Source organism: Mustela lutreola, chromosome 5 (assembly GCF_030435805.1).
Source record: "Mustela lutreola isolate mMusLut2 chromosome 5, mMusLut2.pri, whole genome shotgun sequence".
NCBI lineage: Eukaryota > Metazoa > Chordata > Mammalia > Carnivora > Mustelidae > Mustela > Mustela lutreola.
The window spans coordinates 105,783,540-105,927,718 of NC_081294.1; the positions used below are offsets into that span (position 1 = coordinate 105,783,540).

The following is a 144,179-nucleotide window of genomic DNA, read 5'->3' on the forward strand; positions in this document are numbered from 1 at the left end:
TTTCCCAAAGAGAGGTGTTCAGTATTCAAACTGTGTTCTCCTGGCACAATCTATGTTTCAGCTTCATTTCAGAAGGTCTACAAGCACTGCTTCCTTTGGAAGACTGTTCTTTTTTGCAATTACTCTTCTAAAACAACCTTTGAAAGGACAATAATGATGTCCCATAATACTGTTTGCAGGGAACTCATTAAGAAAATAAGTATTTCTGAGAGTTGAATAAAAATGTATGTATCAATATTAAATTTTACTATTTTCATTGTAGATGTACAATAAAAAATTAAAACTATCCCTTGTTCAACCACTGTTTCCCAATGAAACAAATCCATCCAGAGTACCGCTTTTGCTTTTACGTAAAACAATTTGTTTTCAGGTACAAGAACCATGAGCATATATTCCCAAAATTATACAACATCCTCTAATTCAATTGTAAGAGTGATTGTATATTAGCGGACACTTAAATGTTTTGTTGAGTTTTACAAACAGCATAGGTTAATGAAAAAACACTCATTTCAAATGTTTTCATTTGAAAGAACAACATAAATCACTAATCCATTATTCTCTCTTGCTGAGGAAAAAATTGAGAAAGATTTTATTGAGATCATAAATCTAGATTTTGAAGATTTTGAAATGAATTCTTGGTTTCTTGTATTCCCCCAACAATCAGTTATGATGTTTGGCATAGTCATAGAGCTAACATAATTCAGTTGCCTGCCAAAGGTCTTTTTCAAATTTTGTCCTTTCCACCTTTCTTCTGAAGCCGGTTTCTGGTTGGTTCTGTCAATACCAAGGGTTCCTGTATGACACTTGCTGGGTAATTTTTGCCCAACAGTTCAACTTCCACCTGTTGTCCTACTTTACTTAGCTCTACAGGGACATAGGCAAATGCCAGACTCTTCTGGATGCTGTAACTGTAGCTTCCAGATGTCGTGTTGCCAACCACCTGAAAAACAAGACCCAGCAATCCTTACTTAGCACCTTGACCACAGCTTTGTGCTCCCTCCTCCAGATTAAACATTCAAAAATAGGTTCAACTAACAACCTAAAAGTCTTGAGGATTATTCTCTTTGGGGCTAACACGAGGAAGCAAACTTGACTTCTGAGAAGAGTAGGCTTGCAAATTGTGAAAAATAATTCTCAAAATACTTATCAACAGCCTCGAACTTCTCAGGTTTAAATCACACCTAGTTTTTTTTTTTTTTTTTTAAGATTTTATTTATTTATTTGACAGAGAGAGATCACAAGCAGGCAGAGAGGCAGGCAGAGAGAGAGAGAGGAGGAAGCAAGCTCCCTGGTGAGCAGAGAGCCTGATGCGGGACTCCATCCCAGGACCCTGAGATCATGACCTGAGCCGAAGGCAGCGGCTTAACCCACTGAGCCACCCAGGTGCCCACACCTAGTTTTTTTTTTTAATAGTTGGCACTATTTTCCTCAGTTTCATGCCAAGAGATATGATAGGCGAAGACTTGAATGTTTCCATTTTAAACTTCAAAAAAATTCTCTTCCACCATCCAACTAGCATGGCAAAAGACACAAGGGAAGAACAATTCTAAAACTCCTAATGTAAATGTAGTCAACTGTTCCTCTTGGGACTGAGGAAATGGCTTGCCGAATGAAACTACTGATAAATCGATAGTTAATGTAAAGTGAACATTCTTTGAGTACATAGCATTTAGCAATTCTTGGTAATGCTGAGCACTTAATGTTAACTTTACCCTCTCTAGACCCACCACGTCCAAAACATTTTGGGGGACATTCTAGAGCATGAATGAGGTTTGGTTCCCACCCTCAGAATCTTCCAGCCTTGTTGAGGAATTAACACAGAGATAGAAGAAAACAGAACCGAGAAGCCAGGAAGTAAACATCATCAAGCCAGGATTTGTTCTCCATTTGGAAGCTGGGTGAAATGAGGCTGGTGGAAAAGGGGGATGGGACTTTCCAGGATGAGCAGAGACAGGGAGTCAGGCGTGAGCAATTAGCCTTGCAGAGGATGAAATGGAATCACAGAGGACCGCAAACCAGGGAAAAACACTGAGCAAAGAAAAAAAACCTAGGAGGTGAAAACAAAGGTGAAAACTCAGGCCTGTTTTAAAGATAAAAGGATAAGTCAAAACGAGATCTAAAGGAAAAGATGAAAGAGAAACAGTAAACTTAAAGAAAGGAAGGAAGAAAGAGGAAAGGGAAAAAAGGTGATAGAAAATGTCAGGTTAAAACACCACATTTAAAAATTGTAAAAGGAAGACAACAAAAGCAAAATATGATATATAGCCCCACTCAAAATGGCTTCTCCTGGCTACACAACATTGCACTAATCCGTACAGCCTGACTGTTTTGCATAGCAAGCCGCGTGTAGCTGGCGCTCAAAAATTCATGGGTGGGAATCAGCCTGGTGATCCTCCAGCTGCCTCAGCAAAGAGCCCACTACAATCAACAGTCTTATTACAGCATTTCTCATCTCTTAGATGCCGACACATTTAAGACGTTAAATACAGACTCCTGGCTCTATAGCCCTAGTCTGTAATTATCTCACTGAAACCCCAAATCAGAAGCTCTCCATATCATTTCTGAGCTTATTATGGGGAGAATTGGTGGATTTTAAAGAAAATAAATGTATTCATTAGTAAAAGCTTCTCTGGCAAATTATTAACTGCTGAGGTACTGCTGAGAGAATGCATATGCTTTAAAATGGTTTTTCCTTTTCTCTTTAAGATTTTATTTGAGAAAGAGAAAGAGCAAGTGCGTGTGCACATCAGCACTAGCAGGGGGAGGGGCAGAAGGAGAAGCAAGACTCCCTGCTGAGCAGGGAGCCCCACACCCAGCTCAATCCTGGGACTCCAAGTTCATGACCTGAACCGAAGGCAGACACTCAACGAACTGAGTGGTTCAGGTGCCCCTAAAATGATTTGTTTTTTCCTTTAAATCATTGTGAGTAATATAAGGCAGGGATTTGGGTCAGGAAGGTTGGAGTTTTAATCACAGCTTTTGGAAGACTTTCTTGGTAACCTTGGTTTCACTCCCCAGTCTGTAAACCTGAGGTCTGTGTTTAGAATCCTGGAGAGGTGACCGGATTTGTTTCGGCAAGTATCTTAAGAAAACAAGAAGAGGCCAAAGCAAGGCTCTTGGCTAAATCCCCTAATTCACTGGGTCAAAAAACCTTCCATACCTTTTCAGAGATTATGTGAACCACTTCCCCAGGCCTTCCCATCTCTTAAAATCCCAGCAGTGATTCATCTTACAGTTATCACTGCATGAGTAATGTAAAGAAATAGCATATTTATTGTACAAGTGCTATTTTTTAAAAAGATTTTATTTATTTGACCCAGAAAGAGATCACAGGTAGGCAGAGAGGCAGGCAGAAAGAGAGGAGGAAGCAGGCTCCCTGCTGAGCAGAGAGACTGATGCGGGGCTCAATCCCAGGACCTGGGGACCATGACCTGAGCAGAAGGCCGAGGCTTCAACCCACTGAGCTACCCAGGCGCCCACAAGTGCTATTTTTAATGTATTTATTGAATGTGTTGCTTTGTCCTAGATTACTTTCATGTTTCCTTTAATTTCTTTCTAATCCAATGCTGAGTAGCCTAGTATTTTAGAAGTCCAGCCTTTCCTTTTTATCTAAATTTCTAAGGGAAGGTTTTCCCTAGCAACAATTTTATTTCATTCTACCTTAGCCTAGTATTTTAGAAGTCCAGCCTTTCCTTTTTATCTAAATTTCTAAGGGAAGGTTTTCCCTAGCAACAATTTTATTTCATTCTACCTTAAAATCTTCCAGATTCAATTAAATTCATTCTTCCTTTTTGCTCTGTGAATCACAAAAACAACCTGTACCCACCCTCTGCCTAGCAGGTTTTCATATTCTTTGCTAAACACTGGCTTTCCTTTTACCAAAGAAGCAGTCCTCATTCAGGTTTAGCCTTTTCTCATTCCTTTCTGTGAAAACTCAAGACCCTTCTGACTTAGGGGAGCTAACAGGGTAGACGGCCTTTGAAGGAGAGACTGTAATTTAAGTCGGAGGATGCATTCTATTTCTCTGTGTGTCCCTATGTGCTTTTGTTTTTAAATAATAAAAAAGACCACTTTTTCAACTCTCCAAACTTCATATCTACAAAATACCTTTTTTTTAATAACTATAAAATATTTTTAATCAAGCTTGATGAACAAAGTACATACAGCTATAGTCAAGATTCTTGTCAAAGTGAACCTGTGACTGGGGTGCCTGGCTGGCTCAGTGGGTAGAACATGCAACTCTTTTTTTTTTTTTTTTTTTAAGATTTTATTTATTTATTTGACAGAGATCACAAGTAGGCAGAGAGGCAGGCAGAGAGAGGGGAAAGCAGGTTTCCTGCTGAGCAGAGAGCCTGACTTGGGGCTCCATCCCAGGACCCTGGGATCATGGCTTGAACCAAGGGCAGAGACTTTAACCCACTGAGTCACCCAGGCGCCCCAGAACATGCAACTCTTGATCTGGGGGTTGTAAGTTCAAGCTCCTTGCTGAGTGCAGAGATTACTTAAGAATAAAATCTTTAAAAAATTTTTAATAAAAAAATTGCATGAACAAAATGAAATGAAAAAAATTGTCACTCACAAAAATGAGTGACAAGACTAATTCTTTTGGATGCCTTACAAATGGACTCTTCTAACCATTTTCAGAAAAATATTTAGTAATGGCAACATAATTGGGAAGAGAAAAAAAACAGGATTACTTACTCGGAAGGACAACATTCATCCTAATGCATAAAGAATCTCATTTCTATACAAGTCTGTAGTTGCTGAAGAGGCAATTGCTTTAACCAGTTGCTAAGATTAGTGAAATTACCTACATTAGTTGCCTACATCGTTTATAGAAAACACCTTCTTTATAACTCCCCAATGGGGCATCTGAGTGGTACAGTCAGTTAAGCATCTGACTCTTGATTTCCACTCAGTCAAGGTCATGGGGTCAGGCTCAGCATGGAGTCTGCTTGAGATTCTCTCTCTCCCTCTCCCTCTGCCCCTCCTGCTCATGCTGTCTCTCTCTCTCTCAAATAAATAAAATCTTGTAAAGAAAAGAAAGAAAGAAAACTTCCTGACAAACCTGCTTTTATAACAGAAGCCTTTTCATACCCACACTAATGCCTCAATTTTTAAAAATTAAGCCTTATTTAAAATCATAATCCCTCCCGGCATCACCGCCCATCTCTCAGCCGGACTCTCCTTTTCCTCTGGGCACTCAGCACCCCGGATGTGCCATTTAGTGAGTATGTTCACCATCTAGCTCTCTCTGCCCTGGAATGTCAGATCTATGGAGGCCCAGAAGCTTGTCTGTTTTGTTCACTGCTGTATCTCTGGTGCCTAGCATTTGTTGAATAACAAATTTTTACCTTGTAAGTTTGCACCTTATCCCTGGCAGTAAAATATTTGCAAGAATAGAATACCAAATACCAAAGGTAGTACAAGTCCCCACAAAGTCAGGAAATAGAGCAAAGAGTATTTCCTATGTTTCCAGAGTATAAAGAGGATCCAGAAGATTCGTTGGCATGGTGAGAAGACGACCCTACTGAATATCAAAGAGCAGACAAGCAGGTATCAGGAAATTCAAGGGCTATTTGTAAAGGCAACTACAGGGGCACCTGGGTGGCTCAGTTGATTAAGCCGCTGCCTTTGGCTCAGGTCATGATCCCAGGGTCCTGGGATTGAGTTCCACATCAGGCTCCTTGCTCAGTGGGGAGCCTGCTTCTCTCTCTGCCTCTGCCTGCTGCTCTGCCTGCTTGTGCTCTCTCTCTGACAAAGAAATAAATAAAATCTTTAAAAAAAGGCAACTACAACTGGATTAACAGCTCCATAAGCAGATGGCATATAGGAGGAAAGATGAAAGATACATCAGGGAAACAGCACACTGATACAGAAAAGGAGATGAAATTCAATAATGGAACTCGGTTTTCAGCTCGACCCTTCCCAGCTTTGAGCTATAGTTGATGTGTAATATTGTGTATGTTTAAAATACAAGTTTCCAGCCTTTTTAACTTGAATGTGGGTGTCAGGTTTATACTGTGTTCATCAGGGTGGTGTTGTGTGGTCGCACACAGAACATGACAGCATAGGGGTGCCTGGGAGGCTCAGGCGGTTAAGTGTCAGACTCTTGATTTCAGCTCAGGTTGTGACTCGGGGTCTCAAGATTGAGCCCTGTGTCAGGCTCCACACTCAGTGGAAGTCTGCTTAGGAATTCTCTTTCCATCTGATCCTGCTGCCCCTCTGTCCCTTGGCTTGCACACACTCATTTACACTCACTCATTCTCTCTCTTAAAAAAAAAAGGAACAGGACAGCATCATCTGTCATTCCACGGCCAAAACAGAAAGTCTGTGCAGGGGTTGCTGTGGACTGTATTAGAAAGCTGGCAAAGACCAGAGTGAAAAAACAAGAAACAGAAGAAAGAAGAAGTGGGGGGAAATTTGATGACTAGGGAAAAAATTAATTAGAGGCACGAAGAATCTAAGACATGAGAAAATGGAGGCCCAGAGAGGCTAAGATCAGGTCAAACGAAGTAGCTAGTTAATGGCAGAGGTGATTATCAGTGGCAATCCTGGGCAAAAGTGAAGTATGAGGAAAAGCTTATTATGAAAAGAGGTCTGAACCGGAAATTTAGAACAGAAAGGTGGAGGAGACAGTGAGGTAAGAGGCTCAAAGAGAACGAACTCAGCACAATTAAGGGTAAGGTGTTTAAGAAACAGTTTGAGGGCACCTGGGTGGTTCAGTGGGTTAAGCCTCTGCCTTCAGCTCAGGTCATCATCTCAGGGTCCTGGGATCGAGCCCCACATCAGGCCCTCTCTCTGCCTACTTGTGATCCCTCTCTCTGTCAAATAAATAAATATATTTAAAAAAAAAAAAAGAAACAGTTTGAAATCTGAAAAGAGTCTCCTGGCTTCAAAGGGTCTAACAACATCCCCTGCTTCTGGGACGTAGGACAACTGTGGCGCTCTGATCAAGTGCTGAAGAGAATTCAGTGAGACATGAGCAGAGACAGAGAGGAAAGCAAATCAGAGTATTCAGCATGGCTTAGAAGGAAGGATAAGGAATGCAAAGTCTAACTATACCCGGGTCAGAAATCAGTTCTGTCAATAACTAGCGGTGTAACCTCAAGCAAGTTACTTCTCTGAGCCCCAAAGCCTCATCTCTAAGATGGGGTGACCATACCTATCTGGGAGGGGTGTTCTAAAGATAAGTGAGTACGTAAAAAATATCCAGCACATAGTAGAAACTGTGTAGATGTTTGTTGTACATCAAACAATCCATGCCTCAGCCCATGTGACAAATTCTTTAGTAATCCAAAGACTGAGATTGGATGCCACTGGCTTTCTCCCACTCTGGTGCTCTTTTTGTCACTGAAGAGAAAAGGGAAATGAAAACAAGGATCAAGGAGGCTGCCATGCATGAGAAAAAACTCATGGAGCCAGATCTCTGAGTCTTTGGGTATTGGTCAAGCAGACCTTGGTCAATATGGAACAGCTGTTCTGATGAGCCTCAATGACCAAGTGCTCATCCCCTGGTCTAAGGGGAGAGTACCCCACCTGCCTGATCACCCTAGCCAAAACACAGCAAAATCATAAAACAAACGTGGCCTTACAAAGAGTTGCAAAAAGTCAAAGATATCAAGTTCTACTGGAAAATTATCTGGTCTTACTGAATACCAACAGACAGAATAAAATAACATTCCCAAACAGGAAGGCACATTTACTCTTTCTGAAGAGCTAACTGGTTCCTACCTTTCACTTTACTTTCTAGGGCTCTACCCTCTGTTGTCATGGAGATTTTCATTTGGTACTTTTTTTTCCCCTGCAAATGTGCTAAGGTTAGAATTACTTCCTTCTCCAAGACCCCAGAGAAGCTAATCCAGAATGCCAACATTTTTTTTTAAATAAAATCCATCTCTTGCATTCACAGATATGGACTTGGGGAGCAAGTAGATCATCGGAGCCTCTCAATTATACCTTCCTCCTTGTCCGTTGTATTTTAAGTGCTTTGTTTTATTTTCTTTAATCAAAGCAGAGAGAAGTTGATGTTTTTGAAAATGAGCCTTTTGTTTTTCTTTCAGTTAACAGACTTCTATTTCTTGAATGTCAGCTCAGAAATCAAAGTGTGTTACCCAACCAATAGACAAATAAATAACAACCTCCCCCCCCCCAAAAAAATACACAAAAACCCCACAAAAAACAACAACAACAAAGCAACAAAACTCTAAAAGGAAACAGAGGCAAGGAGGGTTTCTGGTGTGAAAAACTGCAGTGGCCCCTGGCCACTCAGCACTCACCTTGCCATCATACCAGATGCTTTCATTTCCCTCCGGATCAACATCGTCCGTTGCCAAGGTGAGGCAGACCAGTCTCCGTTTCAGCCCCTTGGCTTTAATCTGTTTCAGTGCTTGCTTTCCTATGAAGTCTGCTGGCTGCAGGAATCCAAGATAATGATGATGAATGAGTGCTCAGACACTGTGACAAGGTTAGAGATGCAAGCATTTAAATTTGCCTTTGCGATTTTCTCGCCAATTACACATCAAATAAAAATACAGATTGGATCAAACGTCTAGACAAATATTTCTTAGTCGTCAAATGACAGTATCAGCCACATTCGCCTTCAGAATAGGTTAGACTTAAGGGTAATCACTTGTGATAACAATTTTACCAGAACCACCTAGGCAGAAAAACATAAGGCATGATATGGCGATGGTGGATTATGAAGGCGACCCTTGGATCTAATGGCTCTGGACAGCATTACTGGATGGGAGTGAGCAAAGAACCACTCAATTTCTACCCACAGTAAGCCTTTTTCAAGAAGGAAATTCGTCCATAAGAGACTCTTAATCTCACAAAACAAACTGAGGGTTGCTGGCAAGGAGAGGGGTAGGGAGAGTGTGGTTAGGTGATAGACATTGGGGAGGGTATGTGCTATGGTGAGTGCTGTGAAATGTGTAAGCCTGATGATTCACAGACCCCTGGGGCAGATAATACATTATATGTTAATAAAAATAATTTTAAAATAAATAAATAAATAAATAAATTTTTAAAAATTAAGGAAAAAAAAAAGGAGGAAATTTGTGTTTTTGAAATGTGATGTCAAAACACCCCTGAATGTTGCACATTTTTTTTTCCTTCTTCAGAATAGTGGTCCAAGAAATGTGTCTACTGTTGCACTTCACTCAGTTCATTCAAGAGTGTACTGATTGCCCTACTGTGTGTGAGACATCATGCTAGGCCCTGTGTGGGTTACAAAGTTACATGTGGACACTTTGATCAAAGAGCTTATTCTTTAACACTACACTCGTCAACCTTGCTTTTCCTCCTTCTAGCCAACACTTGATGGATGACGTTCCTATTCCTCACATGTTCCCCCTGGGCACACTCAGGGTTACTGTGAATGCAACACAAGTGAGAGTAACATTGCTCTAGGGATAACCTTGAGTCCATGCTTATGTGTTTAAAAAAAAAAAAAAGCAGGCCTCCTGCAAACTTCAGGACTTCTACATTTATTAGTCAGACACCTACAACAAACAGTTGAGTGAGGACTCCTCATGGAGACACTTTGCTAATGAAGGAGCAGTTCTACCTAACCAGCACGCCAAGGACATGGGGTAAGTGTGAGAAAGTAGTCAGAGGCCAAGAGCAGTCAGAGTGGAAGGAGGGAAGGCTGACCCCCCAGAGGGGCGTAGGCTAACGCTTCTCCATAAGGAAGCCAAACAAGCCTCTCTGATCTTACCCAGGGAATGGGGGATCTGTGATGTACAAATCACATCTCTATGAAGGAGATTTAATTAGAGGTTACAATGTGAGGGGGAAAATTCTCAAGAGTTCTCCTGAAAGAAGAAAGGAAATAACTTTAATTTCCCCATTGGCGGAAGAAGAAAGGAAACAGTATCTCATGCCAAAAATGTCCTCTGTCACCAACATTTAGGGTTTATACAGCTCTTTCTGCACACAAAACATTTTGGGTTGGGCGCAGTAAGTGCCCTTAACCTCTCAGTGAAAGGGTAGGAGGGGGCCTCACATACCCTCTGCCTGACACCTCCCTGTTCACTCTTTTATGGTTCAGACCTTCTAGGCAAAGCCCACAATGAAATATGATTTCTACAGATATTGCTACTTTAAATTGCTGACCTTCACAGGAAACTGAAAGTTTCCATTGACCGAGGTTAAAATTATTGCAAAATCAAAGTCCGATGACCTCCCCCAGGGTAATCCAGATGGCGAGAACCAACTATAAGGTTGAATGAAGCCAGATAAAAATTCAAAGAGAGCTGGATGTGATGTATTTAAGACAGGACTTCTGGGGAAAAAAACAAAACCACCAGCCCACAGAAAAAGCCTGATTCATTTGAATTCATATCTAAGAAAAATTCATGATAACAGAGGTAACGAACTGTAACAGCATTCCAACAGGTCTCAAAGGTCAACTGGCTTCAAGCTTATGGTCCGTGCTTGCCGACTTAAGTCCCTTAGTCTGTAGCCAAATTAACTACTTTCTTGAGATCTGAAGAGCACTGGCCTTGAGAAGGGAAGGACCAAACTTCTCCAGAAGATAAGGCCCGACCACATCCATCAACAGCTGCCACTGAGGCCAACAAGTCTGTTCGGGGTCATGTCAATGTACAACTAACCTCCTGGGTACCAGCTTCCCATGTGGGTAGCCACTCACCCCCATATACATTCCCCCTTTAAACCCTCAGCCTTCCCCTAGACATGGAAGATGGTATTTGGGATATTAGTCCGCCATCTTCTCAGGTTGCCAGCTTCCTGAATAAAGTAGGCACCTTCCTTTCCCACCACCTCTTCTCTCTCCAGTGTTGACTTTCCAGTGGCAAGCAGCCAACTGAGTTTGGAACCAGTTCTAATAACAAAACCAAAATGCATTATAGTAAAAACGCTTCTAAATACAGAAAGAACTTCAAGAATAACAAATTTTTGCTATCTTTTTAAAAGACAACTTGCTATTGTGGATAAATGGTGACAAGTGGAGCTCTTTAGAATTCTTTTCTACCCAGGAATCAATGAAAAATGAAAAAAAAAATTCTCACTCTTTGTGTGGAAAAGCATTTTACAACAATACTGAGTGGCCAGCGGGCTAGTTTCTGTGATTTGTGGAGTTCCAGGAGATCCTAAGTAGTTTCCTTATCTCCTGTAATGGAATCTGGATCTTTCCTGTTATAGAGTCATTCAGATCTTGAAGGTTTTAGGTCTTCCTGAGTCCCTATTAGAGAATTTTCTTTCAGTTATTTACTCAACTGTTGTTATATCCCTGCTGTATTCAGAAACTTGTTAGGCAGGAGGCATTGAGAGATAAATAGACTATGTTCTTATGCATAAGCTTCTAGGAGGCCCCTAAGGAGATGTGACTCCTTCCCTCCACATCACAACGTGCCCAGTCCTAAACCACTTAGGCCAATGTCTGCTACACCTGTGTCAAAAGTTGGCCACAACCAAAGCTTTCAGAAATGGGTCCCTTCATGGGGCACCGGATGGCACAGTTGGTTGAGTGTCCAACTCTTGACTTTGGCTCGGGTCATGATCTTGGGGTCATGAGATCAAACACCATGTTGGATTCCATGCTCTTCTCAGAGTCAGTCTGGGATTCTCTTTCTCTCTCTCTCTCTCTTTGCCCCTCCCCTCACCATACATGCACACTTGCTCGCTTGCTCTCTAATAAATAAACACATCTTAAAAAAAAAAAAAAAAAGAAATAGATTCCTCCACAGGAACAAGCTTGACCACAATGGCATCATCAAACTCCCCCTGCCCATGAGTTAGCCATGAAGAAAACAGAAGACAACACACTTGTGTTTACTGAAGATGTCTAGAACAACAATCGCCAGATTAAACAGGCTGTGAAGAAGTTCTAGGTCACTAATGTGACCAAGGTCAACATCTTGATCAGGTCTGATGGAGAAAAGAAGGCATATGTTCAACTGGCTCCTGACTATGATGCTTTGGATGTTGCCAACAAAATTGGGATCATCTAAACTGAGTCCAGCTAGCTAAATCCAAGTTTTTTCACCTTATTAAAAAAAAGGAAAGAAAGAAAGAAAGAAAAGAAATGGGTCCCTTTGGGATGCTAGACAAGAGCTACCTGGGCATGTGCGGTGGAGTGAGAGGAACCAGATATGCTAGAAGGGAGAGACAGCTAACTCCACCTTTGCCAAAAGCACAATTTAACCCAAGTCTAAGGTCAGTGAATCACAAGAAATAGGAAAAGTGGGGGAGGACCTCAGAGAACTTCCTTTAGAAGAGAGCAATTAATAAATTCAGGGAAAATAAATATTAAGTACTATTACAACCTTTATTAGGTACCTGCTGTGTGCCAGACATTCTGCTGAGGGAATGATGTTCACTGCACAGTACTTTTATACTACGAAAGAAGATTTGAAAACATTCTGAAGGTGACTATTGATGAAATCTGACATCTAGCTCTGCATATCCCTGAATTAGAAAGTCATCTGGTCAGCAATATTGCCCTCAGACATGAACAAAAACACACTTTAAATCTAATTAAAAGTAAGAAACACATACTTAAAACATCCCAGCTGCCCCTGGAGACCATTCTCCCTTCCCAAGCTAACCTTGCACTTGATCTGGAAAGACTTGAAGTGGGGCAATGCCATTTCATTCTCCTTTACTTGGTTTTTCTTCCAAGACTGTAGATTTTACTCTATTACATAGCTTTTAATTATGAACAAGAGAAAAAAATATGTCTGAAGTTAAATGCTGTGATTAAAATTGGTGCTATCAGGATGACCTGGGAATGGAAATATATTTAATGAGTCACTGTCAAATTAACTGTATAAATAGCTGTTAATATATTTGAGCAACATACATTTCTGGGGCACTGAGACTATAGCTCAAAAATAGTCTTGGCTCAAGTTTTTTAATTTATTGATTTTATAAAAGCAGTAAGAGCCACTAAAATAGCCATCTGTAATATATTCTAAATATAATATCCACAAAGATGATAAATTAAGATTTTACATGAAATATAATTACTCAGCTTATTGGCTCTATTAAAAGCACTCATGGGGCACCTGGGTGGCTCAGTTGGTTGAGTCTCCAACTCTTGGCTTCAGCTCAGGTCGTGATCTCGGCGTTGTGGGGTCGAGCCCCATGTTGGGCTCCCTGCTCATTGTGGGGGTCTGCTTGGGATTCTCCCTCTCTCTCTGCCCCTCCTCTTCCCCTCCCTCCCTCTCCCTCGCTCTTTAAATAAACAGAGAAATCTTGAGGGGAAAAAGGTACTCCTATTACCCCAAAGCACATGGAAATGAAACAAATTAAACCAGTATATTTGTGGTTGCGATTCTTAGGCCCATGGAGAGTTTCCCATGAATTTAACAGGAGTAGTGGTAAGAAGGTTCTGATATGGAGAGTCGTTTAGTGGGTTTTCACAGACCAGGAAAACTTAGTTCAGAACCTTTTCTATACCATATATTTGGAATCAAAACCTACCAGAAAATTCAAGGAAATTATCAGTTTCATTTAATTGTCCAAAATCCTTTTAACCTAAATACCAGAAGTTTCCAAAGAATAAATAAGACAATCAATGGAACATTCTGGATCCCAACAAGGCTCCCCTTAGAAACCAGGTATAGCACGAGTGGGAGAATCACGCTCCTGTGCTGACAGACAGGTATGGGGAGAGCTTGTTCCTGTAATACTTTACTGAAACATTTCTTATTTTTCATTTTTTCCTAAGATTTATTTTAGAGAGAGAGTGAGCCTGTGGGGTGGGGGGTAGTGGCAGAGGAAGAATGAAGATAGAATTTCAAGCAGACTCCCCACTGAGTGCAGAGCCTGACACGGGGCTCTGATCTAACAACCATGATCTAACAACCATGAGATCATGATCTGAGCCCAAATCAAGAGTCAGATGCTTAACTGACCGAGTCAACCAGGCACCCTAAAACATTTCTTATTTTAAATGGGTTTCAGGGCTCATCATTTAAAAACAGGCCTGATAGGAATGTTTCTGTAAAGCATGTGGCCATTACTAAGCTGCAGTCTATGTAAATCTTAACTTTCTTTAGTCAGTTGATGAACAACAGGTACATCCATGCTTATCCCACACTCACACTGATAAAGCCATACATGGGTTCATTCATTCAGGGGGTGAATCAAGTGACCCATCACCCCATCAAGATACAGCAAACTATCATTCATTTCATCTTTACGTCATTAGAATCACAGCTTTTAAGCAGGCAGGAAGCTCAATGGTCTTGCCTGGGGTGATGAAGTGAGTTCAGCACCAAACCTGGAACCCAGGCTTCTCAACTCTCCATTCGTTTTCCACTCTGCAGAGCTTAGTAACATTCCACATATGTTCATAATGACCACAATTTCAATATCTCTTTATTAGCAAAATGTTAGATTATTAGCATAGCAACTTAATTCTGTTATTGTTGGCTGGAAAACAATACTACCACCTACAGAGTGTTCATTCTCTGTTCTCGGCAATGTACAAGGAACAATTCATCTCCATTTTCTAACCAAAATTACTCAGCAGTTAAGCATTCTTTTTATTTCTTTTTAAAGATTTTATTTATTTGATAGACAGAGGTCACAAGTAGGCAGAGAGAGAGGAGGAAGCAGGCTCCCTGCTGAGCAGAGAGCCCAATGTGGGGCTCAATCCCAGGACCCTGGGATCATGACCTGAGCCAAAGGCAGAGGCTTAACCCACTGAGCCACTCAGAGGCCCTTAAGCATTCTTTAAAAAAAAAAAAAAAATGTCCTTAATGTAACTAGAAAAGCGACCCTCTTAACTAAAAGCATGTGACTCTTAATCTTGGGGTCATGGGTTCCAGACCCACACTAGGTATAGAGCTTGCTTACAAAAAAAATTTTTTAAATAAATAAATAAACATGGAATAGGGAAGGAAAGCAGTGAGAACAAAGTGAAATAAAAATTGAGCATTGGGCACCTGGGTGGCTCAGTGGGTTAAAGCCTCTGCCTTCAGCTCAGGTCATGATCCCAGGGTCTTGGGATCGAGCCCTACATCGGGCCCTCAGCTTGGCAGGGAGCCTGTTTCTCTTCCTCTCTCTCTGCCTGCCTCTCTGCCTACTTGTGATCTCTCTGTCAAATAAATAAATAAATAATCTTTAACAAACAAACAAAAAATAATGAAAGACCCAAGCCTTTCTACCAAAGACCAGGAACAATAACAATTCTATTTAACAGTTCAAAGTTCAACCAGAAGTACTAGTCAGTGAGATAACACAAGAAATAAAAAGTGCATCTAAATTAGCAAAGACAAAGAAAAACTATTTGTATACAACATGACTATCCATGTAGAAAATATAATGGGATCAGGTGCCTGGGTGGCTCAGTGGGTTAAGCCTCTGCCTTTGGCTCAGGTCATGATCTCAGGGTCCTGGGATCGAGCCCCACATCAGGCTCTCTGCTCAGCAGGGAGCCTTCTTTCCCCCTTTCTCTGCCTGCCTCTCTGCCGAATTGTGATCTCTCTGTCAAACAAATAAATAAAATCTTTAAAAATACATATATAATGGGATCTACAAAAAATACAAAGAAGTACTAGAACCACTATCGAGTTTAGTGAAGTTGCAAAGTACAAGATCAATATACAAAATCCAATTGTTTTCTTTATACTCGCAGTAAGTTGAAAATTAAAATTACCATATAAAGAGTTACCAATATGAAATACTTAAGGATCAACCTATAAAAAGACATGCAACATCTGTAAACTACAAAATATTTTTGAAATTAAAAATTACTGAAGTAAATGGAGAGAGAGATCTTGTTCATGAGTTGAAAGACTTGAATTGACCTACAGATGCAAAGCAATTCCAGGATTTTTTTTTATAAACTGACAAGCTGATTCTAAAATTCGTGGAAATTCAAAGGATCTCAGATAACAAAAACAACCTAAAAATAACACAATTACAAGGCTATCAAAACCTGATTCCAGCTACAGTAATCAATACAAACATGTTGCTGGAAACAAGAAAAACCTATAATCTAATGAAAGAGTCCAGAAATAGTCCTCAACACATAGGGACAACTTTATATTTAACAACTTTATATTTGTGCCAAGTGAAAGAAGAAATTGTGCTGTATGCACACACTGGAAACCTACTTAGTATTAAAAGGAATTATTCATACATAAAATACCACAGATGAGTCTCAAACCAATTGTGCCGAGTGAAAGAAAGAAAGAAGGAAGGAAGTATATATTGTAGAATTCCATTTATATAAGACTCTAGAAAATGCGGGATGCCTGGGTGGCGCAGTTGGTTAAGCCGCTGCCTTCGGCTCAGGTCATGATCCCAGAGTCCTGGGATTGAGTCCTGCATCAGGCTCCTTACTCGGCAAGGAGCCTGCTTCCCTCTCCTCCTTTGCCTGTCTGCCACTCTGCCTGTTTGTGTGCTTTCTCTCTCTCTGACAAATAAATAAATAAATAAAACTTAAAAAAAAAAAAAAAAAAAGAAGACTCTAGAAAATGCAAAGTGGTGTGTTGTGACAAAAAGTTCCTTGGGGAGTAGGTGGGGTGTAGGGAGGGTTAGGAGGGAGGGACTGCAAAAAGGCCTGAACCAACTTCTGGGGATGAAGGATGGGTTCACCGCCCTCATCATGGTCAGGGTTTCACACGTGTGTACTTGTATTAAAACTTAGCAAATGGTGCTCTTTCAATACATCCATTTATTGCACTTTTAGTTAAGCTGTTAAAGTAAAAAAATAATTGAAATATAATAAAAGCAACCTAAAGAATTACTTGAATTTATTCCTAGATGTGGGTTTCCATAGACATGCAGATTTTAAAGCAGGCAGCTGAACAGCGCATTTAAGCTTTTAGGATGGAAACAGAATATTATTTCCTACCAGAAGTTGGATGTATATGAGGATGCTGATTCAATGGCTGTTTGCTTAATATACTCTGACATGTTTCATGAATGATAAACTCCCTTCAGCCTAGGTTTTATTTTCTTTTTTCTTTCCTTTGGTTTTTCCTTTATCATTTAGCTATGGAAATGGGTAGGAGAATAAGGATGGCTTAATTGAAATGTCACAATTCATATGGATACTGTACGGGGGTCTTCAACTACTCTTCTAGGTGGTACTTCATAGGTTTTTAGACTTATAAGGGAGCCCTCATTTTACAGACTAGCAGTCTCAGGAGCAAAATGAAATTAAGTGGCTTTCCCAAGGCCACACAGCTAGAATTTGGTGACTTTTTAAAAAAACATTCATTTAGGGGCACCTGGGTGGCTCAGTGGGTTAAGCCTCTGCCTTCAGCTCAGGTCATGATCTCAGGGACCTGGGATCCAAGCCCTACATCAGGCTCTCTGCTTGGCAGGGAGCCTGCCTCCTCCCTCTCTCTCTCCTTGTCTTTCTGCCTACTGTAATTTCTGCCTGTCAAATAAATAAATAAAATCTTTAAAAAACAACAACAACAAAAAAAAATTCATTTACTGCCCAATTAAAAAAACAAAACAAAACAAAACCACACATGCACAAGAAAAGAGAGCTAAATAGATTTGGGGCAGAATATATATGTGTGTGTGTTTGTGTGTGTATTTTTTTTTTGACAGAAAGAGAGAGATCACAAGTATGCAGAGACAGGCAGTGGAGGGCGGCGGGGAAGCAGGCTCCCTGCTGAGCAGAGAGTCTGAGGTGGGGCTTGATCCCAAGACCCTGAGATTATGACCTGAGCTGAAGGCAGAGGCTTAACCCACTGAGCCACCCAGGTGCCCCAGGGGCAGAATATATCACCCGCAACCTAGCCAGAGCAGGTCACAGATTCACTAACTTCCAATTCGATCCAGATTCTACAGCCCCTTCCTCACCAATCCACTTGTCTTTCCGTTCTCCTTCTTACTGACAGGAGCACAGCAGGCATAAGGCTAAAGACCTAAGAGAGTGCTTGTCAATCTTTGTTGTGTAATAAAACCAAGAAACCCAGACCCTACCCCCAGAGTTAATCCAACTCGTTTGGGGTAGGTCAGTGTTCTCAACCTTGAGTGGGCATCAGAACCACTTGGAGGGCTTCTCAAAACAGGTTATTGGGCCCCAACCCCAGAGTTTCTGATTTGGGGATGGTACTCAAGAACCTGCATTTCTAACAAATCCCTAGGTAACACGGGTGCTGCCAGTCTGTGAACCACACTTGAGAACCACTGAAGGAAGAGCCATTTTTAAGAAGTTCTCCATGATGGTAATATACAGCCCTTTGAAAAGCATCAGTCTAACACAATCACTCTCAACCTTCTTTAAAATCACCTGGGGAATTAAAAACACAACCCAATAAAAAACACTGAAGCTTGAATCGTTACCTCAAGAGACTTTTAAATTGATCTGGGTTGCAGCATGAAGCTCAGATTTTTTAAGCATTATATGATTAAAAAGACATACACCAAATGATTCTAACGTACAGCCAAGATGGAGAGTCCCTGAAAATTTTCTTCCTTTACTATGATACCTAAAAATTCCCCAAGGGACACCTGGGTGGCTCAGTTGTTTAAGCCACTGCCTTTGGCTCAGGTCATGATCCCGAAGTCTGGGTATCAAGTCTCACATCGGGCTTCCCCTGCTCTGCAGGGAGCCTGCTTCTCCCTCTCCCTCTGCCTGCCACTCCCCCTGCTTGTGCTCTCTGTCAAATAAGTAAAATCTTTAAAAACAAACAAAAACAAAAACAAGCAAAAAATTTCCCTAGAGGTACGTACTTAATACCATGCATGAGACATCCCTTTCTAACTTGTTTGTGAACAATGATTTATTTTCACTTTGATGTTTTAATAATGTTAACACTTATTGAATAGATAGAATGTAGTAAGCCTGGTGATGCTTTGCCTCTTTTTGTTTTGTTTACTAGTTATGCTTTAAATAACTTTTTCCTCAAAGAGAAACCCTGTATTTTCTATGAACACTGTCTTCTATCTTGTGGTTATTGATGGAGGAAAAGATTCAAAGATTCATAAGTTCAAACCTATGAACCTATGAGAAGATTCATAGGTTCAAAGCCAATGAACAGGAAAGAATTCTTGAGACGTCTTTGGTGCAAAAAGGTGGTTTTGTGAAAGCACAGGGACTGGACCCATGGGCAGAAAGAGTGCACTGGGGTCATGAGGAGTGGCCCATTACTTACTTTCAAGTTGGGAGGGGGTTAGGGATAGACTAAGTCTCTGAGGGATTTTAGAAGCAAGGTTTCCAGGACCTTGAAGAGGCAAGCTATTGTTGGGAAAAGGTCATTTATCACTGTTTAGTAAAAAGTCAGTCATGAGGGGTCCCGGGTGGCTCTGTGTGTTAGGCGTCTGCCTTTCTCTCAGGTCATGATCCCGGGGTCCTGGGATTGAGCCCTGAATCAAGCTCCTTGTTCATCTGGGAGCCTGTTTCTCCCTCTGCCTCTACCTGCCACTCCCCCTCCTTGTGCTCTTCTCTCTCTGTCAAATGAATAAATCAAATCTAAAAAAACAAAAAACAAAAACCCTCAGTCATAAGACTCTTCAGATGTGTATCAGTGGGTCATATGCTTGGGGATGATTGCCAACATGTATCTTGGTGGGTAGAGATAAAGGAAGCTTCCAAAGGAATTTTTATGTTAAAGTAGACTTACAGGGTCCTGAAGGAGGCTAAGATTGCCCTTTTGCCCTTAGCAAAAAATTAACTTTGAGGCAGCTGTGTCCCTAGAGAGAGGCCACTCTGCCTGTTTCAAGCACTTGTCAATGGGTCATGGGTGGTAAGGAAATTTAATAGTATTTCTTTTGCCTTTGTTTCCCACATCAGTTATCATCACTTTATTCCATTTCTACTGGTTAGAAGCCTATGATATGGTAAATGAGAAAAAGAAAGAAATTGGGGGTGGAGGAGATCTTTAAAAAATTCTAATCTTAAACGTGATATTTGTACTTCAGTCTCTGAATCTTGCCTGGGGTTCTCTCTAAATGAACAAAGATTCGGCACTTCCAAGAGGAAAATTCCAATACTACATATGATTCCATCCTAAGGCAGATGATTTTTGCTCATGGTTAATGCACTTTATTTCTAATTAAAAAAAAAAAAAAACAAAAAAAAAACACCACAAGAAAACAGAACCACTAATTTTTCCCAAGAAGTAGCTTCATTTGGAATTATAATACCAATAATAACGATGAGATAAGTTGTTTCAGGTAAAGGGATTTTAGTTGAGGAGATTTCGAAGTATCTATTTAATTCTTGCCTGTATCACCACCCGGGTGAACGGCTCCTTTTCAGGCTCTATGCTCACTGTCCACAAGATGGCACTGTTGCGTACCGCTACACGCCCTCGCTGGAGCCCAAAGATGGTTTCAGAATATTAACAATGCGTCCTACAGCTTTAGTTCCTGAAATACCATTTATTTCAAGCCTTGTGAGATCGGAGAGCCATCAGGAGTTTACTCATTGTTGACCAGGAAGGAGAGCGCTGTGGGCTTGGCTGTGCAGGTCACACAACCCCACACCACTGGAAGGCTAGGGCCCAAACCACTCTCAAGAGTAAGGCTGGCAAGTACCATGCACTATCTTCCTTTGCCATCTAAGATTGCACAACACTCCATTTTTCTTTTCCTTACTCTCCTACCGGTTTTGACAAGAACACAGTTCTCTCTTAAGAGGCCTGGCAATGGCCCATTCCATCAGCCACCTGTTTTCCTTCTGAGTGTGGTTAAAGGGGCTACTCTGATCCTACCATACAAAATCAGTTACAACAAACACATGATTGTGGGAGGCATCAATCAATAAAATGTAGAGCATGCATATTTTAGGATGATGTTGCCAGAAAAACATGGTTGGACAATTATTCAAGGCTGATTGGCCCATGATGTGAAGGGACCTTGCTGGGGAAAGTGGTGGGTGAGAAAGCCTCACAGTGAGATCGGAGGTCACCTCACCTCTCTGTGCTTCTGTTTCCTCTCCCTCAAACCAGGTGGTATGCAGCCATCTCCCTGGGCCCTCCTAGCGCCCACAGCCTGCATCCTATGGTAATTTTCTTCCTATTATGGCTTATCAATTGTTGTGTAAATACCTAAGAGCCAAGCAAGGAACTCTACATGTTTGCTTCAAAGGGAAAGAAAAAGAGGTGCCTGGGTGACTCAGTCCATTAGGCGTCTTTGGCTCAGGTCTTGATCCTAGAGTCCTGGGACCAAATCCCAAGTCAGGCTCCCAACTCAGTGGGGAGTCTGTTTCTCCCTCTCTCTCTCTCTCTCTTCTGCTCTCTCTCTCTCATTCACTCTATCAAATAAATAAATATCTTTTTAAAAAAGGGTTTTAGGGGTGCCTGGGTGGCTTAATGGGTTAAGCCTCTGCCTTTGGCTCAGGTCATGATCTCGAGGTCCTGGGATTGAACCCCTCATCAGGCTCCCTGCTTAGCCGGGAGACTGCTTCCCCCTCTCTCTCTGCCTGCCTCTCTACCTACTTGTGATCTCTGTCTATCAAATAAATAAATAAAATCTTCTAAATAAAAATTTTAAAAAGGGTTTTAAACAATTATAAAATGCTGCTAAATTTTATTTTTATTGGTATATTATGGAAATATCAACATTCCTCTGTCTCAGCTACTGCTTCAGTTTTCATAGACCACCAAGTTTCCAAAGCAATTTGAATGGACATTATATATTCTTTATAATGTAGTATGAAGCCAGATTGGTAACATTTTTTAATTTACTTTCACATTTTTGTTTTTAGGCACAGAACATGAATTATGAAATTACAGTTTCGCTTACAATGTTAGTTTTCTAGAAACCTGCTTCATCTTAATGATTGCTGCAAAACAAAGATGAAGTTGTTGTGAAACCACCATATTGGATCTGGGCAACATGGATTCAAAGTAGTCATCAGTCCTGAAAATAGGCTAGCGTCGCTGAGACATCCACTCACTACCAGAGTCCACAAAACTGAAAGAGACTAGCTCAGTTAGGTCCAGGTCCTTGGGCTCCGTGGACCTGCACCCACTGAAAGCCTTAACAATGAACTCTGTGACACCAAAATGCAAAACCACAATTCAGAAATCATAAAAAGCATACCATAAACCAAAATCATTCTCTGTTAAACAGCTTAGTTGTGAGCTGGGCTTTGGTTATTGAAACAATTTAAAGGAACTAATAAATATACAATCCACACCTGCTTATAATCATAAAGGGGGTTTCAAAGACCCAATTTCAACACGAAGAGCTCATTTATCTGTGTCTTCTCCCCAAACAATAATACCCAAACACTGTGAAGCAAGAGGGTCAGTTATCTATTTACCTATCGGTGACCAACAACGGAACTTTAGTGCTTTCAAGAGTCGGGCCATTTTTATCCTTATTTTAAACCGCTAAACCAAGACTTCTGTTATCAGAAGGAGCAATCTGCTGCAAGGGTCCGCCCAAATTCCAAGCACCTGCTTTCTCTGGTCTGGAGGCAGATGGTACCTCATAAAAATAAAAGTCACAGGGAAAACGTACAGAAAGCTATTCCCTTTAAAACCCTTAAGGAGGTTCTCTTTCCTACACTCTAATACTATAAATATACATGTTTATGTTAATATCTTAGCTTAGAATTTGGGAACTTGAGGCAGGGGCATTAAAAAAAGTTTCCTTAGCCTGATTCATATGCATGTGTTCACATAGTTCCTTAGAATGGGAAAATGGCCTTTACGTTAGCTTATTAGCACCTCAACAGGACGGTTTATTTCTGGAATTTTAACAAGTATCCTACACAGCAGTAGCTGTTGTCCTCTCCTTCAATATTTGCACTAACTGCATCGCTGTTAAGTTCTTTTCCAGTAACTAAGCCACTACTCCGTGGGTGTCTGAGTCGGCTGGGGCTGCTATAACCAAGTATCACAAACGCGGCGTCTTTAACTACAGGGAGTTATTTCTCACTGCTCTGGAGGCTAGGAAGTCAAAGATGGAGGCAGTTCAGCTCCCCTGTGAGTGTTCTCTTTCTGGTTTGCAGACAGCTGCCTTCTCCCCATGTCCTCACAATGTAGACGGAAAGCGAGCTCTGGTATCTTCTCATGAGAACCCTCATTCCATTGTGGAGACCCCACTCTCATGATCTCACCAGCACCTGATTACTTCCCAAAGGTCCCACCTCCAGACACAGTCACATGGGGATTAGGACTTCTTCCCATGAATTTCGGAGGGACACAACCATTCAGTTTGTAACAAAGTGATCACTTCCTTTATTAGCTTTGGACTTGTGTAGATGATCTAGGCGGTAATAAATCTGCTTTTCCACAATAATTATGTAAGATGGTGCTTCTCAAACCAGAATCCCCTGCAGGGAATCAAAACACGGGTTTCTTGGCCTGATCCCCAAAGATTCTGACATAGCAGGTCTGGGGTGAGATCTGAGAATCTGTATTTCTCACAAGCTCCCAGGTGATGCTGATGTTCTGTCTGAGGCCCACACTTGGAAAACTACTAATGTAAGGGTGTCTGGGTGACCCAGTCCTTAAACGCCTGCCTTCTGCTCTGGTCATGAACCCAGGGTCCTGGGATCAAGCCTCACCTCCTCGGACTCCTGCTCAGCGGCGAGCCCGCTTCTCCCTCTGCCTTCCCCCTGCTTGTATTCTGTCTCTCTGTCAGATCAATAAATAAAATCTTTAAAAAAAAATACTAATGTAGGGATTCCCACCAGACCGTTAATATCAGTTATCATACTTGTATTGGCTTCTCGATAAATACCCATTTTCCACTGAACATATTTGAAATGTCGCACTTACATACAAAAGTGTCTAATAAGCAGATGGACAGATCTGCTAAGGGAGAATACTTTCTGCTGTGAGCACCCAGGGAGAGTGCACTCAGGAGAAAGCAGGCTCCCTGCTGAGCAGAAAGCCCGATGCCAATCCTAGGATCCTGGGATCATGACCTGCTTTCTCCTCTCTCTCTCTCTGCCTGCCTCTCTGCCCACTTGTGATTTCTGTCTGTCAAATAAATAAATTAAAATCTTAAAAAAAAAAAAAGCGTAATACAAAGCCCTTGAGCAATGCTTAGTATTTATGCTCAAGCCATTTGTCCTATAACCACCCTTGCTTAAATTTTAAAGCATGGCTCTGTCACAAAACAGCCTCATAACTTTAAGATTTACTTCAAGAACACTTTGGAATGTAAGCATACCTTGTTTAACTTTATAAAATATTCCAGTCCAGCTTCCAAGGGATTTGTATCACAGTTCATCTAAAAGAGAAGCACACATCTTTTTAAAAGATATTATTTTCAAGTAATCTCTACACCCAATGTGGGGCTTGAACTCACAACCCTGAGATCCAGAGTCACGTGTTTTACCAACCGAGCCAGCCAGGTGCCCCTGGAAACATGAATTTTCAATCTTAGATGAGTGAAAATCATTTCAGTAATATCACCTTCGTATGTCAGGTTTTTTTCAGTGAAGAGAAACGCTTTTGGATTTTGAACACAGATTCTGAAAGGAAAGTTATAGACTGGTCTTTAAAGTAATTTTTAATCTAAAGTTGAAATGTAGCTTGTCAGGAAATATTATCATTGGAATAGCATATTAGACCTTAAAATTCAGTTTGTTCCTGTGGCTCTTCTACTGATAAAAAATATCTGAGGGATATCACAACATGCTGGTCCTCCCCGAAATAAGACACTAATATGTTTTTATATAATAGTTATATATAGTTAGGTCTTGAAAAGCTATTAGGTAATTTACTTATCTTGCAATCAGCCAGGAATCAGGACACGCGGAGGAGAAAGCAGATGGTAGGAAAATGGCTTTGACAGAGTTCAAGAAAGAAAAAAGGAAACAAAGATTGAATATCTACCTTTTCATTTATGGTTGAATAACTGAATAATTACAATACAATACACTTTATTTTTTCAAAGGTTTTATGTATTTGAGAGAGAGTGAGTGAGAGAGAAAGAGAGAGCATGGGGGGGAGGGGCAGAAGGTGAAGCAGACGGAGCAGAGAGCCCCTATGTGTGGCTCCATCCTGGGACTCCAGGATCATGACCTGAGCCTAAGGCAGACACTTAACCAAGTGAGCCACTGAGACATCCCTATAATACACTTTAAGTTGAAACTAAAGCCACTCTTTGAGACTAGACCTGAAGTTGTTGGATTTTGTTCGTTTTCTTATTGTTCTCTTTTGTACTAAGAAAACTGGTCGAAACTCCATAAAAAGTAGCCAAACTTTTTAAACAAGACAACACTGCACTCATATAAACAAGATGAGTAATATAAACTTGTTTTATATGATATAAAATTTGGTCTCTCATACATGCTAATCAATTTGAGCCACTCTAAACTTATTTTTCTGTCTGTTCAAAGTTTCAGAATTTCTCCAGAAAAAAATGAAAACAAAGCACAGAAGATTGCTGTGGTACCACCAGAGGGCGTACTGGCACTGCTGGGAAATCCGAGGGCTGTGGGAGGAAGAAACACTTGTCTCTGAGGGCTGGGGAAGAGCAAGGAGAGTGGAGAAATGGCTAATTCCAAAGATGGCATCTGCTGCTTCATTCCTTGAGGAATGTGGGGACAGAGCTGTCTCTGTCCCCTATGTCTCTCCCTGCAGCAACCTCATCGAAAGCCCCTGCTGTAGGCTGAGAATCCCCTAGTACAGTGCCTCTGCTGAAAGAAAGAAAGAAAGAAAGAAAGAAAAAAAAGCAACTTGCCCCAAAGCCCTAGTTCTTTCAGTGGCTCCTGGAAGCTTCCTCTCCACCTCGAAGCCCACTTGCTTCTGCCCACAGTCTGGATGTCCCAAGGGCCCAGCTATGCCTTCCTTCAAACCTACCTTGTGCTCTAGTTAAATTCATCGTGTGCTAGGAACAGGAACTTTATCTAATAACTCTGATAACTTTATAGGATAAAGATAAGCTTCACTTTAGGGGTGTCTCAGTGGCTCAGTCGGCTAAGCGTCTGCCTTTGGCTCAGGTCATGATTCTGGGGGTCCTGGGATCAAGTCCCACACCAGGCTCCCTGCTCAGTGAGGAGTCTGCTTCTCACTCGTCCTCTGCCCCTCCTCATCCCCTGCTTGTGCTCTCTTTTTCTCTCTCAAGTAAATAAATAAAATCTTTTTTTAAAAAATAAGATAATCTTCATTTTACAGAGAAATAAACAGAGGCTCTGGAGGGTTAAGTCCACATAGCTAATACGTGACGGAGGATAAATTCAAACCCAAGAGACTGCACTCTGAAGTATATCCTTTACTACTATCCTTTATGTCACTTGTCAGGCCTCAAACTCAAGGAAACAACTTCTAAGGAGATATGAAAAAATTAAGAGGTCCCGAGATAGCCTACCATTGGAGATAAAACAGAACAGACTCCGAACCACAGTTGGGCTATTTCTGTGTAATCAGAACTAAGTCGTTTACTGTTTCTCAGTGTGATTGTGTATAGAATAGGATCATTTAGATACCCCCCAACTCCAAACCCCTTGCCCAAGAATCAACACTAAAAACTTCTTCGGGGAGAGTTGAGAAAGTAAAATAAATCATGCCCATGAAAACCCCACAGAAACCCTTAGTTCCCATTACCAACAGTGGAAGTAGATCACCAATTCTCTTCCTCAGAAACGCACCTTTTGGTGTCATTTCCCCAAAGGCACATAAGAAGAAAATGAGGGTGGGCAATGCAACAGAAGAAGAGGAAGAAAAGCACCCCTCAGGCACTGTGGGGGCAAGCAGGCCCCCTAGAGAAGCCGCAGCTCCACACGCAGTCAGAGATGGATGTTTAGGGCTCGCGGCCAAATGGGAGGAGGTAAAGCAGAATAAACAGTGTGTCATAATTCCACCAAACTTTCAGCTGGGAAATGAAGGAGAAAAACATCTTCCCTTAATTAAATAAAGTTATCTAGTAGCACATCGTTTCTGACATAACAGCCAGAGCCAGTGTTGATGCAATTAAAACTAGCCCTTACATCAAAGTCAGATACAATAAACAAAACTGTAACGAAGACCAGCATCTCAAACCTCTGACCCCCAGGCTCTGAAAGCCTTCTCCAGTCTTAAGACATTCATGGCGTATGTTCCGAAGTTATCGATTCCCTCCTCCTGGCCTGCGTTCATGATAACGTCATAAAGGGCTGCAGAGTCTTCTCGTCTGTGGTACAGCTCCCAACCCAGCTCACCTGAAACAAACCCACAAGTACCACACTCGAGTGAGGTCAATGATCACTCGGTCTGATGTGCATTAGCAAAAACACATAAATAAATGGAGTGTGTCCACTTATGTAATATAGATATGCTGGAGTTTTAAAAGATCAGCTCACCACAAAGTTGCAACAAACTCCCCCCTGCAAAAGCAGATGCCATATCACAGATGCATTTATGCCCCAGCCTGTCTCCCAGATAGACAGAGATATCAAGGACACCTCTTCTCATGACACAGAAAGCCGGTACTACAGGACTTAATCTGGACCCTTGACCTCAGCTTCATAATGTTAAGTGAGTAATTAGCACAGCAGAGTTTATCACGATAAAGGGTTTGAGGTTTAGAAACCTCAACCCCCAGGGCGTGTGGGTGGCTCAGTCGGTTAAAGCGGCCGACTGTTGATTTCAGCTCAGGTCATGATCTCCCCGTCCTGGGATTGAGCCCCAGGTCAGGGTCTGTGCTCAAGGGGGAGTGGGAGTCTGCTTGTGGATTCTCTCTCCTTCTCCCTCTGCCCCTCCCCCTGCTTCTGCTCTCTCGTGCTCTCTCTCAAATGAACCAATAAATTTTTATTGAAAGAAAGAGAGAGAGAAAAAGAGAAAGAAAAAGAAAGAAAGAAAGAAAGAAAGAAAAGGAAGGAACCTCACCCCCCAGCTCCTTGTCCCCAAATCACAAGGCTTTAAAATATAGGCAATCGACAATTATTCAAATGGTCTTCACTGTGGGAGAGCCATGAACCCTAATGCCCCCCACACTCCTCTTCTTCCCACGTGGTCCGTTCATTTACCATGAGAGCTGGGCAAAACCCAAAGGAAATGAAACCCAACCCAAACAGTCAGTCTATTTTTTTATTCTGCTTATGTTTTATGCTAGTCACTACTTTGCGAAGGTCAAGTGAAAGAAGGATGGGGAAAGTGGACCGTGGAAGCCCAGAGAAGAACTATATATAGCCTTTACACTTCCTGTATGTTCTCCTTGTTCCCCGGTGTTGAGGGCTGACGCTAATGTGCTTTTCCAGGATACCACCGGAACATGAGTAACGTGTAACTGAATGAAGGCCTGGGCACCAAGTACTGTGTGGTAGAACAGGGAGGGCCAGAGGAAGTTGAAAGTGAGCCCACAGCACCAATGGGGAACCGAAGAGCAATCATTCATTTCTATTTCAAAGACACACTATGCACAAGGTTAGGTGCTATAAGAAAACTTCCCTAAAAGAGCCTTAATGGTAATACTTGAGAGGTACTTGATACATTTAAGGTCTCTATAAGAGATTTTATCTATGGGAAACCATCTTTTTTTTTTTTTTTTTTTTTTAAGATTTTTAAGGTTTATTTATTTGACAGAGAGCGAGCACAAGCAGGAGGAGAGGGAGAAGCAAACTCACTGCTGAGCAGGGAGCCCAATGTGGGGCTCGATCCCAGGACCCTGGGATCATGACCTGACCCAAAGGCAGGTGCTGAACCTACAGAGCCCCCCTGATGCCCCACGGGAGACCATCTTGAATGTTCCTAGAAAGAGCCAGGTGACCTGAATATGCTGTCAACCCTTCCAATGATACTAACAGCTATCCTCTTCCAACTTTTTTATCTACCCTTCCAAATAATAAGATGTCATGGGATTGGAACAATGATTGGAAGTCGGGGAAATGGCTCTCCCAGACTAGGAGTGAAAAGACTTATTATTTTAAGAGCTGGACAGGAGGAATCTTCCTCCACAGTCATACTGACAAAAGTCCGTGTGTGCGTGTCTGCCAGGGCATGTGTGTATGTGTAACGCACAGGCACATGTTCATTTGTGCTCACTTCTTTTACATTTTAGAGGCCTCCTCTGAAATTTTAGAGAATTATTTTCCGATTCTTACCAGTATAAGATATCCTAATAGCAGTGACAGGAATGTTTGAAACCTTTAAAGACTTGGTTTGAAGAAACTTGAAAACATCGTCACTAAGATCCTCAGCGGTCAGTTTCTGAAGAACCTTTCTTGCATGGGGCCCTGCAACACCAAGGACCCCAAGCTCATCGGTTATGTTTTTAATTTCAACATCATATCCACCGTTGACAGCCTCTTCTTCAATCCATCTGCATTTGAGTCACAAACTTTGTGTTAAATCTTGCTTGAATAATGCATCTTGGGAACATATTAATTCTCTGAAGACATGTTCTGTGTCTAGAATTACCAGGAAGTCCCCAGAGTGTCATTTCGTATAACAACCTAATTTTTTAAGTTGAGGAAACTGAGTCCCAGAGATGTTAAGTGACTCTCTTTAAACTACCCACTTATAAACTTGGGGATAATTTTTCACAGTACAGAAGGAGCCTTCAATTTAAGTAAGTTCTGCCACATAATTCTTTTAAATAGTGACAGCTCTATTGCATTTAAACTAATGATTCAATCTTCAAAGATTAATTTGAACCCCAATTTTCTCTAATACCTATACACAGAAGGCCCATTTGTGCTGCTAAAGGTTAATACTGTGCCTGCCACCAGACACATAATTGCTTTGACGATCAGAAGGAAACAATAAAAACTCCAAAGACTGGTTTCAATTTCTAAGTCTTGATGAATTATTGGAACCCAGTTTTAGGGTTTGTTTATAATTTATTGAGAGTCCCTGGAGCTACATAAAATGATCATCTGGGTTTACACAAAGCTATGCTACTAAGATACATCTTGGGTTGGAGGATATACTTTGCATCATTTTACAACCATAGTGAGAATCTCAGAATAAGACATCTATTAAACAATAGCATTTGAAATATTTTTGGAATACTAAAGACTAAGGTTTGATAGTAGACTAAATCATAGACCAAAGACTCACGTGAAGGATTGACGTGGCAAGTCAATGATTTAAATCTAGCTGTGGGCCAGAGAGCAGCAAGCATGAAGAAGGAGGAAGATAACCCAGGGAAGCCGCTTACTGAAGTGGACTGAACACGGGCATCAGGATCCAAAGGAACTGGTTTACACAAGTTACTCTAAGTCAGAATTCAGTTTTCTCATATGAAAATGGGAATAATATAGACCTTGCAGATATATCTATTAAGAGGATTAACTGAGATAATGTCTAAAGAGAGTTTTGACACTTGATGATGTCTAATAATTAGGAGTTAATATTTTTAGAACCAGCAAACCCTATGAAAGGATTCCCTTTTGGGGGGAAGAGTAGGGACAGGGTCCCTCACTTTGAATAGTTTCCTATAAAAGACATGAAATTTATTTAAAACAAAAAGGTTTAAGAATTAAAGTTGTACTTTCAGCTACCGGTAAAAGAAAAGCTCACTGCAAGGTTGAGTCAGTACACAATCCACATAAAATTTTCTTTTTATTTATTTATTTATTTATTTATTTGACAGAGATCACAAGTAGGCAGAGAGGCAGGCAGAGAGAGAGGAGGAAGCAGGCTCCCCGCCGAGCAGAGAGCCCGATGCAGAGAGCCCGATGCAGAGAGCCCGATGCGGGGCTCAATCCCAGGACCCTGAGATCATGACCCGAGCCGAAGGCAGCGGCTTAACCCACTGAGCCACCCAGGCGCCCCGACATAAAATTTTCTTATCAGGTGCGTACTTACCGAAGATCATGAAGTTCAGATCCAGAACCAGTTATTAGTAAAAACTCCCCAGGAGTTTGGTGAGAAACAGTCAACTCAGCATATACTCGACCTTTTGGTGTCAACATGTGACTTATATTCGTAAAACCCACCTACACAGAAGAATTTAAAATTACCTCAGGATGCAAATGAAATCTTACATATCCTTTTAATACAACATGGAAATAAAAATGCAATTGTCAACAATGAAAAACATCTGAATCTTACCATTTATATCAATTGTGTGAACTATCTTTAAACCTAAACCCAAGATTAATTTTGAAGTTCTTAATTTCAATGATAATTATAACTATTTGTCATAAAAATTACAGTGGAGTCAATTTTGCAATTCCCTGCTGACACAATTTAGCAAAGTCATAAGGTCCTTGGATGATAATTCATTCAACAAAATTTAAATTAGAAAATTAGCTAGAATATTCATGGTCGGTTGAAGAGCTCTAGCATTCATACAGAAATCATTAGGTGTTCTAAAATAACATACTAACTGGAAAAAAGAGAGAGAGAGAGAGAGAACAGAGAATTAAGCAGGCTAGAATCCTGACCCTCGAACCCATATAATAAGGTTATTTACCTTTGGGATGACATTTGCAAAGAGATGGTCCAACAATCGAACAGAATCTTGGCCTTTGATGTTAAACTTGCCAAATGGTGACAGGTCAATAACCCCTACTTTTTGCATAACCTGTTTATACTCAAATCCCACAGGCTCAAACCAGTTTGTGCGACGAAAACTGGGCCTGAAACACAATGTTTGTCATAAAACAACTGTCATTCATTTAAAAAAATACAGAATATTTACTAAATGTATTAATCTAGAAAATCCCCTTCAGGGAAAAAAGTAAAACCTAACGTTCTGTTCCATGAATCATACATATATGGTAGAAACTGATATTTTTAAAGGTACTCTTCTATTCCTTTGACCCATTTTGGAGTGAATGACGTAGTATTAATTAAGTAGAGATTATGATAGGACATGCGGGCTCTCAGATCTGGAAGGAGGCACAGAAGTCTACCAGTCCTGTGGTTTTCGATCTTGGTTGCATATTAGAATCACGTGGGGAGCATGTAAAGAAAAATAACCTTTTTTTGGATATAATTAAATCAGAATAGGAGGGGGTAGAGCTATCGTCTCCAGTGCTTCTCAAACACTGACACAACTACGAATCACTTATACTTGTTAAAATGCAAATTCTAACGCAGCAGGTCTGGGGCAGGGTCCCACACTCTGCATTCTTAGAGGTGATGCTCATGCTGTTGGTCCACACCCAGAATAAGGACTTGGTTCAACATCTTCATTTTTTAGAGAAAAGGCATAAGGTGATTTCCAAGGCTTTTGCCTTAGTAAATGACAGAGCTTGTCTACTGACTGACGCAGGGTCCTTTCTACTTGACAGAGGTGACTTCTAATGTGGTATTTTAACCGCAGAACAAACAACTGTCTGCTAAATGAGTTTTCAGTCGTTTAATTATTAAAATAATAGAAAAAAACAGTCAGATCCAAAGAGCAAAGGTGAAGAATAGATCTGGCATTTACCTGAGTCATTTAGGAAAAACAGAACCAGTATTTTGCCCCCAGACATTCTAGACTGATTGTCAGCTGAGCCCAAACTCATTAATCAACACTGGGACTCTGCTATTCTTTATACCATTTAGATCTTGTCTTAAAGTAGACATTAAAATCTGCTTAAACACACAAAATGGAAAGTCCAAAAGAGAGAGAGAGAAATAACAATTTCTAGATTTGCTATTTGTTTTCTCTTGCTTTATGGATTCTTATGAGAAAAAATATATAATCACTACTAATCCCAAATGACAATGGCATGTAATCCAAGTGCAACTATGGCAACAACTTTAGAGGAATTCAGAGAATTGTTTTAGTAATGTGCTCTATGCTTTATCTTAATGTAAAATGCTAAGTAAATGATCTTTCCCCCTAATTTATCAATGGTACACATAATTTGCATGACTCACTGCGCACACACTAGAAAGTTGTTGCTATGAGCTCTTCCTTGATCAACAGAAAATCCATATTGACATACTATTTCCATTCAACGGGATTTGACCAGGCCTCCTAAACCAGGACACATCTTTAGGAGCCAACTAAAGCCAGGTGGGGATGTGGAGGGGATGGGGAAGTTTCCTCTGAGCTCCTGGAAATGCCAAGTAGACACTTCACTTCAGCTGGCTGCAGGACTCTGGAGGCCACAGGGGTCCTAGATGCAAGCCAGTGTCACATGGCATAGACTAATGCCTCCACTGCCAAAAATAACTTTTTTTTTTTTAAAGATTTTATTTATTTATTTATTTTGACAGATGGAGATCACAAGTAGGCAGAGAGGCAGGCAGAGAGAGAGAGGAGGAAGCAGGCCCCCCGCTGAGCAGAGAGCCCGATGTGGGGCTCGATCCCAAGACCCTGGGATCATGACCTGAGCCGAAGGCAGAGGCTTAACCCACTGAGTCACCCAGGTGCCCACAGAAAATAACTTTTGTAGGAAAAGGCTCCATGCTCTTGGGAATGGGGTGAAGTGACTTGGAGTGGGGGGCGGGGGTGTTTTTCTTATGTCCCTCCATTCCATATCCAAAATTCCATTCTACATTCAGAGCCTCAGTCAGGTTACATCATTCACTTACCTGTACTGAGTGTCCTGACCCGGTCTGTAGAACCAATGTGGCTGCTCCCAGCCTGCATGGAAACCCATGGAACACTTAGACTCCAGGGTTTTATAAAGCCCGTTGACTCGATGAGTTGGCCTCCCAGCAAATCGTTCTTCTTTAGGATAACCAACTGAAAAAGGAAAACTAGTACCTAAATAGCATATAACCAAAATTATAAACAACTTTGAAGGCATTCAAAAAATAGAAAACACAGTTCTTAACTCCCAGAAGTATATATATATATAGATATAGATATAGATATAGATATAGATATCTAGATATAGATAGAGGTATCTATATCTATAGATATAGATATAGATATAGATAGAGGTATCTATCTATATCTATATCATCTTATGTAAAAGATAGTAATTTCACTTCTTGTGGTGACCATTTCACAATGTATACAAATGTCAAAATGCTGTTGTACGCCTTAAACTAACATAATATTGTATGTCAACTATACTGTAATTTTAAGAAATTATGTTAAAGGGTACCTGGGTGGCTCAGTCAGCTAAGCGACTGACTCTTGGTTTCAGCTCAGGTCGTAATCTCAGGGTCCTGAGATGGAGCCCCAGTTCGGGCTCTGGGCTCAACACAGAGTCTGCTTGGGACTCTCTCTCTCCATCTCCCTCTCCCCTGTCCCCTGACTCACTTGTTCTCTCTCTCTCAAATAAATAAATAAATCTTTTTAAAAATCTTGTGTAAAAAAAGCCAAACTATCATTTATATAACTATCCAAGGATAGTGTAAAAGGAGACTTAGACCTTAAAATCACTGATACACTCTGATGTTAAAGATACACGTTCTCATAGATTCCTTGTTGTGTTTTAAAGGCACAGTGCTTATTAGAATCCTTACCTACTCCTACCACAGTGCACAAAATAGCAAGCAGCTCAAATCAGAGGCACTGCAAGTCGATTCGGAATACACTTTGTAGATAACTGTGAATTTGCACTTTACCAATATTGTTGAATCCATATGACTCTCTTGCTTTGGCCTCAGTGTACTGAGTTGTCGTCCATTTGCCATAGCGATTAGGATCCAATTCTATCAGATCAAACGGCGGTTCTCCATGCAGGATCCAGTCACTGAGATACTTCCCCACCCCGCCAGCATGGATTATGCCATATCTTTCAAAATACAGAGATAAATACACCGTTACTAAAATATGTCATCTTCAAATAATGAAACATGTCCAATTATTTTACAGATCCCACAAGTTGGAGTGTTTTGTGCTATTCAGAACACTCGACAACATAATGAAATCTTTTTTCTCAAAAAAAAAAAAAATGTTTAGGCATTTAAATTAAAGGGACCTGACTGTATAGCTCGTTTGTTTCCATAGTTTCAAGAGATGCATACATGCAAAATACCCTACAACTCTAGGGAAGAGGCTCACTTTAGGAAAATGGGGGAAAGGAAACAAAGAGGAAGACTCAGTTATGATCTCCTCAGCGCCCATCCCCACACCTGCCAGGAGCTAGGAGTATCTTGGAATGTTAGGAAGCTTGCTGGAGAAACTGTACACTGCAGAGGGGCACAAGCATCTCTTCTCAGACTCAATTTACCTCTGTGCAGATACCTGAACCTTGATCTCAGAAACATTCACAGGAAGACGCACTCACCCAGGAGCTTGTGGGGAGGGGAGGGAAAGGACCACTGTCCCTTGTGTTTTGCAACAAATGGGTCACTTGGTGGCAAAGGTTGGCTTGTTTGCTATTTCTATATGATGATGCTTTAAAACCAAGAACTTGACTGTGGTGGATAATTTGATCTCAGATGAAGGAATCACAGTTTCACACTGGCTGCATGTAGTTCTACCAACTCATGCTAGTCATGAAGGACTTTCCTGTAGGTCTGTCTGTGGTTTAGGTCAGGAGAAGCATCTGAGTAACTGGATGAGCAGAAAGTCATTGGGGATGGGGTGTGGACCAAGAAAAGGAGCTACAGGGGCAGACCTCAAAATACCAGAAATTCCAGCATCCCAAATGGATTCTGACAGCCAGAATCACTCTGAGAGTTTGGGAGGACCTTAGCAAAAGACTATAAATGTTAACTAACTTTTCCCACAAGATACCAGTTTGGTTATTTTATTAAAAAATGAATGACTGGAGTGCCTGGGTGGCTCAGTTGGTTTAAGCGTCTGCCTTCGTCTCAGGTCATGATCCCAGGGTCCTGGGATCAAGCCCCCCATCGGGCTCTCTGCTCAATGGGCGGCCTGCTTCTCCCTCTTCACGGCTTGTGTTCTTTTATGCTCTCTCTCTCTCTCTCTCTCAAATAAATAAAACCTTTAAAAAATAAAAAAGAAGAAAAAAAAAAGAAAAAAACCCAAAAAACAAAAAAGAATGACTAAAGTTGTTACGAGGATATTCCTCAGAGAGAATAAAGAGGCAACGATTTATACTTCTTTGAATCATTTTAAAAAGTGACATGGGTCATCACAATCATCCATAAAAATTTTCACTAAGTTTCAAGAAGGTAATAAAAATGTTTAAACATGCTTAAAATTCACCCATCCAGGTCCATGGACGATATACAAAAGCCGTCATTTTTGAGAGCTAGAGATATCGTTTATAGGGCCTGAAATTGTGTAGTTTTATTAACATTCATTGAGTGACCGCTCTTTGCCAGGCATTGCTTCCATCTAACATGTACAAGCTGATTTATTCTTTAACACTTTTATTTCACCAACAGGAAGACGAGCCCCCACACAGGGGTTCAGTAAGGTCACCCTTTCATAAAGAGCAGATTCAGGATCCACACTCACTCATCTGACCCCAGTGTACACTCTCTATTACTGGACTTTACTCCTTCGATTGTTCTCTTTTTTTTTTTTTTCCAGCCAAGACACACGTGACAGACAGAATTCACATTCTTGACAGACACTTTGGGCCAAGCCAGGGCTGTGTCATGGTTTCCTTTGGTCTCACTTCTACACCATTATGTTCCCTCTCTTTTAACAATGTCTATGAGCTAACAAGTAGTGCAGAGTGCTGTTCACTGGGGATAATCCCGAATCAAGTCTAATTTGTTTTCAGAAAGTAAACCCTTGACAAACTTCAGCTCTCCAACCATTAACAAGTTATATGTAAAATGCCACACAACTGAGTGTTCCAAAACGATTATTGGGAGCCCCTGGCTTAGTAGCTAAACATAAGCATGGAGTAAGAGAGACCTGGGTATGGTTTTTCTTCTGCTAGTATTAGCTGTGTGATCTCGGGCAAATTCCGTAACTATCCTGAGCTTTAGTCTTCTTTTGCACATGCTTTCTTTATGGTGCTGGTGGAGAATTCACAGACATGGCGTTGAAAAGCACATAACAGGCAAGCAATACATGATGGCTGTTAGGTCCTTGTATAACCAACAACTGATTATGCCTGTGCCCAGCTGGTAAGATTTTCAGGAGGAACTAATGTGTGAAGGGGATGTGGAAGGGAACTTGATGGGGAAAGGAGAGGTGGGTTCTTCCGTTGCTGGCATTAAGCTGTGGCGCCTGCTTCTTCTAGATGGCCCAGCTCCTGTGCTTTTTGAGTGTTTGTGTCTGCTCTGTGCAATAGCTCTGTTACACTGTCACATGTAACATCTTATAGCACTCCCCCCTCCTTTAATTTGCTGTTTGTAATCTGTGCTATGCCAAGAAAACTAGATTCAACTCAATATAATCCATTCAACATTTGGGGGGGCATGGCATCAGTCACCTTGAAACAGAAAACCTTGTTAGAATTGTGACAAAACAAAAGTAAAACAGCCTTGACTGAGGGTGATCTGTGAATAAGGTTAAAAAAAAAAAAACAACAACTGGCATATATGTAGACAGTTTGCAAATTCTCCAAATTCTCTGGAATCGTTGTATGAGAATAACAGACAACACTGAAATGTGGATCCATGAGCCCCTCTCCAGACCATGGAGTCAGAATTTATAGGAGTAATGTCTGGGAATCTGTTTGCTTTCATTGGTTTTCTGATTTCAACACAACTTCATGGGTTCTCCTGACAAACAGGAATTTCACAGATAGGATGTAAAGGAGGATGAATTATGTGCCAGAGACTAATCACAAAGTAGAGATTCTATTTTAACATGCCAGTCGGATGATTCTGTGGCTCAGCCAGGTATGAAAACCACTGGCCTCCAGAACCATGGAATGATCAAAAGATGTAAGCCAGAAGGGACAGCCAAGGTGAGCATTCTATGTTACATGAGAAATATCTTAGCAATCTCAACTTGTAGATAACAAGAAGTCCTTTTGGTTTAGACTAAATCTGTCAAAGAGAGTGAGGTACTTTGCCTGTCCCCCATCTGTCATCTTCCCTATCCACCTCCCAATGTCTACAATCTGGGAAAATTACCCAGAACAATCAGAGCAGGAATGCAACATCAGCCCCATGCACTTAGATACAACTTCTAGATAATCAGTAACTGGTGTTCTAAAGAAAGCAACTTCTTAATTTCCTTGGCAAGTAGTAATAGATGCTCCATTAAAGTACAAATATAATAAGGCCAGGGATACTGTCTGCTTGCTCAGAGCATGGCTTATGGCTAATGATCCACAAGTAGTTGTTGACTAAATCAATAATTTTATGAGTCAATTGCAGGATTAAAAAGAATAAAGACTTAGGAATAAATTTAGCAAGAGAAGTATAAAACTTATACTCTGAAAACCATAAAGCATTGCTGAAAGAAATTTTAAAAGACCTAAATAAATGGAAAGGCACCTCATGTCCATGAATTGGACTTAATATTGTTATGGCAATACTCCCCAAGTTGATCTACAGATTCAGTGCAATACCTAAGAAAATCCTAGGTGGCTTCTTTGCAAAAATTGACACACTGATCCTAAAAATTATATAAAAATTTAAGGGACCCAGAACAGCCAACACAATCTTGAAAAACAACAATGATTCACACTTCCCAACTTCAGAACTTACTACAAAGCTACAGTAACTAAAACAGTGTGGTACTGGCAGAACCTATAGATGGACTAGAATTGGGAGTCCAGAAATGAACCCATATATATATGTGAATTGACTTTTGACAAGGATGTCATGGTATCATAGAAAATAAATATTTGGGTCGCCTGGGTGGCTCAGTTGGTTAAGCAGCTGCCTTTGGCTCAGGTCATGATCCCAGCATCCTGGGATCGAGTCCCACATCGGGCTCCTTGCTCCGCAGGGAGCCTGCTTCTCCCTCTGACTCTGCCTTCCACTCTGTCTGCCTGTGCTCGCTCTCGCTCGCTCTCTCTATGACAAATAAATAAATAAAATCTTTGAAGAATGTGAGTTTCCTTATAAAAAAAAAAAGAAAATAAATATTTGATTTTTGTCCCTATTTCCTGGCACAGAACTTCTAATAACCTCTGGAATTCATAGTATGCTAAGGAGATGGCTCAATATGAGGTGAGAGGTACTTGAGGGACTAAATAGCTTTAGGATAGGGCCTAGTCACAAGAAGTCAATCATCAAAGAAAAAAAAAAGTCAATCATCAATGGTCAATGATTTAATCAATTACTCTTATGTAATGAAACCTCCATAAAAACCCCTAAATGACAGAGTTCAAAGAGTTTTCAGGTTGGTGAACCTACTAATGGTGCTCCAAAGGTGGTATGCCAGAGAGGGCATGAAAACTCTGTGCCATATCCCCCCACCCTGACCTCACCCCATGTATCTCTTCTACTGGCTGTTACTGAGTTGTATCCTTTATAACAAATGGGTGAAAGAAAGTATTTTCCTGATTTCTGTGAGTCATTCCAGTGAGTTATCAAACCTGAAAAGGGACTTGTAGGAAATCCCACATTATGGTCAGTCATTCAGAAGAATAGACGATCCCTGGACTTGCAACTGGTGTCTAAAGTGGAGACAGTTTTGTGGGACTGAGTCCTTAACCAGTGGGATCTGCACTAACCCTGGAAGTTAGTATCAGAATTGAATTGAATTGCTGGATACTCAGTTGGTGTAAGAGACTTAGAAAATTGGATGTCGGTGTCAGAGTGGTGTTAGGAAAAAAGATATCACAGAAGCCAATGCAATTGAACACGGAAAGAACAGTCTTTTCAATAAATGGTGCTGGGATAACTGGCTATGCACAAAAGAATGAGGTTGGACCCCTACCTCACACCACATACAAAAATTAACTCAAAATTGTTCAAAGATTTAAGAGTAGAAGTTAAAACTATAAAACTCTTAGAAGAAAACATAGGTATGAATCTTTATGAACTTGGATTAGAAAATGGTTTCTTATAAATGACACCAGAACTACATGCTAAAAAAGAAAAAAAATACACAATCTAGACTTCAACAAAATTTAAAACTTTCGTGCTTCAGTGGACACCATCAAGAAAGTGAAAAGACAACTCAAAGAATGAGAAAAAACTTGCAAATCATGTATCTGATAAAGGTCTTGTATCTAGAATATGTAAAGAACTCCCACAACTTAACAATAAAAAGACAAATAATATTTTAAAAGATTTGCTTATTCATTTGAGAGAGCATGTGCATGAGGGTAGGGAGAGGGAGGGGGAGAGAGAGCCCCATGAAGGCTCAGTCTCATGACCCTGAGATAATGACCCCCAAAACCAAGAGCCAGATGCTTAACAGACTGCACCATGCAGGCACTCCGACAAATAATGTTTTTTTAAAATGGGCAAAGGATATGAACAGGCATTCCTCCAAAGAAGATATGAAAGTAACATACTTGAGAAACAGTCCTACAAGCACATGCCTGCATATGGATGCTATAGGTGATCACCTAAACCCTCAGTTAGTTTATGCCCTCTAGCCCTATACCTTCAACTGGTTTTTGCCCTCTAGATGTCCCACAGATGTAAACTTAGCACTTCAAACCCAAACTCTCAAAAATGAAACTCATTATTTTTCTGGTTTCTCTCTCCCCATGGCTCTAGCATCCAACCAGGGGTAAAGGTCAAGTTAGATAGTTTGCCATCATTCGCTATTTTTTTTCTCTTCCTCAAGACCTACTGCAATCAATCATCAAGTCCAAGTAAGTTTGTCTCCCATTTCTCTCTTCAGACCACAGTTTCTCTACTGTACTGGCAGGACCACATGCTGACCAGCCCTATGCCTCTGGATGGACCTCACTGCCTTGCTTTCAGCTGTAGCCCATTGCCTACCATGAGGCCTGGGACAGAGCTACCAATCATTAATATTAGCTGAATAAATGGCCAAATAAAATAGGGAAGAAAAATAGAATATTAGAAGCTCCAATATCATGGTAAAGTGGGCTTGACATTAATATTCACCAGATTAATGGGACAAATATTAAAGATGAAACATCAAATGGGTAATGGAATTGTAAGTAGTAAGCAACCTGAGGAATCATAAAGAAGTAAATTATGTTGAACACATATGAATTATGGTGAAAAATGCATCAGATACATTATTCATTTGATATTGTGAATTATGTTTGTCACATTGTGTTATGAAAACATCCTTGTAAAATTGGGGTAAATTGACCAATCTGAACATATACAGCATGAAAAGAGACATGAATCATGGAAATGGCAGGAAATATGCAAAGAGAAGTTTACAGGAAATAATTGCCCTTCTGTATGATAAGCTTTAAAACCTATACCAGTGATTAAACCATTAATAATCCATAGTAATTATTTTAAAATTCAAATATTTTATTCTTCAGGGCGCCTGGGTGGCTCAATCAGTTAAGCATCTGCCTTTGGCTCAGGTCATGAGCTCAGGGTCCTAGGATCAAGCCCTGCATCAGGCTCGCTGCTCAGAGGGGAGTCTGTTTCTCCTTCTCTCTCTGCCCTTCCCCCATTTGTGTTCTCTCTCTCAAACAAATAAATAAAATCTTAAAAAAAAATTTGTTCCTCATACCTCAATGGTCATGAAAGGAAAACTCTCTGCCCCACCGCTACTTTCCATTTTAGCCTGAGATTTGGTGACAAGACTTATCTAAAATACTTGACTCCATTTAAAAAAGAAAAAAAATTGGGGCGCCTGGGTGGCTCAGTGGGTTAGGCCGCTGCCTTCGGCTCAGGTCATGATCTCGGGGTCCTGGGATCGAGTCCCGCATCGGGCTCTCTGCTCAGCGGGGAGCCTGCTTCTCTCTCTCTCTCTCTCTCTCTCTCTGCCTGCCTCTCTGTCTACTTGTGATTTCTCTCTGTCAAATAAATAAAATCTTTAAAAAAAAAAAAAAAAAAAAAAAAAAAAAAAAAAAAAAAGAAAAAAAATTGACTCTGTAATAAATGTTGAATCAAATGGAGATACTCACCCAAAGCCTATAGCCACCCAGTAGTTTCTGAGCCCCTGATGGGGCCCCACCATAGGCAGAATGTCAGGAGAATAGGTGATAGGGCCATTGACGATATTGATGATGTCAGCCTTTTTCAAGACTGGAACCATTTCCATGGCAGCTTCAACGTGTTCCATGATTCGGTCAAGATCAGACTCAAAGAGCTCCTTTCCAAACCCTGCAAGAGACATACCATTGTGGTCAGGATGCCACAGCTGCCCTGATACGTACTCTAAAGTGACCTAAATCTGAAACAGCTTACATGTAAAGATGGTCCTTAGGAAGGTACTTCCTTTTTTTTTTTTTAAGTCTAAACTTAATATTCACTATCAACAGACAGGTACCCAGCACAATACCAAGAATAATAATGTTATTTTTGTTGAAACAATAAAAATCATGAAAGTCAACCTTTTTCATTAATAATACATTTAAATCTAGGTATATTAACAATTTTCAACATTTAGTCCAACCATAATTAAAAAAAAACAATTACTGGTTTCTCAAGACAGAGCTTTTATTCTTCAATTGGCCTATGTCTATTCTATCCTCCCAGGAAAGGGCAAATGCAAGCTTACAAAGTCATGTCAGGACATGGGGGATAAACAGAAAACTACTCCAGGATCAAGGATAAGGGATTCCAGATGCCTTTCAGGTCTCAGCAGAGGAGGAAGGGCAGGGAGGCCTCCTTCCTCAAGCCTGCTCCCCCAAGTATCCCAGAGCTAGAATTCCGAGAAAAGAGTTAGGGTCTTGGAACACAATTTTTTTCTCAGTCCTCAAAGGTACTGTGATTGAAGGCAGGGCCGCACATGAGCTGGGGACTGGTGACTTTCCCATACAGCAGCCAGCCAGCTTGTTCCTCCCGCTACCTACGCACTGGTTCGGCTGCATGGAGGGCCGCAGACCACTAGGCTGGGACCGGGATGTGCATGCACCCAGGGCCAGCTGACACCCTGGCTCTCCCTCCAGGTGGATTTGTTCAACATTTATCTGGAAGTGAGGCTGCCAGCATGAGGGAAGAGCAGAAAGGAAGGCTCTCAAGTAGAGATCAGCCCTCCCTCTGCGATCAGGAGCTATTCCACACAGGCCCAAACATGCAGAGGTCACACAACAAGACAAAAGCCTTCAGCTAGCTGGAGCTGGCCGAACTTCTGTAGAAGGCAACTAAGTGACCATCTGTTGTAACATGGGCATAGGCGTACTGAGAAGTAGAAGAGAGGTTCATCCCCTATCCCAAGGCAATTATAATTCTAGAAGTACAATTTCCTCCATTTCTTTATACTCCTTATTTCAGTGTCCCAGTGACATTTTAGCACTTTCTATAGATTGTTTTAATTGCTTACATCCTTACGTAACCTCCATCTTTAATCTAGCTCTGTAGACATGTTTCATGAAAACACAAACAGGTCCACCTCCCTTACAGAACTTGAGAGAGAAACTACAGTTCCTCCTTCTGTGGCATAGGGCTCTTTTAAGCCATTTATGCAGTAGGGGAAGGCTTCAGTTTGCAGGCCAGTCTATCCCGCTCTGTGACGCACTCTGAGGCTTTCATTCTTAGCAGCGTGGAAATCCTGTCTCTGATACCCACCATGTTTCCAGCAGTCAAAACATGACCATTTGGAAACTCGACCAAATAGGTAGGGGATTGAGGAAAAAGGGGAAGACAGGAGGCCGACGTAGGCAGGCAAAAATGACCTGAAGACTTCCAAACCATGGGGAGATATGTTTCTTCAGTTTCTCCATCACCAACAGCCTCTTTTCTCTTTCCTTACTTCCTGCTGTGATAGTTCCAAGGGACGTGAGAACAGAGCTTACCACAAACCATGCACCTCCAAAGTCCCAGGTATCTGGTAGTCTCATATCATGATGTCATCTGATTCTCCAGCCAGCCCCCAGCCACAGAGAAGACAAAACCTATGTCCCTGACCTGCACCCGCTTGCGTTTATGGAACCCACCTGGAGGGACTCCATTGGTGACCCACGCATCCTGCACTTTCATTTTCTCCTGACTCTCGTATGGACCAAACAGAAGCCCATCCCTTTCCTGTCGGAGATAATAGGAGCCTTCCAGGTCACGGAGCACCGGCAGTTCTCGTTTCAAAGCTTTCACTTCTGGTATGGTCGATGTAACAACATATTGATGCTGGACCGGAATGAGAGGATGTTCTAGTCCCACCATCTTACCTACTTCACGAGCCCAAAATCCTTAAAGAAAAAATATCATTTAAAAATGTTAACCCATATGTAAGCATACCACATCTGACATTAATATGGCAATTTATTTTTAAATAAAATATTTAGAAGACTTTAGTACGCATGACAAAGTCAAAGGAATGTCATAACGATTTCAAATGTTTTGTCATTGCAAAACTAAGTGGGGGAAGAGAAGACAGTATTCTACCCTGCCCCAGTGTTTTAAAGTTATCTATCATCTAAGAGTTTACTCAAAAGAAAAAAAAAAAAAAAGATTTTGCCCATAAGCAGAGGCAGTCAGGCAAACAGCAACAAAAACGAATTTATTTGAAGGGGAACATAAACAACCCAATTATATAAAATGTACAAATGTTGATCAGAAAGACAGTAATGGACTGACCCTGTTCCTGAAAGAGCGCTGATTAAGTGATAAGGGGCCCAGTGTGATCAACATAATAATTATGCATAAGAAAGCCCTGAAAGTCAGTCCCCCCCTCATCCTCCAGGCCCTCCTCTCCCCAAGTTACTGATACCTAAGGTTCTACAAATACAGAATTGTGGTCTTAACTTAAAATTTGAAAACGTATATACTTTGGGAGAGAGCGCACAGTAAGTTTTATCTGTTATTGTACAAGTTTAGTTAGAATACATTTGTAAGATCCTTTCCTGCAAAGGGCATGAAGGAACCAGGAGTCCAGAGTAGGGAGGGATGAGGAGCCACAGAAAAACAGAAAGGGCTCCTAGGTGGGCAGGACTTCCCGTATGAGAGTGTACCTCACTTTCCAGTGTGTGTTGGATTGTCTTACCCATGGGGATGAATGGTATTTTTACTTTGTAAAAGAAGGAATGAAATTGTGGCTCAAAGTACCCTTGATTCTGTATACAGATATGGAACTAAAGTCCAGAGAAGGAAAGAGACATGCCCAAGGTCCCACCGGGAGACTCTGGAATTGTCGCACTTTACTGGTTTTCTTGCAATGAAAAGACTTTATTTTAAAAATCTAAGACAAAAAAAAAAAAAAAAAATCGAAGACAGCTTTATTTACGTAAAGGTATTTCAGAATCTAGAATGATTCTAGAGCAGGGAAGTGGTGTCACCTGACCCATTAGTGGATTATTTGGGCAGAAGAAGTTCTAGTTGCTTGTTCACTTCATAATAATTTTGAGTAATTGTTCAAATGATCATAAGAGAATCTTATTCAGGTTATTTCTTTAGAGGATGCACTCTTAATTTTTAACCATTTCTGCTTCTGTTTTTGTTTTTTTTTTAGGCATCTAATAATGAGTTCTGGAGGCTCTATCATTATGAGATTCAGGGCTAGATACAGAATTATCAATTATGAATCAGTCTGGGAACCCAGACTATGTACTCTCTGTGTCCAAACTTGTTTCTTTTTTTTTTAATTTTTTAAAAATGATTTTATTTATTTATTTGAGAGAGAGAGAGAGAGAGCAAGCACGAGAGGAGAGAGATCAGCCGGAGAAGCAGACTCCCTGCTGAGCAGGGAGTCTGATGTGGGACTTGATCCCAGGACTCCAGGATCATGACCTGAGCCGAAGGCAGTCGCTTTAACCAACTGAGCCATCCAGGTGCCCCTGCAAACTTATTTCTATTTAACTATCTAAACATCATCCTTGTGTCCTGTTGTTTTGTTCTGGCCTAATGGCTAAATTGGCCTTACTTGTTTAATAGCCCCATAAATGGATGCCTATTTGCAAACCAAAAATCATACCTGTGGGCATTAGAGTCTCTTATTGGTCTTTGAATAATTTACAGATTTAATTTATTTTTATCAGAGGGAAGATGTGAATTTCCAATGTCAGGACTTTGCAGGAAAATACAGGAAAGCCATATATCCTAGTTATATGCAACTCTAGCAGATTTAAAATATGAAAAAAACCTAAAATATTTAGCCTGGCAATTAAAACTACTACAGTATCCTCAATACACTTGTTTCAATTAAAAACATAAATTGAAGAAAATAAATTCTGTCCTAGTCAAACATATTTATGAACTTCTGAGTCTAATTGCTTGCTTATTAATGCACTTGATCATTAAAATACAGTGAAACAAACACATAGGTATTCTAGAGTTCTATGATTTTGAACTCTATCACAAGCTCTATGCTGTTTTACCCTATAGTGGTGCTGTTTGTTGGTATTTTCTTCCTCTCTTTGTCATGAAAATTAACCTAAACCTGGCAGGATTACACTTCAACTCTTGCTACATCATCCACCCACCAAGTTCAGAGGTAAGAGAGACAAATAAGGAAGAATCACTAAAATCGACCATTTCAACCTGAGAAACAATTGAAGGGTCAATAACAATGTTATTGGAAATCTCTTCCATTTTTTTAAAAAAAATGCAATGATTAATAGAAATGGACTTCAAACAAAGAGCGAAGTTTCACAGACAAGTTTACTTGTGTAAGATCGTTTATGCAGTGATGATAATGGTTTATACAGTGACATTCTTTGATGCAAGAGTATCAGGCAAAATTAAGCAATTCTTTTTTGACTGAACCCTGGGCTTCATGTTGGCATGATCCAATCATATTTCTGATTTACCATGTTAGGAAAATTCTTAAGTAAAGCTTACAAGTTATCTCAGGCTTAATGAGTCAATTAGAAATGAAGTAAAGAGAAACATTCTTCACCACACAGAGGAAAGGCTTACATCATAACAAATTGTTTCTGTTCATGCCCCTGAGCTACACATTAGGTAGGTAGAATGAAGCAAGTTTTAAAAGCTTCAGGTAGCAAAGACAGGATAATCGACTTCATCCCGAGATGCTAGGAATGTGTGAAACTGTTTTTCAGCTCTGCTTGCTCAAGAATAATGTTACTACATTCTCTTTCCTGTAGGAACATCTACGTAGTAGTGTTTCTCTAAAGTTTTGTTGTTGTTTGTTTGTTTGTTTGTTTTTTAGACCGTCTGAAGCAGAACCCACAGCATTTATTTAAAATACAGCTCTGAATCCCCACTCAGACCACTTCAGTTAGATTTCTTCTCAAGTCTGGGAAATGGCCTCTGGTGATTCTTACACCTGTTATCTTGAGAACCAAATGTACCGGCATAATGGGTGCTGTATGACCACACAGCAAGTGAAAGGAGGTGGGTAATCTTAAAGCCTGTACCTAGAGGTCATAGTAACTGATGCTAGTCTTCCCGGAATGGGGGGCGGGTTGGGAGGGAGGTGGCACGGATAAGGCTTTCAAAGAAATACCTAGAATCATAATTATTACACTTAATTTTTTTTATTGCTTACTATGTGGTATTGATTCTGTTCTGTAAGCTCTACGTTATTAGTTCATTTACTGATCATAACAACTTTTTGAGATGGGCACTATTATCTCCATTTTACAAAGGAGTAATCTACTCAGTCACAGGGTTGGGAATACATGTGTTTCTGGGCCAGAGAATCCCACTGCCCTAGACTGTCGTGGAGACACATCAGCAAACAGACCTATTTTTTACTTTTAGACTTCCCTTTTCATGAATATCCTGAAGATTCAGCTGCCTTCTGTTATGACTTCATATAAAGAAACGCCTAGCAGACTATGGTTCAATTGAGTAGATAATAGTGGTATTTATATCTTTTCCAAGTCTATATCCTGGTTACTCTAATTAGATTTCAGAGCTGGCCTGAAGGCCTTGCTTGAATTTGTGAAACATCCTGGTCTCACTGAGTAACTCTGGGATACATTTCATCAGCCATGCCTTCTCAAATCATGTTAGCACAATGCCTTCCGTGGATGGTTGTTTTATTCATAAAATTGAATCTCCTTTAGCTTCAATTGTAGAAGCAGGCATGCCCAAACTTCTGCCCTCAGTTACTGAGACTTACCTTTTGGGGAGATTTTATACTTTAAATAAACTTTTTTTTGAAAACAGACCTCAAATAATTAAATACACACCTTTCTATACCTTCCATGGATGACAAATATGCAATCAGTTAGATTTCCTCCAGTAACTCCTACCCAGTGGAAGAGAAGAGATGGAGGAAGAAACGAAAAAACAAGATTATGGGCCAGAGATATGATCTGAATGAAATAAAGAATTGAAAATGGAGACAGCATGGTTCTTCACACAGTTTTCAAGAAGGAGCTGCCTATAGGATGCCTGGGTGGCTCAGTGGGTTAAGCCTCTACCTTTGGCTCAGTTCATGGTCCCAGGGTCCTGGGATTGAGTCCCACTGAGTCTCTGCTCAGTGGGGAGCCTGCTTCCCCCTCTCCCTATGCACCTCCTCCAGCTTGTACTCTGTCACTCAGTTTCTGTCTCTCAAATAAATAAAATCCTTTTTTTTTTTTTTTTTTTAAAGAAGGAGCTGCCTGGATTACCAAGAACAGAGGATGGGAAAGGACATAGATGTGGCTGGATAAAAAGTTTCAGGAGCAAAAGACAAAGAAGGACATCCGGGAGAACAATCCCAGGAATTCGGTTTCGTGTAGTGGTAAACACAGGGCTATACCGTCAACCTAATCTCCAGGGTTTGTTTTCCTCCTGCCATTGCCTCCCCTCCCCCAATCACACCACCAGATTTCGCAACTGCATGGAAAACTTCATCTGGACACTCACTGTTTAGGTGAGATCTCCTTGAGAATTATTCTGTCTTTACCTTCAGTGATTCCTTATTCCTCACAGTAAAGAAAAAATTTATTACAGCAGTAATGAATTATGTAAACCTAAGCTTACTATTTTCAGAAAATGATAAATAAATGAGTTAAATAACTTCTTCTATGTGATTTTTCAAAGTATCAGTTGGGAGTGGTTGCCTGACGCACTATGGTGACAGAAATGGGGGCACATGCCCAAGTGCATCTCAAATGAGTGCAGTGATCAATTTGTGATGTCTGCCCTGGTGTGGGTATGGAGGTCAGAGTGTGTTTGTTTAGTTTGCTTAGTTTGCTATCACTCTAGAAAAGGTCCAGTGTTTTTAGGGACTAAATCTGTGAGACCATAAAGTTGCAAGATTAGAAAGAGTCCTTACTAAATGGGGAAAAAAAAGATGAATTATATCATTATCTTAGATCTTCTAACAGAATTTAGATCAATGGTCCCTAAGGAAGGTAGTGGGGGGGGAGTCTCAGGGATTGGGGGTGAGGGGTGAGGCTCAAAAACAAAGCAATGTTTTATGCCTTTGCTGTTATTTTTTAGTCAAGTCCTTTAACATTATTTTGAATTTCAAATGATATTGAAAAAAACCTGAGATTTCTATGCTTTTCGAATGGGGGGCATGGATTAGGATAATTCAGAAATACTATTTTAAACTCTTAAATATTGAAGACATGACTTTTCTGGAACCACTAAATGTTTTGTTAAAAAAAATTACATCAATCAAAAATCACTAATTTAGAGGAAAGAACTTAAGGGTCCATGTTTCTGACCTGTCTTCATGGACATATCATTTCACTTGATAAATAATGATTGTTTTCATTTTATAATTTAAACAATGACTCAAAGAGCAGACCACAAGAAAATCAGTTATTGCCTCCTGCTTACTTTGGGTTTTAAATTAACCACTCTGAACTACAGGTAAATACAAATTATTAGCCCAGTTTAGACTGCATAAGCATTTTCATTTGCACAAGAACTCACTTTTATATGTGTGACAGTTGGAAATGACATCACAGGTAAATGACCTGTTAGAAAGTGTATTAACTCAGGAGTCAAAAACCCAGGTCCAAGTCCTGGCTCCAACATTAACTATGTCACTTTGCCAAGTAACATGACCTTTCTGGACCTTGGTCTCCACAGTGGAAAATGAGTGACTTGTTATCTCAAATATCCCTTTTGACTACACTACTCTGAGCCTAAGTTGTAACAAAGAAAAAAAAATATATATATATACACACACACATACATATTTGTATATATATACACACACTCATATGTACATATATATATACGTGTGTGTGTGTATATATATATATGAGAAATATATTTAATAATGTTCTGAAAGGAAAAAGGTTAAATATTTTTTAAAGACTTATTTATTTATTTATTTATTTGAGAGAGAGAGCACACATGGACGAGAGAGAGCATGAGTAGTGTGAGGGGCAGAGGGAGAAGCAGATTCCCTACTAAGCAGAGAGCCTGATGCAGGGCTTGATCCCAGGGCCCTGAGATCATGACCCGAACCAGAGGCAGCTGCTTAACCAACTGAGCCACCCAGGCACCCTGATTAACATTTCTAATTAGGTTGACTGGAGTCAACCTAATCAGAAATGGGTGAGAGAGAACACAAATGATTAACTCTGCCCCCAAAAGCAAACTGAGAACAAAAAGGATGTTCACAAATTTCCACACTAGACTTTGATTATTAGTGTAAATAAAGAGCGAACACAGAAGAGAAAAAGCAGTATAAGTAACAAAACATGATCTGCAGTAGAAGAAAACAGGGTGACGAGAACACCAACTTTCCATGCGTTACCAAGGGCAGAGTGGTATCACACGCCAAAAGCAAAGTGATGGAGGCAGGGCTTTGTAGCTTAGAAACAGACAAAATGTCCATCTCGGGAACATTACAGTATTGCCCAACAATGTGCATAGTGTAAAACTTTACTCTGGTCACATGTCTGGCCACTTGAAAGAACCCATTAATTTAAGATATATATATATTATATATGACGCTTACCTGCAGCATTCACAACTCTATTCGCTCTCATAGATCCCTGTGGCGTTTCAACATCCCATGTTCCATCAGACCTGGGTTTCAGAGAAGTCACCGGGGCGGGATATTTTAGAAGGGCACCATATTTCCTAGCCCCAGCAGCTAGGGCCATAGTTAGAGAGTAAGGATCAATATGACCATCTCCAGGATTATACAGTCCAGCTAAAACCTAAATTAATCATAAAAGAGTCAATACTGAACAAAAACTTACCCATTATTCAGTGTAACTGTATCCTGCCAGGAAATGTTTAGTAAAACTGGACTTTAAAAGGGCATCATGGCATCAGATTGATCAGTCTGTCCTTCCTTTTCCTTTATCAAAGCTCAGGCAGGGGCAAGACTCACACTGAGTGTTAAGTAGACACGCTCTTTGAGAGAGGCTTGCAACTGTCTCCAACATCCATTCTCTCCCCTGCCCCCCACAGTAATGGAAATTGAATGTTTATTTAGAAACACAGCCACCGAGAACAATTTCCAATAGTTGGCAGTTACTAGTTCCAGCTGGTAGCTAGAAGTATTACTAAGTTTTGGTCAGTGAAATACAAATGAAAGTGTCATGTGGCAGCTTTCATGAATCATTTTTTTAGAAAACACTGGCATGGGGCACCTAGGTGGCTCAGTCAGTTAATTGTCTGACTCTTGATCTCAACTGAGGTGTTGATCTCAGTGAGGGTCTTGAGTTCAAGCCACGAGTTGGACTCCACAATGGGCATGAAGCCTACTTAAGCAAACAAACAAACAAACAAACAAACAAAACCCAAAACCACTACCATATGCCCTTTGTCCCTTCTTTGTCCTGCCTCCTTCCTATTGTCTGGAATGCAGAACATGATGGCTAAAGCTCTAGCTGCTGCCATCTTGGACTAAAAACAGAAGAGACACACCCTAGGAATGACAGAGCAATGATCTAGAAGACAACTGGGCTCCTGAAATCTTCATGGAAAATAGCCACCGTTCAAATCCTGGACTGCCTAAATGAAAGAGAAACTTCTGTCGTGTTTAAGCATTACCATTTTAGTTTCTGACATTTGCAATCAGTCTGATACTAATTGGTCAATTATTTATATTTCATTGTTCAATACTATTAACAACTTCACATGTTAAATGCATATAGGTGTCAGGAAAATGTATACTTGACTTAGTCATTCAACAACTAATGCTTGAATATCTATGTTGCGGTAGGCCATCAGGCTAGGTGCCATGGGGAAACAAAGAAGAATGACAGTCTGATGAACCAAGTTGATAGAGGAACACTGTACAGTATTATATTTAGGTCTCATTCATTTCAGTAGAAATCTACTAAGTACCCAATACGATCAAAGAGCTTTTGTCAACTGTCTTCTGCATCTATTGAAATGATCATGTGTTTTTGTACTGTATTCTATTAATGTGACACATTACACTGATTGATTTTCAAGTGTTACTTTTTAAAGATTTTATTTATTTATCAGAGACAGAGAGACAGAGAGAGCACAAGCTGGGGGAGGGGCAGGCAGAGAGAGAAGCAGACTCTATGCTGAGCAGGGAGCCGATGTAGGACTCGATCCCAGGACCCTGGGATCATGACCTGAGTGGAAGCCAGATGCTTCACCCACTGAGTCACCCAGGTGTCCCAGATTTTCAGAAGTTAAATCAACCCTGAATCCCTGGCACAAATTCCACCTGATCATACTGCATTATTCTTTTTATATATTGCTAAATTCGGTTTGCTAGTTAAGGATTTTTGCACCAATATTCACATAATTCACCTGCCTTTCTTTTCTTGTGATGTCTTTATCTGGTTTTGGTATCAGGGCAATACTGGCCTCTTAGAATCAGTTGGGGAAGTGTTCTCTTCTATTTTTGGAAAAGTTTATGAAGGATTAGTATTAATTCTTCTTTAAATGTCTGGTAGAATTTACCAGTGAAGCCGTCTGGGCCCAGTCTTTTCTTTGTAGGCAGCTTTTGATTACTAATCCAATCTCTTTTTAGAGTTTTAGTCCAAGAGACTTATTTTGATTTTAATGGAATTCATATTACTGTAGACTTCCAAATGTCATGTTGGTGTTTTATAATGGATATGTCTCACTGCAGTAATCCCATTATCTATTTGATTTGGCACCCTGCCCCCAGATGCAGAGAATACTCTTCCCACATGTTTCCATTGCCTAATACCTTTGAGAAAACTCTGTGAGGGTGGGGACTTCCAGTAAAGCATTCCAACAGTAACATATAAACAGATAATATGCATAACCTTACAGTGATGCAATTTCCATGCAGACAGTGCAACTCAGTCTGTCACCACACTGTCATCACACAAAACTACAGACAAGAGAATGCCTATACATCTAAACGTCTATAGGCTCCCGAGGGCAAACAGCCCCTCACCCAGATCAATGATACAAAGTGCCACCCCAGTTCAGTTCAGGTCCTGCTGTAGTCTCTAAGGAGGACCATACGCTCCTCCTTCTCTCACCAGCCCCACCTGGTGGTAAACTTGAATAGCGTGCACAATGGAGACAGAACCTGGCTTCAGGTCTCTGCTCTTTCTAGCCGGATGAGCCTGAGTCCATTAGGTAAATGATCTTTTTTTTTTTTTTTTTTAAGATTTTATTTATTTATTTGACAGACAGAGATCACAAGTAGCCAGAGAGGGAGGCAGAGAGAGAAGAAGGGAAGCAGGCCCCCTGCTGAGCAGAAAGCCCAACGTGGGACTCGATCCCAGGACCCTGAGATCATGACCTGAGCTGAGGTCAGTGGCTCAACCCACTGAGCCACCCAGGCGCCCCTTAGGCAAATGATCTTAACTGCAATTTCCTATGCAGTAATAATATATATTGTATAACATTATTGTGAAAATTAAGTAAAATTATGCATATAAAGGGCCTAGCATAGTAGCTGGTATGTAAATCTATGCTGCAGTATTGTATAGTGTTAGTCATGCTTGTTATCCAAATGGGATTATTGCTTAGCCAAAAAAAAAAAAAAAAAGCCACTAAATTCCCAAGTGGATTTTCTCAGCCAAGTTTGGTTAAAACCAGATCAATACCTGACATAGAGCTTGTTGGGAGTACAGTTAAGACCTCGGTAATATTTGTGAAGCAACATAGGATGGCACTTCTAAGTTTGATTTTGTAAAAAGTTTTAATAAGACAGCCTGTCAAATGCATATTTATCATACCAGATAATTATTCTCTCTGCGGTTCTCAAACAGAAGTTTATGTATGGAAACCCTGAGATCTGGGGAACGCAGTAATAGAAAGGTAATAAAAATGCCTCCTCGGTTGTCACAGGTGGAAAACTAATAAATTTTTTCATTATGCTTTTATATTTCATTTAGCATACATAATAGCTCACCTATTACATACCCAGATTCCAGTGTTTATCATCTGATTTTGCCATTCCAAATCTGTGCGCAAAGCTTTTCTACCTTTAATAAACTTCTCAAAGTAAATTTTTATAATCCTAATTCAAGTCAACAAATGGTGAAAATAAATACCTTATTCATGTTGAGTAAAGGGAACATCTCTTGAATTTTTTCAGGCCCAATAATATACTGTTCTGTTGCATGCCAGCCAGTCCGAGTCATCTGATATTTAAATTCATCGACCCTTACGGGAGTTGTGGCAATTCTGATACTACCTGGCTGATGGAATCCCACCACCTGTGACAAACATGGCAATAGAAACACATAAGTAAATCGTTATTTGGCATTCAAACATGGTTCCTCTGCAGCACAATAAAAATGCGAGCATACATTGGGCGCCTGGGTGGCTCAGTGGGTTAAGCCGCTGCCTTCGGCTCAGGTCATGATCTCAGGGTCCTGAGATCAAGTCCCGCATCGGGCTCTCTGCTCAACAGGGAGCCTGCTTCCTCCTCTTTCTTTCTCTGTCTACTTGTGATCTCTCTCTGTCAAATAAATACATAAAATCTTTAAAAAAAAATGCGAGCATACAAAAAAGAGATTTACCCTATGGTGCAAGAGATAACTATGTAAAATCTTTGTGTCTTACAAGAAGACATTCACGCAGCAACTACTTACTCACTGGCTCCTCTGTGTCCGACCCTATGGTAAGCCCCAGAGATGCTGCTGTGAACAGGAGGCAAAGAGCCTGCAGGCAAGGCGCTTACAGTCTGCGGGTGAAAGGCAGACAGCTGAAGGCATAATTACAATAACATGGGATAGTGTTCATGGAAGAGGAAAAGAAAACCCTGTGAAAATGAGAAAGACAAAGGATCTAAGGAAAGATTATGCTGAGTGAAATAAGACAAGCAGAGAGAGTCAAGTATCATATGGTTTCACTTACTTGTGGAACATAAGGGATAACATGGAAAACATTGGGAGATGGAGAGGAGAAGTGAGATGGTGGAAATCGGAGGGGGAGACGAACCACGAGAGACTGTGGACTCTGAGAAACAAACTGAGGGTTTTGGAGGGGTCTGGGGTGGGGGGTTAGGTGAGCTGGTGGTGGGTATTTTGAAGGGCACGTATTGCACTGAGCACTAGGTGCGGTCCATAAACAATGAATTTTGGAACACTGAAAAGAAATAAAATTAAATTAAAAATAAAAGGAATATAAAGAATCAGAATGTTGCAGTGATGAGCTAAGCGTGAATGGAAACACACATTTATTTGACATTCGCTGAAGTCCTTCAGTTGGCCAAGCACTCAGCTGGGCGTTGGGTTACAGAGATCAAAGATGGATTCCTTGCCCTCAAGTTTCTCATAGTCCCTAGGAAGACCAAACAGTAAAGCAACTACCACAACAGAGAAAGAGAGAGAGAGATTGATTTGTGATTTGTGTTATAGGGTGCCTGGAAGCCTCAGTCAGTTCAGCATCTGCCTTTGGCTCAGGTCATGATCCCAGGGTCCTGGGATAGAGTCTCTCTGCTCTCTCTTTGCTCAGCTGAGAGGCTCCTTCTCCCTCTCCTTCTACCTGCTGCTCCCCTGCTTGTGAGCTCACTCTCTTTCTGTCAAATAAATAAATAAAATCTTTAAAAAATATATATATTGTTAGAACCAAAAGATGTTGCCTCAGCTGGCCTGACTGGTGGATGTGGAAAGTCAAGGACAGCTTCTCAAGGGGGATGACCTTGGGGAAGGGTGGAGAGTGATTACTGAGATGGGATCTGAGAAGATGTCGTTTCAGGCTGAGAGCCCAGCACATTTCAAAAATATATGTAATTAAGAATAGCTGAAGCCTATGAACGTAGCAAAGAGTGGCAAAAGAAAATGCCGGAAAGCAGGCAGGCCTCAGCTGATAAAGATTCTCCTCCTTTGGCCTTTGGCCTACAAGCTGTGGGGAGCCATTTGATAGTTTCAGGCAAGGAAAATAACATGAAAAATTTAAGTAAGTTCCTATCTTAGCCTACAGATAGTTTTTGCCGGCCACTTTATTTTAAGAGCTCTAATAAGTATGAGAAGAGATAAAAATAAAAGGGAAGGGCTTTTAGTGGAGTACTTTTCAAAACTGTGTGACAATCTGGCAGGCATTGCCTTCGGCTCCTTTGTAATCCAGTTGCTGAAACGCTCCGATTTCTTAGTTTCTAGATATAGTAACTGACTAAAGATATTTTTGAAAGCTTCTTTGTATGATTTCCTCATTTAAAAAAAAAAATCAAGAAGAGTGGTTAACTACATGGGAAATGTACTTCAGAAAATTAAATGGATAGTAAAGCACACTTGGGATTCTTACCGGAAACACCCATCAGATTTCTCTACCATGTGAAACATTTCACATGCCATTAATGTCACTACACACAGCTTTAATGACGGTATGTCCAACTTCTTCAGAAATCCTACGTATTTCTGAGAAATCGACCTAAAAGACAATTTCAAGTTACATGCATTTACCTGTCCAGTTTCTTCTTCCAATTTCTCATAAAGTTTGATGCTATCATAATGTATCTTCTTCAAGTTTATGCCAGGATGAAAGTAAGTTGTTAAACCTGCCTTGAAAGAGGAAAGGAAAGAAAATACTAAATAAACAAAATAATAATAACATTCTCTAAAATGTTTTATTTGAGTAGACTGACATACAGTGTTACACCAGTTTCATGTGTAACATAGGGATTCAACAACTCGACATTATGCTATGTTCATCACAAGTGTAGCTCCCATCTGTCACCATATAACACGATTACAATACCACTGACTATATTCCCTATGCAGTACCTTTTACCCCACCTCTTATTCCATAATCTGGAAGCTTCTATCTCTCACTTTCTTTTATCCCTTTTGCCTATCCCCCCCGCCCTCCACTCCACTCCTTTCTGGAAACCAACAGTTTGTTTTGTGTATTTATGAATCTGTTTCTTCTTTTTGTTTGTTTATTCATTTTTTTCTAGATTCTACATTAAGTGAAACCATATGTTATCTGTCTTTCTCCATCTGACTTACTTCACTTAGTATAATACCCTCCAGGTCCATTCACATTGACAGAAATGAAGATTTCATCCCTTTTTATGGCTGATTAATATTCCGCTGTATAAAAGATTTTTTTAAAAGATTTTAAAAAGATAAAAAGATTTTATAAAAGATTTCAGCTGTGTAAAAGATCTTTATCCTTTTATCTGGGTTGCTTCCAAAACTGGGCTATTGCAAATAATGCTGTTTTCTATTGTGGCTGCACCAATTTACACTCCCTCCAACAGTGCACAAGGGTTCTTTTTCATCAACATCCTTGCCAACAACATTCTCTACGTTTAAGTAGTTTATCTGTTAAGCAGGACTTTATTACTGGCAAGAAACCAGGAGGCACCAGCCATTCTTTTGGGATCAGAACACATCAGTTCCAGCTTGAGCAGAGCTGGGCATAAGACTCATGGGCAATTTGAACCATGTAGGTAATGGGAAGTCAGGCAATGAACATATATGGCAAGTCCCTAAAAGTTACTAAGGAAAGAATGTTCATAGGTTCATAAAGGGGATGATTTAGATGAGAAGTTCAGGGATGTATGCTGTTAGGAAGAATATGTGGGGAGGGGTGGCATACAGTATGGACCCAAACCAACAAATCCTGTGTTCCCATAAGGAGGAGGAGCATGGACCAGCAAAATTTTACTTGACCCAATCCCCACCAATCTCTTAAATGGAATAGCCCTCCTGTTCTCTTTCCTGAAATTTCCAAAATTCAAGAATTGGAAAATTCCTGAGAATGAGAGCCTGGCTAGTTGGTGAAGAGATTTTTGTTGAAGCTTAACCTGTCTGATGAACACATAGATTGTACCCCACAAATATTTGCTGAATAAACACTTATGAATTACTCTCACAAAAAAAATATCTAAATAGTAGCATGCCAAAAACCCCTTTTATTAACTCTGGCAGATGCAATGTAGTATCCAAAAAAAGAATTCTAAGCAATTCTATGAAGCAGCTTCTCTAAATTAAGTATCTGGGGCCCCGTTTTGTTTTTTGTGTTTTTTTTTTCCTTTTTGTGGTACATAAACAATGAATCTTGGAACATGGAGCCCCATTTTATAGCTAATTTATCCTAGAAAGCTCATCAGAACACAATCTGTTCCAAATAAAATCTGTTTGGGAGGATTTATAAGGTTCTTCTATGATAGTGGTAAATATGTGGTTCTCCCAAACTCAAAAGCACTCCATTTGAAGTTCCTCAGTGTCATCCTTTACGGATCAGAACCCTAGGGCTTCTGTCAGGTACTTGTTCAAGCATTTAGACACATGCACAGCTTTTTTTTTTTTTTTTTTTTTTTTTAGAAAAACCCTGACAGGGCTTAGAAGGAAGTGTGGGTCAGGCTCTTTCCCTTTCAAATATCCCACTCTCCTTAGTATCAGTGTGCATATGAGCTTTTCTAGATCAATAATGGAGAATCCCTAGCCTTCAGGTGTCTGCTAGGCATGTCTTCCATAGATCTCTCATCAGTTAGGAAAAAAATGATATTCACAAGCCCTGGTGTAGGGTTCCATTCACCATTTACTCAAGATCCTCTGAGCTTAACTTAGAATAAATCAGACCACCAGAAAATTGTCTATCTACACTATATCAGTCCTCTTCCCTTCCCCAGAAAGCTATTTTAATAGAATTATGAATTAATCATCTTTTTAATTAAGTTTTTAAATTTTTTTATAAACATATAATGTATTTTTATCCCCGGGGTGCAGGTCTGTGAATCACCAGGTTTACACACCTCACAGCACTCACCATAGCACACACCCTCCCCAATGTCCATAACCCCACCCCCTTCTCCCAAACCCCCTCCCCCCAGCAACCCTCAGTTTGTTTTGTGAGATTAAGAGTCTCTTATGGTTTGTCTCCCTCCCGATCCCATCTCGTTTCATTTATGAATTAATAATCTTTTATCTGAAAAAGTCACATGGGTTTGTTTTTGTAAAATTGTTATTTAAGACATTTAGCCCAATGAACTCTGTTTAGGGAACACTGTGTTTCTATTCTGGGATTCAGAAAGAATATAGTAAATAGAAATTTTGAAGGGGAAAACATTGTGTTTTTTTAAGATTCATTTATTTGAGAGAAAGAAAGCACAAGTTGGGGAGGGGCTGAGGGAGGGGGAGAAGCCGCTCCCTGCTGAGCCAGGAGCCATGCAGGAGTGGATCCCAGGACCCTGAGATCATGACCTGAGCTGAAATCAGACGCTTAACTGACTGTGCCACCCAGGTTCCCTGAACGCACTGTTCTTATCCTTCAAGATTTTATAGCTTGACTGAAGTCGTGAAACTTTCATATATGAAACAATGAAATCAAGAGCATAGGATTAAATGCCAAAGCATTTCAAGAAAGACATAAGAACCAAGAGAAAAGCCTCAGACTCTTGTTAAGCCTCCAACTCTTGATTTCTGCTCAGGTCAGGATCTCAGGATCATGGGATTGAGCCTCAAGTCAGGCTCCACACTCAGTGTGATATCTTCTTTCTCTTGCTCTCTCTCTCTCACTCACTCTGACCCTCTCCAACCTCTAAAATAATTAAATAAATCTTAAAAAAAAAAAGAGAGAGAGAGAGAGAAGATACTAGAATGGTCACAAGTTTATAGGGAGAACAGGAAAGGGCCTACCTTTGATTTGAGGAAACAAAATTATTAAAAATCATTAAGAACTATAACTCTTTGAATGAAATTAGAATTATGAGTTCTTATTGATTAAACAAATAAATAAATACTCTGTCAGGAAGAAGAAAAAGTTCTTCCTTACAGTAGGCTAACAATGAATGAGTAGTAAAGGAATGATGGCATTTGAGAAATCATCAATTATCTCTAAAGCTAGTGATGATCTTTCTCTAATAAGCCTGCCCTCTCTTTCACGAGCCTCTACAACCTCAAAAAAGCCCAGTGACTGACCTCAAGCCATTACATAAGCCAGGCGGTCCAGACACACACATGGATAAAAAAATTTAAACACACCCACTAAAATATGTGGATTTCCTTGTTCTCACATGACATATGAATAGTATTATTATTTGTGTTTTTTTAAGTTTTGTTTTTGTTTTTGTTTTTGACAGAGAGAAAGAACATACAAGCACGGGGAGCAGGAGAAGCAGGCTCCCCATTGAGCAGGGAGCCTGATGCCAGGCTCAATCCTCAGACCCTGAGATCATGACCTGAGCTGAAGACAGATGCTTAATGACTGAGCCACCCAGGCACCCCGTATTACTATTTGTAACAGAAATCATAAAACATACAAAAACAACATGAAATGAGTTAAATATTTTAAATAATTTTATTGTTTATTGTGTAGAAAAGCTTATGAATTTTTAAAATTTACTTATGTAAAAAAGCTTTTGTGCTTTTGAAGTTTATTACATAGAATTATAAAACAACTTAAATTATTATACTATATAATTAAATATAAATGAAATTAAATATATAATATAGATATATAATGCTATATTATATATATTATATAGAATTATGTAAAGTTTATTATATAGAATAGCTTGAATAGTCAACTGATTTATTAAACTTTTACCAAAGCTATGTGAATAATGTGCTTTATTACTGAAATATATATAGGGTTAGCCTTGGTAAAGCAGCAACTTGAAGGCTTAATCCCAGTTTCTTTTATTTTGAAACTGAATGGCTATGCTAGCTGGGTAAGCTAGCTATGAATGATACAAAGGTCTGAGCAGAAAAAGGGCACTTTCTTGGCTGTACTCTGTGCATCGTGACCCCACCTCTTCCCCCCCATCATCACCTACACAAACGTTTCTGTTGAAACTTGACTGACTAGTCACCTTTCATGTACTCTTGTCCAGCAGTTGTTTTATGAGCTAATTGGAAGTCACCGCATTTTTATATTTTAAATATATGGGTACAAGTCCCACTGAAACTCATCATTTGGAAAAATCTTAGATGTGTTGAAAAATTTATCTCTTGTATATATATATGAGATTTTTCTAGATACATATCATTTTGGCCAGAAAAATCTAATAATGATGCCAACATTTCAAAACATCTCTTTTCAAAATGCTCTCTTCCCAAAAGGACTATTTTGCAGAAAGCAGTTATTTCTCACTTAAAATATCATCTTTACTTTGAAAGGACAGCTTGCATCCTTTTTTTTTTTTTTTTTTTAATGTTTATCTGGAAATGACTGGCAGCCATTTTCATCACTACAAAGGTCACTAGATTTAGGACACTTGTCTTTTTGTAAAAGAAAAATTTGGGGGGCACCTGAGTGGCTCAGTGGGTTAAAGCCTCTGCCTTCAGCTCAGGTCATGATCCCAAGGTCCTGGGATCGAGCCCCACATCGGGCTCTCTGCTCAGCAGGGAGCCTGCTTCTCCTCCCAACCCCCCCACCCCCTCTCTCTGCCTGCTTCTCTGCCTACTTGTGATCTCTCTACTCTCTGCCAAATAAATAAATAAAATCTTTAAAAAAAAAAAAAGAAAGAAAAATTTTGTTTCACAACCCTTTAAATTATTGTATGAGATGTGGTACAACACTTTCAAGTTCATTCCCTCTCCCTTTCATCACAAATTGTATTATTTAAAGCCCTGTTTCCATTCAATTCATCACAACAGTGATTCTCTATAGCACCTGATCCACATTATGTCATGTAGACTAAAGAAAAACAAAGTACAGGAGTGCCTCCTTTGTGGTGCCGACCTTGGAATCATACCCAGTATGTCACCCGCATCACAAGTGAAGGCTATTTGTAAAGACCAGTAAAGCTTAATTTCTTTGTTACAGTTTTAGATGAAAATGAATAGAAAGTTCTAGTATTGTCTCCCTCCACCCCGAATGGATCACTGTGCATCTTTAGATCTTCAGTCCTTAGTTCTCCAGAATATTCACTTCGTCACCATCCCCAAGGACTTTCTCTCCTGGGCGCCCCATGCTCCAGAGCTGCTTCTCCCTCCATCCTCTCCCCTTTCCCTCCATCCTACATGAAATGTTCTAAATTGGTAGTCGTGGCACCTGCTGACAAAGCAGTCTTGTTAAAATACAGCAAAGCCTCAGGATTTGGGGATTTGTGACTCCATTTTTAATATTCATTTTGCAAGCTGTGCCTTCCTCCATAAGTATTTGATTCCTGCACTTTACAGATACGTTTAACCTTGAGCATGTGTCATGTTTCAGTGATGCTGCCTGGATTTTTGTAATCTGCCCCTTTAGCTGGCTCCCCAGCCTTCCACATTCCCAAATCTGCTCCAAATACTTATACTTCTCTGCGTTAAAAATTCCGAATATGTGGAACTTCTTCATGTTGCTTTTTCCTTTATCCCCAGGGGGTCAAATAATCTGGCTCCTGATGCCTGAGTCCATGTTGAGCTCACACTGCCCGGGTCTCTTTTTTGTAAACTGTAGAGCATAAAGTAGGAGCATGCCTTTCCCACTCACTCTGGTATCTCTCTGGTTAAGGAGAAATTATTCTGCACAGTTAACATTTAACAAGAAGCTATCATCTTAAGAACTTTGCCCACGTCTCCTGAAAAAACTCAGGTTAGGAGTATGTTGCTTTTTTGAGTGTTCGTTCACAGGCTGTCCAAGACGTAATAATGCAGGGAGTCCAATAATCTATTGTAAAACATGGGCCACATCAAATCAAACAAATATAAATGATAAATCTGTAATTAAAATACTGAAATACATGCCCTCCTTAACCATCCAGAAGTCTTAAAAGGGTGTAAGCCTCTCTCTCAGAATATCTCCATTTGCCTCAATTTCCCCCTGCCTACATGCCCTTACCTGGACAGCCTCACCACACCCTTGCTCACTTCTTCCCGGTCTGTGCTGAGGCATCACCTCCTTGAAGTAGCGTCCTGACTCCTCCATTCCATTGTCCTTCATCCCCTTACCCCACCTTCCTCTTCTTCATGGCACTGATTACTCTCAAGCATTGCTTGTGTGTTCTCTGTCTGCCACACAGAATGTGGCTCTGCGGGTGCAGGCATTCATTTTTCCCTGTTGGGTCCTCATCTCCTAGAATAGGACTGGCCTGAACCCAATACAGGCTCTCAGCGACTAATGTTGAAAGAATGAGCAAATGGCCACTAAGGAGAAGTTACAGGAGAGCCACAGGAGAAATGCAGGCTTCCTCCGGTATGACAATATGAAGTCACCTCGAAAAGTCTAGTTCAGGGAGGGGGGTAGAGCCAGGAGTGTTGGAGAGACCCTTCTCTGCAGGTAGGAGGAAGTGAGCTGAGGGACAAGAGCCAGTGTGCCTGCAAAGGCTCTGAAAGAGCACTGAGGGAGAACCAGGTGCCTGCACCTCCTGCTCAGACTGAAGGATGAGGGGATTGGAGGGAAAGGAGACAGGGGGAGAGGAGCTGGGCTTGGCACGACTTTTCCAGAAGTCTCCATCCATGAGTCTCCATCCACTATGCGATCACTGGGATGCTGGACCCAACTGGGCCTAAATCTGAGCTGCGCTCTCCCCTAATCTCAGCACGAGACAGGCAGCCCTTTCAGTACTTGACAACCCCCAAACCTAGAGCGGGTCCGAGATTCAAGAGTCCCCAAAGAGCAGGGTTCCCTCTTGTCTCAGCAGAGGAAAACTAGAGACACAAAGGGATGATGAGCCATAGCTAACACTGCTCAACCCTTTCTCCAAAAGAGATTTGTACTGACAGTCACCAAAACTTCCTCTCCCATCCTTAGCTGACTTCAGAAATCATTGGGATGACATACTGGTATGAGAGAAGTGTCAATCACTTCCTTTACCTGAGCAACTTTCCATTTCAGCCCAATTACTGTGTAGCACAGGAACAATTATGTATATCATTAAATACTTCCGGTTGCCTGGGCTATGTGTCTATTTAGACAACACTTTTGAAAACAATGTCGCATGTTCCCAGCCCTCATAGTTCTCAACTTCATGAAGCCAAGCTGCCGACTCGCAGTGTGGAATTAAAATCATACATAAAAGCAAAAGGACCACGAAACCCAGGTGAGGGGAGTTTAGGGAAAGGTCTCCTGCTATGTTTGAGATCAGGCAGCCAGGATCTTTCCACACAAAAGCTAACACTTGCTAAACATTTACCATGTGTTTAATAACTTTACACATATTAACTCAACCTTCGTCACAACCCTTTTGGGTAGGTGCTGTCGATGGCCCCTTTCTGCCCGGCAGGAATGGAAGCTTAAGTAACAGGTCCCAAGTCAGCTGGGTAGAAAATGGCGGAGCCAGGGTTGAATCCGGAAACCACATGTCCAAGAAAAAGACATTAAAAATATTGATCATGCCCTGGAAGTACACCAACTAAATTGTAATTGCACCTTCCAACACGACTGAAAGGAAACGTGCTCTACAGAGTCGAAGTGGGGAGTTCTAAGGGGGAAGAAGAGTGATTGCCCTGGTACACGGTTCAGTGCCTGGGATGGTTTCGAGGTGCTTTTCTTACTGCGTGCCAGGTAGATCCAGCTGTGAGCTCGGATTTTTCCAGGAGGACCACATCTTTCATCCCCGCTTTGGCGAGATGATAAGCCAGACTCACACCAACGCAGCCGCCTCCAATGATCACAGTTTCTGCTCTGTCTTTCCATCTTGTTTCTGCAGATAAGGGTGGGTTCTCCTCTCTGGAAGACAATTTTTTTAAATGGTAGTTTTCCCAGGCAGTCGTAGCTATAGTTTACTGACTCATGTGTTCCTCCTGGTTTCTCTAATATCTTAACAGTGCCTGGGAGGTTGGCATAGTGCTGCTTTAATCATTTAGGACATCTAAATCCTGACTGATGCAACCTGGTTCCGGGAAGGAAGAGGAGGCATGTGAGCCCCATTCCGTATAATTCTGGTCCATTGAAACTAACAGAACTAAAGAATTGAATGTGACTTTTTTTTTTTTTAAATTTCCAAAGGATCTAGAGAATAATTTTTCTCAGTCTACTTAAAGAACACACTTATAATCATTTTATTCCATGAAAACCCCTAATCAACGTGATGATTAGCTTCTATTAAACCTTGGATCTCTTCCTCCACCCACTGTGTTCCAGGCTGAAGAGACAAGTGGAGTAAAATGTTACTTTCTCACTTAATTTCCTCACTGCTCATGTTCTTCTCTCATTTTATAATTATTGGTCAGTGGTTCAATATATGTATTTGCATGACTTTCTTCCTAGCTGGATCGTGAACTTCTCCAAGACACACTGTGAAAAGCAAGGTGTAATTAAGGAGAAGGGGAATATATATATACACCCCTGTTTGCTTATACACAGAGGATGGGGGGGGGGTGGGATTCAGAGGACACTGTTAACAGCTGACTAGGGGAAAAGATGGGGGTAGGAGTGGCTTCGCACTGGGAACCCTTGAATACGATTTCACTTTGTATGTGGGTGCATGTAAAAGAAAACAGAGAAATCTAGAAGAAATCCAAACACCCACTTCTTGGACGCCAAAGCGCCCCTGACCCTGCACACTGCCTCAGGCCCTCGCTCCCACCCCGCAGCCACCCAGCCTCGGGCCTCGGCACTCGCCGGGCCTCCACTCACCCTTGGCGGCCGCAGGCTAAGCGCGGGCGGCCGGGGGAGCCCCGCAGCGGGAGGCTCTGCAGCCGGAGGCCCCGCAGCCGCTGTGCGCCCGAGCGGAGCATGGCGAGGCCAGGGAGGCCGAGGCCGAGGTCGCGGGCACCAGCTCCGAGGCCAGCCGGTCAGCCGAAACCCTGGGGCGGCGGGGCCGGCCGCTCCGCTGAGAGGGAGAACCCTCCCCCGGGGCGAGGGGCGGGCTCCAGGGCTGGCGCGCTCTCCCGGACTCGGCGCCCTCACAGTCGCGGCGCGATGGCACCGGCCGGAGTCCCCGGGGCCAAAAAGGTGAGTTTCCGGGCGTCGGCGAGGTATGCAGCCCCGCGGACCACAGGGCTCTCGGTGCCTGAAGTTCAAACCCCACCTCAGCTCTTGGCTGGGAACTTAGACGGCTCCGCGCCTGGGTTTCCGCGATCGCCAGTTGCCGGGGGTGACAATACCACCTTGGCGACAGGATTAGATAACAATTTCAGGTAGCATTTATGGAGCCCTAACCCGGCGCCCCATGCTGCTTTACGCAAATTATCTCGTTTTCACGATTATTCCCATTTTTCAGATGAGGAAACTGAGGCCCAGAGAGTCAGGCAACTAGCTCAAGGTCACCCCATTCTACTCCACGGTTAAGTGTGGGGGGCAGGGGGAGGTGAAGTCCAGTTTTGGATTCAGGGGCCATGCTTACATTTTCTATCCTCAGCCCACCAACACCGTCAGGTCTTCTTCTGGTCAATTGGCCCCAGAGCTCGGTTCCCTCATGTTTTGGGAAGGGTGGCGGCCTGGCCCTGCAAGCGAGGGGCTGGCCTGAAACCAGTCCCGGGGGGGGGCGCAGGTAGGTGGGTGTAAGTAAGGTGGTTTGGAGGGGCTCGGCCTCCTCTGACTCCTCTGATGAGTCACATGGGTCTTCCTGGCCCCTTCTCCAGGCTTCATTCCCCATCTGCTCACCAACTGTGAGCCTCATTCCCACCCCACCCCGCCCCATCGCGCCCTACCCCGCCCTGCTTCTCTGCTGGGTGTGTGCTTGTTGAGGAGAAGGGATGACAAAACAAAATTAAGAAAGGCATGAACTTGGACGCAGGACATCTCCAGGATCCCTCAAAGCAACCCACCTGTGCCCCAAAATTCAGTGAGGGTGGGGAAGGGAGCAGCTATATAGGCGTGGAAATGTGAATCACTAATCTATTTATAATAAAAAGTTAGGAATAACCAAGAAGCCCAACCACGGTGGGCTCCCTAAATAAAGGTGCATCCACTTACCAACTTATTGGGCAGCCAATTAAGAAGCTAAGTATGGGAACAAGCAAACTGCTTTGGCAATGTTACCTTATGAAAGGAGTTACACTTTGTCATGGACTGATCTCAACTACCTAAAAATATTTATATATGCAGTGCAAGGAAGGAAATAATAATGGTGATAATTACATAAGATATGCAACATGGGTTTAACAATTAATGAAAAAATCTTTGGATATGTTTTTCTGATTATGAAAGTAAAATATGGGCATTGAAGAAAATGAGCTTAATAAAAAGATAAAGACATTGTGCTGATTTCTTCCTCTAAATTTTCTGTAATACTGTGCTCACCTTGAGCTCATTTTTAAAAAAAGATTTTTAAAATATATTGTCCCTGTCCAATTTCTTCCCAGCCCCTGCTCTTGTAACACCAAGAGTATCATATGATAACCCATCTAATGTGTACCCAAGAGTTAAAATGTTAGTGGAAATCACCTAATATCACCTCTCCTGTCAGCTAACAGGTACATCTTAAGAATTCATTTGATTGCCACAGGGGACAGGGGCAGGGGGAGGTGAAGAGTAGCCTCATTAATCCCCAAGAGCAGTCCTAGTGGCTGCTTCAGGCAGAATGGATGCCTGGTAGCCTCCCGCCAGAGGGTGAAGTTGGTCTGCTCTTCTGTGTGTGAACAGAGGCACCCGGGAGCCAGACCTTAAATCCAGAAGTCTAGAGACTGAGGTCTGCAAAAACGAAGAAGAAATGCTTCTCGGAGCTCACTGTCAGCTCTGAGGCAGAGTCACTGCCAAAATGAAGGACAGAATGGAATGAAAATAGAAATGTACTGAAAGTAAATTTACAGTGATCTGTGTTTTCCACAGTCCTCTGTCATACTAGTGCTGTCTTTAGATCCTCCTGGTGTAGTAATTAATTGAGGTGGTAAATAGAGTAGTGAAGGAGAAACTAAAAGATGCTCTGAATTCAAATCTTGATGATGTGGTTATTTTACTAATGGCTGTTTAAAAAATGGGCAAAATTTGAAATTTTGGACAAATATCTAGGTAACAGATCAAAATGCCTTGACTTGTTATCACGAGGATACAATAAAAATAAGCCCTGTCATTTTCTTAAAACCTTAGCTAATTTTCTGTTCTAGAGTGCTATTTTTTCCCCTCTTCAGGACCAGACTTGCAGCACTTATGAAACAAGAGACATTTTCAAAAGTCTTCCCTGTCTGCTAACTCTTGGCACAGTTTATGAAGGGCCTACTCTTGGTGAGCTGCCGTATGCGGTGGTAGGAAGAGAGACCAATGAGATCTGTCACCTGAACCGCAAGCATTTTATTTATTTTTTCAATTTATTTTCAGAAAAACAGTATTCATTATTTTTTCACCACACCCAGTGCTCCATGCAATCCGTGCCCTCTATAATACCCACCACCTGGTACCCCAACCTCCCACACCCCCACCACTTCAAACCCCTCAGATTGTTTTTCAGAGTCCATAGTCTCTCATGACTCACCCCAAAGATATAGATGTCGTGAAAAGAAGGGCCATCTGTACCCCAATGTTTATAGCAGCAATGGCCACAGTCGCCAAACTATGGAAAGAACCAAGATGCCCTTCAACGGACGAATGGATAAGGAAGATGTGGTCCATATACACTATGGGGTATTATGCCTCCATCAGAAAGGATGAATACCCAATTTTTGTAGCAACATGGATGGGACTGGAAGAGATTAAGCTGAGTGAAATAAGTCAAGCAGAGAGAGTCAATTATCATATGGTTTCACTTATTTGTGGAAAATAACAAATAGCGTGGAGGACAAGGGGTGTTAGAGGAGAAGCATTTTAAAGCCAAACAGAGGAGACGGGAAGGTAATCAGATCGTGCAATACAGGTGATAGATGCAGGAAAGGAGGGTGTTTGGCCTTAGGCAGAACAAAGCAGGAAGGAGGCAATCCCAGATGAGAGTAGGTCAGGCGGGGTTTCACTCTGTAGCAACGGAAGATATGCCGGAGTGGGCTGGAGTGAGATGGAGGCCATTTCAACAAAGTAGGGGCAGTGAGGACGGGAGGAGGCTTCACTTCTAAGAAGTGTTAAATAGATACACTTGTCATAACCCTGGGACAGACTGGATGTGGGAGGTGAGATACTATCCTGTAACACCCAGATTGTATGGCAGTGTTTTTCCCCTTCTAGGACTAAATTTGATTCTTAACATGGTTAACTTAACTGAAGTGTTAGATTTTTCAAGACAACATTTTATGCAAACGACTCTGCTTCTGATTCTCGCTTCCATAGTCCTCTGCAGAATTTATTTATCACGCGAGTTGTGAGGTCTTTTTGACACCCTGGCTTTCCCCCAAGGTGGCCAGACATTGGGTTTCTTAAGGGCAGGGACCTCATCTTATTCCAAAGTGTATTATCCTATCCCTCTTGCCTGGAACTGCACCTGGCAGGTGGAAAGGTCTCGGCAGAGTTTAAAGTTGAAGTCCTTTTTATGTTTCAAAAGTTCATAATCAAAAGTGTGAATTGCATTTTATAGAGGGAAGAGAGAAAGAGGTAAGAGTCATAATAAATCTTAACATTTCTTCCACATTCATCTAAAATTCATTTTTAGATATGAAGTATGGAAAAAGTACCCAGAGTCGGGAGCCTCTCTGTCAAAACAGTGTCTTTGGCTAACACAGTTAACACAGCTGGTCTCCATCCCACTTCCAAACTCCATTCCAAAATGGAGATGCCGTGGATAAGGTGGCCTCAACTACAAGCCTTGCCCTTCTGGGACTGCAGACTGGTTAGAAGAAGCAACTAGATGCTTTTCTCCCCCACTCATGCATTGCTCTGTGTCCAACCGTACACTGGCTGAAATGAACTGGCCTTGATTTTCAATAAAAGGTTGTATCTTGAGATGCCTGGGTGGCTCAGTCTTTAAGCGTCTACCTTCGGCTCAGGTCATGATCCCAGGGTCCTGGAATCGAGCCCTGCATCAGGCTCCCTGCTCAGCGGGGAATCTGCTTTTCCCTCTGCCTGCCACTCCTCCTATTTGTGTTCTCTTTTTTTCTCTCTCTCTCTCTCTGACAAATAAATAAATTAAAAATCTTTAAAAATTAAAAAAAGAAAAACTCTACCTTACACTAAGGCAGTCTACACAAGAGGAATGGGGATGGCCATGGGGTGTTTGTAGTGTTTATATAAGATGGTCAGCAAAGCCCTCCCTGAAAAGATGATCCTTGATCAAAGTCCTGAAGGAAGTGAGAGGGTGACCCATGCAGGTATCTGGGGGAGTCACCCTTTAGACAATGGAAACTGTAAGGTCTGGGAGAATTGCTCTGGATACAAGTATGGCTGGGCCCAACAGAGAAGTGGGAGTAGAAAGAGGCTAGATGAGGAATTTAGAAGATCCAAAGTCTACTTGTTGACATGCTTAGCTCTGTGACCTTGGACAAGTCACTTAGCCTCTCTGAATGTCTGTTTCCTCATTTATAAAATGGGAATAAAAACCATCTGCCTTGCCTAGCTCATAAAGTTGTCCAGAGTACCAAATAAAAACATGTATGTAAACATGCTGGAAAATGTAGGGCATTGTTATGAAACTATGTGTCCCTTAGGATTGTGTGTAGTGGTTACACAAAAAAGAGACTATTTTTTCCACCTAACATGAGGTCTTTGAATCCTTGGTTGCTGCAGCTAGCTACTCAAACACACACACACACACACACACACACACACACACACACACACACACTCCTGCTAGTTACACCAGCTTTTAGTCAGCTTCCAATGGGATGGGTAAAAGATGACTGATACTCCTCCAGGACTTATGGTAACATTCCAAATAGGAAGGAGAAGGAAAAATGCCCAGATTTTTAGAAGGGAGTGCCCCTCTACATCAGGAAAGCAAAACTTTTCAGAAATCTTTAACTGACTTCCACCTATGTCTCACTGGCCAGCACCGTGTCAAATGGCCACCCCTAGAAGCAAGGGAGCCCAAGGATTTGTTTTAAGTTAGGGATATTTGTCTCCCCAAATGAAATACATTAACAGAGAAGAGGAGAGAAAATATATATTAATTAGGCAACTATCACTGCCTGCCACAAACATGTTGAAAAACCAAACTAATTATCATAGAATCAGCACTTTCACTGTAACTTGACTCAGATTAAATGTTATTTGAGAAAAACTATTCACAGCACTTTGCACAAAACGAATATCTGGAGTGTCCAAGAAATATAATATACTCAATCTTTCTGAAATATTATTAGACATTGAGGATTTTAACAGAACTGGAGCTGTAAGAAAACAGTACCACTTTTCCTAAAATTGGAGACTGCTTTTAGGAGAGAAAAAAAAAAGGTGTGTATCCTAAGTGACTTTTCTTTCTTTCCATCAGGGTATTTTGGAACGTCTGGGTAGTGGAGAGGTTGTAGTTGGAGGTGACAGCTTTCTCATAACTCTGGAGAAGAGGGGCTACGTGAAGGCTGGGCTCTGGACTCTGGAAGTAGCCGCAGACCATCCTGACACAGGTCAGTGGAGGCATCCCCCAAGACAGTGTTTAATTCAGAGGGTGAGAGTTTGTTTAAATCTGACTGAGAGAAGATAAATAAATAATTCTGAGTATTGTCTAAGGGCCGTTTCACTTGCCAGAGTTGCTAAGACGTCGAGACAGTGACAGTACATGGGCTGAAGCATATAGAAGAAAACGACCTCTCCCTTTTCCAGTGCCCCCCTCCACACACACACTAGCATCTTCAGGTAAAAGGAATGCTAAAATACACACCTTAATATTTGTTCCATGAATATCCACGCTGTGGATATTCAAGAGTTTCCTTTACAAATTGAAACTGCTATTGCTTCACATTAATGCCTCTGGCTAATTTGTGTCTTGTACTGTAACAGTGTGTTTGGTAAAGATGATTAAAGGTAACCACCAGATTAACACAGCATAGATAGTAGACATTTGGGTTTTGTTGGGGGAGAGGGGTGTGAAGAGACCAACACAGTTTCACCTCATCCCCTGAGCTAGGAAAAAAACAAAACAGTAGGAGTTGGAGGTAAAAACTGTGATAGGATTGGCGAGTAACATCAAACTGGAGCTTTGATTCTATTTTTACTCTTCTTTGAGAGCAGTCCCCTAAACTAAAGTGGAAAATAAAGCGAAAGAATGAAATGGTTGCAAGCTGGGAATGGGTCTTTTGATTTGCTCTGATCATATTCATATATGCACCATGTATCTGAGAAACCTGGGATCCTGTCTTGATGCTTCCACCCACCAGTTGTGTGACTGCACAAGTCATTTGACTTTTCCAAGGGTAAATTTCTGTTTTTGTTTTTGTTTTTTTTAAAGAGTCATTCATTATTTTTGAGCAAGAGTGTGAGTGGGGGGAGGAGCAGAGGGAGAAGGACAAGCAGACTCCGCGCTGAGCGTGGAGCCCAATGCGGGGCTCAATCTCATGACTTCCAGATCATGACCTGAGCCAAAATCCAGAGTTGGTTGCTCAACTGAAGGAGCCACTCAGCACCCCCAGGCTTAGATTTTGGACCCATGATACAGGAGGGTATGACAGGAGCTAGCTGTGGAGTCTCCTGAGTTAACCAGCATAAAAAGCCCAACACATCATACCCACTGCGCAATTTTATTGTTTCATCAGACACTCAGAGTTATATGGTAGGACCAAGTTTTGTTTCTCTGGAGCTTAGCACCAAGATTTCATCTGGCCCACAGAGAACTTGTTCTTAATTTTAGAAGATCTTTTTGCTCAACCAGAAAGAAAGTTTTGAAATAGCAAGGATGAGGACTGAGGTTGGGAAGAAATGAAGAGAAAGGAGGGATGTCCTGACAGCCCAATGGAAGCTCTCTGACCGCGTCTCCCCGGCTGCCTGACACTGAATCAGTTTGGTGGGGGCACCACCGACACACACCTTGTCCGCCATGAGAATTTCCTCATAGAAGGATTTCCTGACTGTAAGTAGACTAGCCACATCCTCCACAACACAGGCGAATGAATAAACCCTCTGTAGACCAAAAGACCAAGGGGTAATTGGTCACCCAGACCTTAATGTCTGCCTATGGCTACACCAGACCATTGAGGCCCATGGACAGGACAATATGAGGCCACTCGAAACAGTCCCAATTTAGTATTGACTCTGCCATTTCCTGCCCTTGAACTCGACTGACCTCAAACTGCAATTTTTTAGAACTAGGTTTGAAATTGTGTGTGATTGAAAGAGATTACGAGTACGTAAGCTGCATTTGCTGCACATGATAGCTCCTATGAATTGTATCTCCTTAATTTTAATTTCAAAAGCTACTTTGTAGTTTGTCAACTTCACATGGAATTCTTGAGAGCTGGACCAAGTGTCATGCAGACTTTCAGTTTTCTGCCAGTGAGGACACTCTAGAGAGCAAGATAAACTGTCATTTTTGTGGGGGTGGGGAGAGGGGGTGGGAGGAGGGTAGGGTTTAGTGCCAGGGATCATCTGTAATAAAAATAACCTCTTGAGGGTAAGGTATGGAACTGACCTGATATGTTACTATACTTATAACAAACTCCACATAAAATGTTTATTAAGAAATTATTATGAGAATGAGTATGTACTTCATAAATGAGCTTTTCTCTGCATCTTTAGCTGGGGAGGAGGGGAAGATAGGACCGGGAAGGAATAAGCCATTGGAAGGACATGGTGATTCTGTGCTATTTTTCTATAGAGAAAACACTTCTAGGTGCCCTTTTCACCTTATTTAACCATCTTCTCTTCTAACTTGTCCATCTAGAAATAGGGTGGTCCTTGGGAACACAGCACTGGCCTGGGAATGAGAAGAATTGGGTTTGATGCCCAAGTTTGCCACCTGCTGGGCATGTGACTTTGGGCAGGACACTTGGCTGCTCAGAGCACTGGTCTTCTCTGGGCAAAATGGAGATCATTTATGCTTAAATGCACAAGGTTACTGAGAAAACTAGAGCAGGGGAAGAACGTGGAGGTACTGTGTGATACTGTGTACATGTAAAGTGTTCATACTTGTCAATGCTCATGCCCATTTACTCAGTCAACCAACCAACATTTATTGAGTACCTGTTATAGTCCAATCTCTGTGCTCAAAACAAAGATGAAAGAAAGCCATGGAGCCTGTTCGAAAGTGGCTCACGGTCCAGTGAGAGAGGCAAACACAAACATTTACTAAAATGCCATGTGGTGAGTACATTAATGGAAATACAAGCTCACTGGTAGGAAAGGAGAAGGTCCCTAACTCTGCTGGTCTTCTCAGATTGCAGGGTTTTTAAATTTAATTTTATTTCAATTCAATTAACATAGAGTGTATTATTAATTTCAGAGGTAGAGTTCAGTGATTCATCAGTTGCATATAACAGCGAATGCTCATCCCATCACATGCCTTCCTTAATGTCCATCACCCAGTCACCCCATCCCCCTCAAACTGCAGTTTAAACCATGACTGGGATTCGTCTGACTTGCTCATTGCCCCCTTTGTTATCTATTACATTTACCATGATAATGCCAGGCTCACCATCCAAACTCTTGCTCTCTGACCTCAGTGGGAAGATGTGAACGCTGGTGCCTGTGACCTTGTCGGGGAAGTGGCTGGCAAAGGTGATGCTTTAATAGCAGAGGGATCTGCCAGACATCCAGTGTGCAGACACCACAAGGATGAAGTTAGAGTTAAAAAACCATAAGTGACTCTTAATCTCACGAAACAAACTGAGTGTTGCTGGGGGTCGGGGGGTCGGGAGAGGGGGGTGGGGTTATGGACACTGGGGAGGGTATGCACTATGGTGAGTGCTGTGAAGTGTGTAAACCTGGCGATTCACAGACCTGTACCCCTGGGGATAAAAATACATTATATGTTAATAAGAAAATAAAAAATTAAAAAAAAAAAACAAAACAACTCTCTCGACTCCAGCTAGAGGTTTTTACAAAGAAAAAAGCAGACTTCTTGATTGCAGGGGTAAGCCTAGTATTTTAGGGAGAGGAGTCACCCTCTTCTGACAAATCCCACTACATAGTCTCCACATTTCATGAGGGTATTGGATTGCTTTGTGCCCTCATTTCCTCAGGGTACAGGGTCAAAGGTTTATGTACATGCATTGCTGTCAAGGCAAACATCTCTCACTTGCATGCTGGGGTTTAGTGAAGTCCAAGGGCAGACCCAGAAGAGGCCCAGCCATAGCCTTGGTTTTCTTTGGATGGTTGTAGCAGGTGACTCAAAGGGGACCCTACAATGCTGGGTGAGAAGGGAACAGTGCTTCAGGGAGCAACCTCTCCTGTGGGAGAGGCAGAGCTGGATGGAGCTGTGCAGGGGTGAAGGCTGTGAGTGAGCAAAGCTTAGGAGGTAGGTGGCTAGTCAGGCCCATGAGGCCCCGCTAGTAATACTCAGTACCAGCAAGTTTCCTTGCCCTCCTTTGTCCATGCTGTGCTCACTCCCATCCCTCTGCTTTCACTCAAGCTATAACACATGAGGGATATTTTGAAGAAGGAAAGAGAATTCGTCATTGATTGGACATGAAGGCCCAGAACATTCTTTTTCTTCCCTTTCTAAAAATGAAAAAGCCCTCATTCCCCATTTCCCATCTTTGCAACCACCTGGAGTCGAGCTCTCAGCCCAAGTCTCTAGCCCCCAACAAGGCCAATAATCTCCCAGCTGCTGTTTCCCTTATCACTCTCTGAATCTGTTGAAAAGCTTGTTGCTTCACCAACCTTCCCAAGGCTCAGGGCCACCCAATCCTGGCAGACGCACTTGGCAACAATCACCTCCACAGATGGGCACAAACTCCACCTGATAGGTTCTCCAGATGGATGGGAACACAAGTTCATTTTGTTAAGAACCTCTCTGTGGACTCTCTCTGCCATTCCTCACACATTGCTTCTGCAGAATCTAAGTCAAGAAGACTTAGATTTTTGCTGGCTTTTTTCCACTTACTTAAGGTCAGCTTTTCAACTGTGGCCTTAAGGGCATTCCTGGGAAGACCCCTACAAATGACCTGAGTTGACCAGACAAGGTGTCCTGTCCACCCTCGACAAACTCAGCAGCTATTCCTCCCTGCTCTGTGCCACAGCGGTCTCACTGGGGAAAATCCCATCTAAAGAGAAGTGAATATAAAATCACTTTGAAGTAGAAAGTATAATAAACTATTCATTATTTTTCAGAGATTACCCCAGCTCCATAAAGAGAAGTATAAAATTTATTAGTAAGGGGCACCTGGGTGCTCAGTCGGTTAAGTGCCCCAATCAGTTTCAGCTTGGGTTGTGATCTCAGAGTCGTGAGATCCAGCCCCACAATGGGCTGTGCCCTCAGTGGGGAGAGCACAGTCTAGGATTCATTCTCTCTCTCTCTCACCCTCTACCTCTTCTCCTACTCATGTGTGCTCTCTCTCTCAAATAAAGAAATCTTAAATAATAATAATATTATTATTTCTAAAATGTTCATTCCTGGGGCACCTGGGTGGTTCAGTAGGTAAGTGTCTGCCTTCGGCTCAAGTCATGATTCCAGGGTCCTGGGATCCAGTCCTGCATCCAGCTTCCTGCTCAGTGGGGAGCTCCCTGTCCCACTGCCCCTCCCATACCACTCGTGCTCTCGCTTGCTCTGCTCTCCCTCTCAGATAAATAGAAGATGGTAAAAAAAAAAAAAAAAAACCAAACCAACAAACCTTAGTTCCTTCAAAATTATGATTTTAAATACTCAATTACGTCAAAAACCTTTGTGTTGTTTTTCTGTTTCTTTCCGTAACAAGTCTTCATCTTGCTGAATCAATGATCTCTGAATGCGATTCCAGGACGCTGGGATCATGACCTGAACCGAAGGCAGACGCTTAACAAATGAGCTACCCAGGTGCCCTGTCCTCATGTTTTCTTATTCTGAGAACATGGAAAAGGCTATAATGAACAGTAATGGTACAGTCTAATGAAAAGAGACAGAGTAAGACCAAAAACAGTTGATGTTAATGAAAAAAATGAGATAATCTGAAGTTCATCATTACTTAAAAAGATTTTATGTATTTATTTATTCGTCAGAGAGAGAGAGAGAGAGAGAGCACAAGCAGGGGGAACAGCAGGCAGAGGAAGAAGCAGGCTCCCCGATGAGCAGGGAGCCCAATGTGAGATTCAATCCCAGGACTCTGGGATCATGACCTGAGCCAAGGGCAGCTGCTTAACAGAATGAGCCACCCAGACATCCCAATCATGTTTTAACTTTAAAAGATGCCCATCAGAGCGCCTACAATGTGAATGTAGGAACAGTGACAGACATGCTGTGATCATTGTGTTGCAGAACTAGAGCCCAGAGTTGGAACCAGATGGGATATTAAAAAATATGCCAAAGAGGCCTACAACCTAGAGGTCTGGTATATTTCTGGCCCCAGGCAGGGGATTTCTGGCCCCAGCTTCAGAAAAACATGGCAGCTGGAGAAGTAGCCTTAATATGCACATCAAACCCTGGGTTTGAGCCAGGTAGGAATTGTTTAATTAAGATCACTCTTTTTCTCTAACCTCATTTTATTTATTGGTAGAAACACTATGCATGCAATAAATATTCAAAAAGTATAGAGTGTATAAGATTAAAACTAATGGCTGTCCCTCTCCTGACACCATTCCAATTCCCAGAGTTAATGACCTGTTTGTTACTTGTGTTTTGAAGTCTTATACCTAATGTCTGGTTTTACCATTTTAAGCTGTAATTACTGCTAACCCTTTACAAAGCCTCAAGCGTTTAAATCATGTAACATTCCCCCTTTTCTCCCTGTTCTACTTTTCCCAATTTTGATTACATTTTTACTTCTTCTGTTACATTATCTTTATAAGTTTTGAATTTTCTGTTTAACTTCTCATTTCTTTAATCCATTGATGTAAAGCAACATCTCTTACTTACACTCTGTAAAATAAGAATCAGCTCTTTCCACTCCTCTCTACTCTTCATCCCTCATCTACCTCTTGGCCTTTTTTTTTTTTTTTTTTAATTTATTTGAGAGAGAGCATGAGAGGCGAGAAGGTCAGAGAGAGAAGCAGACTCCCCATAGAGCTGGGAGCCCGATGTGGAACTCGATCCTGGGACTCCAGGATTGTGACCTGAGCTGAAGGCAGTTGCCTAACCAACTGAGCCACCCAGGCACCCCTATCTCTTGGTTTCTTTAAGTTATGCCATTATTCTTAAATTTTCAAGGTTTAGAGCCATTGTGTTCTGCTCTATAAATATAATTAAGTCTTTCAAGCTTTATAGATTTATAAAAAAAAGTAAAGCTAGTAAATAAAATTTACAATATTATTATGATTATCATATTAAACAAACAGGATTCATGAAATATAATAATCAGAAGGCAACTTTCTTTTTGTCTTCCTCTGTCTCTTTAAACCTGCCCATTGGGTGAAGTCTATCCTCTCTCCCTATCTGAAAATACTGACATGCTTTAGGACTTCACTGGGTCCATGTTGGGCAAGAGAAAGCTCCATGACCACTTTATTTAGCAAACATAGTCTTAATTCAGGAATTAAAAGTGTTCAGTTCCAGGGACACCTGTGTAGCTCAGTCAGTTAAGCATCTGATTCTTGATCTCAGCCCAGGTTTTGACCTCAGGGTTGTGAGTTCAAGCCCTGCATTGGGCTGTCCACACTGGGCATGGAGGCTGATTTAAAAAAAAAGTTCAGTTCCCTGTAAAATCAAAATCTGGAACACATGACACTTGTATTTTCTCTGGTTTTCCAGCAGTTGTCTTCAAAAGGCAGGCAACTAGGGAAGGCCAAGCCAACCTGAATCCAAAGCGACAGGAAGATAGACCCCGGGGGGAGGGGCCGGCTCCCGGCAAGCGGTGGAGCAACAGGAGCACAAAATCAGGACTTTTAGGGACGCCTGGGTGGCTCAGTTGGTTAAGCGGCTGCTTTCGGCTCAGGTCATGATCCCGGCGCCCTGGGATCGAGTCCCACATCGGGCTCCTTGCTCATCAGGGAGCCTGCTTCTCCCTCTGCCTCTGCCTGCCATTCTGTCTTCCTGTGCTCACTCTCTCCCCCTCTCTCTCTCTGATAAATAAATAAAATCTAGAAAAAAAAATCAGGACTTTTAAAAGTCTGTTCTGCTGAGGGACATCACTCCAGAGGCTAAACGGGGCGAAGCCCACGCGGGGTCAGCGTGGCCTCAGGTCCCGCAGGGTCACAGAAGGATCAGGGGTGTCTGAGTGTCGCAGAGTTTGCGGGTATTGGAACAGGAAAGCCGGCTACAGAGACAGAGCCGACAGTAAGCTCACAGCTCGGTGTTACCTTGAACCAGTCGTAGGCTCGGTGAGCTCGGAGCGCGGCCGGAGGTCAGGCAGACGGGAGTAACTGGGCGCTGTTCTCTGAAGACACACTGAGGAGTGGGGCTCCAGGCTTTTGGCTCCTCCTGGCCAGAGACCAGGAGGCCGCCATTTGTATTCCCATCCTCCGGAACTCTACAGAAAGCGCTCAGGGAACAAAAGCTCCTGAAAGCAAACCCGAGTGGATTACTCAGCCTGGCCCCTGGTAAGGGCGGTGCAATTCCGCCTGGGGCAGACACTTGGGAATCACTACACCAGGCCCCTCCCCCAGAAGATCAACAAGAAATCCAGCCAAGACCAAGTTCACCTACCAAGGAGTGCGGTTTCAATACCAAGGAGAGTCTCAGAATTCCAGAGGAGGAGAAAGCAAAGCACGGAACTCATGGCTTTCTCCCTGTGATTTTTTTAGTCTTGCAGTTAATTCAATTTTTTTCTTTTTCTTTTTTTTTCTCTTCTTCTGCTGAAATTTTTTTTTAACTTTTACCCTTTTCTTTTTTAACGTTTTTTAACTAGTTTATCTAATATATATACTTTTTCTTTTTTATATTTTTCTTTATTCATTTTCTTTTTTTTAATTCTTTTTTTTCCTTTTCTTTCTTTCTTTCTTTTTGAACCTCTTTTTATCCCCTCTCTCCCTGCTCACGACTTGGGATCTCTTCTGCTTTGGTTAAAGCATATTTTCCTGGGGTTGTTGCCACCCTTTTAGTATTTTACTTGCTCCTTCATATACTCTTATCTGGACAAAATGACAAGGCGGGAAAATTCACCACAAAAAAAAGAACAAGAGGCAGTACCGAAGGCTAGGGACCTAATCAATACAGACATTGGTAATATGTCAGATCTAGAGTTCAGAATGACAATTCTCAAGGTTCTAGCCGGGCTCAAAAAAGGCATGGAAGATATTAGAGAAACCCTCTCGGGAGATATAAAAACCCTTTCTGGAGAAATAAAAGAATTAAAATCTAACCAAGTTGAAATAAAAAAAGCTATTAATGAGGTGCAATAAAAAATGGAGGCTCTCACTGCTAGGATAAATGAGGCAGAAGAAAGAATTAGTGATATAGAAGACCAAATGACAGAGAATAAAGAAGCTGAGCAAAAGAGGGACAAACAGCTACTGGACCACGAAGGGAGAATTCGAGAGATAAGTGACACCATAAGACAAAACAACATTAGAATAATTGGGATTCCATAAGAAGAAGAAAGAGAGGGGGAGCAGAAGGTATACTGGAGAGAATTATTGGGGAGAATTTCCCCAAATGGCAAAGGGAACAAACATCAAAATTCAGGAGGTTCAGAGAACACCCCTCAAAATCAATAAGAATAGGCCCACACCCCGTCACCTAATAGTAAAATTTACAAGTCTCAGTGACAAAGAGAAAATCCTGAAAGCAGCCCGGGAAAAGAAGTCTGTAACATACAATGGTAAAAATATTAGATTGGCAGCTGACTTATCCACAGAGACCTGGCAGGCCAGAAAGAGCTGGCATGATATTTTCAGAGCACTAAATGAGAAAAACATGCAGCCAAGAATACTATATCCAGCTAGGCTATCATTGAAAATAGAAGGAGAGATTAAAAGCTTCCAGGACAAACAAAAACTGAAAGAATTTGCAAACACCAAACCAGCTCTACAGGAAATATTGAAAGGGGTCCTCTAAGCAAAGAGAGAGCCTACAAGTGGTAGATCAGTAAGGAACAGAGACAATATACAGTAACAATCACCTTACAGGCAATACAATGGCACTAAATTCATATCTCTCAATAGTTACCCTGAATATTAATGGGCTAAATGCCCCAATCAAAAGACACAGGGTATCAGAATGGATAAAAAAACAAAACCCATCTATATGTTGCCTCCAAGAAACTCATTTTAAGCCCGAAGACACCTCCAGATTTAAAGTGAGGGGGTAGAAAAGAATTTACCATGCTAATGGACATCAGAAGAAAGCAGGAGTGGCAATCCTTATATAAGATCAATTAGATTTTAAGCCAAAGACTATAATAAGATATGAGGAAGGACACTATATCATAATCAAAGGGTCTGTCTAACAAGAAGATCTAACAATTTTAAATATCTATGCCCCCAACGTGGGAGCAGCCAAATATATAAACCAATTAATAACAAAATCAAAGAAACACATCAACAATAATACAATAATACTAGAGGACTTTAACACTCCCCTCACTGAAATGGACAGGTCATCCAAGCAAAAGATCAGCAAGGAAATAAAGGCCTTAAACGACACACTGGACCAGATGGACATCACAGATATATTCAGAACATTTCATCCCAAAGCAACAGAATACACATTCTTCTCTAGTGCACATGGAACATTCTCCAGAATAGATCACATCCTCGGTCCTAAATCAGGACTCAACCGGTATCAAAAGATTGGGATCATTCCCTGCATATTTTCAGACCACAATGCTCTGAAGCTAGAACTCAACCACAAGAGGAAGTTTGGAAAGAACCCAAATACATGGAGACTAAACAGCATCCTTCTAAAGAATGAAGGGGTCAACCGGGAAATTAAAGAAGAATTGAAAAAAATCATGGAAACAAATGATAATGAAAATACAACGGTTCAAAATCTGTGGGACACAACAAAGGCAGTCCTGAGAGGAAAATATATAGCAGTACAAGCCTTTCTCAAGAAACAAGAAAGGTCTCAGGTACACAACCTAACCCTACACCTAAAGGAGCTGGAGAAAGAACAAGAAAGAAACCCTAAGCCCAGCAGGAGAAGAGAAATCATAAAGATCAGAGCAGAAATCAATGAAATAGAAACCAAAAAAACAATAGAGCAAATCAACAAAACTAGGAGCTGGTTCTTTGAAAGAATTAATAAAATTGATAAACCCCTGGCCCGACTTATCAAAAAGAAAAGAGAAAGGACCCAAATAAATAAAATCATGAATGAAAGAGGAGAGATCACAACTAACACCAAAGAAATACGAACTATTATAAGAACATACTATGAGCAACTCTACGCCAACAAATTTGACAATCTGGAGGAAATGGATGCATTCCTAGAAACATATAAACTACCACAACTGAACCAGGAAGAAATAGAAAACCTGAACAGACCCATAACCAGTAAGGAGATTGAAACAGTCATTAAAAATCTCCAAACAAACAAAAGCCCAGGGCCAGACGGCTTCCCGGGGGAATTCTACCAAACATTTAAAGAAGAACTAATTCCTATTCTCCTGAAACTGTTCCAAAAAATAGAAATGGAAGGAAAACTTCCAAACTCATTTTATGAGGCCAGCATCACCTTGATCCCCAAACCAGACAAGGATCCCATCAAAAAAGAGAGCTATAGACCGATATCCTTGATGAACACAGATGCAAAAATTCTCACCAAAATACTAGCCAATAGGATTCAACAGTACATTAAAAGAATTATTCACCACAACCAAGTGGGATTTATTCCAAGGCTGCAAGGTTGGTTCAACATCCGCAAATCAGTCAATGTGATACAACACATCAATAAAAGAAAGAACAAGAACCATATGATACTCTCAATAGATGCTGAAAAAGCATTTGACAAAGTACAGCATCCCTTCCTGATCAAAACTCTTCAAAGTGTAGGGATAGAGGGCACATAACTCAATATCATCAAAGCCATCTATGAAAAACCCACCGCAAATATCATTCTCAATGGAGAAAAACTAAAAGCTTTTCCGCTAAGGTCAGGAACACGGCAGGGATGTCCATTATCACCACTGCTATTCAACATCGTACTAGAGGTCCTAGCCTCAGCAATCAGACAACAAAAGGAAATTAAAGGCATCCAAATTGGCAAAGAAGAAGTCAAATTATCACTCTTCGCAGATGATATGATACTATATGTGGAAAACCCAAAAGACTCCACTCCAAAACTGCTAGAACTTGTACAGGAATTCAGTAAAGTGTCAGGATATAAAATCAATGCACAGAAATCAGTTGCATTTCTCTACACCAACAACAAGACAGAAGAAAGAGAAATTAAGGAGTCAATCCCATTTACAATTGCACCCCAAACCATAAGATACCTAGGAATAAACCTAACCAAAGAGGCACAGAATCTATACTCAGAAAACTATAAAGTACTCATGAAAGAAATTGAGGAAGACACAAAGAAATGGGAAAATGTTCCATGCTCCTGGATTGGAAGAATAAATATTGTGAAAATGTCTATGCTACCTAAAGCAATCTACACATTTAATGCAATTCCTATCAAAGTACCATCCATCTTTTTCAAAGAAATGGAACAAATAATTCTAAAACTTATATGGAACCAGAAAAGACCTCAAATAGCCAAAGGGATATTGAAAAAGAAAGCCAAAGTTGGTGGCATCACAATTCTGGACTTCAAGCTCTATTACAAAGCTGTCATCATCAAGACAGCATGGTACTGGCACAAAAACAGACACATAGACCAATGGAACAGAATAGAGAGCCCAGAAATAGACCCTCAACTCTATGGTCAACTAATCTTCGACAAAGCAGGAAAGAATGTCCAATGGAAAAAAGACAGCCTCTTCAATAAATGGTGTTGGGAAAATTGGACAGCCACATGCAGAAAAATGAAATTGGACCATTTCCTTACACCACACACGAAAATAGACTCAAAATGGATGAAGGACCTCAATGTGCGAAAGGAATCCATTAAAATCCTTGAGGAGAACACAGGCAGCAACCTCTTCGACCTCAGCCGCAGCAACATCTTCCTAGGAACATCGCCAAAGGCAAGGGAAGCAAGGGCAAAAATGAACTATTGGGATTTCATCAAGATCAAAAGCTTTTGCACAGCAAAGGAAACAGTTAACAAAATCAAAAGACAACTGACAGAATGGGAGAAGATATTTGCAAACGACATATCAGATAAAGGACTAGTGTCCAAAATCTATAAAGAACTTAGCAAACTCAACACCCAAAGAACAAATAATCCAATCAAGAAATGGGCAGAGGACATGAACAGACATTTCTGCAAAGAAGACATTCAGATGGCCAACAGACACATGAAAAAGTGCTCCATATCACTCGGCATCAGGGAAATACAAAACCACAATGCGATATCACCTCACACCAGTCAGAATGGCTAAAATCAACCAGTCAGGAAATGACAGATGCTGGCGAGGATGCGGAGAAAGGGGAACCCTCCTACACTGTTGGTGGGAATGCAAGCTGGTGCAACCACTCTGGAAAACAGCATGGAGGTTCCTCAAAATGTTGAAAATAGAACTGCCCTATGACCCAGCAATTGCACTACTGGGTATTTACCCTAAAGATACAAACATAGTGATCCGAAGGGGCACGTGCACCCGAATGTTTATAGCAGCAATGTCCACAATAGCCAAACTATGGAAAGAACCTAGATGTCCATCAACAGATGAATGGATAAAGAAGATGTGGTATATATACAAAATGGAATACTATGCAGCCATCAAAAGAAATGAAATCTTGCCATTTGCGACAACGTGGATGGAACTAGAGAGTATTATACTTAGCGAAATAAGTCAAGCGGAGAAAGACAACTATCATATGATCTCCCTGATATGAGGAAGTGGAGATACAACATGGGGGGGTTAAGTGGGTAGGGGACGAATAAATGAAACAAGATGGGATTGGGAGGGAGACAAACCATAAGTGACTCTTAATCTCACAAAACAAACTGAGGGTTGCTGGGGGGAGAAGGATTGGGAGAAGGGGGGTGGGGTTATGGACATTGGGGAGGGTGTGTGCTATGGTGAGTGCTGTGAAGTGTGTAAACCTGGCAATTCACATACCTGTACCCTGGGGGTTAAAAATATATTATATGTTTATAAAAAACTAAAAATTAAAAAAAAAAATAGAAAAGAAAAAAAATTTGAAAGTAGGTGTCATGCTTCCCTATACTCTACCTCATTTCCCTCAACCAAAGATATAGACTTCTAAGATGTGCCTTGCCATACTAGCACTGTGAATTGGACAATTAACTTTTCCACCTTCATTTTCTTATCTCTTAAATGAGGATAACAACAGAACCGTCCTCATTGGATTACTATGAGGATTAAGTGAAATAACAAGATACTTAGGAAGAGTGTCTGGCATATAGTAGGCATCCAGTGTACATAATATAGTGTAATACCATTAAGTGACTTGGTTCCCATTCCCTGTACCCTCACGATGACTCTCCTCTGACCACATTCCAGCACCAAAGTCTCTCCTTAAGTTTATTTATTTTTTTTTAAGATTTTTATTTATTTATTTGACATAGAAATCACAAGTAGGCAGAGAGGCAGACAGAGAGAGAAGGGGAAGCAGGCTCGCTGCTGAGCAGAGAGCCCAATGTAGGGCTCCATCCCAGGACCCTGACATCATGACCTGAGCCGAAGGCAGAGGCTTTAACCCACTGAGCCACCCAGGAGCCCCTCTCCTTAAGTTTAGTACTCGGTCCTGAACTCCACACTCCAGGAGTGGATGCTCGTACAACAGCTTGATAGATGAAATAAATGAATAAATCTTAATTATATATGAAAGTCATTGTTTTCTACATAAACTTTACAAGTATTTTGAGAGTATAGTGGAAGTAAAGATCTCTTACAGTTTCAGCATAATGACTAAGTAGCTACGGAAAAAATTAACAAGAAATGTACAAGAGGTGTTGAAGGAAATTTGAGGGTGCTACTGTAGGAAACAAATTAAGATGAATACATCTACACATGCTTATGAAGATAAAGACACAATCTTGTAAAATGCTAAGTTATTCTAGATTGATTAATAATTATCATATAATCCCAGTGAAAAATATCATCAGGATTGAGGGAAAATAAACATGCAAACTCTTGGGTTCATATCAGGAGAAAAACCATAGGGTTTATGGAAAAATTAGAAAAACCGAGGTAGGGGCGCCTGGGTGGCTCAGTGGGTTAAAGCCTCTGCCTTCGGCTCAGGTCATGATCCCGGAGTCCTGGGATCGAGCCCCACATCGGGCTCTCTGCTTGGCGGAGAGCTTGCTTCCTCCTCTCTCTCTGCCCGCCTCTCTGCCTACTTGTGATCTCTGTCTGTCAAATAAATAAATAAACAAAATCTTTAAAAAAAAAAAAAAAAAAGAAAAACCGAGGTAGTCAGGAAGGTGTAGCCTTGCCAAAAAAATCACTATATATAACATAGCTGGAGCGATTAAAGCCACTGGATATGTGCATTTAAAAAAAAAAAAAGAAGAAAAGAAAGAAAGATCAATATAAGTTAATGTATGATAAAGGGGGGATTTCAGGTCAGTGAAGAAAAACTGGACTGTTTAATAATGGACAATCATATGGAAAGAAAAAGGTAGATCTCTTAAAACAAGTTCAAGGTTGATCAAAGTTTGATTTTAAACATAAATGCATGAAAGAATAGTCATTAAAGAAAAGAAACATCAGTTTTACCATGCAAAAAAATTTAAATGTCTGCACAAAACTCAAAATCCTCTAAACAAAGGTAAAGTCAAAGGGGAATGTGTACAGGGTTAGTAACTACTGTTCCAGGAGGGGATCTTGAGCCGTCTTAGTTCAATTCTCTTCCCTTCTGTGCAGATATTATGAAGGTGGGGCTCATCTCTGAGACCGGGATTCAGAGTTCTAGTCCACCCAATTTTCTTGGGCTTCCAGGTGTTAGGAGAAGGAGCTGTATGCAACTGGGGACCAAGTAAAACCTTGGAGTAAGCACCAGGAGCATCACCATTCTTCAACAATCACTATTCCACTGTAAGCTATGATGCTGGGAGTCAGCAGTGCCAGGAAGCACAGTGCACCCAGTAGAGATGATGTGAGCTTCCAGGCACTGCCAGAGACTTCAGGCAGCTTCTGGGCATGGACACATTCATTATCCCTTAACATGGTACTTGCTAGGCGCTCCTTGCCTCTTCCTTTCCCAGGCAGCAGGTCTTTTCCCTTTTGTGGCAACTTCTGGGGATCAGTTCCCAGCTCCTGCACCCTGCACATGGGCATCATACTGCCTTCTCTCCATTTCCCTCAATTCCCACAGTCTTTTAAGGTCTTCAGAGAAAGCGTCTTTTCCTCTCACTGTATGAGTTACAATAGGATGTTAGACCAAAATTAACAGAAAAATGAAGTCCACTTTCCTAAAAGGCACTTTTATTGGAGGCGGGGGAAATATTTGCCTTAGAGCTTTGCAGTTAGGGAAAAGGGAGGGATAACAGATTTACAGATTAAAGCAATCTGAATGCTAATATCCTACTACAAATACCACACCTTTCAGAAACTAAGAGACTTTCCTTACCCTATAGATTAGGAAATATATTTCCTTAATCTATGTAGGGTCAGAAAAGATACACAACACATTAAAATTAGATAAGTACATGTCAAAACAATGAAGTATCTTTTTTCACCTATCATTGATAAAAATGAAAAAACTAGGGCGCCTGGGTGGCTCAGTGGGTTAAGCCGCTGCCTTCGGCTCAGGTCATGATCTCAGGGTCCTGGGATCGAGTCCCACATCGGGCTCTCTGCTCAGCAGGGAGCCTGCTTCCTCCTCTCTCTCTCCACCTGCCTCTCTGCCTACTTGTGATCTCTCTCTGTCAAATAAATAAATAAAATCTTTAAAAAAAAAATATGGGTAGTCATGACTTTTTCAATAAAATCAATTAGTTTCAAAGTTTATAACAAGATTGCTAATTGCAAGAGGAAAAATCATCAGATCATGAGTTCCCTGTCATGACACAGTATTAGAAACACTGCATCATCAATAATATATACAGCCAAACATACCTGAGTAGAATCTAATCCAGTTTAGAGGAAATACAAGTGATATAGGCATAAGGTAAACAACACCACAAGGAAGCAATCAGGAGAATCATATATTCAATAGGAGAGCTGGTCTGGTCTATTCCACAGGTCAGTACCTTGGGATTGCTCATCTATATATAAGAAACCAATGCAGGGCACCTGGGTGGCTCAGTTGGTTGAGCTTCTGACTCTTGGTCTTGGCTCTGGTCGTGATCCTGTGATCTCCGGTCATGAGATCGAGCCCTGCCTCCAGTCCCATCAGATGCTCCATGCCCAGTGAGGAGTCTGCTTGTCCCTCTCCCTCCGTCTACTTGCTCTCTCTCTCTCTCTCAAATAAGTAAATAAAATAAAATAAAAAGGGAGAGAGAGAGAGAGAAAGAAAGGGAGGGAGGGAGGAAGGAAGGAAGGAAGGAGAAAGGAGAAGGAAGGAAGGAGAAATCAACACAATCCTAGATTGGATCCTAGTTTTGATAAATCTGCCATAAAAGACCTTTTGGGTACAGACTGGGACTATTTGGCTACAGACTGGGTATTAAGGAATCAGAATTAATTTTGACTGCATAGGAAAATGTCCTCCCTTTACAGAGATGCATATGAATTTTTTAATGCACACTGAAATGTTAAATTCCTGTTTAAAATTTACCTTAAATATTTTCAACATAGAAAAATGAGGGTTTTCTTAAAGAGCAAAATTCCTACAGGTTCTGATTTGGTAGGGCAAATTAAGAATGAGGTAATTGTCAAAATCAAGACTGCCCAGTGAAATGAAGAATGACTGGCTTGAACCGGCTCTTTCCAGTTCTGCAGCAGATGTTTACTGTACCCGGGAGTTACCTAGAAGAGTCGATGGCCCCCCTGATAAACCCTGCTTGCGCTGCGAGTAGAATCAACAGTGCACGCCCACCGAATAGCTGTAAGGGATGGAAGACACGTGAGGCATCTAAGGGGCGAAGTTCAGCTGGAAAAACAATTCCTTTCACCCGCAGCACAGACCAGATTTGATTCCCTTCTGCAAAACCGTAAGCAGAGTTAAGCAACTCATTTTGGCTGTACAGTCAGCTGCCTTGGAGACCAGCACACACTTTGTCTAATCAATAATACAAATGCTGGAGAGAATTTCAGGAGGCTACATTTTCTCCGGCCATCAGAGTTATTTTCTTAAAGAGTCCTTAGCAAAGGAGATGGGGCGTGCTGAGAGGCCTTGCCGACACTCTGCGCCACCTGCACTTCCATTCTGTTACTTAGAGAGGAAAGGAGAGAAACGGAAAGAGAAGTCGTACTCTTCATGATAGAGACCCAGATGAGCTGGCCTCTTCAAAACAGAAAAATGGAAGAAGCGTCTTTCCAGTTGATGGTGATGACCTACTCTGAGGGTTCTGTGCTCTCATAACAATTATATCCACTCTCGAGGGTACATGATACGATGAGCGTTGGGTGTTATACTCAACTAATGAGTCATTGAACATTACAGCAAAAACTAATGATGTCCCAAACCTTGGCTAAATGAATTTAAATTAAAAAAAATTATATCCACTCTCAATCACTGACTCATCCATTCATTACCCAAATAACATGCACTTAGTGCTTGGCCTGTGTTAGTCACGGCACCCTTCCTGTAGTACCCAATATTTATCATAAAAAAGTACAATACAGTGTCAGTACTCCCTGGATCATTCCTGTTTATTCGCCTGTCCCTATTTGAGGGGATAGAGGAAATATCTTGTTAATTGTTAGAGTCCCAGGGCCTGGCACGTTGTAGGACTCAAAAAGATGCTGAATGAATGAATGAACATCCAAACCAGAGTCGGGTCCAGGGTTACAAAGACGCATCCACCACTGTCTTACGCTGCCTTGTTGAATTCTCTAACCAAAAATTTGGAAGAACAAGTACATCATGTATGACAGAACAGCATTAGCTCGTGCTGACTCAAAGGAGCTGAAGTTGGAGAGATGGGTGGGGGTAAACAGGGGCATCAGTAAATGGAATGGCAGGCTGTGCAAGCAGAACGACTAAACGAGCAGCCCCAGGAAGGTCCAGGCTGCAAGAGTTGAGGGAAGGATTAGGATAGAGGAGGGGGCTCTGACTCAGGGTCATTAGCGATGGAAAAAGTACACACTGAGAAATGCATCAGTGCCACTTAAAATGCAGAAACCATGTTAAAGTCTAAAAACAGGGAAGCTAACAAAGCCACATTAATTTTCTCTAAAAGATGAGTTCAGGACACTATGTTCAAACCACTCTCGGTAGCAGCAAAATTGGTAAATTATACTTTTCTGATTAGGAGATTAAGAAATACTGGTCCCCTGTTCACGGAAGCTGGGCTTCTTTCCATGCTAAAGAAGCCTTACAAGTTGCTATGGTGAACATATATATCTACATATTCTGATTTTATGGGCAATATATACCTCCTCTACACTCCCACTAAAAATGCTTCTTTCTTTTACCTACTTGCTCATTCATTCGTTCGTTCCTTGTATTCAACAAATATTTATTAAGACTCTGATGAGCCAAGCTCTGTTCTAGGTGCTGGGACTATACAGGGTGACCAACTGGACTGGTGTGCTCAGGAGAAACCTAGTTTTAGCACTGAGAATCCTCTGTGCTAGGAAAGCCCTCTCTCCTGGGCTGATGTTGGTCATCCCAAAGCCCACAGAGTTGAGATTTTAGGGACAGAGGGCCCTAGGAAGCCCTTGCTAAAGATTATTTTGAAGAAAAGCCCTGGAGTAGATAATAATGGCCACACAGATTTCTTGGAAAAGAGCTGTCCAGAAAGGTCAAAGCCAGAGATGCCCTGCTGGCCCCATGAGCACAAGAAGCAGCTAAGAAGCTAGGATTGCTGAGGACACAGTGCAAGGTGTTGGGCTGGCAGAAAGGGCTACTTAAGATGGCGAAAGTTCCCGCCACAAAACCTGAACTTGGACAGGAGAACAAAGGCCCAAGATGGTGAAAGTGCCCACCACAAGACTTGAGCTCGGACAGGAGAGCAAAAGCCCAAGCAGGAATCTGAGACGCTCCTGCTCCAGGTTCCCATGGACCAATGGGACCCTGACAAGCAGGAATCTGAGATCCCTGCCCTGGGCTCCAGTGGACCAATGGGATCCCGACGAGCAGGCGAAATATCCAAATAAGGGAAACTTCCAAAAGACCCCTGAACTTCCTCCGAGACCCCTTAAAAGCCCCCTCCTCCCTGCCTTGGGTATGACTTCCGCCACTCTGCTTTCCAGAGTCTCGGAACCTCGCCCGAGGGTGTGCACTTCCTTCCAGTGCAACTTTCCTGGCTCCCCTTCTCCTGAGCCCTGAAACTTCGCTGGAGAGTGTTTTTAATAAATCTTGCCTTGCACCCACTTTGCCTGGTGTTGTGTTTATCTCGCCGGAAAAAAAAACTTTACACGAGGTGAGGCAAAGGAGATGAGATCCGAGAGACAAGGGCAGATGGATTATGTGAGGACATGTCAGTCCTAGCAAGGATTTCAGCTTTCTCTGAGTGGTAGGAGAGGGCACAGGAGAGTTTTGACCTAGGAAGGGACAGGATCATTTTGGCTGCTGTGTTAAGAATAAGCCATAGAAGGGAAACAAGAGGACAGGGAGGTGTAGTATTTAAATTGTCCTTTTATTATTATTATTTTTAGTAATCTCTATACCCAACAACGGCAGGGGTGGGGGAGGGGGGCGGGAGGTGTAGGGGGCTTGAACTCACAACCTTGAGATTAGATCAAGAGTTGGCTCTTTTGACTGAGCCAGGCAGGTGCCCCTTAAATTATCTTCTTGGAAAGTTCTAGTCCTTCTCAGCTGTGCCCAACGAAACTGATGAAAAGATTATGTTCCTTTTATCTCTCTTTTTAAAGATTTTATTTATTCATTTGAGAAAGAGTGAGAGCATGAGCAGAGGAGAGGGGCAGAGAAAGAGGGATAAGCAGACTCCCTCAGCAGGGAGTCTGATGTGGGGCTTGATCCGAGGACTCCAAGATCGTGACCTAAGCAGAAGTCAGATGCTTAATCAACTGAGCCACCCAGGTGCCCCCAGATTTATCTTTTCAAAAAAAGGAGGAGTCTACTCTTTCATGGTTCAGTTATGACTGCTGATCCTTAAATTTTTTAATAAAAGAGAAACAGTTTCAAACATGAAGATTATAAATGGTGTCATCTAAATCACAACTCTCACATAACATGAACATACTGTCGCAGAATGGTGTTATGGATGTGCTGTCTGGGGGCACCTGGGTGGCTCAGTCAGTTAATAAGCGTCTGCCTTTGGCTCAGGTCATGATCCCAGGGTCCTGGGATCAAGCCCCACATCGGGCTCCCTCTGAGCAGGGGGCCTGCTTCTCCCCCTGCCCCTCTTCCTGCTTGTGCTCTCTCTCTGACAAAATGAATAAATAAAGTCTTTCTTAAAAAGTAAAAATAAGGGCGCCTAGGTGGCTCAGTGGGTTAAGCCTCTGTCTTCAGCTCAGGTCATGATCCCAGGGTCCTTGGATTGAGCCCCGCATCAGGATCTCTGCTCAGCAAGGGGCCTGCTTCCCCCTCTCTCTCTGCCTGTCTCTCTGCCTACTTGTGATCTCTGTCTGTCAAATAAATAAATAAAATCTTTAAAAAAAAAAGTAAAAATAGATTTTCCAAAATTTTAATAACAGTTAATATCTGATTTTAAAAAAAGATCTGATTTAAAATATGTATATTTAACTCTTAGGCCTGCTCAAGTTATTTTTCAAGACTTTTCCTGCACATTGAATACTGAACTAGAAATATAACATCTTAGAGCCCAAGGAAAGTAGCTCTCCTACGTCACCCCCATTATTGCTGCTGAGAGGACACAGAGGCCCAGGGAAGTTTAGTGATTTGCTCAAGGGGTCTCTGCTGAAAAGAAATCATGTTGAAAGTCCAAATAGTTTCCTCATTTTTTCAAGAATCCTTTTTCAGAGCCTCCCACAATACAGTGGGGAAGCAGAATGCTTTGCTCAAAAGGGCCCACCCCCAAGCTCCCTGCAACACCCAGCCAGAGAGCTACTCCAGCTTGCTGTGCTCTCCTGTGGAGATTTATGCCTGCCCCCTCCGGAGCATGCTGTGTCCCAAAGTCTCAGACATGAAGAATGAGACAAATAAAACCAATTTCCACAGAGGCCATAATGTAGGAAATATTGCTTCTTTTCCCCTGCTAAATCAAACAATTGAGCCTGCTTCCCCTATAAATCCTCTCCCCCTCATTGTGGCATCATGGCACTCATGTGACAAATGTTTATTGGAGACCTACTTTGTGTCAGGCATTCTACTCAGCAGTGGCCTGCATTTATTAGCATCGATGCTTTAGGATTAATTTGGGATGGATGGAAACTTACTCCATCTAATAAAAGTCTCTTCTTTAAAATGTGGTAGAAAAACCCATAGCTGTCTACATTGTAAAACACCACGCAGTTGTTAAGTTAAAAAAAAAAAAAATGATAGCCTTTGGAAAACATGTTCTGATTTCTAAAAACATTTTAAGGAGCAGAAGAGAACACTTTAAGGTGGGTACAATGAAGAAAATAAATTTAATTCATTAATTAGCTAACTAACATAACTAAAGTCACCCAGGTGCGTTCTATATCTTTATAAGCATCAGCACTGGACGATGGGAGAGGAGGACTAACTGGGGAGAGCAGGAAGAGCCTGGGTCATCCAAAGGACCAGTTAAAATTTTATTACTTGGTACTTACCCTATGCAGGACAAACTACTTTTTATGGTGATGTGACCAAATGTTGGAGATTGGGTTGAGACAGTGAAAAAAGGAGACTAGGTAAAGAATAGGAGAGCCGGGTTCAAGTTCCAGTGGCTCCAACTTGATATCTGTGATCTTTACAAGTCACTAAGTCACTCTAAGGCCCAACATCTTAAAAACAAACCAAAGAGTCAGAGAAAAAGGTAAACAATGGAATGGGAGAAAATACTTATAAATTATGTAACTGGTTAAGGGTTAATATCCAGAATACATAAAGAACTCCTTATAGAGTTTAAAGAACTCAAAAACAACAACAAAAAACAACTGGACAAAGGATTTGATTAGAGATTTCTCCACAGGAGATATACAAACGGCCAAGGAGCATATGGGAAGAGGCTCAACATCACTAATTATTAGGGAAATGCAAATCAAAACTACAATGAGGTATCACTCACACCCATTAGAAATAACAAGTATTGACAAGGATGTGGTGAAACTGAAACATCTGAACACTATTGGTGGGAATGTAAAATGGTACAGCCATTGTAAAAAACAGTATAGTTGTTCCTCAGGACGCCTGGTGGCTCAGTTGTTTAAGTGTCTGCCTTTGGCTCAGGTCATGATGGCAGCGTCTGGGTCAAATCCCACATGAGGCTCCCTGCTCAGAGAGGAGCCTGCTTCTCCCTCTGCCTGCCACTCCCCCAGCTTGTGCGCTCGCTCTCTGACAAATAAATAAATAAAATCTTAAAAAAAAAAAAAAAAAAGGAAAACAGTATAGTGGCTCCTTACAAAATTAAAAATAGAATTATCAAATGAGTCCACTCAGGAAATATACATAAGAAATGCAAAACCAAGGACTCAAGCAGGTACTTGTATACCCATGTTCATACAGCATTATTCACAATATCCAAGAAGCAGAACTAATCCAAATAAAAACAAACAGGTGGATAGATAAACAAAAATGGTATATATAGACAATGGAATACTATTAAGCCTTTAAAAGGAAGAGAATTCTGACATACGCTATAACATGAATGAACCTTGAAGACATTATGCTACATGAAATAAGCCAGTCGGAAAAGGATAAATACTGTATGATTCCTCTTATATGGGGTACCCAGGGTAGTCAAATTCAAAGAGACAGAAAGAATAGCGGGTGCCAGGAAATGGCAGAAGGGCAGAATGGGGAGTTACTGTTTAATGGGTGTGGAATTTCAGTTTGAGAAGATTAAAAAAGTTCTAGAAATGGATGGTGGTGATGGTTACATAATAATGTGAGTGTACGTAACATCACTGAACTGTACACATGGAAATCATTAAAATGGCAAATTTAACGCTACGTATCTCCTACCAGAATTTTAAAAAAAGACTCAGGAGAGTAATATCTGTTTGGAGTATCTCACAGAGTTGTATGCAATCAAATCTGGGGACTTATACAATAAGTTAATAGTAATAAGCACCCAGAATTAGTTCCTCTATTTGATACTTTAAGAAGCCCCAGACCAGAATTTCAAGCCATGGCAGTGTCTGCTATTTTAAGCATTTGATTCATATTATAACTAGAACAGGCAGCCCCAGGGCCCCGTGTCCCATCACCTCCATACCTCCAACTGGAATTCCCCTGAAGCTCAGACTCACCTGGCGCCAACAACACCCTTCTCTGGTACCACCTGACTCATCCTGCTTGTGGCCCAAGGCACTCACCCATGCAGATGCAACCTCTGTTTCCACAGACAGATGACCAAAAATGTAAGAGAGGTTACACCCTCAAGACAACCCTCAATTGCTTGGGGAACAGATCCAGTGGATTACTGCTTCAGCATCGTGTTCTCCCAAGTAGACAACTCCAACAGATATTCTGGATGATTCTCAGGAGGTCCTACAGAAGAGGCAATGCAACCCCATTGCTTACAGCTAGCAACCTTTATAGGACGCCACATAGGGACCTTACCCCTCGCCTGTCTCACTCTTCCCACTTCTTCCTTCAGGCTGCCTCAAGTCGTGTCCCAGGTAAACTACCTGAAGCCAAAACCATATCTCAAAGGCCTAATTAAAAACATTATGATCTTAATTTTATATTAATTTCCTTAATATTTTATAGCTTGGCAGTTTTTTAAAGGTACAAGCAATTCATAGTTGTGTTCTAAAGTATGTTTACAAATTTATAAATATTTTGAGACTTTGAACATAATTTTCCTACTTCAGAATGTGATTAGGCTCCCAAGCCAGAAAAGAGTTCCTACTTTGGGAGAAGTGGGAAGGAATGGTTGGGAAAGGATTTACCAGGGAAAACTTGGGCCTGAATCTTAAAGAATAACCAACATTTCAAGGACAAGAAGCCCACTGCAGGTGGAAGAACAACAGAACAGAACACAGCTTCAGCTTTCACCCCAACTCTACAGGACCTAATACAAGTACCCAATTATTTGTTGAGAGAAGGAGAGAAAGAGAGGTGGGGGAGTGGGGCGGTTCAGAGGAAGAGGGAGATAGAGAATCTTAAGCAAACTCCAGGACCAACACACAACCCAATACAGGGCTCAATCTCACAACCCTGGGACTGTGACCTGAGCCAAAATCAAAAGTCAGAGGATGGGGCACCTGGGTGGCTCAATGGGTTAAGCCTCTGTCTTCAGCTCAGGCCATGATCTCAGGGTCCTGGGATCAAGCCCCACATCAGGCTCTCTGCTCAGTTGGGAGCCTGCTTCCTCCTCTCTTTCTGCCTGCTTCTCTGCCTACTTGTGATCTCTTTCAAATAAATAAATCTTAAAAAAAAATGCTAAAATGATGGGGCGCCTGGATGGCTCAATGGGTTTTAACTCTCTGCTTTCGGCTCAGGTCATGATCTCAGGGTCCTGGGATCGAGCCCCACATCAGGCTCTCTGCTCAGTAGGGAGCCTGCTTCCTCCTCTCTCTCTGCCCGCCTCTCTGCCTACTTGTGATCTCTGTCTGTCAAATAAATAAATAAAATCTTAAAAAAAAAAAAAAAAAGCCAGAGGATTAACTAACTGAGCCAGCAGGGACCTGACCACCAAGCTCTTTAGATTTTTTTTTTTTTTAATTTATTTATCAGAGAGAAAGAGGGGAGAGAGCGAGCACAGGCAGATAGAATGGCAGGCAGAGGCAGAGGGAGAAGCAGGCTCCCTGCCGAGCAAGGAGCCCGATGTGGGACTCGATCCCAGGACGCTGGGATCATGACCTGAGCTGAAGGCAGCTGCTTAACCAACTGAGCCACCCAGGCGTCCCCACCAAGCTCTTTAAAACCTACCTATGGGGATTTCTTTTTTTTTAATTAATTATTTTTATTAACATATAATGTATTATTAGCCCCAGGGGTACAGGTCTGTGAATCGTCAGGCTTACACACTTCACAGCACTCACCATAGCACATACCCTTATGGGGATTTCTGAAAGCAGACTTGGTAAGATTGAAAAGAATTACTCTTCTATCACCCCCAGAGAAAGACTGTTGGACACTCAAAACAAAGAAGCAAGAAGAGATTCATTTTATTTCAGGAGGAAATAAGGCTAGATAGGTGAGATGTTTCTCCCAACTTCTTTGGGGCTTTTTACTTTCTGTGGCATAACAAACCGACCCCAGAACCATCTGACCCAACGTGGGATGGAGGTGAATGGATTATCCCTAGAAAGCAGCAATTTAAAGGAAAAAGAGTAGGAAGAAGGGAAATTCCAAGTGATGGCCACGAGAGGAGGAGAGGAGAAGCTCCGGAGCCCAAGGTCAACAGGTGAGAGGGGCCATTCCTCTGTCGGTCACTTGCTGCCGAATTTCTTGTGGCTGAATCAACAAGTATTTTGAGAGCCCACTCTGTGCTATGTTTTTATCTAACAATTATTATTCACTTACATCTAGAAATAAATCATGACTCTCCATTATTAATTATTGAACAACAAGTGAAATAATAGCAAGTGCCAAAGTATCACGTACTTAGGACTTGTACACCCCTGCATTATATGTGAATTATGTAATTCAGTGAGTAATCGGAACTTCCCCATGTCCCATCTACAGCCAGAATCTTCTCCAGGTTAACATGCAAAGGGAACGACATAAAGCCCGAGCCCAGCCTGGAGGGGCAAGAAGGACACGATTTCAGGTGGAATATCGCTACATCCATACGTATCCTCACATCCCTACAGAGCTGGCTCAGGGTTCCCTGGCTCTGGAGTTTAGAAATGGATGCCAGACACTTCTCATTGCCTCCTCTGTGGCTGCACGGGTTCCAGCTTCCATCAACTCAGCCTGATATTTGCCTTTGCCCTTGTCCTGTTGACAATCTAGTGTCAACCAGGAAGCAGGAAAGGCCTTCTAAAATGTATGTGAGTTGAGTGTGTGCTGTATATAGTGACTGGCTTCCAAAGAATAACGAATAGAAAGGGGGAAAATAGTGAAAATAGTAAGTAATAGTGGCGCAACATGGCAGACCTACCCAACCCAAATGACCAGGTCAGTATCACCTGCTCAGGTGGCTCTGACATGACGGAAGGAGAAAGGCACCTCATTTCTTTAGTATTCTTTCCCCAGAGCCACTGCCCCACTCTAGTCATAAAGAAAACACCAGACAAATCTAGACTGAGGGACAGTACTGATCAGTACTCCCCCAAACTGTCAAGGTCATGAAAAACCAGGAAATACTGAGAAAGTTATGGCCAAGAGACCTGAAGGAGACATTAAGAACTAAATGCCATGTAGTGTCCTGGATCAGATTTTGAGATAAAGAAAGGACATGAATGGGGGAGGAGTCAAGATGGCGGAGAAGTAGCAAGCTGAGACTGCTTCAGCTAGCCGGAGATCAGCTAGATAACTTATCTAAAGATTGCAAACACCTGAAAATCCATCGGCAGATCGAAGAGAAGAAGAACAGCAATTCTGGAAACAGAAAAACAACCACTTTCTGAAAGGTAGGACCGGCGGAGAAGTGAATCCAAAGCGACGGGAAGATAGACCCCGGGGGGAGGGGCCGGCTCCCGGCAAGCGGCGGAGCAACGGCGCACAAAATCAGGACTTGTAAAAGTCTGCTCCGCTGAGGGACATCGCTCCAGAGGCTAAACCGGGGCGAAGCCCACGCGGGGTCAGCGTGGCCTCAGGTCCCGCAGGGTCACAGAAGGATCGGGGGTGTCTGAGTGTCGCAGAGCTTGCGGGTATTGGAACGGGAAAGCCGGCTACAGAGACAGAGCCGACAGTAAGCTCGCAGCTCGGTGTTACCTTGAACCGGTCGCAGGCTCGGTGAGCTCGGAGCGCGGCCGGAGGTCAGGCAGACGGGAGTAACTGGGCGCTGTTCTCTGAGGGCGCACTGAGGAGTGGGGCCCTGGGCTCTCGGCTCCTCCGGGCCGGAGACCAGGAGGCCGCCATTTGTATTCCCGTCCTCTGGAACTCTACGGAAAGCGCTCAGGGAACAAAAGCTCCTGAAAGCAAACCCGAGCGGATTACTCACCCCGGCCCCGGGTAAGGGCGGTGTAATTCCGCCTGGGACAAAGACACTTGAGAATCACTACACCAGGCCCCTCCCCCAGAAGATCAACAAGAAATCCAGCCGAGACCAAGTTCACCTACCAAGGAGTGCGGTTTCAATACCAAGGAGAGCAGCAGAATTCCAGAGGAGGAGAAAGCCAAACACGGAACTCATGGCTTTTTTCCTGGGATTTTTTTTAGTCTTGCAGTTAATTTGATTTTTTCTTTTTCATTTTTTTTTTTTCTCGCCTTCGGGTAAAATTTTTTTTTTTTAACTGTTACCTTTTTCTTTTTTAACGATTTTTTACTAGTTTATCTAATATATATATTTTTTCTTTTTTACATTTTTCTTAGGTGTTTTCTTTTTTAAAAAATTCTTTTCTTTTCTTTTCGTTTTTTTTTCTTTCTTCCTTTTTGAACCTCTTTTTATCCCCTTTCTCCCCACTCACGATTTTGGATCTCTTCTAATTTGGTTAAAGCATATTTTCCTGGGGTTGTTGCCACCCTTTTAGTATTTTACTTGCCCCTTCATTTACTCTTATCTGGACAAAATGACAAGACATAAAAATTCAACACAAAAAAAAGAACAAGAGGCAGTACCGAAGGCTAGGGACCTAATCAATACAGACATCGGTAATATGTCAGATCTAGAGTTCAGAATGGCAATTCTCAAGGTTCTAGCTGGGCTCGAAAAAGGCATGGAAGATATTAGAGAAACCCTCTCAAGAGATATAAAAGCCCTTTCTGGAGAAATAAAAGAACTAAAATCTAACCAAGGTGAAATCAAAAAAGCTATTAATGAGGTGCAATCAAAAATGGAGGCTCTCACTGCTAGGATAAATGAGGCAGAAGAAAGAATTAGTGATATAGAAGACCAAATGACAGAGAATAAAGAAGCTGAGCAAAAGAGGGACAAACAGCTACTGGACCACGAGGGGAGAATTCGAGAGATAAGTGACACCATAAGACGAAACAACATTAGAATAATTGGGATTCCAGAAGAAGAAGAAAGTGAGAGGGGAGCAGAAGGTATACTGGAGAGAATTATTGGGGAGAATTTCCCCAATATGGCAAAGGGAACGAGCATCAAAATTCAGGAGGTTCAGAGAACGCCCCTCAAAATCAATAAGAATAGGCCCACACCCCGTCACCTAATAGTAAAATTTACAAGTCTCAATGACAAAGAGAAAATCCTAAAAGCAGCCCGGGAAAAGAAGTCTGTAACATACAATGGTAAAAATATTAGATTGGCAGCTGACTTATCCACAGAGACCTGGCAGGCCAGAAAGAGCTGGCATGATATTTTCAGAGCACTAAACGAGAAAAACATGCAGCCAAGAATACTATATCCAGCTAGGCTATCATTGAAAATAGAAGGAGAGATTAAAAGCTTCCAGGACAAACAACAACTGAAAGAATTTGCAAATACCAAACCAGCTCTACAGGAAATATTGAAAGGGGTCCTCTAAGCAAAGAGAGAGCCTACAAGTGGTAGATCAGAAAGGAACAGAGACCATATACAGTAACAGTCACCTTACAGGCAATACAATGGCACTAAATTCATATCTCTCAATAGTTACCCTGAATGTTAATGGGCTAAATGCCCCTGTCAAAAGACACAGGGTATCAGAATGGATAAAAAAACAAAGCCCATCTATATGTTGCCTCCAAGAAACACATTTTAAGCTCGAAGACACCTCCAGATTTAAAGTGAGGGGGTGGAAAAGAATTTACCATGCTAATGGACATCAGAAGAAAGCAGGAGTGGCAATCCTTATATCAGATCAATTAGATTTTAAGCCAAAGACTATAATAAGAGATGAGGAAGGACACTATATCATACTCAAAGGGTCTGTCCAACAAGAAGATTTAACAATTTTAAATATCTATGCCCCCAATGTGGGAGCAGCCAACTATATAAACCAATTAATAACAAAATCAAAGAAACACATCAACAATAATACAATAATACTAGAGGACTTTAACACTCCCCTCACTGAAATGGACAGGTCATCCAAGCAAAAGATCAGCAAGGAAATAAAGGCCTTAAACGACACACTGGACCAGATGGACATCACAGATATATTCAGAACATTTCATCCCAAAGCAACAGAATACACATTCTTCTCTAGTGCACATGGAACATTCTCCAGAATAGATCACATCCTCGGTCCTAAATCAGGACTCAACCGGTATCAAAAGATTGGGATCATTCCCTGCATATTTTCAGACCACAATGCTCTAAAGCTAGAACTCAACCACAAAAGGAAGTTTGGAAAGAACCCAAATACATGGAGACTAAACAGTATCCTTCTAAAGAATGAATGGGTCAACCGGGAAATTAAAGAAGAATTGAAAAAAATCATGGAAACAAATGATAATGAAAATACAACGGTTCAAAATCTGTGGGACACAACAAAGGCAGTCCTGAGAGGAAAATATATAGCAGTACAAGCCTTTCTCAAGAAACAAGAAAGGTCTCAGGTACACAACCTAACCCTACACCTAAAGGAGCTGGAGAAAGAACAAGAAAGAAACCCTAAGCCCAGCAGGAGAAGAGAAATCATAAAGATCAGAGCAGAAATCAATGAAATAGAAACCAAAAAAACAATAGAACAAATCAACGAAACTAGGAGCTGGTTCTTTGAAAGAATTAATAAAATTGATAAACCCCTGGCCCGACTTATCAAAAAGAAAAGAGAAAGGACCCAAATAAATAAAATCATGAATGAAAGAGGAGAGATCACAACTAACACCAAAGAAATACAAACTATTATAAGAACATACTATGAGCAACTCTACGGCAATAAATTTGACAATCTGGAAGAAATGGATGCATTCCTAGAAACATATAAACTACCACAACTGAGCCAGGAAGAAATAGAAAGCCTGAACAGACCCATAACCAGTAAGGAGATTGAAACAGTCATTAAAAATCTCCAAACAAACAAAAGCCCAGGGCCAGACGGCTTCCCGGGGGAATTCTACCAAACATTTAAAGAAGAACTAATTCCTATTCTCCTGAAACTGTTCCAAAAAATAGAAATGGAAGGAAAACTTCCAAACTCATTTTATGAGGCCAGCATCACCTTGATCCCAAAACCAGACAAGGATCCCACCAAAAAAGAGAGCTATAGACCAATATCCTTGATGAACACAGATGCGAAAATACTCAACAAAATACTAGCCAATAGGATTCAACAGTACATTAAAAAGATTATTCACCACGACCAAGTGGGATTTATTCCAGGGCTGCAAGGTTGGTTCAACATCCGCAAATCAGTCAATGTGATACAACACATCAATAAAAGAAAGAACAAGAACCATATGATACTCTCAATAGATGCTGAAAAAGCATTTGACAAAGTACAGCATCCCTTCCTGATCAAAACTCTTCAAAGTGTAGGGATAGAGGGCGCATACCTCAATATCATCAAAGCCATCTATGAAAAACCCACCGCAAATATCATTCTCAATGGAGAAAAACTGAAAGCTTTTCCGCTAAGGTCAGGAACACGGCAGGGATGTCCATTATCACCACTGCTATTCAACATCGTACTAGAGGTCCTAGCCTCAGCAATCAGACAACAAAAGGAAATTAAAGGCATCCAAATTGGCAAAGAAGAAGTCAAATTATCACTCTTCGCAGATGATATGATACTATATGTGGAAAACCCAAAAGACTCCACTCCAAAACTGCTAGAACTTATACAGGAATTCAGTAAAGTGTCAGGATATAAAATCAATGCACAGAAATCAGTTGCATTTCTCTACACCAACAGCAAGACAGAAGAAAGAGATATTAAGGAGTCAATCCCATTTACAATTGCATCCAAAACCATAAGATACCTAGGAATAAACCTAACCAAAGAGACACAGAATCTATACTCAGAAAACTATAAAGTACTCATGAAAGAAATTGAGGAAGACACAAAGAAATGGAAAAATGTGCCATGCTCCTAGATTGGAAGAATAAATATTGTGAAAATGTCTATGCTACCTAAAGCAATCTACACATTTAATGCAATTCCTATCAAAGTACCATCCATCTTTTTCAAAGAAATGGAACAAATAATGCTAAAATTTATATGGAACCAGAAAAGACCTCGAATAGCCAAAGGGATATTGAAAAAGAAAGCCAACGTTGGTGGCATCACAATTCCGGACTTCAGGCTCTATTACAAAGCTGTCATCATCAAGACAGCATGGTACTGGCACAAAAACAGACACATAGATCAATGGAACAGAATAGAGAGCCCAGAAATAGACCCTCAACTCTATGGTCAACTAATCTTCGACAAAGCAGGAAAGAATGTCCAATGGAAAAAAGACAGCCTTTTCAATAAATGGTGCTGGGAAAATTGGACAGCCACATGCAGAAAAATGAAATTGGACCATTTCCTTACACCACACACAAAAATAGACTCAAAATGGATGAAGGACCTCAATGTACGAAAGGAATCCATCAAAATCCTTGAGGAGAACACGGGCAGCAACCTCTTCGACCTCTGCCGCAGCAACATCTTCCTAGGAACAACGCAAAAGGCAAGGGAAGCAAGGGAAAAAATGAACTACTGGGATTTCATCAAGATCAAAAGCTTTTGCACAGCAAAGGAAACAGTTAACAAAATCAAAAGACAACTGACAGAATGGGAGAAGATATTTGCAAACGACATATCAGATAAAGGACTAGTGTCCAGAATCTATAAAGAACTTAGCAAACTCAACACCCAAAGAACAAATAATCCAATCAAGAAATGGGCAGAGGACATGAACAGACATTTCTGCAAAGAAGACATGCAGATGGCGAACAGACACATGAAAAAGTGCTCCATATCACTCGGCATCAGGGAAATACAAATCAAAACCACAATGCGATATCACCTCACACCAGTCAGAATGGCTAAAATCAACAAGTCAGGAAATGACAGATGCTGGCGAGGATGCGGAGAAAGGGGAACCCTCCTACACTGTTGGTGGGAATGCAAGCTGGTGCAGCCACTCTGGAAAACAGCATGGAGGTTCCTCAAAATGTTGAAAATAGAACTGCCCTATGACCCAGCAATTGCACTATTGGGTATTTACCCTAAAGATACAAATGTAGTGATCCAAAGGAGCACATGCACCCGAATGTTTATAGCAGCAATGTCCACAATAGCCAAACTATGGAAAGAACCTAGATGTCCATCAACAGATGAATGGATCAAGAAGATGTGGTATATATACACAATGGAATACTATGCAGCCATCAAAAGAAATGAAATCTTGCCATTTGCAACAACATGGATGGAACTAGAGCGTATCATGCTTAGCGAAATAAGTCAAGCAGAGAAAGACAACTATCATATGATCTCCCTGATATGAGGAAGTGGTGATGCAACATGGGGGCTTAAGTGGGTATGAGAAGAATCAATGAAACAAGATGGGATTGGGAGGGAGACAAACCATAAGTGACTCTTAATCTCACAAAACAAACTGGGGGTTGCCGGGGGGAGGGGGTTGGGGAGAAGGGGGTGGGATTATGGACATTGGGGAGGGTATGTGATTTGGTGAGTGCTGTGAAGTGTGTAAACCTGGTGATTCACAGACCTGTACCCCTGGGGATAAAAATATATGTTTATAAAAAATAAAAAAATTATAAAAAAAAAAAAAAAAAAAGAAAGGACATGAATGGAAAAACTGGTGAAAACTTTATGTAAAGTCTGCAGTTGAGTTAGTAAGAGTCTACCAACAGCGGTTTCTCAGTTTTGAGAAAAGCACCACAGCAATGAGAGGTAGTATCTTCAGGGGAAACTGAAACTGAGTGAAGCAGCCTGCTTTTAGAAATCCTTGTAGCAAACTTTTCAAGAGCTATGTGCTCCTGTTAGGACCTCTACGATGAGGATAAAACAATGAACTATCTATGCTATCTCTGCAACTTTTCCATGAACCTAAAGCTATTTCAAAACAAAAACCGTATTTTTCAAAAAGAGAAAAAAACCATAATGGTAGGAAAAATCATCCCATGGCCCCCAGCTCACACAGGGTAAATACCAAGTTTTTACAGTGGCCCTGTTGACCCTTTTGGAAGTTACGACGCCCTTCCTGGAATGACTTACTCCCCATTCCTGCTTTATTTTCCTCCAGGGTATTATTTAACCTTTCCTGACATGTATATATACCTTAGCCATTTCATGTGCTGTCTTTCTCCTCTCCCTACCCACATTTACCAGAATGTAAACACCAGGGCAGCAGGAAATGTCCCCTTTTTGCATCTGGGAGAATAAAGTAGGACTTGGTAGTTATTTGTTGAAGAAATTAATGAGCTCATGGTTCAGTCAATCTCTTCTATCTGAATACCCTCACAATTTAGAACTCTAGAACTCATTTTTGATTGTTTTAACCTCAAAACTAAAATGATTACATGGAGAAAGCAAATGAATATTGATGCTACAAAGTTAACTAGTCCTCTAGATTTACTAGATAGATATTTATGCAAATGTATGAAATAACATAGGTAGAAAGCTGTTCATTTTGGTTTTATTTGAAGTGGCAAAGCCTTGAAATAATGTTACTACCCATCAATAGGGATAAATAAATAAATCCTGCTACAGTCATAAGTAATAAATAAATAAATAAAGATAAAGATAAATAAATCCTGCTACATTCATAATAAATAAATAAATAAATACAATAAAATATTAAGCCATTAGAAAAAAGAGGAAGCTTCTTGTCTACTAATGTGAAATGATTGAGAAGACATGTTAAAGGGGAAAAAAGCAAGCAAGATAAAGACAGTGTCTATGGTGCACTACTGGTTGGTTAAATGGGCAAAAATGTTTATATATATTTGTTGTATGTGCCTAAAATATATTTCAATGGTCACACAAGACTGGAACATTAGTGGATTGGAACTGGGTGCCATGAAGGGCAGGATGCCCTTCTTTAATTTTTGAAATTTGGACTAAATGAACATCTTACCTATTTTAATTAACTCATTAATTAAAGTGAAATTAACTTTTAAAAAATGGATCTTCTACACATTATGCAATGCTGATCTAACAGTCACTTAAAAATAAAATGAAACTGACACCCTGAAATAGCGTTTTAATTTTTTCTTTTACTGTTTATTCTAGATCATGCTGGTATAGTTAATCTCATTAACAATTAAGGACCTTTTGAATGTTGGGTATCATTTGTATATATTAAGTACTGAATTTATTTTTCAAAAATGGATTACTTTTATAATAAGAAAATTATTAGAGTTAATTCCATCTGCCTGAATCACTCCCCACCATGGGTAAAATGACTGTACTCAAAATCTCGACTGGCTTATTTTAGATTTTTTAGTTTATTTAGTTCATTGGACTTTTTGTGGGATCCACATAAGTCCAAGAAGCTGCTTTATGTCATTTTTATTTTTATTTTTTTATTCGAGGATAAGATACATACAAAAAACAGTACATATGTTTTAAGTGTACAGCTTAGAGAATATTCATAAGCTGAACACACTTATATGCATAGCACTAAGATTAAAAAAAAAAAGACTATTACCAGCATCTCCGAAGTACCCCATTCCCTTCTTGTCACTCTCCCCTCCCCCTTCAGTAATCAATCCTGTGACTTCTAAGAGGATAGCTTAGTTTTAGCTGTTTTTGTACATCATACACAGGTAAGTGGACAGGATTGCCCTTTTGTGTCTGGCTTCTCTAACGCAACACTGCTTGTGAGCTTTGATTCTCACTGTTGCATGTAGTTAGAAGTGAATTATATGCACTGGGTACAGCACTCCCTTGTGTAACTGTGTCACAATTCATTGATCTATTCTATTGCTGATGCACGTTTTGAGTACTTTTCAGTTTGGTTTATAAATAGGCTGCTGTGATCAGTCCTATAAACATCTTTAAGGAATGCTCACATGTTTCCACCGGGAGAAGAAATGCTTGATAGAGGTATGTGCAGCTTTAAAAGATACCGGCCAAATACTTTTTTCCAAACAGTTGTGCCGGTTTATACTCCCACAACAGCAATGAGAGCTCCAGGTGCTCCCCATCCTCCCCAATATCTCCTATTTTCCATTTCAGCTGTTCTGGTGCATGTGTATTGGTATCATTGGAAGCTGGTTTCGGAAAGTACCATATTTTCCCCAAAATTCTTCAAGCTGGGTAAGTTATTTAAAAAGGTTGATGTGGAGAAGTGGAAGTTAGAGAGAGCCTTATTTTTTTTTTATGGATGCCCTTTTTTTACCCTTTGGGGTCCTTATTATATGCATGTTAAGTTGAAAAATATGTATGTTCCTATACATATTTTTACAAGAATATGTTCCTATATTCTTGAAGTTCAGAGGCTGGTAGGCGATGCCAATTTTGTTATTTAGAAATATGTTATTATTTTTCTAAATCAACTGAGGGCTGTGTACTGGTAAGAATCTTAAAATAGACTAAAGTCAAGTACCAGCCGACTCCAAACAAAAGAAGGAAGAGGGCGCATGACAGCAGAAGACAGGCCCATTATCCTTTTAGAAAGCATTAAAAGAAAAACTGGAGAGAAGAGAAAAAAATTCAGAGCTAGAAGGAAAATGGGATGCAATTACCACACCAGAGGATAGTGGGGGAAACTGGGTGTGTCCAGAACCCACAGAAGCCTTGGCTGGAGGACTTCTCTGCGGTATTCAGGAGACTCTGTACAAGCTGGCAGATCTGTGAGCTCTGAGACAAGTGTTTTCACCTGTGGTAGAAGGAAGCCATGAACAGTCTAGCAAAACACTCTGCTGTATCTGCAGGAAGGAGGAAGGAGCTAACATTGGAGGCATGAACAGGAGCCAGGGGCACTCTCCAAACCAACCCAAGAGAGTGCTTGATGACCACAAGGGGAAAGCAGAGTGAGCACCCTGGGAAAAGGCTATTTTAAGACCCCGTGTATGCCAACCTAAGTCAATGCCAAGCCAATTGAAAAAGAAATCTGAAAAATCACCTACTTTCAACTGGAATTGTACATATGAATAAACCAAGGCTCTTAAAAGCGGGGTGTAATTGTGTGAGGTGATTTGGTAGGCCTGGTGTGTTGAGTGTGGCCACTGCAGTGGACAGAAGGAATGAGGTTCTACCAGAAAAGATAAAGTGAGGAAAGTCTGTGCACCAGGGAAGAGGGTTGTAGATGAAAAACTCACCGCCACCATCCCGTCATTTTGATCTAGGGCAGTGGCAACACAAGACAGCTGGAGTTACTGGCAATGGAAAAATGTAAATGAAAGTAAAACCTACAATTTGGGGGCTTTGGGGGAGAATTCAAACCAAAAAAACATCTCAAATGTTTTTAATAATTCCATATATACTTTCTTTTCAGCAGGAATGGAAAACTCAAATGCCTTCAAGATGAGGTAATTATGCAAATAAGAAGAGTATAGGACAAATGGATGTGGGACAGACTGGCAAACAGGAAGGCTCCACATAAAGGAACTTAGTTTCTAAAAGCACTGGCCCTGCCAAAGGAAATACAGAGGTTGGCTTCATTTCCATGCCACCAGTTTGTAAACAATGTTCTACATGGTGTTAAAACATAAAACATCTTCAAAGGTTTAAAGGATAAAGGTAACATTTTTAGTCTAAAAAGATCTATGAAAAGCCTCTTTCTTTCTTTCTTTCTTTTTCTTTATTTCTTTCTTTTTAGCCAGTTTCATTTTGAAGACAATCCCAGTTGGGGTACCTGGGTGGCTCAGTTGGTTAAACATCTGCCTTAGGTTCATGTCATGACTCAGGTCATGATCTCAGGGTCCAGGATCGAGTACCTCATGGGGCTTCCTCCTCAGTGGGGAGTCTACTTCTCCCTCTCCCTCTGCCCTCTCCCTATTCATGCTCTCTCCCAAATAAACAAAATCTTTAAAATAAATAAATAAATAAAGATGATCCCAATTGAATGGAAAATGAAAAGTCCTGACATTTTCCCATCTACATATTGATAAAGGGGACATTTTAACTTTACGTATTTCATGAGATGGCATCTATCTCTCCCTTGGAAAAAAGGAGGCGCTATCCCATCACCTCCTTTACCTCCTAGGCAAACATGGTGTTTGAAACACTGTATGAGTGAAACATTTAAAGGTATATTGAATGAATGAAGGGGTTTTAAGGAGAGCAAAGCACCAGCAGAAGATAGAAGGACAACTTCCATTTGAAGGTCATAAATCTGAAGATTCAGGATGGACCACCAGCTCTAACCCTCCTTCTTCCCTTTGGGATTTACTTTTAATCCTAAACAGCTTTGGAAGAGGCCAAAGACTTCAGTGTTACAACCTTGGTCATCTCATTGCTCTAGCAAAGAACAGAGAACATGGGCAGCCACCCAAGAACAGCTATTACAGAACTCACTCCCCAGGTGGGATGAAAATGGACTTAGTCCTTTGGGAATGGGGCAAAGGAAATTTAGAAGTCACACTGATAACTGCTCTAGTTTTCTGACTTCATAGTTCTTGAGGGCAAAGTGGGGTTGCCTACCTCACAGAGTTGTGAGGAGTAAATAATACCGTGTATGTAAAAGGCCTAATATAGTGCCTGGCACATAGTCAACAGTGAACTGTGGATATTATTATCAACTGTGGAACTACTAGGTGACTGAATTCTGTTTGATGGCCCTAATTGGGATGGGAGTAGGGAGGTAGGATAGCAAACTGAGAAGCTGTGGAAAAAATAAAATATTTCAACAACGGCCCATAAATTATTTTAGAAAAGCTGGAGGTGGACAAGTGTTTAAATAACTAAAATTTCCTATGTTTATATACAAATCCTTATCTGTACATGTATAGATAAGCATATAGAGTTCCTCTGAAAGAATAGGGAATAATGGTTACCTCCTGGGAGGACTTGTGCTGGGAAGAGCAGCTGGGGAAAGATTTTTTAAAATTTTGCCATGTGTCTATATTATGTAGTAAAAATTCACAATTCGTTTTTAAATTAAATGCTAATACTTTAAAATCTCTCCTAAGTTTTGCTAAATTTGGAACATTTGAGAATGTTTGCATTCAGCTTTTATTGTCAGAGCCCTGATACCGCCCCCTGGCGTCTGGTACCTACCACTACATCTACTCCCTGCAGCCACGGCTGGGCTCTTTGGGGACGTGTTCTTTACTCCAATACTCATCAGGGTACAACTATAAGTAGTTAATGGATTAACTAAACTATTAGCTACTCAGACACTCCATTGCTTTAATGGTCGAAAAAAGCATTGGGAAGGACATTACCTCACTCTTCATCCTTGCTGGACAACTGAAACTGCATTATTTAAATTACAATACATGCATCCATCATCCATACTTTTTTTTTTTTCATTTTAACTTGACAGTTACCACAACAAAAAGGACTTTTCTCCTTTCTCTGTTGTATCTCGAGTGCACATCACCTTAGAAACTACATTTCTACTAATTCATCCTTCGTTTGAGTAATTCTCTTCTTTGCATATGTTGAAATGGAAGTTATTGCTCCACATAGAAAATGTCTTTGTGTGCTTTTATTTGGGTAAAGGGTTCCAAACTCTCAAAATTTTTAGTTGTCCTCTAGAATATTTACAGTCATGCTGTACATTTTTTTAAGTAATATTTTTTATTATTTTAAAATCTATGTGTCCTCATTATAAACTTATTTGGGAAAATATAGTAAAATATATGAATAAAACAAGAGCACACCATAAGCCCACTATCGTCAAATAACTTCTGTTACCATCTCTATCTCTTTCCAGCTTTTCTGGTGTCTATAGGCTTTTACACACAGCTTTTGAACTGAATTTTGAAGTGGCTAAGGTATATATCTCCACTATGATATATAAACGTTAGAAGTCCGTCCTGGTTAAATAATGCAAAGATATTCTTACTAGAAACTACTGCATTATTAGAAACTGCACGGCATTTTTGGATATAAGAGCAGAAGGTCATTCGGAACATACCCACTAATTCAGAGTTCGTATCAGAGACCGTTCTGTGAATGCTCCATTTGTATTCCGTTATGAAACTACTCGATCACACTTTATAGACTGAAGTTCTTGGAGGACACAATGTCATTCAGTAACCTTGTATCCTGACCTTTGACACATATTTGTGCACGAATAGAATCCTTAGGGGCCTCCTCCGGTGTCTTAAGTGGGTAACTGTGCAAGAGCCCAGGCAAGAGAGAAATAAATCAGGGTCGGGACCCTTCTAAGCAGTGGGAGGGGGGCGGGGGCGGAGAATGGGAGGGACCCTGCACAGGTAAGGTAGAAACCTGAGCGAGGGGCAACCTCATTATTACTTTTTCTTATTTTACTTGCCTTGTGTGTTCACCGATTTGAGATAACAGTCTCGATCATCTCCGCAGGGCAAGTTCCCAACTAACTGCCGGCCTCAATAAAAAAAAGTCGGGGAGGCGTGTTTCCCAAGCGAGGCCCGCGTTGGCCGCGCCAAGGCTGGGGAAATCCACCCCGCGCCCAGCGCACGGTATAAAGAGCCCGGCCGCGACAGTGGTGCAGCTCCAAGCTACGCGCGGGGTACACTCCCCTCGTCGGTCCGCATCCGTGCCTAGCAGCCATCTGGACACCTCGAAGATGGCACCCGTTGGGGGCAAAAAGGCCAAGAGGGTGAGTCTGCGGGGCACCCGAGGGCGTTCTCCATCCCAGCGGGGGCTCTGAGTCTCGGCCCACCGGCCCCACACCCCAGCCTCAGGAAGCGCAGAGGGGTCCTCGGAGCCCGACTGTGACCAGAAGGTGCTCTCAGAATTTCTCGGGCAGGCTCCCAAGGTGCCTCTGAGCTCCCCGCAACTCCCCTGCCCATATCCCCAGCGCGCCCTAGATCTACGTGACCGCCGACTCGAGGACACCCCTGGAACCCCACGACTCCCAACATCTTCTGAGTCCAGCACCCCAACACCACAGCACTCCCCCAGAAGTGCGGCTCCTAGACCCAAACACAGGACTTTTCTTCCCTACAGCGGTGGGAGTAGGGGATTCCTTAGGGTGCGCCCTGGCCACCCCGCGTCTGTGCCTGCACGGCGGTGCGCGCCCCTCCGCGCCGTCCGCGGGCCGGCCAGGGAGGCGCGCGGGCGGGGTCCGACAGTTTCCTGCCCGCGCTAGGACGGGTGCAGCGGAGCCCCAGGGCCGCCTCCCTGCCCGGTTCTTGCGTGCAGGCGTACCAGTCCCGCCGCAGCTCCAAGGCTCCCTCGTTGGTTGGGCCATGGTAAGTTTTTACCCCCAGCTTGGCTTCTGCGATCACAACAAAATGTACCATTCATGCTTCAGAAAACCAAACCAAACAAAACAAAAACGGATAGAAAAGGCTCTAAGATACTGAGTAAGGGCTGTTAATAAGATTTAAAAACCAAAAAACCCAGCAGCTCCAACACCTGATTAATGACAATCCTCTCTCTTCCCTAGCTGGGATGAATGTCCAGACTGTCGGCCTTCATCTAGATTGGGAGATGAAGGAGGATAGATGCATGGCGCAGACAGATGGAGCGACTTCAGGACTATGGGTGGGCTGGTGGGAAAAGAGTCAAGGGAGGAGGAAATACACTTGACCCTGGGGTATCAAAGTGCCCCCCCACCCCGCTGACAGAGGCCCCCAGGGAGACAGCCGGGGATCAAGGACAACTGTAAGAACTCCTTACCAACAGAATAAGAAGACTAGCTTTCACCATTTTAAGAATGTGTGCCTAAGTATTCATTTGAGGCTTTACAATTAAACCTTTTCTTTTAATTCTTCTATACATATTTCTTCAACGGTAACATTCTTCCACCATATTCTTCAAAATACTTTAATGTGTTCTGGGGTGCTTCGGTGGCTGAGTCCGTGAAGCTTCCCGCTTTTGATCTTGGCTCAGGTCATGACCTCAGGATTATGAGATTAAGCCCCACATGGGGCTCTGCATTGGATGAGAAGCTTGCTTGGGATTCTTTCTTTCCTTTTCCCTCTGCCCCTCCCTGCTCATGCTCCTTCTAAATAGATAGATGACCAACAGACGGATAGATACATTAAAAAATCTTTTTAAAAAAATCAAAGATAAAATTTTAAAATTCTTTGATGTGTTCTGAAAGACCCTCACCCCCAGCGTATTTATACACATATTTTCATTATGTGAGCATTCTGATTGTTTGCCTTATAGTCATGAATTTATAAATATATGTACTTTCTGAGAATTCTAAGGAAATCATTCTTTTCAAGAACATGATAACCAAAGTACTAAAAATAGAAAACTGTTTTCAAAACTCAAGTAACTCCTTTCTATAATTTTAGGGCATCCTAGAACGTTTAAACTCTGGAGAAGTTGTGATTGGAGATGGAGGGTTTGTCTTTGCACTGGAGAAGAGGGGCTACGTGAAAGCAGGCCCCTGGACCCCAGAGGCTGCTGTGGAACACCCAGAAGCAGGTTGGTGCATAGCTCTATTCTAAGTTCTCATAAAAGAGCACTGCAATGACCAGTCTAGGAGCATACCATCAAACAGATCCATTTATGGTACATTTCCCAACATTTATTATTGCCTGCTGGGCATTGTGCTAGGTATGTAAGGACAGACTCACACATTGAATGACCACAGTGGTTCTCCTTGTTGCTATCACCTATAGCCACCTCTTGGTTCCTGCCCTTCACTTTAGGTGAGTCTAGAAGCTGGCTCACTGCCTTCCTCTTTGCTCCTCCCTCCCTTACCTCTCTGGGTGACCATGCAGATGGTCTATCTAGGACTCTTCCTGTCAATGCCTTGATCTCCTCCTCATCTCCAACTCTATTTTTCCTCCATCCTTCACCTCAGCAACACAGTCCTAGATCTTGCCATCACCACTGTCTACTCCTGAAATCCCAATTAAAAGACCCCACTCTGAAAGCACCTTCTATATTTTCTGCTCACTCTAATTCTCCCACTCCACAACCTCATCAATATTTTCAGTCCTTCATCCCTTCCATGTTAGCATTTCTAATCCATTCTCTCCCCATGTGTTCATCATCCATCTTACCTACAGTAACAATCACTTCTCGTAGATATGCTCTCCTCCACTGTATATTTGCCAACTCATTAAATCTATTGTATACTTGTCCCATCCTATTTAAATTGAACTGTCTACCTACCTTGCACCTGCACCCACACAGCCTATTCTCATTTCACTTTTTTGACCACAAATCTTTAATGGTAAAGTGCCAAGAGGGGTTCTGAGATGGCACATGAGGGAGATAATGCTGTCTTACAAGGGTTTTATCAGCCTAAACCAAGCAGGAAGCATTACCCTTTAAAGGGAGAAATGGGCCACTTCTGCAGGCCCAGAGGGCTCAAGGGGGATCTAGGTTTTTGAGGTTCATAAGTGACTCCACCTATATGTCTTCATCCCAATCTCAGGAACCCTTATCTTCCTAATCAGGCCCTGACTGTGGCAATAGAAGGCTTGCCTGGTTGAGAATTCACCCTCTCTGACTTTTGGCTCCCTGTATAATTTAGTCCAGGGCCAGATCCTCAGCATTTTCTGCTCTCTAGCTACAAAAGGTGAGCTTCTTGTTATGCCACCCAGGAACCCAACAGACCTTCATACTTGGCCTTAATTTGGTGATGAATCACCCTTAACCTTTCACTGTCTTTCTCTAGTATGTTAGTTGTACCCAATAATAGCCATCTGATTCTGAAGTCCTTATAATTACTACTGCCTCTGAACCTCTCAACCATCTGAGCTACTGCACCTGCTAATACATTCCCTTCTAAGGGCATCTCATTCCAGCTCACCACACATGAGTTTTGAAACAACTGTACCCCTAGAGCATGCTGGGGACTCTAACACCCATCACGAGGTAGGAGCTCATTGCCAGTTGGCCAGAAGTGGAGATTTGTGCTCAGAAGTTTTTTGGTTTTTTGTTTGTTTGCTTAAAGATTTTTATTTATTTGACAGAGATCACAAGTAGGCAGAGAGGCAGACAGAGAGAGGGGGGTAAGCAGTGAGTACCACTGAGGAGGGAGCCAGACATGGGTCTCGATCCCAGGACCCCGGGATCATGACCTGAGCCAAAGGCAGAGGCTTTAACCTACTGAGCCACCCAGGCACCCTGTGCTCAGAACTTTTAATGGGAAGTGCATTTACACTGTGATGCAGTTGTTAAAGACAACAACTTGGCCAGTCCCTCAGGAAGCTCTGGATTTGGATAGGCCCTTCAGAGTAGTCCCAAATCGAGGCAAGGGAGCTGGACCTTTGCTCTCTCCCTACTAAGAGACCAAGCATTGCATCCAAACTACCAACTCTCCCCTCTCCCAGGAGAGGGTTTAGCCCTTTGCAAGGAAGCTCCCTTTGGCCGAGGGTACTTCCTAGAGACGTCTCAGTCAACAGCCATCAGTAGCCAACACTGAAAGAAGCTGACTTAGAGGAAACTGGAGGAAGTTCTTATGAATATTACCCAAGTTGAAGAGCTGTCTTTAATGTTTATTAAAGAGTGTATTTCAGTGAATTCAGTGATAAAGGACAGAAACTAACAAAGCCTATAAAGTGACAGTACAGCTTTAAGGTTAAGCAAACAGATTCTGGATCCAGACTAATTGAATGAATGAATAATTGAATGAAATTCTGGCACACTGGGCTGTGTGGCCATGGGGAAATTACTCAGCTTCTCTGGGACCCAGTTTCCTCTTCTACAAAACTGATAATATTGACATCTACCTCTAAGATTTTTATGAGATTTAAATAAGTTATGTGTAAAGTCATTAAAATACTGCCTGATAATGAGAAACACTGCAAGTCTATTATTAAATCCATTGTTTCTTCTCTTGATAGTGTCTTGGTTGTAATGTATCTATTTCTGCTGGAGAAGTATAGAAATTTTGTGTTCAAATCACACTAGCTCTGAATTGTATTCAAAGTAAAAGAGCTACAGTCACATCATGAAGCCTGGCAAATACACACAACTTTCATATTTCCAAATAAAAGTAGAAATAATACTATACTCTGCCCTAAAAGAAGGAAAGAAAGAAAGAGGAAGGGGGACAGGCAGGCAGTTGTGGAGGGAGGAAGGAAAGAAGGAAAGGAAAAGAGAATTCAGTAGGCTTGGGAAACTAAAACAACAGTAGTCTTCAAATTTTCATTGCACCAGCAGTTTATTAAAAGTGATAGATTCCCAGCCTTCACTTAGAGATTTGGTCTCATTAGGTCTGTGAGTGGGTCAAGGAACCTACAAATTTATAACGGTCCCCAGGCGATAGCAAGGTGAACCACACTTTGAGAAGTGCTGCATTAAAGGGCTTTAAGGAACACAATAGAATAATTAAGATCCAAGAATGAGAATTTAAAATATATCTGCGGTTTGTTTCTTAAGGTCTGCTTGCTGGGTTAAATTCAGTGAAATATTTCTCGGGCAAAACTGGTATTAACAATAAGGTACTTTGGTGAAAACTCCGCCATGTAAATAAAGTAAGACTGTGCTTTAAACACAAGCTTCAATCTTACAAGTCACCTTTTTTTAAAGTTATACATTAGAGGAGTTCAAGAGAAACTGCTCTGATACTGACTTTGACTTTCTTAATACAGAAACAGCACATTTATCTCTTGGCCATCTGTTTCTTGAGTATTTTGGGCTCATTTAAGTGGACTAATTGTCCTACCAAAGTCTATGCCAAAAATTGCAGTTCTTGCACCCAGTGGAATCAGCATAGAATTCAGCAAAGAATTCAGGCTTGCTGAATCTGGAGGGGTTTGGGGAATCTGAATTCTTATTAATTGCCCCGAGGTGAGTCTCAGTTGGGTCACACTTCGAGAAGCACTGCTGCTTTAAGAAGCACCGTAGAATAACCAGATCGATTAAGAGCAAGGAGTTGGCTACTGCCCTCTGGGAAAATCTAATAAAAGGGTGTAAAATGCAGTGTAAAATATACATATGCTCAATTTGCACACCATTCCAGGGCTTTTTAACACAGTCCCTGGAAATCCACCCAAGGACCAGCTGGATGGACTTCCTGTTTAGAATCCATTTCCTCCTAGTGTACAAGGACCTCATCGATAGGCCCTTCACCCCGCTCCAGCCACAGCAGCTCTGTGTTTGATCCATGAACAGGGGACTCCGAATAAAATGTCTTTCATTGGTTCTGTTGCTAATTAAAACAAGTCTGAAGCTTCCACATTAGGCACGCTTTTAAGTTCCCTCTCAGAACTAGAGATTCCATGCTTAGAAACCCATTTTCTGAAATTCAGAAGCTTTCTGGCCTCACTGACTTGTTCCTTTAAAACCACACTGAGCTTCCTATGTGCTCTGCACTCCACTAGGGCCCCGGGATGCAAACGTGCCAGACTAAAGGGCTAGGAACTCCACTGTCCTAAAAATTTCCTAGCCTCTAATGTAGTCACTCCCAGATCTTTGGCTTTGAAAAGCCAACGAAATTTCAAAAATGGATTCAGGGGCTGATACAGGATTGCTGATTCCTTACTTTAGTTAATTCTCCTGATGAAAATGAACACCTGCTAAGTCTCACTAGCATTTTCTAAAAAGAGCATTTTCCCAGTCACTCAGAATGGCAGTTCTCAATAAAATGTAAGCTAAGAATCAGTTTCCAACTAAATTAAAATATCTGTGGATTGGACCCCAGCAACCATTATTTTTAAAAAGCTTACAGGGTATCTAATGGGCAACCAGAGTTTAGGACCACTATTTTAGAGCAAAGGTTAATTCCTTAAATTGAATATAATTGGTTATATGGGGGGAGCTGCCCCATCATATTTTCTTTAGCCAGTGAAAGCTTTGCCATTTGGCATTTATCCATGGACCTATGCTTAGGACCCTTCCTCCAATTCTTATTCCACTCAGTTACCAGAAATATCTTTCAAATACACTGAGCTAATCACATCATTCATATTTTTACCACGTACTGGTGTTTCTCGATACCTGCGGTCTGAAGCCTAGGCTCCTTGGGATGATGTGTTAGGCCATTTGTCCTCTGCAGGCCCAGTACCCTCTCTCCACATGCATCTCCTACTAACTCTCTGATACATCCTCAACTTCAGCTGCTGACACTACCTGCTGCACCCCCAAATCCAAACCTATTGCTGCCGCCTCCTTTTTGTTCAGGTCCTCTGTAGGAAATCTTTTCCCCACCTCTGCCCAGCAAAAACATTACAGGATTCCTCCTCTGTGGGAGCTCCCTCTTCCTTTCACCCCACATCCATGGTAGAAATAATCTCTCCTTCATAGCAAGAGCCCCAGATCTGCTTCTCGTTTGCTCTCAGGATGTGCAAAGAATGTAAGCAGATATTTTCATTAGCTGTATATCTGGTAGCCTTTTGCAAGCATCATGGGTTATCAACTGATAGTCATGAATAACCTTCCTCAACCAATCTCCCAGTTCGCCAGCTTCATCGAGAGTTCCTCAGAGCTGGATCCAACGTCATGCAAACCTTCACCTTTTATGCAAGTGAAGACAAGCTGGAGAACAGGGGAAACTATGTTGCAGAGAAAATATCTGTGAGTAAAGCCACACTTGGCATTCTTAGACGGGCACAGTAGGCATTACATGTCATCACCAAACTTCTCATAGAGAAAAATGTTGAGTTTTTTAGATAATACAGAAATGGGATATGTGTGATACAGGATTGCTGATTTCGTACTTTGTGCGTTAATTCTCCTGACAAAAACAAACACCTGCTATATCTCACTAGCATTTTATAAAAAGAACATTTTCCCAGTAACTCAGAATATAATTTTTAGATAATACAGAAATGAGATATGTGTGAATAACTCTTTTAGGTTTTAGGTGGAGTCCCCAAAATTGACAGAAAGGCATATAATGAAGCATATCAAAGAAGAGGTAGTTAATGATTAATGATTCTCCCAGTCATCCTAAGTTGCTGAGTGGGTATCCTGACAAATTCTTACATCCTTACCTTTTTTTAATGTGGGGCAATGTAGGGAAAGGTCAAAGACACAAGGAAGGGCACAGTGGTCCTGGAACTTTCCTGACTCAGCTATAATCAACTGTATCATGTTGGGCAAACCATTTACCTATGCCATCAAAGTGACAATTTCTCAATCCCTATAATGAAAAAGAAGCTTTTTGTTCATTTGTTTTTTAGGTGGGCTCCATGCCTAGCATGGAACCCAATACAGGGCTTGAACTCACAACCATCAGACTGAGACCTGAGTGGAGATCAGGAGTCAGAGGTTTCACTGACTGAGCTCTAAAAGGCGGTCTAAAAGACCAAGTTCTAAAATTGCATGAGTCTGTGTGAGCCACAGCACTGGGGCTTATTGAAGACAAGTGTCAATTTTTAATGTCTAAGTAATTAGAAAATACCTTGCAATACATGCATCTGTTAATTAAGAAAATACATAATGATAAAAAGTCATGAATTCTGTAGTCATCTTTTTTTTTTTTTAAGATTTTATTTATTTATTTGACAGAGAGAGAGACCACAAGTAGGCAGAGAGGCAGACAGAGAGAGAGGGAAGCAGGCTCCCCACTGAGCAGAAAGTCCGATGCAGGCCTTGATACCAGGACCCTGAGACCATGACCTGAGCTGAAGTCAGAGGCTTTAACCCACTGAGCCACCCAGGTGCCCCAATTCTGTAGTCATCTTAATTATATTTTATTCTCATTGATCTTGACAGCAAATAATCATCATCATCACCACTATCTGCTAAATATTCTTCTAAGTGCCACTTAGACACTGGAAGATACCAGATCCTTTTATGTAAAGATTTTTATCCTCTCACAGAGCTTTGGTATGTAATATCCTAGATACCATCATTAGATTTATTGTTTTCATTACTAATAGTGGTGGTGTTGTTACTGCAAATTGCTCAGCTTGGTAAATTGAACTATTCTATCACTGTCATCTTCTAGAACTCTCCATGGTAATATCCAACTGAGATGTGGACATTTGAATAATAATTTGGTTTCAATTCTGCATGAAAATGTAGATACATCCTATTTCACTCATTTTAGGGGCAGAAAGTCAATGAAGCTGCTTGTGATATTGCCCGGCAAGTGGCTGATGAGGGAGACGCTTTGGTGGCAGGAGGCGTGAGCCAAACGCCTTCGTACCTCAGCTGCAAGAGTGAAACGGAAGTTAAAAAAGTATTTCAGCAACAGCTAGAGGTCTTTCTGAAGAAGAATGTGGACTTCTTGATTGCTGAGGTAAACAAATATTTGACCAAAGATGAGACATCGCAGCTCGTGTATTTTCTCTACCTTGTGCTTTCCTGAGGAACATGTGGGATAGTTGCCCATCATGGTTAGTAAATATTTAGTTTTTAAATCTTTTTCCAGTTTAGGGCTTCTACTGAATTTGATTCAGTTAATCTAATGAAGTGTTCTTCAAACCTTTTGACTGTACTTCACAGTAATTACCCTTCTATTCCATTTCAAAAAATGCTAAGGGGTCACAACTCAAAAGTTTGAAGACTGGTCATTTAGTGATAATTATTACACAGTAAAATAAGTTTTCTAATTGTTCAGAAGAAACGAGATAAAAAGTACCTTAATTTGATCTTATTTCAGTATTTTGAGCATGTTGAAGAGGCTGTGTGGGCAGTGGAAGCCTTGAAGACATCTGGGAAACCCGTGGCAGCAACCATGTGCATCGGCCCAGAGGGGGATTTGCACGGCGTGAGACCCGGAGAGTGTGCAGTGCGCCTGGTTAAAGCAGGTGATGATGGATTTTAACCAGTTTGCAATTAGTGAGTCTTTTGAAAACTACATACAAATACAGGCCCACCTATGAATCATTATATACTTGTTTTGTTAAAAGGAAAACTATTAATGTGCTTTCCTGGGAGTACTGATAATATCACTATGGACTTCTAAAGAGAAAAAAAGTAAAATAAAGAAAAAAAACATACACACATACCATTGTTCTGAAAGGGGCAAGTAGACTAAGGTGTAACACCTAGAAATAGGAAGAATTTCAGTAATTCAAAACGAGCATGAGGAAAAAGTGCATTTTATTTTAACCCTAAGTTGAGGTTTTAAGACAGTAACTTTTAAGTCAGTTGCCTTCTTTGTGGAAGTTTTCTCCTTTTCATAAATTCCTGATATGCTTTGCTTTTTGTAATTGGTATAATAAATTTTTAAAAATTTTGGTATGAAATAGGGGCCATGTAATTTACCTTTTTAAGTAATTTCCATTCTTTTTTTTTAAGATTTTATTTATTTATTTGACAAAGAGAGATCACAAGTAGGCAGAGAGGCAGAGAGAGAGGGGGGAAGCAGGCTCCCCACCGAGCAGAGAGCCCGATGCGGGACTTGATCCCAGGACCCTGAGATCATGACCTGAGCCCAAGGCAGAGGCTTAACCCACTGAGCCATCCAGGTGCCCAAGTAATTTCCATTCTTAACATTGGGTTTCATTTCAATAAGGGAAAACTCACAGATTGTTTTCAAAGCTGCCTCATTTTTAATGCAAGGAGTTGCTCTATGTCAGTGAAGAGCCCAGCTCATTCTGTGGAATGGGGAGATTTTGACTGGCTATGTTTGATTTCTGATTTTTATCCAACTCCTGATATTTCATGAAAGTCATTTCATACTTGTCATTAACAATAACAATTAGATTTAGGAATGAAACTAAATAATCTTAACTTTTTACCGGAAATATAAACATGGGGGGAGGGGAAGAAGCAAGTTAACTTGTTTCAAAAAGACCAGAGAAGGCTTTCATCACCCCGTTGATAACTGGCAGAGATTCTTGGCCTGCATCTATTTCTTCCCTGACTATTCCATTCAAGGTAGGTGCAGTGTTTGACATCAGCGTACCTTATTTATATTCTTTGTAGCACTTGCCACTTGCCTTATTTGTTTATCTCTTTAATGTCTGACTCACGAAACTGTAAAATCAAAGAGGGCAGAGATTATGTTTGGCTCATGGCTGAGCACCCCCATGCCTAGCACAGCACTGGGCACAAGTGAACATGCCCTCCTCTCAGCAAACGAACTCTTTCTACTTATACCACACATTTGGGATCTCCTCAATCGACATTTTCTAATTTGTGAGAACATTAGTAGGGTTCTGTAGTGAAATACATTTAGAAAATGCTGGGTTAGGGGCCCCAGGGTGGCACAGTCCCTTAAGCATCCAGCTGTTGGTTTTGGTTCAGGTTGTGATCTCAGGGTTGTGAGATGGGAGTCCCCATGTCAGTCTGAGATTATCTCTCCTTCTCCCTCTGCTCCTCCTGCTCATGCGGTCTCTCTCCCTCTCAAATAAATAAATCTTTAAAAATAAAAGAGGGGTATGGGGAGGTGGGTGAGTCTGGTGATGGGTATTCAGGAGGGCATGATTGCATAGAGCACTGGGTGTTACACGCAAACAGTGAATCATGGAACACAACATCAAAAACTAATGATGTACTGTGTGGTGACTAACAAAACACAATAAAAAATAAATAAGAGAGAAAATGCTGTATTAAACCAATTAACAGAGTTTCTCAGGGCCTTACTGCTCACTTAGGTTGCACACATACTAAAATTGGAACAATACACAGAATTTCTGAGTCTTTGATATGTTTATATATATTGGTAGTCTCCAAGAAAGGGACAAATTAAATAGCTACTTTCTAAATCGATCTCAGAGCCTACTCTCATGGAGCAAACCTTTGGAAGCCCTGTGCTAAATTATGAAATCCTTGATGTCAGGGACTATGTTCTATGTTTTTATTTCTCTACAGCCCCTTAGAAGGACACTTATACCTAACAGACACCCAATAAGTAGCCAACCTATGATTAATTCATTAGTGTAATGAAGTCAAGAAAGGAAAGAGAAACTCTGGCAGCAGAACATCAAAAAAATTTTAAAAAAATTTTTTAAAAAGACTAAAAAGAAGGAGAAGAAAGAGAGAAGGTACTTAAGATCCAAGCGAAGATGTGAAGATGTTAAGTGAGCTGTTGAATATACAAGTCTGGGACCCAAGGGAAAATTCCAGCTTAAGGAGAGAAATTTGGGAGTTCTGGATCTAGTTCTGGATCCCAAGAGCCCTGGGACTGGAAAGGAAGGAGAGGTGAAGAGACGATGGCTCATGGAGATCCTGGGACAATGAAGGATTGAAAGGTTCAGCCGTGAGCAGGGGCTCAGCACCTAACATCCAAAGAAAGCAGCCAGCAAGGTAGGAGTAACACTAGAGATTATGAGAAGCCAAGAGAAGGAGAGTGTTGATGAAAGAGAGAATGGTCCAGTAGATTGAATGCTGCTGAGACATCAAGTAAGATGAGAACAGAGAAGTAACTGCTGGCCTTGCCAAGGTTGAGGTCATCAGTGCTCTTGACCAAAAAAAGAAAAAAAAAAAATTCAGAGGAATAACAGGAGGCAGGATTGGAACAAGAATGAAGGAGCAAACTGTCACCCAGCACAATGAGGACTACTGAGATGCTTGTCACTGAACACTGGATATTATGACCTATGGCATCAACTTAGCAGCTCCTGGAATCTGGATTAGTGATATTAGTAAACTGGCCCAATAAAAGGAAACATTGCTCCCCAAATGAATGGTATGATAACCACAGGTGCAATCAAGCAGCTGGGAGTGTTGGAAAATTACTGTATCCAAGACTGAAAAATTGACATTTAAAATGTGGAGTTAAAAAAACTCTAATAATGAGGGGCGCCTGGGTGGCTCAGTGGATTAAGCCGCTGCCTTCGGCTCAGGTCATGATCTCAGGGTCCTGGGATCGAGCCCCGCATCGGGCTCTCTGCTCAGCGGGAGCCTGCTTCCTCCTCTCTCTCTGCCTGACTCTCCGCCTACTTGTGATCTTTCTCTCTGTCAAATAAATTAATAAAATCTTTAAAAAAAAAAAAAAAAAAAAAAAAAAAAAACTCTAATAATGAGTTTCTGGAAAAAAGGTGGGACAACCAAGTGTGCATAAATGACACTTCCATTTTAACAGATTCTTCAAAACACCTTTCACGGAGAGCCCTTGCTGCCCATTAGCAATCATCCCCACCCGAACCTAAGACAGGTTTGCAAGGAAGCAAGAACCAAAGGCTGTATTTACAATTCACTATTCCAAATAAAAGTTCCCTAATTAAGGGAGGAGAGCTGAGCCTGCCTGTCTGATGAATCCCTAAAGCTAAACTGTTCTTCCCACTTGCAGGAGCGTCCATCGTTGGCGTGAACTGCCATTTTGACCCCACAACCAGTTTACAAACGGTGAAGCTCATGAAGGAAGGCTTGGAGGCTGCCCGACTAAAAGCCCACCTGATGAGTCAGCCGTTGGCCTACCACACTCCTGACTGCAACAAACAGGGATTTATCGACCTACCAGAATTCCCCTTTGGTAAGACAGACATTTTATAAATCATCTCAGTGTCTTCATGTTGGGCAGATTTCCCTAACTGTAGCCATAGAGCTTTCTCATAGTAAACAAATGGCAGCATGTCTCATCTCTTGCCCCCAGCCTCCCTCCCTACAGACAGCTCCTTGATTTACTGGACCACAGCAGAAGGAAAAGATAGAACCACCAGACAAAAAAGACTTTTAAACCTTTTACCTGTAGTTTGGTAAAAAAAACGATGCCCTTCCAGGTGAGATTGGCAGAGATAGTGACCCTGGTCCAGCTTGGTTGCCAAATCATATAACCTTAGCAAAACCCATTTGTTCTTCTAGACCTTAGTTTCCTCATCAGAAAAATTAGAAGGACAGACCAATTTATGTCTAAGACACTTTTCTCCTGTTCTGAATGTTGCTCAGATACTATAGAGTTTGGGGGGAAGGAGACAATACCATCACAGGATCACTACGTAACAAGTCTGAACAAAAAGACCAAGCAGATGAAGTGAGGGCAGACTTGCAGTCTGGGAAAAGGGAGAAAGCATGTTTGGGAAGTATGGGTCTACCTGAAAATCAAACCAGAGAGGTCACCCAGGCCAGAGCCCGGCCAGTCTGTTCCATTCTAAGGTCCTATAGTCCTAAGGTACTATATTTTATAGGGACTCTCAGAGAAGTAAGATATTACAAAATAATCCATGCAGAAGAACCATGGAGGAATGGCAAGTCACCTGTGTTTTTGCCATAGAACAAATTATTGCAAAAATTAGTACTTTTAGACAATAAATAGTTATTATATCTCAGAGCTGCTATGGATCATGAATTTGGGAGCAGCCTAGCTGGAGAGTTTTTGCTCAGGGTCCCCTAAAGGGTTGCAGTCCAGATATTGGTCAGGTCTGCAGTCATCTGAAGGCCTAAAGGGAGTGAGGGAATCTACTTCCAAGCTCCCTTAATTGGCTATTGGGAACAGATGTTCACTTCTTGTGGTCTCTTGTGGAGGCCTCAGTACTTTAGCTTATGGGCCTTTCCACTGTGATGCTTCAGTGTCCTCACAACATGGTAGCCATTCTAAGAGATTAAGAGAAACTGAGGCAGAAACCATGGTGCCTTGTATAACCCAGCCTCAGAAGTCACTAATGATCCCTTCTGACACATTCTATTGGTCTCTGAGACCAACCTGATATAATACGAGAGGGGACTACTCAAGGGTGAGAACATCAAAGGGCACAGTTCATTGGGAACCATCTGAAAGTCGGCTACAACAACATTTAAGACTGGATGTGTAGACACAAATTACCTAATGGTTTTCGAAAGTTAAGAATTAGGTCTTGACAAATTATTTAATTCAGCTGTTGAAAATTACAAGCATATTATGGCTGTTTATTTTGAGTAGTTTTTTAAATGAAGAATTCATTCCATTTATTATAGGACTGGAGCCCAGAGTTGCAACCAGATGGGATATACAAAAATATGCCAGAGAGGCCTACAACCTGGGGGTTAGGTACATTGGTGGCTGCTGTGGATTTGAGCCCTACCACATCCGGGCAATTGCAGAGGAGCTGGCCCCAGAAAGGGGATTTTTGCCACCAGCTTCAGAAAAGCATGGCAGCTGGGGAAGTGGTTTAGACATGCACACCAAACCGTGGATTAGAGCAAGGTAAGAACTTTGCAACTGTATCTGCCAAACCAAACTCATGTCCATTGTGAGTATGTCCAAGTGAGGTCAGAGCAAAGAATATAGCTAATTTTCTGCATGATGATACTTAGTTATCCCCCTTAAATCGTTCACAGAGATGTTTACAGAGAAACCTTAGATAGTGATTTCTGGAGAAGGCTTTAAGATTTAACATATAAATAATGCAGGTTAGCAATGAAATGCGATTTCATGCTCCGGGATAGTACCATGCCACGGAACTTCAACAACTCTGAATTAACTGGTTGCTAAGATTTAAGTTAAATGTAACAAATATTAACTAAGTGCCTGTTCTGTGCCAAGCACAACTCTTGGAGCTGGGTAGACAGCGGTGAGTAAGACAGGTCTCTGCCCTCAGAGCTTACACTGCAGTGAGGAAGATGAACAATAAACAGACTTTACATCAGGCAACATGCAGAGCACTGGGAAAATAAATGAAGAGCTGCCTAGAGATTCACATAGTCTACTGGGGAAAACTGTTAAGAAAGTCAGTGGATTATACTGTAGTAACTGCTTTGGTAGAGGCAGAGATTTAAAAATTAGTAAGAGAAGAGAATGGCTCTCTCGGCCTAACAGAAAGACATTCTAGAAGAAGGGATACGGGGGCTGTGTTTTGATGGGCTTACTAGCCACGAGATAAAGCAGGGGGTGAAGGAAGGATGATCACCCATGCAGAGGGAGTGGTTGCACTCTGTTCAGCGGACAGTGACTCTGCCCAACTCTATCAGACCCTGCTGTGGATGCTGATGTAGCAAGAACAAGGCACGACCCTGTCCCCAAAGCTTCTGGCTGAGCAGAGAGCCTGATACAGGGCTCTATCCCAGGACCCTGGGATCATGACCTGAGCCGAAGGCAGAGGCTTAACCCACTGAGCCACCCTGGTGCCCCAAAAGTTAAATTTAAAAATGTTTTTTGAGGGATGCCTGGGTGGCTCAGTTAAGTGTCTGCCTTCCGCTCAGGTCATGATCCTGGGGTCCTGGGATGGAGTCCTGCATCATCAGGCTCCCTGCTCAGTGGGGAGCTTGCTTCTCCCTCTGCCTCGGCCACTGCCCCAGCTTGTGCACATTCATGCTCTCGAGCTCTCTCTCTCCCAAAATAAATAAACAAAATATTCAAAACAAAAAACCAAAAACTTGTAGCCCAGATTAATAAATGTGTATCAGTGGACGTACTCTCAAGAGTCTGAAGCCAGCTCTATGGAAGTATTCCTAGCTCAGTGACACACAGACTCAGATACTCAGGAAGGAGTCCAATGTGGTGTGTTTTCTTCACCCAGGGCCAGGAAAGAATACTGGGAGAATCTTCGGATAGCCTCAGGCAGGCCATACAACCCTTCCATGTCGAAGCCCGACGCCTGGGGAGTGACCAAAGGAACGGCTGAGCTGATGCAGCAGAAAGAAGCCACAACTGAGCAGCAGCTGAAAGAGCTCTTTGAAAAACAGAAATTTAAATCTGCCCAGTAGCCTCCATGGAAGCCATTTTTGCTGACTTCTATGTTTGGGCCACAATTCCCAAAAATAAGGAAAAGATGGTTTAAAAAGAATGCTTGTGTTAATGCCAGGCTACGTGTAAAATTGGTAGTAGCTAAACAAAACAGAAATACAAATAGCCCTGGATAATTTAAAAAGTATATTTTAGAAATTTACTTAGAAGCAAAGTGAGAAGTAAATCTTAAACAGGCTCCCTATCCCACACATAAGGTATTAAGGAAATCTCTGTGGCCAGTGAAAAGTAACTCAGATATTCATTCCCACTTTAGTTAATTTGCAGGCTAATAAGGAGGATGAGATATGAGCTGACATGACAGTGATAGATAGAGTGCTATAGGGAAGGGACTTCCAAGTTCTTTTCAACATGACCCTTGGTAAGAAACAAAAGTTTAATAACCCAGTAAAACACATGCCATAAAAGCACTGAAATAAAATGTGTGATCCGTTTTGGTATTTTCTATTCCATTCCTTTCCGTCCTATCTCACTGATAAAACATGCTGGCTGAGACCCTTCAAATGGATTTTATGACTTAATAGTTTGAAAAACACTTACGGAACACTTCAGACACGAGGACTTTGCTATTTCTTTAAGTTTGTTCTTATAAAATCAGTCACACGAGACATCATCAGTATCAAAAGACCAGTGCCGTCCTCTCAGCGTTCAAAAGTTCTTCTCCCTTCCCTGCTGACCCATTACAGATCAACGTGGAGTGGAAAGAAGGCATCAGTATCTAGGCTTTGTCCATCCTGCCCCAAACAGGATCCACTTAAATACTTTCATCAGTAAAGCTGCGGGATCATGAGTTTGTGTTACCTTGGTAGCTTTAAAAAAAAAAAAAAAAAAAGTGTAATTTAAAAAAAAAAAATAGGGCTTCTCCAAACTCTGTCCAAGTTTCCCAGATTGAGAACTACGATATTTCTACCCGATAAGCCCAAAGATGATACTGGCATAAACATGGCTACACTAAATGTATGAAGAGTTCATTCTGCTTTCTACATATTCTTGGTTTAGCTGTTTCAAAATCGTAATTTCTTCAGCAATTTGTATTTGATTCTTATTTTCATCCTGTAATTTGCTTAAACTTTACATGAAATTTATGTGACTCAGTGTACTTATCTCAACTTTCCTACTTCGCAAGTATTTGAGTTTCAAAGGTGAAGGCAGCAGTATTTAAAGGGAAAGAAATTTCTAGAATTTTCTTACCCAGGTAATTAGTGATCTACCCCTCACGTTCCAGTGCACAGAAATAGAGCCAAAACAGCACAGCTTTCAGAGGCCATGTGGCTGAGGGGCAATAAAAGGAGGGTAAATGCTATTTTTTTTTTTTTTTACAAAGTTGCTAACTACCATATCTCACTCTCAAACCAGGCTCAATATTTCACATTTCATTCATAGATAATAGAAACTTTTATTCAACTTACTCTTCTATTACTTTGTAATATGGATGCCCTTTTAATACCTTTTCAGAAGTTTATTGCCACAGAAAACATATCTTTCTACCATTCTCACATCCTCTGATTTAATCATTCTTATATCCTTCTATTTTAAATACTTCCCTCAAAAGGACCTATAGTGGATATGTTTGAATAGAACTGTATGTCAACACTGCCTCTTAGTGGCAGATTTCCTATTTTGAAAAAAATTTTGAAATTCAACCCTTCCACAAAGTGCATTTCTTTTATTTCCAGAAATCTTGTTCAATAAAAGGAAGGCTTGTTTAACACCTAGGAGTTTCTTCAAGTTAAACAGACATTTCTCGCCAGTAAAGGTATTTTTATAGAATCAGCCAGACGGACCCTAGAGATCAGGAGTCCAAACTCTCCCTTTTAAGGATAAGATTCCTAAGGCAGGATGCCAAGTCAGAAGGGACTTCTTGCTAGTCCCAGACTGCCGAGAAAGAGGATTTTAGTTTGGATTGTTGGTAGAAGGAAAATAGAGCCAGGACATACAGTTCACAAAGCTAAGGAGTTCATCCTCCAGTCAGGATATAAAAGTCTTGGCATTATTCAGAGTCATTGTAAACTCACTAAACACATGGTGTGCGGTTCTGGCCCCATACTTCTTTACACTGTAGCAAAGCACCTTTCAGAAGGGAAGCCATGGGAATACAGACCCACAATAGAGACAGAATGGGACAGAAAGGAACCAAAGCTTCAGTTTCCAACTTCTCCAGAGGGGGGCAGCAAGTCACCAGCAGGGAAGGCCGGAAGCACTCTATTTTGCTTTGACCTTAAACTATTTCATCAGAATAAACTAACATCAAATGGCAGAAATATCTGTAGCCCTCCTTTCTGTTTTGATCAGTTTTTTCTTAAGATACGTGGCTCTTTGAATCCCATCCAGGACTTCACATCCAGCAAAGAAAGCCTTATATGTGCCCATTTTCCCCAGAGATCTTCCTTTTTCTCAGCTTTGAGCACATCGGTTGGCTGAGAGCATGACACAGACTATTTTCCCAAATAGCCTCCTGTCAGTAACATCCCCTTCCTAGTGTGGAGCCTCCTGTGTGTTACCTGGAAGGTAGACAACTCTAATTCTTATACAATGAAGGAGGGAAAAGTCAGTCTGAAGAGAGAAAAACAGAAGCTGCCTCCCAGCTGCTTCGGGAGTACTATGTCCGACAGTTCGGCTAAATACGAGTTAGAGACAGCAAGGCCCAGCATTTCTAAACATCTTCAGGAACAGCTCAGTGTTAGTGTGTGAATGGAAAACCTGACAGACTGCCAAATAGGAAGACTTCTCACAGATGGTAGCAGCAAGGGGAGGGTCATTGGGTGAAAAGCGGCTGGGAGTGTGGGTGAGTAGGCAGGGAGAGCAATAGATAGCAAATGCCTCCAGTTTTCGAGCAGCTGGAAGAATTCTGTTGGCCTTGGGCAGATGAAAAAAATCAAAGGGATGGGAAGTGAAAGACAGAGGTCATCATTTGTGCTGCTGGGATCTATAGAAATAATGCCAATTTGAGTATAGCAAAACCATACAGGTGAATTTACATGCCACTAAACCAAACGCATGATCATTTTAGCACATGGTTTGACTTGACATGTTCGTGAAGGCCCTTATGTAAATTTTTCCAAGGAGTTTTCAAGGGAACCATTTAGCTTATTTTTAACAAAAATTTATTTCTCCAAATGCCTATAATATTTTTAGTGGTTGTCACTTACATGCAAACTGTTAATGTACCATTTATGAATTATTCCTGTTTATTCCTTCACACAGGTTCAGGGAGACCTCTACTCGGCTTCATTTTTGTGCTATTTGTTCCAATTTACTCCATGGCCTCGAAAGGAAAAAGCTGAGTATCTCTGATAATAGTTCAAACTTTTCCTCCAATTCATCCTGGTCATTCTTCCAATTATTCCGACTTAATGAGATTTTACTGTTCTTTGGAAAGGTTAATGTCTCAACATATGAATTTGCTTAGTGGAATTCAGCTATTTCCCACAAACACTAGTGCAGTGTAGCAGAAAAAGCAATGAATAAATTTAGAATCGAGAATTCGGGGTACGAGGCTTGCTTGGCCCCTACTGCACTGTACAACATTGGATAAATCACCTCGCTTCTCTGACCTTCAATTTTCTCATCTATACAATGACAAATCTCTAACACCTTGCTGAGAAAGACTCCACAATCTTCTGTTTCTAATTTGATGGTATAGATAAGCAATAGCCTCATCATTGTAAACAAATATTTACCGAGTGCCACTTAGTGGAATGTTTCCAGCAGGCTTAACTGTTAATTAATTATTCCCCTGACTACACAGACAGCAGACTAAAACAAGTAACACTGTTCAGAGGGCAGGGAAAATGTTATTAGCCCAGACTCGGCCTGGCACTGGGAAATGAAAAATGTCATTCCTCCCCACAGGTACTGCTTCCTAGGGAGATTTGGGTCTGTGGTTTTTCATATTATGAACGGTTTCTGTTTTCAGGACTCAGAGTTCTTTGTAGGTTTGCGTAAGCTGTGGAAGTTCTAGAAACCATCAAGCCAATAATTCTTGTCCAGAGTTTTTCATCTACCTAGGAAGAGAGAGAACCACCTTCTCCCATTTTATTAAGGTGGTGCAGTCAGGGAGCTAGAAGCCTCAGAACGTCTTCCTCCTTCTGTAAAGGCATTTTCAGAATCTTAATGGCTCGCAGATTGAGATCCCCAGACGGGACCCATCCTCAAGAACATGTATTTGAAATCGGCCTCATAGTCAGACCCAAGTCAGTCCCTGACCTGGGCTCTGGACCTCAGGCCCTGAGCCCCTATCTGTGGTTGTCCAGGCAAGGGGACCCAAATATGGGCCTTTTCATCAGAGATGCCTTCCTCAAAATTTTCTAAGTCCCTGTCTAGCCAACTGAGCCATCCAGGAGGGGTGCCCCAGGCCTGAACAGGTAAGCAGGGAACCTGGTCCCTATTTCTTCCCTTCTGGGTGCCCAATGACCCTCTATACCCCTCCCATTTCCACCTCACTCCTGGAGTCACCAAGTGTCCTAAGGAGTTCTGAGACTCTGTTTGACTCCAGTTCTAGCAAGGGTAACTGGGGATAGGATGGCTCCCACTGGCACATGCAGCCTTAATGTCCCGGAATCAAGTAAGATGAGCTGTGTAGTATAGTGTTAACATGGAAATTGTATGACTCATGTCAGACACAGGACAAGTCCAGGGCTCTTGGCCACCAAATGTCTCTGTCAGCTCTTGACTTGAGTGGCCTACATGGGCCCCACATTGGCTCTCAACTGTTGGGGTTCCCACCTCAATGCTACCCATAGGCCAACAGCAGTCAAGAGCAGCAGAGTGGCAATGAGTGTTCTCTGCCTTGTGCATCCTCCCCCAGACAGGGTGTGCAGGGGCCACTTCCTGCCCCCTCAACAATAGCACCCCCACCCCACTCCACGTGTCAAGCCTCCTCCAGGGGTGGCCAAGCCTCATCCTCTGAAGGAGGGGGGGTCTGCTTCTCCCTCTGTCCGATGCCCCCCCTGCTTGTGCTCGTGCTCTGTCTCTCTCTCTCCCCCTCTTTCTCTGACAATAAATAAATAAAATTTAAGAAGAAGAAGAGATGGTTCCTGTTCCTCAACAGGGAGAAATGTTAATCTTCATCAACACTAGCTGGACAAGGAACAAACACAGCAAGGAGCAAATACCTCTTTTCAACCTACTATTCTAAATCACATGACCAATCACAAAAGCTCACATAAGCTTATGAATTTTTAAACATATTTTAAATCAAAAACATTGTTTAAATTAAATTGTTTATACAGACAGGCGTCCCATAAAAATATTTCCCAGAGCCCTTCACACCATAGGGGCAGCCCAGCTTGACTGTGGGGACAAGGTCCTGTTCTTCCCTTGTCTACCTAAACGTGCCCCTACCACTCTATTGTCCACTTTAGAAAATGGAAGCTCCAATCTTCCAATTGCTCTAGCCAAAATCTTGGAGTCTTCCTTCACTCCTCTCTTTCTCTCACACCCACTTTCAAACCATGAACAAAATCATATCTACTTTCAAAATATATCCAAAATCTGAATACCTTTCCCTTCCTTCCTCCCATTGTCTCTCTGGACACAACCACCATCATCTCTTACCTACATTACCACACAAGTGTCTCCAGCAATCTCCCTGCTTCCTCAGATCTATTCTCCATGGAGTATCCTGAGTGAGACCTTTTTTTTTTTTTTTTTTTTTTTGAAGATTTTATTTATTTATTTGAGAGAGAGACAGCATGAGCAGGGAGAGGGGCAAAGGGAGAGAGACAAGAAGACTGCCTGTTGAACACAGGGCTCCACGCAGGGCTCAATCTCAGGACCCTGTAGATCATGACTTGAGTAGAAGTCAGAAGCTTAACAGAATTAACAGACACCCAGGCGCCCCCTGGGTGATGCTTTTAGAAAGTAACCAGATCATGTCCGTCCTCAATTCAAAACCCCGCAATTGCTTCCTGTCATAGACACGGAGTTATTTGTTTTGCTCTCTGCTCTAGCTCCAGGGCCTGCAGAGGGATGTGGCACATGAGGGGCTCAGTAAATATGTATTGAATGATTATGTGGGAAAGTGTATAAAAAGATGCTGCTTCCACAGAAACACAAAGAACGACTAGAAAGCCAGGGTGGGGTGAGAGTGAAGCATGTCACATGAACAAAAAGCTTTTGCAAAAATGTGGTTTGTGTGGCTCAGTTTACCTCCCCCAGGGTCCCTGCAGCAGTTTGCAGGTTTGGGGGACAGTACAGGGGGTTCATTATACCATTGTCTTTACTTTTGTATTCTGGAATTTTTCCTAATTAAAAAAAAAAAAATTAAGGAAGCAAAACTCTTGGGGCCAAAGAGGTAATATATGTGTATGAAGAAGCTTGTTTAAAGTTTAATGGTAGAGGGTGCCTGGGTGGCTCAGTCGGTTAAGTGTTTGTCTTCAGCTCAGATCATGATCCTAGGGTCCTGGAATCAAGCCCAGCATTGGGCTCCTTGCTTGGTGGGGAGTCTGCTTCTCCCTCTCCCTCTGTCCCTCCTGCCCCTACTCATGCTCTCTCTCTGATAAATACATGAAACCTTAAAAAAATAATAATAAAGTTTAATGGTGGGATCTGGGTAAACTGGAGACAGAAGGCCCTGCACAAAGACATTCAAATTTAGTTTTTTGCCCCAAACCCTGTTGTTATCTAAACAAAATAAGCCTGAAGTCCTCCAATCTGTGACTCTTGTGTGGCACAGGCTAAGTCATAGATCCTTAAAAAAAATCTATTCACACAATTCTGGAAAATCTTACACAGAAATCCTCAGTCATCTGGAAACCAAACCTCAGAAATACTGAAGAATCTGGCTCTCTTCCAGGCCCTCATTTCTGATACAGCTCTGTCTTAGGGCAGACTGCTCCTTTCCCTACTGTGAGGTCACAGAAAATATACACTTGTCTCTGCCCTTGGCTTCTCACACAGAGCTCCTGAAACCTTTCTAATTTCCTAAGTGGCAAGAGCACTAGGAGCATCTTTTGTTCTATGAGGTGACTCTGGGTGGGCTCCTGTGTGGGGACTGGTCACCAGAAAGACCAAGCCCTGATTAGAAGCTGGAAATACTAAGTCCCACCCCTCATCCTCCACCCTGGGGAGAGGGGCTGGCAATGGAATTGGTAATTGAGCCTGCCCATGTGATAAAGTCGCTATAAAATCCCAACAGCACAGGGTTCAGAAGCTTCCAGTGGATGAACACATCCACCAGGAGGGTGATTCACCCCCAACTCCATGGGGACAGAAATTCCTGCTCTTGAGACCCTCCCAGACCTTGCCCTATATTTCTCTTCCTCTGGTTATCCATCTGTAGCCTTTATCATATCCTTTAGCAGACAGAGGGTAAGCACAGGTTAGTGTTTCCCTGACTTCCGTGAGCCACTCTAGCCCATTAATCAAACCTGAGGAAGGGGTTGCAGGTCCTGATTTACAGCCGACTGGTCAGAAGCACAGGTGAGAACCAGGACTTGCAGTTGGCATCTGAAGGAAGGAGGTGGGGCCAGGCAGTTTTGTGGGACGGACCCCTTAACCTGTGCAACCTGACACTATGTACCTAGAGACTGAGTCAAGTTTTAGGCACCCAGCTGGTGCCACAGAGAATTGCTTGGTGTGGGCAATCCATCTCTCCCCCACCCCCACCCGCAATCTGGTGACCAGAAGTTAAGTGTTTTGTGTGAGTAGTAAAGAAGACACCCGAGAAAGACAGAATCACAGGTGGAAAACTAAGTCTTCCTATAAACCTACCTTCTCCTAAACTACGGAGAAGGGAGTACAGATCCTCTCAACTCCCCACGGCGATTTGCAAGCACCACTTTCCCACCCCTGCCCCACCCCCAAAGACCTCTTCCTCCTTGAGGCTCATGGCATCCAAGCACCCATCCTCCTCCCGTCTTTGTCCCTTCAATCTTCTACCTGGAGTCCTTCCACCAGGCAGCAAGAGTGTGAACACCTCCTCACGTACCCTCCCTGCAACCTCAACCGCCAGTCAGTATCCCACAAAATGACAACCACCCATGACCGTGATCCAGCTTGCCCCCTTGTCTTACCCGCCCCTTCACCTCCTTGCAGCGGGCCCACTCTGAGCCAACGCCAGAAGCATTATTACCGTCAATCCTGACATCCCGCTCTCGGAGCAGCCTCCCTTCTGATTCTAGGTCTCTTGTCCGTCCTATATCCAGATCTCCAATACCTGGACCTTTCATTCCCCTGTTCCATCTGCCAGCACCTATTTAACTTCATTTCTCCAGCTGGTATACAGTGTTGTTTTGCAACCTTTGCCAGATACCAGAATCACCTGGAGAGATTTGGCAGCTCAGGATGATTTAACGGCATTCATCAATGACATCAAATGCACTGGGGAAGGGACTCAACCAGCAAAACTTGGAAAGGCTCCCCAGCTGATTCCAAGAAACAGAGAAACAGTATACTGCAACCTGGCCACAGGAGTCATCCCTCTGCCTTCCGCCTTCCCACCAACACCTTCGCTTCCTCCTTTTCCTCTTTGCCACAGGCTCCCTGAAAAGCCCAGCCTTGGACCAACCCCCCACACACTTTCTTTATTCCTACACGGAAGCTGCTGACTTCTGCTGGAGGAAAACCATGAAACTGTCAGCTTTCTCCGGAGGGCGAGTCTCACATAAGGCACCAGTGAAGTGGGCATTTGAAGGATACGGGGAGTCATTCCTTTGGGACACGCATTAACTTCTGCAGGCAACACTCTTACCAAATGCACGCCGTTAGGAAAAGTTACAAATATGCGAATAAGAGTTAAGCTATTTGGTGGCATAATCGCTGATACTTTATTTGCAAGTAACAGAAATCTCCTCGAGCTACAGCAGCAGTATTGGTGTGAGTTTCTGGTGGGGAGCTCGTCCTGCCCCTCACATTGGCAGAATGATACAAGGATCACAGCTGCGTTAGTTAGTGCTGTTTTAAGAAAAGTTAGGAGGGAGGTCGCCTGGGTGACACTCCTGGTTTCAGCTCAGGCTGTGATCTCAGGGGGGTAGGATGGAGCCCCACATTGTCCTAGGGCTTCTTGCTCAGTGGGGAACCTACTTCTCCCTCTCCCTCTGCCTGCCTTTCCTCCAGCTTGTGCTTTCTTTCTTTCTCTCTGTCAAATGAATAAATAAAATCTTGGAAAAAAATGAATCAGGATTTGCGGGAAAAAATCTGATTGGCAGTTGGGATTAGATATTCTGTCCTGGTCCAATCAACCATGGCTGGGGTGAGTCATCTTATGTAGTAATGGCTACCGCGTAGCCTTCCTGTGAGGGGGGAAGCTGTTTCAAGACAGGAAGAGATACGGTGTGCATAGCAGACACCCAAATGTTGTTCTCTGTAGATTGCTTCTCTTCCTGACTGGAAGCTGGAACACATGAGAATTCTAAGCTTCTGAGTGGCTAAGGGAGGCTGCAGGTGGGCAGAAAGGAATGAGGAAGCAACAGAGGAAGAGAAGCTGGAAGATAACTCCACCTACCTAAATACAACAAGCCCTCAACCCAGCCGTTTTTTTCATCACAGATTTCATAGTTATTTATGTATTAATCTAGATGCCCCACAGAAATCATCTTCGACTAATACATCACCAGAACGACAAACTGTTGTATTACAAACAAGAAGGGGGAAGAGAAAAACCACAGGGACAACAACATATCTGGAGGATCGTTAAGAAGATTAGAAAAACTAAAAATGATTGCTAAGACACGCATAAGAAGAAACATGAAAAAAAAGTACAAATATCTTAAGGGCATAGGACAAGAAACCGGAACTCTGTCACATCTTATGGCTGGACAATGAGGGTGAGGCACGGACCCGTCATGAAACATATGTGTTATTACAAAAAAGTGTCTCCAGGTGACTGCCTGGAGCTATTCACCTGTCAGAAGCATATGACTTCAGGATGAATCAGAGCTGTGTAAATTAACCAGGGAGTACACTGCAGGCACAAATATGTTTTAAGAGAGGAAGACTGTAGCCTTGGATTTGTGGGTGGGAGTAGGCGTGCCAAGAATGAAAAACAGAGCTAGGAAAAAGAACAAAACAAATTCCTAATTCTTCTCTTCAATTGCTTGCACAGTTCAGTAGCTGGGCTTAAGTTTTCAACCAGGACAAGAGATGGGGCGTACCAACATCACCTAAAGGACTGAAGAATAGCTTAAAAATTTGTTCTGTATATGAAAGGAAGTATAATGAGAAATAATGGTATTTATTTTAAAAGAAACTTTAAAATCTGTTTCCTCAAGCATAATCAGGGCTGGACTAATGGAGCCACGTAGAGTGATCGAATAAAAGTCGGCTCTCTAGTTCCTGGGCTTTATTTATGTCTCCAAATTTTAATAACCCAATACTCTTTGTAGTGATTAGGAGCAAGAAATAGGCTCCAGGTCACTGTAAAGAACACGTTACAGTTACCAAAGCAGAAGCCAGACGTGCTTGTGGGATATGAGACCCCCGCAATGCGTTTTACAAGGCACACATTCCTGACCTTCACTGTCCCTTTGATGGAATAGTCAGAGCAGTGAAAGGAGAGGCAGGCACAGAGGAGTCAACAGAAAGGGATCCTTAGGAAAGACCCTGGAGGCAGCCACTTATTAGACTGTTCACCTCGGAAAGGACTGCCCCTTAGCACCACCAGACCGGCCCCAACTGGCGCAAGGAAACCACTCTACATAATATGTCCTCTCCGGTCCTTTAAACTCTCAGGTCAACAGAACACAAGGGCATTTGTTCCCCCATTTCCACCTGGGAAGTCTCAAAAACGTGAAATTTTTTCTCCCACCAAATCCATATAGCTCTAAGAAACTTTTGGATTTCCTGGAATTATTTGGTATAATTTTAAAAGAGCCTACAGTAATTTTCACCCCATACAGTCTGGAAAAAAAAAAAGAAAAAAAAAAGAAAAGATGGGATAATGTTTGAAAACACAAAAGTCTTCCTAAAAGTGAGACCTATGCCTTCATCGAATAGCAGAAGGCAGAAATAAACATTTTTAAAGTTATTTAGCATTCGATCGATCTGAATATTGTAAAAACTGTACCTCTGATAATAACCTGTTTTGCTCACAGTGTAATTCCTTGTTTATAGATAGAGTGGCATATTAAAATGTTTGTTTTTTTGTTATCTGCCCATTTATTTGTGGACTCAACAACATGTACTGCCTGTCTGCCTGTGTGCAGACACCATGCCCAGTGCTGGCGGGGGGGGGGGGGGGGGCGGGAGGAATTAAAACAGTGCCTCTAATAATAACAAAGTTGCAAGTCACCATTTTCTGAGTGTTTATTATATGACCATCTCCTGGAGCCCTACAGTAATACTAGGAACTACATATTATTTCCATTTTTGAGAAAAGCAAACTGAGGTTTGCCTAAAGCCACCTAAACCAAAAGAATGGAGCTGAGTTAAGTGAGAGGTGGTCCCAGGATAGGCTGCTCTTAATTGCCTTAGAAATGCCTTTCTGCAATAAGCTAATTAGTTTAAGAATTAATTTCAAAATCTCTAGCAACCAGTACATTCTTGGCACATGGTAGACTCTTAATAAGTATTTGCTAAGTGAACTGAAACTGAATCATTGAATACTGGATTTGTATTTTAATTTTAGCTTATTTTTCTAAAAGAGTTATTTACCCTGCTGGATGAGATGGTAAATAATCATAATCTTATCAATTGCCTTTAAACATTGTTGGTCACCCTTGGTACTCCTACTACAGTTGCCAAGTATGAAGTTCCTAGATAAATAACGTATCCTGAGAATAACTAGCATATTCTAGAAGTTGACATGTTATACTGCCAGAGCCTAATGTTCTTTTCCTTCTACAGTGTATTCTATTCATATTTTAGTCTTGACTGCAGTTTCTGGAACTTTACAAGCTAATTATAATTGAGCTTTTTTTTTTTTTTTTAAAGAAAACCATTAATTGCTAGAAGAATGAAGGACTAGGGAAGATGTGTGCTAGGGGGACGCCTGGTTCTGAAACAGGTTCCGAAAACATGGTCTTCCAACAGCAAAGTGACTGGGATACTTTCCCCTTTGATGCAAACAGAGGTCATTTAAAGGACATCAATTTCAGATCCTCAATTTGCATTTGAAAAGACTGTTTCTTGTCATTAATCCGCCTGAAAACCCACCTCTGGTCCAGGTGTTTATGGGTTCTCCTTACTACCTCTCCTTTAATAATTACTTCCCACCATCAGAATTTTTTAAAAAATATATACATTTCACTCATCCTAAATCTGTCTATGGCATTTCATTGTAAAACCCAAGATTGTCCAAAGATGTAAAAATCCCTGAAATACCAAAAAGAGAGATTCCTAAATCCTGGTGTTGAGAAAGTGAATGACTTTAATGACTGATTAAATAATCTTTTTCCAAGTCAGGCTGTTTCTCATTTTTGCTATTAATATAAAAGCAGGACACGTTAGCCGAGAGTGCATTAGTAAAAATTCTTGATGATACGTTATCGTAAAGCATAAGTGTAAAACTTGCAAGGAGTTCAGAGAACTGGGTGATAGTGCTCTAATAAAACATTCTTCCCCATCTGCTTATTCATATGAATAAGGTTTCTCAGAACTTACAACTATAAAACAACAGAAAGGCATACAATTAATGATAAACTCTGTGTACTTCTAGCCATAAATAATAAACATGGACACATAAACTTACTGAAAAATTAGTTCCACCACATGATTAAGAAATGCATTTTGAACAAAATTTTACTTTTCATAATTACATATTAAAATTTGTCATATATTTATACTTTTAATCTGTATATTACTAATACTTATAATAATTCAATCCCCCCAATTTTTTTTTTAAGATTTTATTTATTTATTTGACAGGCAGAGATCACAAGTAGGCAGAGACACAGGCAGAGAGGAGGCAGAGAGGAGGAAGCAGGCCCCCTGCCGAGCAAAGAGCCCGATGTGGGGCTCCATCCCAGGACCCTGAGATCATGACCTGAGTCAAAGGCAAAGGGTTAACCCACTGAGCCACCCAGGCGCGCCCCCCCCCAATTTTTTTAATACTTTGCATCTATGATCACAAAAACCTTAAATATTTAAATTTAAATGATATACATATTTTTGTTATAGACAAGTTGGATGGGCCTAGCCTAAAAATATTTGACATTGAGAGGAGGAAGAGGAGGGGAAATGAAAACACGGATTTCAGGGAGAAAAATGAAGACTATATTTTCTGCTGTTAAAGAAGAGCTCATTAATGTATTTTTAAAATGGATGAAAGCAGGAATCAAACTGGTTTGGTATTTTGCTTCTAATTAATACGATTAAAGTGTCAATTTACACTGTTAGAGATTAAAGTCTGCAAATATTCAAATTTATGATTTTTAAAAATTAATAACTTTAAATGTGTGAGGGTGTCAATTGTTTTGTTTTGTTTTTAAATTATTTGGGGTGGCTACTGGAGCAAGAGCAGCTCTATCAAATGTCTGGGGTCCATATAAATTCTAAATGCTCACCTGTGCCTTTACTCTTTGAAAACTTCCAGTCTGGAACACGTGGGTGGCTCAGTCAGCTAAGCGTCTGCCTTTGGCTCAGGTCATGATCCCAGGACTCTGGGCTCAAGTCCCACATCCAGCTCCCTGCTCAGCGGTGAACCTGCTTCTCCCTCTGCCTGCTGCTCCCCCTGCTTGGGCTCCCTTGCTCTTTCTCTTTCTCTCTGACAAGTAAATAAATAAAATCATTAAAAAACAAACAAAAAAAAAAATCTTCCAGTCAAAGAAATGAACACACTGTGATGATTTCAAGTAAAAACTGCCATTTCAGAAAATTACCCAATTAGCACAATTAGGGCTCATAACACTTGATGTGCAATTAAGTTTCATTAAAATGGTTCTTACAAAAAATCAACATTCATAAATTCTAAGAACAAATTTTAGAGATTGATATTAAATCCCACGTTAATTCATTCACTCATTCATTCAGCAAATGACTCAGAACCTCGCCCAGGCCAAGCCTGTGGGAGGATCTGGGAGCACAGCCTGAACAAAACTGTTCAGGGCTCTGTTCCTTGCCAGCTTACACTGCAAGTGGGAGAAGGCAGTCTGTAAACAGGCAAATGCATAATTAAGATAAGTTTGGATTGAGGCGCCTGGGTGGCTCAGTCAGTTAAGCGGCCGACACTTGATTTCCACTCAGGTCATGATCTCAGGGTCCTGGGATAGAGCCCCACTCTGCACAGCACAGAGTCGGCTTGTCTCCCTCTCCCTTTGTTCCCTCCCCGCCCCACCCCTACTGGCATGCACATGCACGTGCTCTCTCTCTTTCTCTCTCTAATAAATAAATCTTTATTAAAAAAAAAAAAAAGATAAGTTTGGATTGTCTTAAGTACTGAGGACAATGAAAACCAAGTCAGATGATGACAAGTAATTGGGGAATGGGGATAGAAGGCCACTGACCACAAAACTAATGGAGGTTTTCATCTACACAGCCCCCTTCGAGCCCCTTGAAGGAAGGGCAGCCATTAGTGTGGAGGCACCCATGTGCACACCCACGTCACACACCTCTATACATCCCCACACAAAACAAAACACTTGGAATGCCCTAAAGTCTTAGAGCGCATATATGAAAAAAGCAAAACAGAGATTGCCCACATTTTGACAACAATCTTAAAAATTGCATGAGTTTACCAATAATGAGTAGTACAACCAAGGAAACGTCTCTAAACTCTCAGCCATAAAAACACATTTTAATCAAGGATACTATTCCAAAGACTGAATATCTTTGTAGTTGCTGTTTGGAAAGCATTTTCACAACTTTATTGTCCTATGAAGAGTTGATCCAAGAGTCCCCAGCCAAAACTGTGGAGTAAGAAAGTGGTAGGTGAGGCAGTTCCTTAATAAAAACACAGGTTCTTTTTTTGACTTCCTGATGCCTGCGGTATGTGTCAGCTTTTTCATTTTGTCCTTTTGTGTGTTTTCACACGCAAAAATTTTGTGTGAATTTTTATATTCATCATTTTGTATTCTTTTTCTCAAATTGTGTAAGCTCTGGGCCTCATAAAACCTGTCTGGTCCCTGGGAAAGGCTACTTTCGATGAAGGGTTCTGGAAAACTCTTCTGAGTTGCAGGGACCTGAAGGAGGGCAGCAGTCCATCATAAGAACAAAGGGTTTAAGGAGGCTGGCCTTGGCATGAGAGGCCAGAGGCCAGTGTGGCTAGAGCTCAATTAGGGCCTTGGAGGCAGGGGAAGAGGCTTGATCTCATTCTAAATACAACCAAAAAACCCATCTGATTCATACTTCTACATAGCAGCATTGGTGCAAAAATATGTGGAATATTTAAAATAGCCTAAAGTCCTCCCATGTATATATTGAAACATTTTCCTCCTCAAAAAAAAACTGAAACGATAACCTCGTGTGAAAAAAGGTTACTACTGCCCCTCAGTGGCAAAAGAAGAAATATTCAGAATAACATGACTTCGAGGCTAAAGTAAAACAAAAATTGATCTGCGGCGATAAATTCCTTTTTACTGAACAATAAACCAAAAAACCTCAATTTTATAAAATATAAATTTTAAGGCCAGGACTTAGCACCATAGTTTTCAAAAAGATCAGAGAATACTAGGCCCACAAGCTAGTTACTGAAGAACACACATAGGGATAGCTCTTTACAATGGGCTTTAATGCTTCCGGAGTTTCTTCCTTCCTTCCCTCCCGTCTCCCTTATCTGGCCACCATCCCTCCCCCTCCTTCCCTGCTACCTTCATTCCTCCCATCCCTCCACCCTTCAGTTCTCCCCTCCACAAGTATTTATGAACACCTGCTCGGTGTGTAGAAGTAACCACAATACATATCCACTTGCGGCTTAGGGAGGAAAACAGATCTCAAGCAAGTAATTTATTATTGTCATGTTTGGTTCTGAAGACGTTTGCGATGCCATGGGAGCATCTGTCGGGGCACTACACCAGTCTGGGGGGATAGTAAAGGTCACTTCGATGAAGTGACCTCAAAGCTGATGGCTCAGGGACTGCTAGGAGTCAGGCAGGGGAGGCTGAAGTGGAGGAGTGTTGGCAAGCAGAGGAACAGCATCTGCAAAGGCTGTAAGACGGGAAAGCAAATGGCGTTTGAAGAACTGAAAGAAGACCAAGCACGGAGGGAGGTAGGAAGGCTTTTTTGTCATGAGGAACTTTGAAGACCTTCAGAAGGATTTGGGCCTTAATCCTAACAGTGATAAGAAAATGGTAAAGTGTCAAAAACGTGGTTCGAATAGGACTTCTTATGTTGTAAGAAGTTCTTATGACAAAAACCATAGTTCCGTTACCGACCTACCCTAAACTAAACTAAACAAGTTTAGTTCCCTAAACCGGAAGTAGCCATATCCCGAGGGTTCATAAGTCCATTCAGAGATAGTTATGCATATACATGCAAATACACCTAGGTATCTTATCATCATGTAATATATGGCAGCCTACAATGCACCCTGTCTTGAATCTTGTTTCTTTTAAACTTAACAAAAGAGCTTAGCAATCATCCCATATCAGTCTATACAGGGCTGCCGCCTTCTTTTCCCCCCCCCGGACTAGATTGTCTGTTGTATACCTGTACCATTCTTTATTTAACTAGACCCCTATTCTGGACATTGAGTTCATTTCCAGGCTTTTGCTCTTACAAGCAACGCCACAGTGAATGTTCGTATATCTGTCTTTGCCTCCTGTGAAAGAGTATCTGCCAAATAAATTCCTAGAAGTGGAATTCCTGGGTCAGAGAGTATGTCCATTTGGAATTTTGATAGATATGGCCAAAGGCTATCCCTGAAGATATTATTAGTGTATACAACTAGCAAAGTATTGATACTGTGTATACAACATGAATAAAGATATGACCGATGGCAAAGTGGTACCTCGGTAGAGTTTTAATTTTTACTTCTCTCCTTAAAAATGAGCTTGAGCAGGGTGCCTGGGTGGCTCAGTCAGTTAAGCATTCCACTCTTGATTTCAGCTCAGGTCATGATCTCGGGGTTATGAGATGGAGCCCTGTATCAGG

The 144,179-nt window shown here is 41.6% G+C and overlaps 2 protein-coding genes across 3 annotated transcripts; one reads left to right on the forward strand and one right to left on the reverse strand.

The window, feature by feature from the left end:
* Nucleotides 1–225: 225 nt before the first annotated feature.
* On the reverse strand, nucleotides 226–66,139 carry DMGDH (dimethylglycine dehydrogenase). 2 transcript variants are annotated; one of them, XM_059175318.1, is made up of 16 exons: nucleotides 66,061–66,139; nucleotides 64,268–64,442; nucleotides 56,300–56,398; nucleotides 53,945–54,109; nucleotides 50,431–50,635; nucleotides 43,556–43,804; nucleotides 41,582–41,780; nucleotides 34,299–34,468; nucleotides 33,312–33,465; nucleotides 31,252–31,417; nucleotides 30,642–30,772; nucleotides 28,934–29,151; nucleotides 26,895–27,052; nucleotides 24,079–24,138; nucleotides 8,280–8,414; nucleotides 226–940 (listed from the first exon to the last, which is right to left on the reverse strand). In XM_059175318.1, exons 2-16 carry the CDS (start codon nucleotides 64,325–64,327, stop codon nucleotides 725–727), a joined length of 2,385 nt encoding a protein of 794 aa, XP_059031301.1. In that variant the 5' UTR covers nucleotides 64,328–64,442; nucleotides 66,061–66,139; the 3' UTR covers nucleotides 226–724. The 2 variants fall into 2 exon arrangements, with proteins under 2 accessions (XP_059031301.1, XP_059031300.1); XM_059175317.1 differs by lacking the exon at nucleotides 66,061–66,139 and adding an exon at nucleotides 65,352–65,452.
* A 45,117-nt stretch (nucleotides 66,140–111,256) lies between these two features.
* BHMT (betaine--homocysteine S-methyltransferase) lies at nucleotides 111,257–127,654 on the forward strand. Its single transcript, XM_059175319.1, has 8 exons — nucleotides 111,257–111,398; nucleotides 113,050–113,182; nucleotides 118,113–118,231; nucleotides 119,712–119,903; nucleotides 120,267–120,414; nucleotides 123,846–124,028; nucleotides 125,447–125,675; nucleotides 126,988–127,654. Exons 1-8 carry the CDS (start codon nucleotides 111,366–111,368, stop codon nucleotides 127,172–127,174), a joined length of 1,224 nt encoding a protein of 407 aa, XP_059031302.1. The 5' UTR covers nucleotides 111,257–111,365; the 3' UTR covers nucleotides 127,175–127,654.
* Nucleotides 127,655–144,179: the final 16,525 nt, after the last annotated feature.

Bases quoted from the DNA above. Each gene is read 5' to 3' on its own strand.
- DMGDH (XM_059175317.1), bottom strand. From the start codon at position 65,452: ATGCTCCGCTCGGGCGCACAGCGGCTGCGGGGCCTCCGGCTGCAGAGC. The intron at 24,139-26,894 runs GTTTGAGATGCT...CTTCTCTTTTAG, and splicing joins TCAGAGCCTGGGGGTCAGAG to ATGAACTGTGATACAAATCC. The intron at 941-8,279 runs GTGAGTGCTGAG...CTTGTTTTTCAG, and splicing joins GCATCTGGTATGATGGCAAG to GTGGTTGGCAACACGACATC.
- BHMT (XM_059175319.1), top strand. From the start codon at position 111,366: ATGGCACCCGTTGGGGGCAAAAAGGCCAAGAGG. The intron at 119,904-120,266 runs GTAAACAAATAT...ATCTTATTTCAG, and splicing joins TGGACTTCTTGATTGCTGAG to TATTTTGAGCATGTTGAAGA. The intron at 120,415-123,845 runs GTGATGATGGAT...TCCCACTTGCAG, and splicing joins AGTGCGCCTGGTTAAAGCAG to GAGCGTCCATCGTTGGCGTG.